Genomic DNA, 144,179 nt, shown 5'->3' on the forward strand with positions numbered 1-144,179 from the left:
TGGAAGATGAGGAAGAGCCAGATGGGGAAGAACAAGATGAGAAAAAGGAGACGGGAGAGGAGCTAAGATGGGAAGGAACTAGATGGATGAGAACCTAGATGGGGCGGAACTAAGATGAGAGAATTAAGATAGAATTTAGAGGGAACAGTAGATAATTATAGAGAGAAATAAGGCAAGAAAGGAGCTAGGCATGAGAACAGAACTGAAGCTGTATAGACAGGATCTTATCCCAGGGGAATAAAGTAGACAGACAAAGAGCTTGGTGTACTTAGATTCATTTCCCAAAAATAATTCCCACCATTCATAGTTTCTCTTCTAGGCCCCTGGGAAGTATATTATTAAGGCTGGTCCTTTTAATATTATACAAGAGATGAAGATGAATATAAGGTGCTATTGATGTGCTGATGATCATATGGTGAAGATGCTGCTAACAATGATGGAGATGGTGATGATGTGATAATGTGGGTTGTGATGATGATGGTGATGATGGTGATGATGATGGTGATGATGGTGATGATGATGATGATGATGGTAATGGGGATGATGTTGATGATGATGGTGATGGTGATGATGATGGTGATGATAGTGATGATGGTGATGATGGTGATAATGTGATGATGGTGATGATGGTGATGGTGATGATAGTGATGATGGTGATGATGGTGATGATGATGATGATGATGATGGTAATGGGGATGATGTTGATGATGATGGTGATGGTGATGATAGTGATGATGGTGATGATAGTGATGATGGTGATGATGGTGATAATGTGATGATGGTGATGATGGTGATGGTGATGATAGTGATGATGGTGATGATGGTGATGATAGTGATGGTGATAATGTGATGATGGTGATGATGGTGATAATGTGATGATGGTGATGGTGATGATGGTGATGATGATGATGGTGATGGTGATGATGGTGATGATGATAATGTGATGATGGTGATGATGATAGTGGTAATGTTGATGATGGTGATGATGGTGATGGTGATGATGGTGATGATGATGATGATAGCTGACATCCATGGAGGATGTTAGTATTCAGTGGATTCTATTATAACTTCATTTTGCAGATGAGTTTGCTGGACATGAAGCTTAAGAAGCTGAACTCAAAGATTCTGGGCTGTTGGTCTTTGGAGAGGGGCTGTATCTGGAAGTGTCTCAGAACTGGGTCTCCATGCCTTCTCTTCCTGTCTTATGACAGGAAGTAAACCATGGTGAGATGGCCAGCAAGAGCCAGGGAATCAAAGATGTGGGTCCTGTTCACAGTGTCCAGCTTCTCTGGGGGACTTCAGGCAGTCAATCTTTCAGTTACGTTTTTCCATCATTGCTTTAACCATTAACTTCACACTATGGACACTGCTATGCTGGCTGTCAGGTATGGAAATACCATGGCTTTCCACAAAGGCCCTCCCATATCACATATGACTATGGGTCGATACTGTGATGTTGGTGTGACCTGGGAACTACAGACCACCAGAAAGTAGAGCTTATCCTTCCAGAGAAGCTGGGGGCATTTGTAGAGGTGACATTTGGGGGAAAATGTAGAGAATGGAAACAATGGAGTTCTATCTGTGTGCACATCTATATGTGTAGTCTGTGAAGGTGCAGATGTGCATGATGTGTGTGTGTGTGACTGGAAGGGTAATGTGAGTGTGCACATTTGCACACACATGTGAGTGTGTTCCTCACACAGTTATATGTACATGCCCACATGCCACACTGGGAGAAAGGCGAGGTTTTCCATTTCTCTCAATGACCAGCCATTGTAGAGGCACTGAGTCCTGAAGGAACAGTGCCCATCTGTCAAGTGTAAGCAGTCCAGGACTGTGAGAGACAGGACAGAAAGGAGGTCAGGGTCACAGAGCCTTCTTAGCTCTGCTGCAGAATCCGCCCCCAGTTCAGTCATTGTGAAGACTCGGAACATTGCAGAGTATTAGCCCTAGTTCTGGAGCCCCACTTTCTATAGGCAGCCGCCGTTAGCACATTGAGTAGCCTTTGCTGGAGTGGCACAACCCCAGACAGACGCCAGTGGGGATTCTCATGAACGGGCTGCAGAGCCATAGGTACCATAGGTACCACATAGGTACATCCACAGGGAGGCATGGATGGAGAATCTTTTTATTTTCTTAAGATTTGTTTTATTTTATTTACATGCCTACAAAACACCATGTGCATGCCTGAGTATTTGTGAGCCATTGTGTGGGTCCTGGAAACTAAACCTGAGTCCTTTGCAAGAGCAGCAACTGTTCTTAAGCACTGAGCCTTCTCTCCAGCCCCATGGGTGGAAATTCTCATGAATGGGCTGTATAACTCACATGTACCATTCACACATCCACAGACAAACAGAGGTAAATATTCCATGGTGGGCTGGTATTCACAGCTATCATCATTCAACCTTCATTTCTCCTTCCACCAATTGCTGCCCACAACAATCTGATCTCACTCCCATGTGACCCTTTCTTTCTTCCATCATATAAACCTCATAGCTTATACACATGCGTGCACACATGGGTACTACTATATGTCTTTGTGTGTATTAGAATACATGAATCTATTGTATATATTCATGTGTGTATTTATGTGTGTGTGTGTGTGTGTGTATATATATATATATATATATATATGTAATAGTTGTCATTTACCTCTAAACCTGTCTGTATCCATCTTTTCCCTTTTATTGTTGTTTGTTTGCATGATCTCACTATATACTTCAGGTTAGCCTTGAACTCTGTTTTTCTCCCTTGGCCTCCCAAGTGCTGGGGTTACAAGCATGTACCACCATGTGGATCCCAGCTTTTCACTTAGACAAAGCCTCCCACCACGTAATCTTCTGCCTGTGTCTACCCCATGGTCAAGTCCCACACTGTTGACTCATAGGAATGCCCTTGTTAGCTACTCATCTCAATACTGAGACCAAATTCTTGACAAAAGAAACTTAAGGAAGGATCTACATGGCCTTGCAGTGTGAAGGTCCATTATAGTGCAGAAGGCACGGAGGTCAGAGCTTGAGGCAGCCAACCTCATCAATGTCTGCACTCAGGAATGGAAGAGATGCTGGTGCTCAGCTCACTTTCTCCTCATGTTTTTGAGCCCAGGATCCCAGCCCATAGGATAGAACTGTCCAAATTTAAAATGAGTCTTCTCACTTCAGCAACCCAATCTATAAATTCTGAAATGATTTGAACGAGAAATGTCCCTCATAGTCTCTGGTGTATGAATACTTTGTTCCCAGTTAACGGTGCTGTTTGGGGGGTGGTGTTGGGAAGTGGCCTTACTGGAGGAAATATGTCACTGGGGACAGGCTTTGAGGCTTCAAACACTACACACCATTTTTACTGGCTGTTTTTTTGTGTCAACTTAACACAAGCTAGAGTCATCAGAGGAAGGAGCCTCAGCTGAGAAAATGCCTCCTTGGGATCCATCTGTAAGGCATTTCCTCATTTAGTGATCAATGGAGAAGAGCCTAGCCCATGGTGGGTGGTGCCATTCCTGGGCTGCTGGTCCTGGGTTCTATAAAAAGGTGAGCTGAACAAACCATGGGAAATAAGCCAGTAAGCAGCTCCCCTCCGTGGCCTCTGCATCAGTTCCTGCTTCCGGGATCCTGCCCTGTTTGAGTTCTTGTCCTGACTTCCTTCAGTGATGAACAGCAACACTGAAGTGTAAACGTAATAAACTTTTTCCTCCCCAACTTGCTCTTTGGTCATGGTGTTTAGTTGCAGCAATAGAAACCCTAAGACAGGTAAGTTTCTTTTTTTAATTTGTAGATTGTAGAAATTAACATTCTGTCATCTGTCTTACATATATTTTGCAAGAGATCTGTCATCTGAATACTCTTGTTGGCTCCTTCTGTTGTATGGAGACATTCTAATTGCTATAACTAATGTATTAAATTTAAGCGACTGTGTTAGATTTCTTTATAAGACTGTACTTGTTATTATGTCTTTATTCCACCTAGAACTTGCTATTGTCTAATGAGTAAGGCACTCAGCCTTGTTTTCTGTCCATCCTAGCCCCACCATCTCATGCATCCTGGCATCCAGAGTCCAATCTTTGCCTCTGTCTCCCTCTTCACAGGCTTCTCTGCTGCGATGGGTAATTTTATTTGATAACTTGACGCTGTCTAGAATCAGCTTGGAAGAGACTGTCGATGCAGGATTGTCTGTATCTGTTTGGGCTGTGGGTATGTCTGTGGGAGATTGTCTTGATTGCATTAATTGAAGTGGGAGTGCCCACCCATCTGGGTGGCACCATTCCCTGAGTTTGCATCCTGGACTGTCTAAGAACAGAGAAGGTGAGCAGGGCGTGTGTGCATTCACTCTCTCTGCTCATGACTGACCTCCCTGCTGTGATGGACCATAACCTGGAATCATGAGCGACAGTTAGGGAGGGTGGAGAACACTGCCAGTCACAAAAACAGGAAGGAGCACACAGAACAACAGACAGACAGACAGGTCAAAACAGCAAGATGAGTGAAAAGGAAAAAAAAGATAATTAAACCTTAAGGAACCGAGGAAAGAAATCAATACAGCGGTGAAACTAATGAGATGGAGGACAAGAATAATTCCCAAAGCTGAGCCAGACATGTGTGCCTGGAGAAGGGGCGGGCGGGTGTGGGTGGAGGAGAAGCTGCTGTGAGAACTGGGATGACTAGAAAAACAAGAGGAAACTTGAATCTCCAAAGATGCATGGACAAGATGGGACTGCTAGTGCAAAAAGCCCAGGACCGCCTGGATTTAAATCTGGATTTGTGAAATCTTTGAAGGTTACAAGGCTCCCTTATTTTGTCTGTGCTATATAGAAAAGATGCATGTTTTCTCATTTTATAACTTTTTCGGGGGGAGGGGATTTTCAAGACAGGGTTTCTCTGTATAGCCTTGCCATCCTGGACCAGGCTGTCCTCGAACTCAGAGATGCACCTGCCTCTGCCTCCTGAGTGCTGAGATTAAAGGCGTGTGTCACCACTACCTGTCCTTATTTTATAACCTCAATACTCATATTTTAATGAGATGGTATCAGGACATCTATAATATTATTTATGTATCTATGTATCTAACATCTATATATCATCTATGTATCTATGTAGCTAACATCTATATATCATCTATTTATGTATCTATGTAGCTAACATCTATATATCATCTATTTATGTATCTATGTAGCTAACATCTATATATCATCTATTTAGTATCTATCGTTATATCTATCTCCTACCTATGTGTTACCTGTCCATCTTACCTATCATCTATCTACTTATGATCTTTATATCATCTATCTAATTTTAAGTAGGAGTGTTGAGGACCTAGGTATCAGTCAAAATATGTATTTTTGTATTAACACATTATGGGGGAAGTTTTTGTTGTTGTTTTTTCAAGACAGGGTTTCTCTGTATATCCCTGGCTGCCCTAGAACTCACTCTGTAGGCCAGGCTGGCCTCGAACTCAGAGATTCGGGCTCTGCCTCCTGAATGTTGGGATCAAAGGCATGCACCACCACTGCCCAGCATGGAGGAAATTTTTTTTAACAATAATCAAAAGACACTCAGCACATCTGGCATGCTGACTTGCCATTCCTAATGAGATCTTCCAGCCAAGTATAGATAGAAGGAAAAAAAAAGATGCTTAATCACAAGATTCTTAGTGACAATCACTATCATTTTTAAATAGCAAAATATCAGCATTATTTTAACTAAAGCCAGGAATTATATAAAACTGACTGCTTTTTGTAATTTTGTTTAACATAATCTGGGTGATTCTAAAAGCACAGTAAAAAGTAATCAGTGCAAACCCTGAGAAAAAGTGATATAATTTCCTTTGCTGAAGACATTCAGTGTTAGAAAGCCAAAGAGGCTTTGAATTAATGTGAGCACATGCATACAAAGTAAAATGCAATTATCCACAGCATCTCTCTGCATCCACAGTGTGCTTCTAGAAATAAAAAACAACAAGAACTATAAATAGTGAAGGAAATTATAAAATCTTATTAAATAACATAAAGCAAGAATAGAAAGGCTTTGGGTTTTGGTGGGAAGGCTTCAGACCACCTCCACAAAACTGGTATTTCAATCCAGCTGCAGTTAGTATCCCAACAGGAGTTTTCGTGGATTGGTCCTGAGAGGTAGGAATGAGGAAGACCTGAAAGAGCTGAGGGGTCAAAGAACATTGCCGAAGCACTGTGGAGCCATATCGGATCCTGCACTGGAGGCATGTGAATATTGTGTGCCGTGCCGGGGATCAGGTGGACAGGTGGTACCTGGGAAGGTCCAGACTAGCCTCCTGTCTCCTTGAGAAGCCAATATTTAGCAACAGTGGTAAAGAATAGTCTCCCAGGGCTTGTAGGTTGCCCCTGCTATGGCTGAACACACCTGGAGCCACTCAGGACTCTTGACTCCTCAACTCCAAGTTGGTCTCTAAGGCGGAGGGCTGGAAGGTGGCAGTACACTGGGATCGAGAACTCTTAGGGGGAGTCAGGAATGAGTCAGCACCTAGGCCAGCTCCACGAGCCAGCCGCCCAAAGCATGCAACCTCCTCCTTTCACTTAATATGGGCTCTGGATCTTTGTGAGGTAGTTGTCTGGATACTCCAGCTCTGGCCAAGACAAGTATTTTGGAAACTTTTTGTTTCATGTGAGATTGTGGCTTTCTCAGTGGACTGGGAAAGAACAGCCTTTTCTGAACTCTGGCAGAAAACCGAAATTTGGATTTCACAGTCTAAGCACCCAGAACCTAGCCTGCTTTGGAACTGTACCTTAGCTCCCATAGTCCTTAGTGGTCACAAATGGAGAAGGCAAGACTGTTGTGGGATAATCTTTTTGTACACTGTGAAGATGTGTCTCTGCCTGGAAGTCCTGTCCATCCTCTCCGGCCTAACTGTTGGCTGTTCAGCTTTTTATTAACCCAATCAGAAGGCATCTTAGGTAGAGACACATCTTTATAGTGTACAAAAAGATTATCCCACAACACAAGCCTTAATAGGTTTCTATCACCCTCTGTGATGGCGCCACATGGATGGGGGAATGCCATCCCCGGGACCATGGGTTGCAGCATCAGGCCCTTTGGGCTGAAGTCAATTGGCATGTAGTGGTACTTATCAAGAACCCAGTGCCGCCTCCTTCTCCCCAGGACATGGGTGGGACAGCCAGTATCATTAGAACCTTGGACCTTAGCCACTAAGGGAACTGGAGACATCTGTCTCTCATAGGACATGGTGTTGTCTATTGGGTAGGACCAGAAAGTTAACACTGGACACACAAGCAGCAAGGTCTTTCCAAATGCTGTGCAGGCCCACATGAGGTGAGGACTGGTAAGGACCACACAGTGGAGGGGCACAGCGGTCAGGATGCCGTGAGCTAAGGAGCAAATGAACAAATAAACCGGTAGGGCACTGTGGCTTCAGTTGGCACAGGGAAGTCAAAGAGGGAGAGTCAAGAGTCAGCGTCGGAACTGAGGGGCAGCAGGTGTGCAGAAGACTAAGGGTGGGGGGAGGGGATGGTGAGTACGCCCCCAGGACCTGCTGTATAGGCTACGCCCAAGGGAGGGGAAAGACGATGGACCTCCTGAGGAGGAGCAACTGGGAATGCCAAGAAGTGTTTCCCATCAACTTCCGATTCCTGCCTGGGCTCGGGGTATGTATACGGTGCCTGCCCTGACTCTGGATCCCACTCCAATTCTGTCTCCAGCCATAGTTTGGGGGCATGCTTTAGTCCTGAGAAGTCTAGTTTTGACCCAAAGCCTTACATGTGATCTCTCAGGCCCAAGCATAAGCAGTATGCTGGGTGAGAGGTCCTCCCACATGCACAGTGGACTTGGGGACTGTCTGGCACACTGTAACCTCTGGAGGGAACTGCCGTAAAAGGGGCTAGCCAGATGTGCTCATCTATCTCTGATTCCCAGGCTTCATCCCAGCATGAGGCCATCTACACACTTGATTTTCCAGCTCTGGCACCTGCCATCTTCACTGTGGATGTTGCTGAGATCCTTCCTCCACACTGACTGGACTCACCCTCTCCTCCTCTTCTCTGGGAGACAGCAGCCTGTGGTTCTCCTGAGCTGTGAGATGATAACGGCCCATGTGCATCTTACCTGGTGCTGCTCAGTGAGAAGAAAGTGTCACCCTGGGGGCCAGTGCCTGCAAGATTAAGTGAGTGAATGAAGGACAGACAGTATTTCCAGTCTGACACATGCCTGAAAATCACCTCCATCTTGATTGCTGTAGTGTGCTCATCTGCAACTACAGTCTGGAGGCCTGCTGACCTCCTTTGTGGGAGAAGGAGAGACCCCTGGAAAGAATTCACTAGCTACCAGCTTCCAAGGAGGCCGGCATATTGCAGCAAATCTCCTCCAGGCAGAACCCCAACAAAGCCTTCCAACCAAACCCTCAAGGCCAGCCTGCCAAAGGCTCTGAAGACAGGTGCTGCTGCCTCAGCTGTGTGGTGGTTTTCCATGCCTGCTGGCGGCCAGCATGTCCTTCTTCTCACACAACACGCGAGCAGCTGAGAGTCACACAATTCGGCTTTCTATTAAACCACGCACCCATGAGGACAGCACTTGTGTTTTAGTTGTGGTTTCTATCGCTGTGGTAAAATACCATGACCAAAAGCCATTTGGGGAAGAAAGAGTTCTTCCATCTTATGCTTCCACACCACAGTCTGCCATTGAAGGAAGTCGGGGCAGGAACTCAAGCAGGGCAGGGACATGGGGCCAGGAGCTGAAACGGAAGCCATGGGGGAGTCTGCTCGCTGACTTGCTTGCTCAGCCTGCTTTCTTATAGCTCCCCGGATCACCATCGGGGTGGCACTGCCACTGTGAGCTAGGTGCTCCAACATCCATCATCAATCAAGAAAATGCCCCCAACCAACTTTTCAACAAACCAGTTCCATGGAGGCATTTTCTCAATTAAGGTTCCTTCTTCCCAGATAACCCAAGTTTATGTCAAGTTGACATAAAAGTTATCCAGCCCAACATGTATCCATGGCAAACTCACTAAATGGATGAAGGAATGAATGAGTGGATGGATGAAGCCTTCAGGTCTGCAAAGAGAGAAGGCGTCATCAACTGCTATATTGTTAGTCTTCCTCAGTCCAGGCAATATACCAAAAGGTGCTCAGCTAATAGGAGCAGCATTACTTCCATCCTCCTTCCCATATCCAGACCCAGGGAAATGTCTCCTTCCCTCTGAGCTTATGCTGTAACCCTGGAGCAGGTCTCGAGGCGAAGGACGCTTCGGCTCCCAGTCTCTTGAGGCTTGCTCTCACTCAGCTGTCATGCTTCAGAGACCCATAAACCAGACAAGCTTCTGGCCAGCACTAGCATCATCAAGAAGGTTGTGAGTGGGGACACCACCATCACCATTGGGCTGCAAAGGCTGGAAGAGACCCCAAGTCCAACCATCCAATTGAGCCCAACAAATCCTACAGGACTAGAAGATGGAGAATGAAAAATAATGTGAGTGCTTTCTTAAAAATCATTTTTGCCTTAAGTTGCTAAGTTTTGGGGAGAACAGATACTCAACAAAAGTAAAGGAACAGGAGTAATTAAATTAAAGGAGTAATAAGGGTTGTTGAAACAGAGATAGCAGCTGGGTGACTGTCAGTCTTCCAAAAACCTTCCTTCTCCATTCTGCTTACTAAAGTACAAATGATCCTCTGCTAACCAGAGCTACATCACTCCCTTACATCAGTCTGAGTCCTTTGAGAGACAGATATCACTAGGCATCATCAGCATCAGCATCATACGTCAGAGGAAGAAGAGGAGGTATCATTTAGAGGGTCTTTAAAATGTCCACTTGCAAAACATTTCAACTGTCAGCTTGATGAAATCTAGAAGCCCCTGGAGGATAGACCTGCCTGTGGGGAATTATCTTCATTGGGCTAAGTTCAGAAGACCTGCCCACTGTCGGTGGCGCCCCTCCCAGACTGGGATCCTGGACACATAATATAGAAAAAAATGAGTCAAGTACTAACATTCATCTCTCTTTGCCTCTTGACTGTGAATACAATGTGACCAACTGCCTTGAGCTCCTGTGGCTGTCATTTCCACTGTATGATGGAAAGCTGGGAGGAAATAAACCTTCCTTCCTGAGCTGATCATCAGAGAGTGTCATCACAGCAACAGAAAAAGAACTAAGACAGTCCCCAAGGCCACTCACACTGCAGCCTGAGCCCATGTAGCTTGTTCATTAATGTAGTATTTTCTCCCAGGCTCACTCTTTGTGGATGTAAAACTGTTTGCCCAAAGACCCAATATTTGAGCATGAACAAGGTTGTTTAATAATTGATCATTAAATAGCTTCAATGTAGACTATAAGCCAAAGTGAAACCCAAGATTATCACAGGAATAAATATGACTGGGTCAATAGCATCACTATGGTAAATCCCTGATGTCAAACAGGCTAATGTTTGTGTGACAAGAATTTTAGTCACCTCAAAACTCACTGAAGAGAGTCAGAATGGGAACAGAGCATGGTGGCACACATCAGAAACACCAGTTCTCAAACTATGGAAGCAGGTGTGTGAGTGAGGAGACAAGAGGATCTAGAGTTCAAGACCAGCCTAGGCTGCACCAGCTCCTGCATCCATAAACCGGTCAGAATGTTATAGCCAAGACCTGAGGGTAAACAAGAAGTAGTTTGACTGTGTGGGAAGAAAGCTCTTTGCTGGACAACAATGTCTTCCACCAACAGAGTTCTGGTGGAGTGTAGACTCTGGACCTTGGGAAGGCTAGCACCCTTCCTGCTCTCAGGAGAACAGTAAACAACCACAGCCCTTTACATGGGAGTTTTCACGGCTCCATTAAGGCTCAGCACAGACTGAATTTGGTAGTGACAGAGAACAAAGGTACCCCACTGTGGAGAGGAATAGTCAAGACTGTCTGAAAGAGCTCCGAGTATTCCACCTCCTCACATTTACAATACAGTCTCAGAAGACTGCACTTGTTCTTTCTCATATGCCGATCTAGCCAGTAATATACGTATATATGAACAGATGCACACGTGGGCATGGTAAGCCACTAATAAAGGAGAACAAGAAGAGCTAGTTATAAGGGATGTTGAGAGACATGGTAATGGACACTGAAGGTGATTCCCCAGCACCTGAGCGACTTCACAGCCATGCAGGACAGCATACAATGCTGACGCAGAACGTGGAAGCCTTAACCACTGGCCCATTTCACAGAATGCTTCATGCATCTGTAAACCAAAACACCAAATTAACTTTTATTTTAGTTAAATAGTCCTGACCATACAGCTATCAGTATAGGTGTTAATGAAGATGCATGTGCCTGTTTAACTTGGACTAGTAATCATCCTGAAAGTCTTTTCAATAACAGTTTCTATGTGGAAACTCAAATATCAAAGAATACTAGGTAATGGTGGTACTCTGAAGGAAAATGGCCCCCATAGGGAGTGGCATTATCCAAAAAGATTAGGATTTGTAGACTTGTTGAAGTAGGTGTGGCCTTATTGGAGGAAGTGTGTCACTTTGAGGTTTCAGAAGCTCAAGCCAGGCCCAGTGGCTCACTCTCTCTTCCTGCTGCCTACAGATCCAGATGTAGAACTCTTGGCTCCTTCTCCAGCACCATGTCTGCCTGCATGCTACCATGCTTCCCACCAAGCTTCCTTCGGTGATGAAAATGGACTAAACCTTTGAAACTGTAAGCTAACCTCAGTTAAATGTTTTCCTTTATAAGAGTTGTCATGGTCATGTTGTCTCTTCACAGCAATAAAACCCTAAGACAGTAATGCATACTGACATATTCTGTCCGACGGCTCCAGATTTCACAGAGCCTCCTGTACTCAGGTAATAGTCTCCAAAGTGGTTCATGATACATTTTTTTGATGAACTTAATTTTGAAGAAATTTGTATAAACACCACCAAAAGATGGGGTGAAAGGTGGTGAATGAGGCAAAGATGTTCTGGATGGAGCTACAAGATAATGATAAAGAAGACATCATGTCTGAAAAATAGCAGAGTGTGCTACAGTCACTGAAGCAGAAGATAAAAGATAGGTCTGCCACAGACAGAGAGCACATCCAAGCCATAGTTCTAGTGAAAAAGGCAAGTGTAACAGTTCATCAGCGGCTAAGGATCCGCAGGGAAGAGACGCACTCCCTCTGAAAAATAAAGGTGCAGACTTAAGGGGCTTGTCCCCTTCGATTATCCCACCACAGCCACGTCTGCTCCAGTGCTTGTCTAACACAAATGCCACTTACCTTAAAGAGAGAAAACCCTCTGCAGCCACCAATCAGATGTCCCTACCAAAGATGGCATGCCAAGACAAGCTGGCATTCCTCTGCTCTCCACGTAGAGGGAGCTGCAAACATGGAGGAAGTAGTTACCACCTCAAGACAATGTAGCTGTTTCTTCACAGGCAACTTTTCTTAGATACTTACTTTCAGTTGACTCGGAATTACCCAAAGCAAGATGAAGTTGTTTCCCGTGTGGATGTTGGTGATGGAGTGGAATCAGGACCAATGTCTTTCTGTAAAGAAATTGATAGTAGGAGACTTTCACAGTGTAAGTACAGAAAGATCATAAGGCCCCAAGCATATTATCTAAATTTGTCCAGCATGCTTTCTGATTTATATAATCGTTCTTAGGGCTCCATAGACAATAAAGAAAAAAGTACATGTCTTCAATGGAAAGCAAAGAATTCCAAAGAATTGCCCTTGTCAATAAATGGACTATACACTTGATATGAAAGACTGCAGAGACTCATACTTACTGGCACTTATGAATGCAACCTGATGTGCAAGTATAACCTACAGATGCTTCAACCAGTTGTCCAATACGCTCCCTGGGTGAGGCTGCAGGTGTTTAAAAGTGAGAAGGTCCAGGGAAAAGCTGCTGGAGTAACATTGATGGGGGACAAGGTGTGCACTCATTCAGGAAGATTACTAAACAGAACTATGACCCCACCACCCAGAAACATAATAATATTGGTGAAAATGGAAAAGAACAAACCATGATGAAAAACCATTTTCAAAACTGAGGAAAATAGAACTTGGGTGTTCTGATTGTGAGAAACATCCTCAACGTCCCAAAACAGAGAAATGTCCACCTAAGTTTAACAATAATCTAAAGGAGCCAGTCATGGAAGTGAACTATTGAAATATTTCAAGAACTCAGCATCACTCAGTTATTAGAAGTCCTACATCCAAGACAGCTGTTTTCCATTACAAGGAGAAGAACATGGGATTTATTTCCTCAGAGTCTGTCATACAAGGAGACAAGGATGGATTTGAACCAGCTCAAGGACACCTGAACTCTAAATCCAGGAGACATCACGCAGACCCAAGTTCAAACCAAGGTGGAGATTCTGAAAACAAACAGCTTGTTGAATAAGATGTGATAGATACAACCAAAAGTAGTGAAGACACTTCAGCAGAGATGTCACCAAGCGGTCACACTGGGCCAGGAGGATACCAAAAAGGTGCTTGACATTCCCACTGAAATGTCCCAAGAGGCAACACTTCCAGCAGGGGCTTGTTGATGAAGAGTTGCCAGGTGACACCAAATTCTCCAACAATGCTCAGCAAAGGGAACATGTTTCTGTTGGATGCTTCAAAAGAAAGAAATGTGGGACATTTCCTTAATCATAGTTGTTGCCTCAATCTCCTGGTACAGAACGTTTTTTTTTTGTTTTTTTGTTTTTTTTTTTTTTTTTGTAGAAACATAGGAATTTTCCATCCATGGCCATTTTCACCAACAAGTGTGTGCAAGCAAGAACAGAACTAATGTGAGATTGTGTTTATGACTCTGGGACACGCCTGACAGGGAAATCCTCTGCAAATGTGGTTAAAACATGAAGGGGAAAAGTAATATAAGCCAGTGTCCAGTGCCGGCCTATTTATGAAATAAGCTGATCTGGCTGACGTCACAGCCTTCAGTACCCAGCGAGACTATGGCTAGTCCCTTGGTTTCCCTTACCCATGGAATTCATATTTTATGTCTGATTTTATGTAACTTAAGCCAGTAACAAACTAAGGATATTTCCACATGCATCACATATCGCTTGCTTTTACTGTCATTTAACTTTACACAAATAGAATGGGAATACATATTTTATATAAATACTGCTGTGCAATTTATAGCATATTTGTATCTTATATAGTAAAGACAAAATTACAATGCATTCATATGTTCTTTTAAAAATCTTATGACATGTATGTCTAAGTGAAGTGGCTGTGTGTTTTAAACAATTTATATCCTAGCCAGAGCACTTAGCAAGACAGAGAAACAAGGGCATCCAAGTCAGAAAGAAAAAACATGGTTTTTTTTTTACATATGGTATGGTTTTTTATGTTTAAAAAAATTTTTTTAAATGCACACATACACAAACTGTTAGGACCGTCAAAACAATTCCATTAACTTTCAGGGTGCAAATGACTTAGAAGTTCTTCCGTCTGGAGCTGCATTAACTCTAGAAATATATTTGGAGAGGCCAGCCTGGTCTACAGAGCGAGATCCAGGACAGGCATCAAAACTACACAGAGAAACTCTGTCTCAAAAAAACAAAAATAAATAGATAAATAAATAAATAAAATCTCTTTATGTGTATAGGTTTTGTATGTATGGGTTTCAAAAGTATCTTTTATATTTATTCTAATGTAATTTACATGGAATTTTCTTATGTTATCATTTTGTTATTGAATTTTATATTTAAATTTGTATATAGCCATCTTACTAAACATGTTTTTTCCAATAATTTATACAATTTAATGTTATTGTCTTAGACACACACACACACACACACCACATCCTACTGAATTCATTTAGTGTTGTTCCTATGTGTGTGTCTCTAGGGCTGACCATTTGGAATCAAATAACTTATCAGGGAGCTCATTGCTGAGGCAGACTTGTTCTCCTGCTCAGCGGTCATTACCTACCTGTAGGTCTCCATCTAGGGGTAGGGTCTTGTAAGATTGCCCCCATCCACACGGACATGCCAACTTATATTGTCTTGTTTAGGCAGCTGTATAGATGAGATTTTATGGGTGCAGCTGCCCTGTTGTGTACAGGAGAAATGATCTCACAGCCAGCCGGCACCCTGGACCTCTGGCTCTTGCCATCTTTCTGCCCCGTCTTCTCCGATGGGTTGCCCTGTAGATTTATCAACTGGAGATGCACACCCACAGTCAGTTGTTCACTGCATTCTGACCAGTTGTGATTTCCTGCGATGGTCTCTGTTTCTTTAATGAAAAGTGAGAGCTGTACTTATCTGTGGATACACAGATAAGCATTTGGAGCACAGTTAGAGATTATAGTAGTTTGGGAAAGTGGCAATAATAAAATGGGCCATCTTATCGCTAATTTTAGGAAGATGCTTCAAACATTTTGTAACTAGAAATGTCTTGTTAGTATGCTGGCAGACACTTAGCCAGCTTTTATATCACTCTAACAAAACACCCAAGATAACTACATTTTTGCCCCAGTCTATGGAGGCTTTTTGAATATGTGTTTTATATCTTTAGAGAAGGAGCCCCAGGATTTCCCCTGCTGTGTGCTGTGTCTTGCTTCTTCCTGGTCCACGATGCCAGCTGAGGTTGTCAGTATAAAGAAGTCAAACTGGAGGGATGGGAGATGGCTCTTCCACCATCTTCTTAGATCTTCGAGCCACACATCAATCTGGGGCTGATCCCTCCACACTTGTTCAGCCTTCCTGTGAGGTTCACAATGATCTTCCCAGCCCTGTGGTCATCAATGATTCCAAATTTGCCGATGTAACCGTGCTTCATCATCACAGTTAGGAGCTGAATGATGACTTCAGGGCATGGCCTGATGAGGACCTGGCATTTGCCTCTCTTCTCAGAATTGATGTTCTCAAGCATCTTTCAAGACATTCATGTGCACCATGGTGGTGGTAAAGATGTGCACCATGGTGGTGGTAAAGATGTGTACCATGGTGGTGGTGTGCATAGATGTGCACCATGGTGGTGGTAAAGATGTGTACCATGGTGGTGGTGTGCATAGATGTGCACCATGGCAGTGGTGTGCATAGATGTGCACCATGGCGGTGGTGTGCAAAGATGTGCACCATGGTGGTGGTGTGCAAAGATGTGTACCATGGTGGTGTGTAAAGATGTGCACCATGGTAGTGGTGTGCAAAGATGTGCACCAGGTGGTGGTGTGCAAGGAAATCTTATATACTGTCATCTTATAATAAACCAGTCCAATTTATTAGTATTTGCTCACTGCTTGGCTTGTTATGGGAACACAACAGGCCTGATGGAATTGGTGGGATATGGTTCCTGGCTTGCCACCCCTCAGTTCCAATTAGAGAACAATTAGCTGAGACCTGTGTGGGAACAATGATGCTGAGTCCTGCACATGCAGGCTGCAACATACTAGGATAAATTGGGGCTCATTCTGCTAATGAAACCTACCTCATTGTGGGGCGTTTACCCAACCACCCCCACAGTTCCCCAGAGTTTTCTTGAGTGCGAGCAGCAGGAAATATTAGATAGAAAGATTTATTGCGGAGAATATTGCGGAGATAAACAGATAGAAAATAAAGGATAGCCTCGAGAGGGCCTGGAACCTATTCCAACGGGCCCCGACTGTCTCTGCCCCAGGGTTTTTATAGAGATGCCAAGGGGTGGAGCAAAAGACCTCCTCCCCCAGCACAGCCAAGTGCAAACCATCTCAGACACCTGCACTCAGGCCCGTGGTCTAATCATCCTCTATGAGGACCTGCTGGGTAAAGCCACAAGGAACCCGAGAACGGGCTCCCACACCTCATACCCTCACATGAACACCAAGATGTTAATGACCTGATGTCCTTGCAGATTCCAGAACTCTGGGTGCTGATAATGGCATTTTGTAACATTTTTACACTGGAGGAAAAGTTGAAGGGACAGGCAACAAATTACTATGCTAATTGCTTTGTGCTGAAAAGACTTGTTAGAGGGTACCAAAGGTCAGACAGGAGGAATAGATGGTAATGATTTGTTGTAAGACGTGACAGCAATGGTTAACAGCAAGCCACTGTGCGTTTCAAAACCACCGGAGATTTTAAAGGAAGGAACAGTAAACACTGGGGTTACAGATGGGTTAATTATCATCATTACAGCATTCCATGGTGTATAGAGGTGTCCTAACACACAGGGTACTCTACAAATATATACAATTTAATGTGTCAATTAAAAGTAAAATAAGATCTATTTTGACTTGCTTGTAAGATTTTTATCTTAGCCTCTTCGCAATGTGCTGGCATTTCTCATACGATAAGGAAAAAATAAACACATAATAATATAATGACAGTCTTATTTTATTTAAAGGACTTTTTTGCCAGAAAAATTTTGTGCATTTTAACTACAGAACAGGAAGCAAGGATTTTGTATAGAGCTTAAGACCCAAACCTAAGCCTAGTGGTATGGCTGTAATCCTAGCTGCTCTGGAGACTGAGGAATGAGGATTCAAGTTCAAGGCTTACCCGGGCTGCAAGTGAGGCCAAGGATAGCCTGGGCAATTTAATGAGCTTCAAAATGTAGAGTGAAAAGAGAGCCTGATATACAGTTTAGTGGGAGAGGGCTCGCTTAGCGTGTGTGAGGTGCGGGTTCAAGCTCTGGTCTCTCCCCCTATCAAAATAATAACAATAAAATAAATAAGGGCCCAAGCAGGAACTAGGCCCTCTGAATGTGGGTGGCAGTTCTGTGGCTTGGTCTGTTTGTGGGGCCCCTGGCAGTGGAACCAGGATTTATTCCTGGTGCATGAACTGGCTTTTTGGAGCCCATTCCCTGTGAAGGGACACCTTGCTCAGCCTCCATACAGGGGGAGGAGCTTCATCCTGCTTCAACTTGATATGCCAGGCTTTGTTGACTCCCATGGGAGGCCTTACCCTCTCTGAGGAGTGGATGGGGGTCGAATGGAAGTGAGAGGGGAGTGGGAGGAGGGGAAGGAGGAGGAACTGTGGTTGGTATGTAAAATGAAAAAATTAAAATAATAAATAAATAAATAAGGCCAAAGTGTAGATCAAGGAAAAAAATCAGTATGGCTTTTTCTCTGGGAAACTCTCTCCAAGACCCCATTCCTTTCTCAGTTTCCCCAGAAGCTGTTGGCTCATGAGCGCTTTGTTTCTCTGTGTGGTGACTCAGACTTTAGCAGTGACAACTTGACTTTTTAAGGCTAGTGCCCAACCCTTTAGGCAAGTTCCTAAATCTTGCCAGGTATCCCTTGAACTAACAGGGGCAAAAGAGAATGACCTCAAACACATATTTAAGAATAAAAATCACTAGCAAAGTACTGATTGCAAAAAATACTCAGCAGGCTGCATATGGTGATGATTGTATGTAGCCCACTCACGGGAGGAAGCTTTGTTATGTAGTGAGCTCTGGGCTAGCCTAGGCTGCATAAGACCCTGTCTCAAACAAAACATATTGAACAGACAGGGCTAGCAATCTGTGGAATTGTAGCCATAGCTGCTTAGGAGGCTGAGGCAAGAGAGAAGAGCTCGGGTCTAAGGTCTGCTTGGATGGAAAGAAAGATGAAAGGGAGGGAGGGAGGGAGGAAGGAAGGAAGGAAGGAAGGAAGGAAGGAAGGAAGGAAGGAAGGAAGGCAAGCTTGGGATTGGGATATAGGTCAGTGATTCAATTCCTAGTGTACCCATGCGCATGCATACACACACACACACACACACACACACACACACACACACACACACGCACATATTCACTATAAAAATCTTTACACTATCACTTGTTGAAGATGTCTGACCAAACCTCAGCATGTCAGCAGAGTGGGGGCCTGGGTGTGGGGATATTTTGTGTGTGTTCTAACAAATAATGCTTGCCTGGAGATCAGAGTGTGCAGCTAGCCAGTAGTTAGCCATAGAGGTCAGGCAGTGGTGGCACACACCTTTAATCTCAGCACTAGGGAGGTGGAGACAGGAGTGATATGGCTGGGCAGAGAGAGGAATATAAGGTGGGAGGAGACAGGAGCTCGGCCTTTACAGGCTGAGGAGTTGGTTGCAGGACATTTCCTTATAATTAATTTCCTTGGCTTATTGCCAAATAATGGAAAAATCTTCTTCAGGCTGAGGAGTTGTTGTGGTAAGGAAGGGTGACTGTGGTTTGCTCCTTTGTCTCCCTGATCTTTCATCACTTACTCCAGTATCTGGGTCTGGGTTTTTATTATCAAGACCAGTTAGAATTCGAGCTACACCTGGGCTCCTGATGGGAAAGGCTAAGTGGGATGCAGGATGCAGAGAGACCACGTCCCCAAGGGCCTGGGAGATAACAAGAGGCTTGCTTAGCCCTGCCCTGTGTCATCGGCATGCCGCCTGGAACAGGCCTGAGATGCAGGCAGAGACTAGCCAGGCTTTATCCTGGGGCTGGAGGCCTCCCTGTGGCACTGGTTAACGGGTTCCCACTGAAGCCATTTCCTATAATACGCTCATTACTTTTTTTTTCAGTAGAGCATTATGCAACCCTCTGTTCTGTGGCTCTAAGCCACCCTCCCTGTGTGGCTAGCTCCTCCTGGGCTAGAGGAAGCTAGCTGAGCACCAGCCTTCATCCTCCACTGCTTCTGACGACATGCGACCAGTCCCCTCACATTCCTGCCGCCCTGACAGCCACACCAGAAAACTGCAAACCAAAGTAAACCCTCCCTCCTGTCAGCCGCTTTTGTCAGGGTATTTCACCACAGACACGGAAAAGTGACATTGTCCCCACATGTCACCTTTGTCTACTTTCACATCCCTACTTCCCATCGAGGCCACTCTTACGCACTCACTAAATACATGGGCTTTCTGAAGGCCATTACTCCTGGGTGTCTAGTGCTGAGCCAGGGCAGGTCCCCATCACCCCATCAATGGAACTTAAGAATGAATTCCTATGGGTAAAAACAACATTCATTGGCCTCTCCTGGAGCTGGGCAGCAACTCCGTAAACTAAACTCTCACAGTAAAAATGTTTCCATACTCCCGGATCTCACTGCAGACTGTTAAAGCACACAGGTTCCCCACCCACCCCCCATTCATCCCGCTGTTCTCAGACCCCCTTTTTTGAGCATGACCAGCATTGCAGAAAGTATCTCCAGAGTGAGCTCTTCTTTAATTTAAAACATGCTGTTTACTTCTGGGATGTTTCCAAGTGCTCAAAAGAAATGATTTCAGAACAATTAAGCTCACCACTTGTGGGGCGTTTACCCAACCACCCCCACAGTTCCCCAGAGTTTTCTTGAGTGCGAGCAGCAGGAAATATTAGATAGAAGGATTTATTGCGGAGAATATCGCGGAGATAAACAGATAGAAAATAAAGGATAGCCTCGAGAGGGCCTGGAACCTATTCCAACGGGCCCCGACTGCCTCTGCCCCAGGGTTTTTATAGAGACGCCAAGGGGTGGAGCAAAAGACCTCCTCCCCCAGCACAGCCAAGTGCAGACCATCTCAGACACCTGCACTCAGGCCCGTGGTCTAATCATCCTCTATGAGGACCTGCTGGGTAAAGCCACGAGGAACCCGAGAACGGGCTCCCACAGGTCCCCCTTTCTTAATATATAAAAAAATAACTATTAATGGCTTACAGCAATCTCCATAGCTGTTACACCTCCCAGTATGGAAGTAGAGGATGATATAGATGGCATTTCTCTTTTGAATTAGGTCCAAGGTGACTACAGCAGTCTTAGTTGCCTCAAGCCCTTTCTAAGCCAAAACACTTAAGGCGGCTACAAACTTAAAGAATCCCTTAGCTTCATCATTACCATTAACAGGTTAACATAAATATTGCTATACATAGTCACAATTCTCTCAATCTTACAACTCAAAGCAAACTCTTAACAGAACCATTTGAATTAGCATATATGGTGCTATATATAGTTAACAATTTTCTCCGTCTTACAACTTTAACTCAATCATTTGAATTTTCTTGTTAACAGAACATAGGAAAAACTTCGATGTATTCACAAACTTAAATATTTCCTTAACTCCACAAAACCAGGTGCATTAATATCAATAGGTTTCTGCAAACATAATTCAATCTCATAACTCCTCCTTCTCTTTATAATTTTTTAAACAAAATCTCAAACCTAGTTAGAGGAACCCAAACTTATACAATTCCTATAAACCCATATTGAAAAGCAATCTTCTCAGTCTAACCATGAACACTTTGAAAACTTAGCAAAACATCCAAAAGCAGTTTCTTAATAAAACTCTTTACACTTTAGAAGTAGTCTCTTAATATACCCCATTTGCATTTCTTACTAACAAAAACATGACATTAATTCACTCAAACAACTTTTGAAATTAGACTAAGGATTATTAACTCTCCCCGTTTTCTTTATGATTTAAGCAAAATCTCAAGCCTAGTTAGAAAACCCAAACTTTTCCATTTAAACAGTTCCATTTGTAACACAAAACCAGTTCTGTAAGTAATTTCATTTTTACATAAACAGTTCCACAAAACAATTGCATTTTTAACACAGAATACATGAATCACCAATTAATAAAGCATATATGCATACACATCTTGACTCTAGGTAGAAATAAATTTCTTCATTTAAACAGTTCCATTTTTAACCCAATTCCAGAAAACAGTTCCTAGGTCATTACTATAAGTAAACTCAAAATTGTCCCATTGCAATGAAATCTCTACTATTCATTTCATTTCTTAAGTCCCAAAATTTAAATGATAAATTCTGGTACGAGCCTTCCAAATATGAAGAAATCCATAACCAAAATCTTTTTGTAGTTTTATCTCATTTTAAGTTCAAAAAGTTCAAACAAATAAATTCTGGTATCAGGCATTCACTTCCAAATATGAAGAGATGGTTTTCAACCAGAACTTTTTGCCGTTAACAATTTTACTTCAAACAAGCGTCTCTGCAACTTTTGTTCTCACAGACAGACCTTTTTAGGTACAGTAGTATTCTAAACCACACCGTTTTTGATGTTAGCTCAGGTTTTTCTGTGTTGCGTTGATTTTCCATGAATCTCAGCTGCGGATGCCTTGTGCTGGTTCTCACGTCCGCCATTCTTAGCTTCTTAGCGGCTTCTGGAGCTTTTGAAAACCGCTCAGACTGCCTGTTTTGCAGTCTGCTAGGACACTAAGTTCTGTATCTCAGGTTTTTTCAGCATATACATTAATAGACTCACACTTAACATTTACACTTTTTCACAAATTCACATATAACCTTTTGCCTTGCAAAGCATTTAGATTCATATTCAACATTTACACGTTTTTACAAACTCATAACATTAACATCTACTTATTTAAACTCCTTAAGGAAACTATAGAACTACTTTAGCAAATATATTTCTTATTACTTCTTATGTACTTATTTAAACTTACATTTACAACTAGCATCTTTACTTCTTACAAGCTTATCACTACATGTCTTAAGACTACCTTAGATACTTCTTGCAAGCTTATATATATTCTTAAAGGAACTCTATAGATCTATTTTACAAACTTATATAGGGCTACCATTAGCATATATTTAACTTAGCAAACACCTAAAGATTTCTTAACACAGATCTAACGAGAATTTTTACAAACTCACATATCTTATTTTCATTTTTTTCTATTTCTTACTCTTAATTATTATTAGTACTCTATTAGACAGATTTTCTTAACTAGACAGGAAGTACGTACATCATTTCTAAATTTTAGAGTTTATAGTCAGCTTTGTTATAAAGCACTGGGATTTAGTGAGTGTTGTTGTTATAGAATTGTGATAGTTGTTGCTAGGGGACTGTAACCTTCCCAGGATGACGCCACACTCCAAAGTTGCCAGTTCTCTCAGCCGTTCCGGACCGGCAGAGATGCACTGTCAGCGGTAGACGGTTTTTAACTAGAGGCTGTCCCTTCACCCAGATTCATAATAGTTCCCCTAAGTGCTTCAATTCAGACAAATGTTTCTATTACAGCAGTACTCTTGGTTTGTTCTACCGAAAAACTTCCCTTCACGCTGACGGTGAAATTACCGTATTTAGCTGCTGTAAGCTCTTTGCCAAATATCGCACAGTTATTAGGTGATATAAAGTATTTTTCCAAAGGAGCTAGTAAAGCCAAAAGCGGCACAGCTCAGAACTCTATTTCCTCACTGTTTGCATTAACCAGTGACAAAACCTCAGAAACACTAATCGAGCCACTTTCATTCTGGTTCCTTTATAGGAACGTCATTGGAGCTGACTTTTCCTTAGTTCCACGCTTCTTACCAGACGCTCCGGTAAACACCGAGCTTCATTCTCCTCTTGTGAAAAAACACAAACATGTCCTAGACCCCATATTAACACAGGGTTAGTACCCTTCCATAATCCCAAGCAGGGTTCTTTCTATTTCTCATTACCCTCAGCTAAAGGACCAGGAAGATTGGAGTGAACTCTAATATGGCCCACAAAGCATGGCAGCTTTCTTTTGTGGAATAGTGTCTTGGATTTGTTGAAACATTTTGACTGGATTGTTGTTAGTTCCAGTATTTTTACCAAAACTTACTATTCAAAGGAGTTAAGAACATAGATGTTCTTTCATGAAACATATCCTTCATTAGCTTACTCTGAGAAAAAGCATTTTCAGGATTTAGTATTTTCACTTCATTAGCTTTAACTCCTGATATTAGCACCTGTGATATTTAGCATTGATTTCTTATAAGGAACTTTCAGGTGAAGCAACTCTTTTGTAAGACAGCTTTTCTGAAGTTTGTTTCCCATCTATAAAGCAGTCATTTTTTTGAATGCCTGTTTCTTATCCCCTTAATTAGATTTGCAAAGGAATTACTCATTGCAGGCAGTTTGTTCAAAAGGCAAAGAACTTTTTTAATTTCAACATTAGTTTCTTCATATCTAAGACAATATTCAGTGTATAAACTGCTTTCCCTTGTTTTAAGGATTTTAAGGTAGCTTGTTTGGTCTTATAGGTAGCTTTTTGTCATCCAACTACCATAAAAACTTTGCACAGCTATTAGGGTAAATAAGGCATTTTACCAAGGGAGCCCCAAACCGTGAAGCGCCTAGTTCCATATCCTTTCAATTTTTCATTGGAACTGATATTTAAACTCCTAGACGATTTTCCTTATTCTTTTAAAAGTTGTATTTTCAGTTTACCATGAAAGTATTTTTGAGCTGACAAACGTGTTTCAAGGCAATGTCGCCATCTTTAGTGGAAAAACTACCTTTCCCAGAAAGCATTTCCCTTATATCAGTCCATAATAGTATCAGTCCCTTATATCACATCCCTTTTATCGGTCATTTCCCATAGCTCTTTTTGGGTCTGAGAGTCAACTTTTAAGTTCTTTTTTACCAGACTTGCTTACAAATTCTTGCCCGGGAAGTTTGAACAAAGTTTTCTGCTTTTGCAACGGGAGATTTGAACAAGCATTTTACATTTTTAATTATGGGACATTGGGAGGTTTCTGGTCTCTCCTCAGCTGGCTTTAACAGGTGTCTCTCCTTTAATTGACACTGGCCCCCAAATCAGAACTGCACCTGCCTTGTTAGCGCGCATTGAGGTGGGCAATTTCTGATAGCAGCTTTCCTCGGGGCTTGTGTTTGTCTTAGCCAGTCAGTGAAAAACATTCACAACAGTTTTTTCATAGCTCTTTCAGAGAGATTTTTCTCCCACTGATCTATCTCATTTTGCTTGTTCCTTCCTTCCCCAGATGCAGAGCTTCAAGTATCTGCGGCTCTGTACCTCTGCTAGCTGCCCTTGGAAGTAGGGGCTTTTTTTTCTTCCCCCCGAATCTGCCTCAAATTCTAGCAGCTTTTTCAGGTCATATTTTTCTGGGGAGGATTATGTCCCTTTTCTGTTTCTTCAGAGTCTTTTGCCCAGACAGTTCCCAGTTTGGTCTCAGTTTATCCCCTCTACCCCAGAAACAGTTTCCGACACTACAGTGGCGGCTTTCCCTGCTACTGAAGGTAGGGCTTTTTGTCTGTTTTCTGGGTCTGTGTGGTTTGCGTACAGACTGAAAATCTAACAAGGGAGGTTTTTGCCGTTTCTAAACTCCCATTAGGACAGGTGTTTTGCCTTATCAGACCTTCACCTGGCCCAGTCCCCCAGTGGGTTGCATTTGCTTGTCTGGGTGCTCAAGGACAGAGCTTATTCCAGAGGCAATCACCCCTCAGGGCTACACTCCCTCATCTCAGGGAGTCAGTTGAAACAAAGCTTTTCTCTAAGAGGTGCTTTCTGACAGAAAAGAAAGCTTTACTCCTGGATAGTGCTGTTCTGCCCTGGCTGGGCTCTTTCCCCAGACAGCGTTCTGACTCAGCAGCACAACTGCTTCAGACACAGTTCAGCTTTACTGTTTTCCCAGAAAGGTCCTTACTGATAGGAAAGCTTTTTTCAGATGTCTTTTTGCAGCAGTGAACCTACCAACCCGGGACTTGTAGGAAAGTGGACAACTGTGCCGTTCCCACTGGCTTTAGTTTTGGTTGTTCATTAGCAACCTTCCCCTGGGTCCTGCACCTTCCTGCCTCAGCTCTGTGCTCCAGGAAGTTTGCAACTGCAGGAACCCTAGTATCCCTGAAATGCACTCCAACTCAGAGAAGCTGCTGGCCAGTCCCTCTGGGTTTTTGCTCAGAAGAGAGGATACAAAGCTAACAGTTTGCATTGCTTCAGGGGATCTTTGCATTAGGACCATTAGGAGCACCTTTTCATTCTGAAATGCTCAACTCAGAAACAAAACCCTTGATGCCTCAGCTCGGTTGTAACTGAAAAGCTTGGCTTTTTTGCTTTTCTCAGGTAAAGTTTCTGGCCCTTTTGGGCTCTCTGTAGCTCTTTACCCACACTCTCCCAAGCGTTTCCCTCAGGGCACTCTGACCCACTGTCTTTTGCTGGCTTGAAGAGACAGAGCTTAGAAGAGGCTTTTAGGAACTTGTCCCTGCCTCCTGCATTGCAGGGACAATTTTTAAGGCTTGAAAAACAGAACTTAGAGGTTTTGCTGTCTTAAGAGGTTTGTTGTTTTTCCCTTAGAGCTAATCACAGGTGGTCCCCATACCAATATCTTCAGGTGATTCTAATTTTTGTCCTTCTGAGAAAGTTAAAGGCTTTAGTCTTTAAGTTTGAGAGCTTTTGAGAAAGATGAAGGCTTTTTAGAGTTTTTTCCCCCAAATTTTCCAAGAAAAGCTTTAAGAGAAAGGTTTTTTTCCCCCAAGAGAAAGAGCAACTTTTCCCAAAACTTCCCAACTTTAAACTTTTTGGCTTTTTTTTACATCCCCATTTTTGCCTCAGGGAGAAATCACTTTCTCCTGCCGCTTGGACTTAGCATTTCAGCTGCCCCAGGTCAAAAGCTTCCATAGGAAACCTATTCTTCCCCATAAGCTCGAAGAAGAGCTTTTTTACTACCCAAATAGCCCAAAGAAAGATTTTTTCCCCCAGTTTGCATTCAGAGCCCCCAAGTTAGAAAATTGAAGAGTTTTTCTGTCTAGTTGCCTTACTTATTTTTTCCTACACAATCTTACACTTCTAAGTTTTTCCTACACTATTTTACTACCCTATGCCTTATACTTATTTTTCACAGATAGAAATTGAGAAAGGGATAGAAGATAGAAAATTTTGACAGAAGAGAATTTCGCTGCAGCATCGGACATCCTTCCAGTCCGCTTTCCTTTTCTCTCGAGGATAAAACCCCTGCCTCTCAAAAATATATATATAAAAAATATATATTTTCCATAACACCGGCATGCCTCATCCACTGGCAGGGCTGAACTCAGCACTTTCGCCAAAAACTCTGTAATAAAACTATTATTTTCCTTTATCTTTAGTCCCTATTACTTTGTCTTTAGTCCCTGTTCATGTGTCTTTAGTCCCCCCTTTTTTCTTTAGTCCCTTTTTTCTTTTTTCTTTAGTCCCTGTTCATGGCGCCATTCTGTGGGGCGTTTACCCAACCACCCCCACAGTTCCCCAGAGTTTTCTTGAGTGCGAGCAGCAGGAAATATTAGATAGAAGGATTTATTGCGGAGAATATCGCGGAGATAAACAGATAGAAAATAAAGGATAGCCTCGAGAGGGCCTGGAACCTATTCCAACGGGCCCCGACTGCCTCTGCCCCAGGGTTTTTATAGAGACGCCAAGGGGTGGAGCAAAAGACCTCCTCCCCCAGCACAGCCAAGTGCAGACCATCTCAGACACCTGCACTCAGGCCCGTGGTCTAATCATCCTCTATGAGGACCTGCTGGGTAAAGCCACGAGGAACCCGAGAACGGGCTCCCACAACCACTCTAGGAAATTCCGGTGTCTGTTTTTTTGTTCGCGTTTCTGAGAGGGACTCTCCACTCAGAGAGACCACCAGCCACCCCACAGGCCACCAGTACTCCCTCCAAGGGAACACCTGAAGAGCCCCTTCTTTTATACCAGGTTCTGATCAGGACAGGACAGGAGAAAACCCTGAGCCAGGCTGTCCCTAGCCCAGGACCCCAGGCAAGAGGGCATGGCGGAAGTAGACATCTGGAGGAAGAGGAGTTGTGCAGAGCCATTCAGTACAGGGTCTCGTTTTGAAGTCTAGTGTGTGTCACACCTGGATTGTCCATTTCATCCCTTGCTCACCCACAGCTACTGTCGATGTGAAGCCAGACGTGAATGAGCCGGCAGTATTAGCTGGGATCTGCAAACACAGTTGATGACCGGTTCCTTTGAGTGCCTAGTTTCCTCCTGGATTGTTTGTCTGTGGCTACATGACAAATTAGGAAAACAGTACCAGCAAATAGGTGCATAGTCATCAGTGTACACAGCGTTATTCACATCAGTGAAGGGATGGATGAATGGCAGCCAGTAAGAATTCCAACACATGTCAACCTGAGTGAAGCCTAAGAACATAACACCAAAGTGAAAAAAGCCACTCAGAGAAGAAATGCAGCCACATGATTCCACATACGTGAGACAAAGTCACAGGGACACAGAGCTGGCTACCAGGTAGAGGGAAGGGGGGCGTGTCCAGGAAAAAAAAGTTGATGAAGGCTGGTGAAGAATAGGAACGGGGAGAGCTTGGGAAGGAGCAGTGAGGAGGACCTTGGCCAGAGTAATGGGGAGGGCCTGGGAAGGGGCAATGTGGTTGAAAACAAGGAGAATGTGGAGAGCCAGGGAGGGGAAGAATAGGACATTGCTGCTTCATCGGCATATAGTTTCAGCCCAGGGTGCTGGAAATTGAGGCCAGTTTTATATTAATGTGATCAATAATATTCATAGCATGCACACTTTACTGCAAAACAAACCCCAAACCCCACAATCTGTCATCTCACAGGTTCACGGGTTCTGGGACGCGGCCTCAGCAGGCTGATGTTATGATGTCAGAAATCTGTCTCCTTTAGGATGTTTCACACGAGCAAGATCCAGTTCTCATCCTCCAGATTGTTCCGGTGGAATTCACTAGGACGGAAACCCCAGCTGTCTTGTTAGCTCTCATCTAGGACTACTCTAAGCTTCCAGAAGCCTGGCAGGTCTATAGCCCCTGCGCTGACCAATTCCTCTTTACAGGAGGACTCGGTGACCTTGAAAGCACTCACCTATGAGGTCTGACCTGCATTAGCTCAAGGTCAGGTGTTTGTAAAGTAAGCACAGGCATGAAATCCCTTTAGGATTCTGCCTGATATCCCAGGAAGGGTGTGGTGTAGGGTGTGCCTGGTAGGGAGTCAAGGGAACCATGTCAGAGTTTTACCTATCTGTCCAGCCTTTGCCTCTGCAGGAGCGACCTCAATGAATCTGGTTAACCCTGAAATCAGCAGATGATGATGGGCAAGCTGACGCCCTTTGGTTGGCTGATAGGACCCTGTGAGAAAGAAGATTCTACAGTGAGATGTAGAAGGAATAAAACCGTGTCTGTTCTGGAGGCCCAGCCTGCTTTAAAGACCTAAGGAGCCTCCTTGATAAGACACAGGCGATGGAAAGGCCAGCGTGAATCTTTCCACGTCTCTGGTAAAGGAACCCCTTGTGGCTCTCAATTAGGCAATGCTTCCCTGCTTAATAGTCTGGCTCCAGCTGTTGCCTAGACTTGAAAGCCATGAAGCTGGGTCAAGCGAATGATTTCAGGCCTCCAGAGCAGTAACTCCTGCTAATCAGTTTATCTTCTAGAATCTGCCAGTGCTTTGAGGACAGGCCAAGTAACGGTTCCCCACCACAGCTCCCTGGGAAGGACGTGAGACCCATGTGCCCAGCCCTGTCACAGCAGACTCTCCAGAGTGGGCCAGGTCTTCCCAAAGCCACTCAGGCGATGCTAAGGGACAGTCAAGGTGGAGAAGCAGATGATCATTTGGGGAACAACTTCTCCTCAGATGAAAATCATAGAAGTTGATTTCACTGAAGGAGCATCAGCTTATTAGAGCAACAAGTACAGCTGTCCAGGGAGGACCAGTGAGTCGTGGAAAGAAGCTAGCTGGGCACAGCTGGGGGGAGGGGAGCAGATCATTTCAGGACATCCGGCTCATCTGATGCGCACTCACAGAGTGTACTCTCAAGTACCAGATGCTAGAGGCACAGCCAGTTGCACACAAGATGGACAGGGACTCTGCTTCCAGAAGGCTGCAGTCTCCTGGAAATGTACTACACGGGCTGATGGATCCTTAAAGTGCTAAGGGCCTGGAATTTTTACATAGAGCATAACTCTTTTAGGTAAGAAAATCACATCATGGTTGTGTTAAGACAGAGTGTATGTTGGCTTCTTTTGCTCCTAGAAATTTATAGAATGATAGAATGTGATGTGTGTGTGTGTGTGTGATGTGTGGTATGGTATGTGTGTATAGTGTGTCTATGTGTGTGTGGTATGGTGTGTGTGTATGTGTGTATATGCCTGTAGTGTGTGTGTGTGTGTGTGTGTGTGTGTGTGTGTGAGATGTGTGGTATGGTATGTGTGTATAGTGTGTCTATGTGTGTGTGGTATGGTGTGTGTGTATGTGTGTGTATATGCCTGTAGTGTGTGTGTGTGTGTGTGTGTGTGTGTGTGTGTGTGTGTGGTGTGGTGTGTGTATGGGTGCCTGTAGTGTGTGTGTGTGTAGTGTGTGTGTGAGATGTGTGGTATGGTATGTGTGTGTAGTGTGTCTGTGTGTGTGTGTGTGTGTGTGTGTGTGTGTGTGTGTGTGTGTGTGTGTAAGCTCCCTGGAACTGGGCAGCAGCTGCAGGAGAAGCATCATGGTACCATTCCCTCTTCTGTATGCTTGGAATTTTCCATAATGAAAAATAACTAACAAACTTAAATTTAATTTTAAGATGATAAATCAGGAGACAAAGGGATTGCTTAGTGATTGTAATTTTAAACTTTTATCATGTTCTTATTTATTGCATGGGTGCACACGTGTCATGGTACAAATTTGGAGGTCAGGGGAAAGCTTGTGGGAATCAGTCTTTCCTTCCACTATGTGGGTCCTAGAGATAGAACTCAGGCCTTTGGGCTTACTAGCAGCTACCCACTGAGACATCTGTCCATCCCTCATTTAAGTCTTTAAAGCCAAATTAAAAAGAAAAGTTCAAGAGTTCTGAGTGGAGTGGAAGGCAGCTGCCAGACACTGAGGCCTTCACGTCACATCATTAGCATCAGTTAGTCAATGTATCTGTGAATGTGTTCAGACAAGAGCACAGACTATTGCAAGACCCAGGTCCCGCTGAAGCCCTGCCTCCCTGCAGATGGAAAGCAGGGCCACCAGGGCTAAGCCAAGACCCAAGTGCAGTCCTCAGGAGAACCTGTCACAGAGTGTGTGGGAAATCAGTGCACATTTACAGAACTGAAATGGACCAGTAGGAGCGCTCTTCTCTCCCACTAAGTCCAGACTCTTGTGGAAGCATTTCTAGACTTAGAGAGGATAAGGGCATATTGAAGATGTGAAAAGATCGCCCTTAGGCACCTTCGGAAGGAGCAGAGGGCAGGGAGCCCAGGCAGTGGTGGTTGCAGGTGCAGTGGTCAGTTTCTTCTCTGCAGATATTCAAAGAAGGAGACATGGATTTCTACCATGGCAGCAAGGGTGTGCCGTACCAGACTCTGGGAGGTCCAGAGTGGTGTCTCCACATGTGGAGAAGGAGCTTGCTTTCCAGTCTTCCTGAGCAGACACCATGATGCTGGGCACACAGAAGTATGTGTCAGAGGGAGAGGGGAGGGAAGAATGGAGGGCGAAAGTCAGTAAAGGAGGCGTGAAAAGGTCCCTGGAACCTCACTCCACACTTCCCAGTACCTACATCAGGAGGCTCACAACTGCCCATCTGCACAACCAAGGATCTGACATTTCTGCCCTTGCAGGCACCGCCACCTCGTGCACACACCCACACGCAGACACATGTGCATACACACACTTAAAGTTAAGAAAAAAGGTAAAACTTCACGAGATGTACCATGTTGGAACATGAAGTTAATCTGAATCTATGTTCCTGGGCCATGGTCACTCATGTATGGCTCCAGAACAAGTTGTCTCTTTCTCTCCTTCCAAGTGCTGTTGAGTTGACAGGAAAGTGCAGTGTATTCTCTCCGGACCTTCAGAAGAGAACTGGAAACGCTTGGGATTTGGACTGAGGAACTGCAGTGCTGCAGACAGGAGGCTCAGAGCAGTCTTGGAGAACTCAGCCCAGAAGGTGGAAGCGACAGGGGAGGCATATTGACGCTAAAGTCCCAAGTGGCATTTCCAGGCTTTATGGACCGGTTGTGCTGTCAAGCTTCCTGACTTACCACGGCAAGTCTCAGGCCTCTCCACAAGGGGGCACCAGAGCCCACATCTATCACTGGGTCAGTCTGAGCACGGCCGTGGGATGGGACTGGGATGGTGGCATAGTGCTGCTCAGCCTGGAGAAGCTGAACTACATTTCCCAGGGGCCCCTTTCCCATGTGGTCTGGTAATGCGAGTGGTGAGGAGCATCCTTTTTTGAGTAATAGAGGGGACACGGAGAGTAGCATAAGCCTCACCTGTTGGCCTGGAGCAGCAGCTGGGTCTGCCCACGGCTGACATTCACCCCAGCCTCTTTGGACTTAGCCAAGTGTGTGTGATTAACTCTGGTATGAAAAGCCCCAGCTTCAGTACATAGTCATCAGCTGAAAAGCTGGTATAATGCTTTGGAGTCGTGAGTAACAGCCCTAAGTACTCTTACGCCTCCCCAACACCTGCTCCCTAGGTCCACTAGGGCTCCATCTTGCTCTGCAGTTACAGGTTGCTTTAGTGAGATCACCACAGTCCTGTCTTACTGCATATAACTTCTGCTCCCAAAGGTTTCCTCCAACCTGACTCTTCACTCTGGCTTAGGCTTCTTAGCACACGCCATGCCCCAGGGAGGCCTTCCTCCTCGTTTTGCAAGTAGCTCACGGGCAGATGCAGCCTGCTGCACTCAGTCTCCGCTCAGCCTTACCCACCTGTACCCCTCACCTCTTCATCCACAAGGGTCTCCCAATGGGCTAGCCCTTGTAATGCCTGTGTTCTGGTCTGACAGATCGCTCCCTTTAGCCTCCCACTGCTCATACCGGGTCCCTCCTGGAAGATGACCTCAGCACCCCAGGACCTACCCTTCATGCTCTTGTCACAAATGTGGGTGTGCCCCTGCTGGCCTCAAGATCCAGAATAGTGAGGGCTGCCTGCTTCTGTTCAGTCACTTTAGTGACCCGCATCCTGGTACATAGAGATTCTCTCAGGAACACATTGAATTAGTGACTGAGCAGGTGTTGGCTATGTTCTTCACTCCTCTATGGACTTGTGTGGTAGTCTGAATGTAATTGGCCCCCACAGTCTCATAGGGGGTGGCACTATTAGGAGGTGTGGCTTTGTTGTCGTGGGCATGGCTTTATCGGAGGAAGTGTGTCACTGTCGAGGCGGGCTTTAAGGTTTCCTGTGTTCAGGATACTGCCCAGTGTGTGAGGCGACTTCCTGTTGCCTGCAAGATGTAGCACTCTCAGCTCAGCACTACATCTCCCTGAATGCCCTCATGCTCCCTGTCATGATGATAATGGATTGCACTTCTGATACTGTAAGCGACCCCCCCCCCATTAAATGTTTTCTTTGTAAGAGTTGCCGTGGTCATGGTGTCTCTTCACAGCAAAGGACAATCTAAGACAATTTGTTAGGACCCCTCCCTAGTAATAGCAGGTAACAGCCAACAGGACGCTCATCCATCACCTCGGTGAATTAGAGAACATGAGTGACTGAGTTATTGTAGACCAGGAAAGGAGATGGAGCCAGACCACACTGATCTTCTCTCCTCAGTGTGGGCCTCAGGGGGCGTCAAGCAGGAGGTCCATCTCCTTCTCACTCCCCATGGACCAGCCTGAGGGCCCTGAGGTGGAGCAGAGGAGAGACGGGAGCCAGGTCTCGGGACCTGACCAAGAAAGGCAGAGCAGGGCCTTTTTCATGAGATTCCCGGGAGAAAGCCAGCATCTTAAACAGTCTGATAGCCAGGTTAGGGACACGGGATTCTCCTCAGTAAAGACAACTTCCTCTCCGCCAGGCCTGTTACAATGCCAATGCCTGTGTGGAGGTCAAAGGGCAGTCCTCTCTCTCCACTGTGGGTTCCGGCATTGAACTCAGGTCCTATCATTTTACCCCGTGGAGTCACCTCATCACCTTATTACTTCCCAAGAGTTTGCACAGTTTTCACAAGACACCGACACAGGACAAAAGGAGAACGTGTATTGGTGCTTTCTTCTCCGACCCCTGCACCCACACGTGCAGTCTTCTCCTTGGGGCCAGTGTGCGTCTTCAGGGGCATCAGGCAAGCGGTGATGCTGGTGGACTCTGTGCGCATCCGGATTCGTACTAGACTTCCGAGAACGCAGGCTGCCCGACTCTCGCACCTGCGCGGCTTCGTTCCACTGTGGACATCCCATAATCGGCCCGACTGGCCCGACTGACCACTGCTTTCGGAGACTTCACTTTCAACGCTGCGGTGACTCACCAGGCGAGTCTGTCCTCTCCCACTCACCAAAGCACGCAGTCGAACTTCCTGCAAGTACTTTTCCTAAATCAAAGGGTCTGAGCGCTTTTCTCTTGGCGGCATTGATAAAACTGCCATACATGTGGGTTTAATTAACACGCCCTTGGCCCACAATATGAGAGGAACGAAAACTAATTGCTTGGATTTGCATTTCCTAATGAGGTCGGGCATATTTTCATGTTTACTGGCTGTTAGTATTTATCTATTTTGCCAATTTCTCTCTTTGGTGGCCTTTTCCTGTTTGATTTGAAGGCATTCTGTTTATTAAAAAATCAGCCCTTTGATTCAGCATGCTTTACAATTTGCCATTATTTTACGTTGTTTTGCATGTGGGATTTTTTTTTTATGTAATTGAACTTGTGTATATCTTTCCTTTCATGTTTCTGGGGCTTGGGTCATATTTTAAAAGATCGTCCTCACTCCAATACTATAAAAATCAGCAGACTAATTCACACCCCTCCTGAGACACATTGTATGACTCACAACTACTGCAGCTAGCCTGCTTTGCACCTGACAGCTAAACTCAACGGTCAGTTTTATGAGCTCTAGGACCACCTGGGATATGCTCCTCTGCTGTCTGTGGGGGATTATCTTAATTAGGTTAACTGAGATGGGAAGATGCACCCACTGTGAGTGGCACCATTCCCTGGGCTGATATCCTGGATTGTATAACGGACAAGTGAACTGAGCACAGTATTCATTTCCCTCTGCTTCCTGTTAGTGCCTGTGAAGAGACAGCATGACCATAGCAACTCTTACAAAGGAAAACATTTAACTAGGGCGGGCGGGGGGAGCTTGCTTACAGTTCAGAGGTTCAGACCATCATGGCGGGGAGCATGGCAGCATGCAGGCAGGCATGGTGCTGGAGAAATAGCTGAGTATCCTACATCTTGCAGGCAACAGGAAGTGGTCTCAGACACTGGGCGTGGCTTAAGCATGTGAGACCTCAAAGCCCACTCCCGCAGTGACACACTTCCGCCAACAAGGCCATACCCACTCCAACAAAGCCACACCTCCTAATAATGCCACTCTTTACGGGATTATGGGACCAATTACATTCAAACTGCCACAGTGCCGTATGGCTGATGCCTTACCCTGCTACCACAACCGCTCTGCCATGTTGGACTGTATACCCTGGAACTGTGAGCTATGGTGATATTTTATTTGTATTAAAATGTTATTTGTATGTTAATAAATAAAGTTGCCCGGGGGTCAGAGCTATTAGCAAGCCATAGGAAAGCAGGGCAGTGGTGGTGTACACTTGAAATCCCAGCACTTGGTATGCAGAGCTGGGTAAGTCTCTGTGTGTTCAGGGATACAGCCATTATTGGACACACATGCCTTTAATCTCAATACCAAGCAAGGAAAACCTGGAGGCCTATACAGACAGGCCGTGACGAGGCGGTCATGTGGTTGGGTTTACAACCAATGAGAAGGCAGAACAGGAACACTATATAAAGACATTAACACAGGGGTAGCTCTGGTTCGGAGAGGTAGGACCACTGCAGGAGGAAGGGTAAGGTTTTAGCTCTTAGCTCTGACCTCTTGGCTTTCTTCTTTGCATTGGTTCTGTGTTTCTTATTTAATAAGAAGGTTGGTTACATCTACAGTGAGCCAAAACAACCCTTTGTCTCTTAAGTTGCTCTTGTCAGGGTGTTTCATCAGGGCAACAGAAGTAACTAAGACAGCACCTAGCTGCAGAATCTGCGACCTCCTGAGCCTGAAGAACGTGGAGAGCAGGAGGTCTTGTTCCTGACTGGAGCCCCTGGGCTTCCGGAGAACGAGCTCCTGGACCAGCTCTTCGGCTCTCAGGTTCCTCCTTTGTGTCTCCTACCTGTGCACAACCTCACTTGCAGCTTCCTCACTATAAACCTCAGACTCTTGTTTCGATGAATTCGCAGACTGGTTTTAAACTGACTCAACACCTTTGCAGCTTTGGCAGAAACTGGACATACAACTAAAATTCCAGAGAGGAAGGGGTAAAAATCCTGCCACCCTGGGGTGTGTGTGTGTGTGTGTGTGTGTGTGTAGTGTGGTCTTGAAACATCACTTTTAAACCATAAGTTTCCACTCTTGTCCCAAAGTCTCATGTGTATCTTACAATATAAATACAAACTTAGTAAGTCTCCATAGACTTAAATTCCAATTCTTGAAAAGTCTATTGCTTTTAACTATGAGTGCCTTTAAAATAAAAATCAAGTTACAAACTTCCAACATGGAAAGGCACAGAGTAAACTTAATTTTCCAAAAGGGAAGAACAAGGACATAGGACCAATGAGATCAAAACAAAACAAAACTCCAGAAGGGAAAATAACAAATTGTGCAACTCCATGTCTGCAACTTGTAATCGACCGGGCTCCAGAGGGTGTAGATTGCTGTTGCCGGATATTTCACATTGTGATCCTGGAGATTATGTTATTTACTGTTTCTAGTTGTGGTGTGGCTGAGCCCTAGCACACACCTTTAACCCAAGAGTTTTTCTGTAGCTAGAATTTTCCTTCCTGGCCCACAGTCAGGACAAATCTCTCTCACCCACCAGTCCCACAGCTGCTCAGACCCAACCAAGTAAACACAGAGACTTATATTGCTTACAAACTGTATGGCCGTGGCAGGCTTCTTGCTAACTGTTCTTATATCTTGAATTAATCCATTTCTATAAATCTATACCTTGCCACGTGGCTCATGGCTTACTGGCATCTTCACATGCTGCTTGTCATGGCAGCGGCTGGCAGTGTCTCCTCCTACCTTCCTGTCCTCTCAGTTCTCCTCTCTGTTAGTCCCACCTATACTTCCTGCCTGGCCACTGGCCAATCGGTGTTTTATTTATTGGCCAATCAGAGCATTTGACATACAGACCATCCCACAGCAGTTTTCTGCTTGAATATTGTAAATAAGATTAAATAAAGTCAACCAGGTCAAGAGGTGGAGCAACCAACCAGTTGACAGGAATCCTATGTTCAACAGGATTATGAAGACAAAACCATAGAGAGTAAGAGGGAGTCAGGAGGATGGATAGAGATGCACATTCAGAAGGAAAAGGGAGGGACATTCAGTTTGAGGAGGTTTGTTTTAGAGTCAGAGGAGGAGAGAGAGGTTTCTGGAATATCAGCTGAGGAGCAAGGACAGCTGGGTGCTCTCTCTGCCTCTCTAAACTAGCAGGCTTTGATCCCAGCATCTGGCTCCCAAGTCTTTATTGGTAAAATCCCAAGGTTGAGATTTTGTTCAAACAGATGGCCCCACCCCCACCCCAGCTCTGCCAACTGCAGCACAAACAGCTTCTCTTTAGCCATAGGTGAGCTCTATTCCACTCCTGCAGTTTTCCTTGGTGGACACCTCATGGCCTGGCATCTCCGATGTCCTGGGCTCTTGGTCTCCATTGCACTGTGGCTTCACCTTTATAGCTTCCTGCAGCAACATCTCAGGACCTCTTCGTAGGGACTCCAACCCTGCCACACCATGTCTAGCCTCAGCTGCTCTCCATGACCCCCTCAATCTTGCATCTTTGCCTTCAAAACAGCACCACATGGATGGTGATTCTAACACTGCAAAGTTCTGCTTTCAGCTCCAGATGTAGCTCCCTTGGCCCACAGCTGGCATGAGTTTCTGTGTGTTGACCCTGAGGAAACATTTTCCCCAGGCAGTGGCTTTAAAGACCTGGGAACCTTTCAACTTAGGCTTTCTTCCTCTAAATGAATTCAGATCCCAAGGAGACAGGGCTTCTGATAGGTGGGTCTTGCCTTCAGGACAGCCTTCCTGTTGCCCCAGCACAGGAGGTTTCACCACAGTAGTACCGATTTAGCTAGGGGCTTGTTAGGCACCTGCCTTGAAATCTACACAAATCATTTCATTATGTTCGTACTTAAACCTATTCAGGCTCTCAAGACACAGGTAAAATGCAGCTAGATGGCCAAAATGGCTCCCGGTCCAGTTACTGATAGAGTCCTTGTTGTCCTCTGAATTCTCCCGAGCCGGGGCTCCATTGCTCACACGTTTCTCAGCATGGCTGACTTCCAAGGTCCTACTATAATAACCTGCTAGGTTTCACTTCCAGCATTCAATAGCTTTTCTAGCCAATGAGCCAAATGCTTCCACATTCCTTCCACAAAGCAGTTTCAAAGGCTTAACAGCCACAGCGTCAGGTTAAAACAGCAACAACCCCACTCTCGGGTCCAACTTCTGTCCTGGTTTAGTTTGTTGCTATGATAAAACGCCCTGATGGAGGCAAACTTGGGATTTTATTTCAGCTCACAATTCCAGATTACAGTCCATCATTATGGAGAGGTTGAGGCGGGAGCTCGAGGCAGCTGATCGCATCCACAGAAAAAAAGAGAAAACGAACACATGCATGTACTCAACTGGTTTTCTCTTTTCATACGGTCCAGGTCCAGAACACACGGGAAGACTGGGTCTTCCTACATCGATTGGCATAGTCAATACAATCCCCACAGACACCTCTCCCAGTTGAGTCTAGATTGTGCCAAATTGACATTAAAACTAACCATCCCAAGACCCGAGACTGGGGAGCCCTTCATCTTCCCAATGTGCACATCTTCAGTCTGTTTCGGTGGCTGACTCCCTCCTGTTTCAGAGCTGGGAAGTGTTGGAGACTTCTCACTGGGCTTCATCCGAAATCCCTCTGTGAAGTCACACTGCACCCAAGAAGAGAAGTGGTTCACCTAGTGTGGCCTCCCTGCGAGTGTGATCCCTGTGAGGGGGACAGTCTCAACCCTTGCCAAGCTCCTCGAGCTGATGTGCCAGGTCACAGTGGGGCTATGCGTATGCTAAAACCTAGCCTTGGATTAGTGCTGCTGAGTCAGAAGGAAGTCTCGTGAAGGGGATTAGACAAACACCTGTGAACTCACAAGTGCTGCTCACCGCCTTGATCACACAATGCAACTCTCCAGAACAGTGAAAAAGCAACGTCTGCTAGCTGTATGCTATTAAAGTTCTTTGTCCCCACCTCGGCACATATTTCCATGCCAAAATGAGATACTAAGCCTTTAACAGATGGGCAGGGGAATCTCAGTGAAGGGATTCCAAAGAACACTGCTGCATCTGGCTGTGGTTACTCCCTTGGGCTGTCTCCTGGGATCAATGCTGGTGACTCACTCTTAGCTGCTTTTCTTCTCCCCCTCTACACTGGTGTGAACATAAGCCTCATAGGTATGCTCTTGCAGGCTTATATCTTGCAGTATAGTACCCAAAGTTTTATTTACTTTATCAGCCTTTTTATTTGAATTATTGATCACCCCTACCCAGCATGTGTTCTAGTTAATGACTGTTTACTAGCCTTGTTGATATGCAGATCTCTACATGTTCCTGCCTTGTCCTTCCCTAGCTGCTAAGTTTTCTTATTGTAACAGGACTTTCCACTGCCTTATATGAATTGCATATTTTGCCTTCTTCAACATTTTGTTACAAGGTTGAAGGCTACACTTTTATGAGTTTTATTCCTCTTATGATCATGAAACATCAGCTTTCCTTTGTTGCCATTAACTATGCCTTGCCATTGGTTCTATGCTGAAGATTGGCATGCCTCACACCAACTTTTATTTAAAATGTATGTACTTCCTGACAACCAAAACCACTTCACTGGTGCTTCCCATCTGGTTCTCCAACCACTACCCCACAGTAAGCACTGGATGAAGGGCGGGGAAGATGGAAGCTGTGTTGTATGGGGCCTCGTGTTCTTGCCTAGCTGTAGTTGCGCTGAGTTAGTTAAGGGGCCCGATACAGGGCTGTCTGCATCTTATGACTGAAGCTGGGCTGTGGTGCTTAAGCCCCGTATCCCAACTCCTCTAGGCCTTCTGTCTGCAGAGGTCACCACAGGCCCCACAGTCTCTGTTGTGCCGTGACAGCCCATCTGAGCTCCCTGCACTGCACCTGCTTCTCATCCAGCCTCTCTGCCTGCAAATCTCAGCACTGATCCTTGGGAACCCTGGCTTCACCAAATTCATCAAATGATTTATCAAATGACATTTGCACGGGCAACAAAGGTATCACAGAACTTGCCAACAGGACTGAGGACCTGACTGACTGACAACCTGACTTTGATCCTTGGAACCCACAACGAAGAGAGAACTGACTCCTGCAAGTCCTTGGACTTCCACACACAAGCCATAGCATATGTGTGCCCACACAAAGACATAAACAGGCATAAAAAAATTAAGAGTCTCCCCCCCCCCAGACAAGTGTAAAAAGTTAGAAAGTGTAGGCAACACATCCAGACAGAGCTGAAGAGCGCTCACGGTGTGTCAGGAAGGTGCATCAGCCCACTCTGGACCTTTCACATGGTTGCTGTAGTTGAGAACTGGGAAATATCTGTTACCAAAATCCACCTGGATAATCACTGACCCATTCTTTGTAGTGTAAAAAGCAATCATTCTGACACAAGGTTTATAAATCACCCAATGATAACACAAATCTGTGCCAATTCTTGGGTACCCGACCACTTCTACTACAGGGCCAATGGTTGCCCAAAACTTTAGTTCTGAGAGTAGAGAGATGAAGGGCAGAAACGAAGTGTGCGGAATTAACAAATGGCTACCACAGAATTTCTGTGAGCTTGGACGTGTCCTCAGATATTCCTTCTCTGACCCATCAAGAAATGACAGCAGGAACGAGAACCACACATGGTCTGGCTGAGACTACGGTGTACTTGGCCTAGTACTTTGCTGCGTTAGTGGCCAAGTTCTAGAGGCTCCACACAACAGTAGATTACATTAGCAAAGATGATTTTAAGTCATGCATGCTTTTACCCACCTCTTCTTTGGTTCGCCTTCATCAGAGGTTTTGTTCCTTAGGTCAGCATCCAGCTCACAACAGCCACATGCTGTTGTGCTGTCTGCTAGCATGGTGACATCACGACCATTTAGTGATGAAATAGTCCCAGAGACCTGGGGGGGAGGGGGAGTTAAGTCAGCTAGCTGTGGCTCTTTATTACATGACCACAGAATTCAGTGGTCTGAAATATGACTTCTACCTCTGTGGATCCAGAAAGCCCCCATGGACCTTCTGCTCACAGGTTTGCTGGAAGGATTCACTTCCCAGTGTGGTGGGCCCAAGTCTCCCTCCTTAGGGAAGAAAGGCCAGGCACAGGATGGCCCTTTGCTGGCTTCTGGCCACTTCAAGATTTCACAGTGCTCTTCTTCTTCCCTATGGGATCCTAGAATTTGAGATGTGCCAGACAGAAGGAACCCATGTGACCCCAAGAAAAACCTGGGTTTGATGCTTTCTGAGTCTCCCTGGAAGACCATGCTGCTTAACTGGATGAGACCAGCCCTGTGCTGCCTCCTATGGGAGATGCTTGAAGCAGGTTTCTTCTAGATGTTTCTATGGATGGGCCCTGTTCTGACTAGTTTTATGTCAACTTGACATGTTAGTCATCTGAAAGAAGGGATCCTCAATTAAGAAAATGCCTCTATAAGATGGGGCTGTAGGCAAGCCTGCAGGGCATTTTCTTAGTGATTGATAGGGGAGGGCCCAGTCCATTGTAGGTGGTGCCATCCCTGGGCTGGTGGTCCTGGGTTCTCTAAGAAAGCAGGCTGAGCAAGCCAGTAAGCACCACCCCTCCATGACCTTTTTGCATCAACTCCTGCCTCCAGGTTCCTGTCCTGACTCCCCTCACCGATGAACTGTAAACTGAAATCAACCCTTTCCTTCCCAAATTGCTTTGGTCATGGTGTTTGATCACAGCAATAGTAACTCTAACTAGGTCTCATTGCTGCATTTCTAAGTTTTTCCACTGGAACAAAGAAAATCTGGAAGAATGACCATGCTGAATCCCGGGAGTCCTTGGGGGTCTGGCAGAGTGAGAGTCAAGTCAGTAAGATGGCAACCAGCCTTCAACAACTTAATTGTCCTCATTCCACACACTACAGACAAGTCACTATGTGTGGTATCTCCCCAAAGACACAAGAATCCACGGGGTATGGATTCTGAAGTTGGAAGTCACTGTCAAGGCATGATGATGGCCAGAGTCAGCACAAGCCACTGACCTCATGAAGCTAAGCCTTCCACTAAGAGGGCTGACAGATAGGCAATGCTCCATTTACTCCAAGTGCTGAGGGGGACTGCACCCACCAACGTGCAGTCAATGCAGATATCCCAAAGGTCATGGATGGCATAAGAATTCTGCCCTGGACTCTCGTATGTATGGTCGTCTCCGGTCTTCACTTCTCTTTGATTCAGAGTAGCCTTAAGTCTCATGGTTCAGTTGGTGTCAATCCCTCCTCAGAGGCAAACCAGCAGTCAGCTTCTGTATTCTTCTGTTCTGTGAACTCCAGACACATGCGCACAACATATGGTCACTTCTGTACAAACAGCAGCTGGTCTGGGACGTGGTCAGAGGTAAGCATCATTTATACTCATCATTTCCATATATTCCAACGTTCAAAGGAAACAAAAGCTTTGGGTTTTCTCCTAGATTTTGTTTCTATTTATGCACATGTGTATGTATGTGCAAGGACATGCAGAAACCAGAAGAGGGTGGTTATATTCCCTGGAGCTGGAGTTATAGACCGTTGTGAGCCACCCCACATGGGTGCTGGGAACTGAACTCAGATCCTCTGCAAGAGAAGCAAGTGCTCTCAGCTCCTGAGCCATCTCCCCAGCCCCAGAAGTAAGTGTTTAGTTAAAGTCTGTCTTTCTTTTAGTCCACCCAGAGTCAATTGCTACTCTGCACCTGCTTCCCGAGGCTGCTTCAATGACCGCTTAGAAAAATACAAGCACCCACAACTGCTCTGTGCAAGGCCAAGAAACCCTACAGGCAGATGTCTTTACTCCCATGATGCACTTGCTGGGAATCAGACAACCTTGACCTTACTGAAATTAAGAGGCAAACATCCTTCACTATAAGCATTCCCTGGAACCACTTTAAACCTTCTGGAAACCAAGGGAAATGCATGAGCCTGGGTGGCTTTACATCTGTGTGGCACCCAGGATTGCCACCGGCCTGCACTCCCAGTAGAAGGGTGTGAGCAGCTCCGTCTGCTGAGAGGGTATCTGGATGATGGCCTCCACCGGTGTGCATAAACCCTGCACTTGGGGAGCTGAAGCAGGAGGCTCTCAGTTCAGGTGCCTGAACTACTAACAAAGCCATGTTGTGGGATAATTGTTCACTGTGAACATGCATTGCTGTGACTGGTGTAATAAAACGCTGAACAGCCAATAGCTAGGCAGGAGGTATAGGCGGGACTCCCAGGCAGAGAGAAAGGAAGTAGGAGATGAATCTAGGTGCATGGGAGACACCAGTCAGTGGGATTCTAAAGAAGTCGGACATATGGTATAGATCAGCGGTAACTGAGCCACGTGACAGAACATAGATTAAAATAAATGGGTTAATTTAAGTTATAAGAGCTAGTGGGACAAGCCTCAGCTAAGGCTGAGCGTTCATAATTAGAAGTCTCTGTGTCATTATTTGGGAGCTGGCTGGCAGGATGGGAAGACTCAAAAAGAAGAGTCTTGAAAGACCTCCCTGTAAAACACCAACACTGAGTGGGGAACCATGGCAGGCAGGGGACTGTGGTGAGCAAAGCTGCTACCACTTGAGACGCACTGCCTGCATGCTCTGGGTGAACACAGGAGCCCAACAACATTCTACAGAACTACTGAGCCACACCCTGTCAGAGAAATCACAAGACAGACAGAGTCCGGGCAGCACTGATTGAGAAAGTCATCGTGCCATTTGGCAGTGAGGTACTTCCAATGGTTATGACTTAGTGGTCTTCTCATCTCAAGGCTATACTTACAAATCAGATCTATATTTTAGGAGAGACTCACTGTTGCTAAAATTCCTCCCACAGGGCGAGGAACACAAGCAGTCTGCCCCTCCTAAGAGTCCAACCACAAGCTTCACCAAAAACTCCACAATTCTGCCAGGGTCCATTCTGGGGAACCAGTGAGTTTACTGGGCTTACTCAGAGCAGGTGAGGGCTACTTGAAGTGGCATGGGTACCCTCTCCACAAATGGCAGTGCCAAGTCTTTAACCAGCAGGCGGCTTTCCCACAGCCACTGAGATGGAGCCCTCACCCTAGTCTTCTCCAGCCTGTATTCTCTAGCTGCTCCCCGAGGCAGAGTTACAACCTATGCTATGGTGTAGCTGGACATTCAGGTGAGGGTCCCGTGACGCTCCCCGGGGATGTCAAGAGTCAACAAGCCCAGCTGGGATGACCTGTGGTGAGCAGCTGAACTCACAGAGCGGTCGTTGGGCTCAGAGACCGGACTGTTCCAAGACTACACAGGAAGGCCAACAAAACCACACGGGAAAGAAAACTACTGCAAGAACACTGCCTGGAGTTTGGGTGAGGCCAACACTACTGACACGGAATGGTTCAAGAGGCCAAGGAGACGGACACATGAGCAGGCGCCATGTCTGCCCTGCATTTATGTGCACAGCTAAGGAAAGTCAACAGTCACTTCTGAGTACGAGGCTGTTAAATACCAAGGGCCGACAGGGAAAGCTGTGCTAAAGCCCTCCACTCTGGAAATGGTCACTGCTGGGGAGGATAAACATGACTAGGCTAGCCCTCCTGGAAGCCAGGCAGGGGACAGTACAGTTCCACCCTGTTCTACCTCTCCATTCTTAAATGCCGAAACCCTTAATGGCTCAACCATCACGAGGCTGGTTCTGTGCTAAAAACAGGTCAAGGACCCAGCACACCCCAGTCCAGTCCAGAGCAGCTCACGGAAGCAGGAAGGTGCTCAAGACACACTGGCTGACAACCCCACGCTAGCCCTGCTTCAATGTCTATACCAGAGACAAGAGGGCTTGGTTTTCTCTCCCATTAGCCAACTAAGGGCAAATCAGTCACATGCTTAGACACAGTATCATAATAGCTCTTTATTTCATGACCCAAATAATTGCAACCCCACTTAAAGCACCTGCTGGATAAGCACAAAACTGTCCCCAAAACTGCTGTCATGATTCATCAGTCTTTATTCTGGGATCGCTTACTTCACTCTATCACAAAGGCACAGAAGTCACCTGAGACCTCAGGTGTCGGCATCACCGCACGGCGCACCAATGTGCAGTCCAAACATTATTAAAGCATAGAGCCGTTTCCCAAGAGTTGTAGTTTTTACTATAAATAATTTTTAAAAGACTAGGCCAATACTGGCCCAACAAGGGACCTGAACTTCTGCAAAGGCTGTTTTGCATCAGCCTTTAGAAGCAGAAACATAGATCCAATCTGCCAAAGCGATTCCTAAATGCTGGAAAATACAACTCTTCCCAGACTGCTGCCACCCACCCATGTACAGTCCCCAACAATACACTTCGCAGCTAAGGACATTCTGGATCTTATCTCAAACACCAAGGGATGATACCAGTTCAGTGTGTGGAGATCTCTTCACCGGGATGGCTCAGTTGCAGCTGGGTCACAGCTGGTGATGGTAGCCTCTTGTGGTGTCTGCTCGGCATCCTCATCATTTTCGGGCTGCTCTGGACTGGCTACACTCTCATTGGTAAGAATGACCCCATCTTTCTTCTTTTCTCCTAACACCTCAAGGCCCATCATCCTGAGATAATGAAGCCTCTCATTCTTGGGTACAAAAGTTCGAATAGAAGCCTTTCCCCGCCACCCACACAGCACAATGGGGCACTGGAGGGCATCTGGATTCCTGCCAACAAAGACGTTTGTAAGCATTAAACATCCTGTTAAGCTACAGCTAATGACACTGACATGCAACCTCTCAAAAAAAAAAAAAAAAGTGCCGTACCCACCGCCCCAATTCCGGCCATGTGTGCAGTCAGTTTTCTGTGTTCCTGACACTCAGTAGCTGCCACCCTTACTACCTGGAACTCCCCAAAGGGTAAGCCCTGAAAATCCTGTAGCCTGGGACCCTCTGGCTTTGGCTTTCAAGTGCTGGGGTTACACCATGAGCCACCATGCCCAGCTACGTATCCAACAATGAGGGATACACACTTACGCAGAATCCGGTTCATACTTCAGCACAACACTTCCCTTTGCTGGAAGAAAAGAGAAACAGACACATGAACCAAGGTTTTCACTTAGTGGCCACAACTAAGATGGGTGTGTGGTCTTCAAGAGGACAACTCTCAAAGGAAGGAAGGAGGCTGTGAGTTAACTCCTGGTCAATTCTCAACACTCAAGTTAAGTAAATAAAGCTCCAGCGCCTAGACCCAGCCCAGAATAACATGAGAATTACCATGTCCTATACTTCATCACCTCAAAGAAGGACGAGGGCCAGCCAGACGGCTCAGCTGGGAAAAGTGCGTGCTGTCCAAACCTGAAGCCTGGAGTCTGGAGTTCGATCCCAGAACCCAGTGTGAGGAAGGAACCAATTCCTACATGTTGTCTTCCGACCTCTACATGCACACTATGGCCCACACATACTCAATCATCAATGAAAGACGTAACATAAACCTTCATGTAAGACTAAAAAAGAAAAAAAGAAATAGAAAGTTCCTGTCTCTTTTTAAATCTCTTCTTTGAACTGTGGTTCTGTGGAAGAGATGGAGTGGGAGATAAGTGTTCCAAACTGCACACCTGTGGCTCCCACCAGAGTGAGACAAGTCATACAAGCCCAGGACCATGCAGAGTGAGCTGTCTGTACGCACCAACAGACGCTTGTGAGGAGTGCAAACAGAGGAGGAGGGGCTTGGTGAAGAAGTTCAGGAGCTGTAAGAGGACAGTGCAACCAAGACTGTGGGTCTCACAGAACTAACACAGGACCTGAACTCCAGAGTCCTACAAAGACAGGTAGAAGAGTCAAGAGGTGGGCCACACAACCAGAACCCCAAATAATGTCCAGCTCAGCCAGGGGCTTAAAGAGTCAGGCCCAAGTGCTTTATAAACTCAGGGGGTACTGCCTAGTAGCAGAAGGGATTCCACAGGGACAAGGGAAAGAACCCTCAAGAAGGGATCAAGTCTTTCATATGAAATGACAAGAATTTGCACAGAGCTCACTGTAATGTTATCTGTAGGTGACTTAAAATGCCCTCCAGAGTGAACGTCCTATCCATAGCTGTTATTCAGATTACTTGCTGTGCAGCCAAGGATGATGACTATCTGATCCTCCTGACTCATGTCCTAAGTGCTGGGGTTACAGACAGGCTCAGTTTCTGTAGTTTATCAAAGCCAGGGCTCTGAGCATGCAAAGGGAAGACCTGTGTCAACTGAGCACATCCCTAGCCAGGCATGACTTTTTTCTCTCAAATATTTTCAGTCCATGACTGGTTGAATCTGAGGAGGTGGAACCCATACAGAGGGCCTATCTGAATTGCTACATGTGACTAAGAAACGTGTCCTAAAATTAGAAACACCTGTTACAGGTGTTACCTGTTGCAGGCCTCATTAAGGTAACACAAGCCAGCCTCTGGATCCCTTTACTCACCCAAGTCCTTGACTTGACTATAGGCCTCACTGCTGAGTTTTCTGAAGAATGGGTTCTCTTGGGTCAACAGTGTCTTCACATCTTCCATTGACACAGTGATAATTCTTGAATTAATAAATGGATACAATGTATATATCCCCTGTAAGAGTCGAGAAAGCACCATGATCCCATGGGTACTTCAATTAAGAGATTGATACAATGAATATATCCCCTGTAAGAGTGCACAGTGATCCCTTGGATACTTTTACTGAAGAGCTTTCCTGTGAAGTTCATGACTTGACTTAAGTCCCTCCCCTGGGTCAAGGCCCTGGAGGAACTCAAAGACCTCTTAGGTGGCCCAGTCAGCTCCAGCAAGTCTTTAAGTACTGAAATCTAGTGGCATGCCCTAAGGACCTCTCTTGGCTGTCTCACACCACCATGGCTAAGACTTTCCATTTCCAAATTACCTCCTGTGCCAAACGGAAGGCACAGTCAAACTCTTCGCCACTGTTATTTCGACACCAGACTTTTATCCCGGTGTTAATGACCTGTAAGTTAAAAATGAGAGGAAACAGGAATTAAGGACAATTGTTCACTGCAGCCCCTTCCACTGTAGGGTAACATGGCTGCCTGTAAGCAGCTTTGGAAAGGGATGGGAACCCTTTCTGGAACAGTTTTCCAAGAATCAACTCATAGTCCCACCACTTCTATGTCCACAGCTCATGAACAATTAAACACAAGAATAAGTGGCACACATCTCAGGATGCATCCAGACAGAGGCACTTCATGTCACTGCCCTGACAGCCCAGCAGACCCTGGAGGACAGAACAAGGCAGCTCCCGGTGGCACTGTTAGGAAGCACAGCCAGTCGGCTGGCAAACCTAAGGAAAACTGTCTTGGGAGAAAACAAACCCGGGCACTGGGACCTGCCCCTCCCAAGGAAACCAGCGGCATGTGCAAGGTCCTGCTCGTGGTTCACAGCGCCCCACCTTCATCTTCTCGCTATTGTTCAGCAGTACATTCCTAAGCTCCTTGGAGACCATGTACAGCTGCCGCTTCTTCCCTTCTGTAGTTCGAGTTAACAAGTTCATCCTCGGGAACGAAGGATCCAAGGCATAGAACTTCCTGTCAACAAAGTGGCGCTGCTTACACAGACAGCCCAGGGCAGACCATCTACGAACCTCACAGCCCCCAACAGGACCTAACTTCCAGACACAGTCCACCTGGCCTCAGAGCACACGCAGGATGTGCCTGAAGGACAGCCAGGTCAAGGGCTGTTCCAAGAGCAGCTCTTCTACCAACCACCACTCCGGTGACGAGGAACCCAGACCCCACACCAGGCCAAACATTAAGGTTTTACAATGTATGCCTTCCTGTGCTCCCCGTGCAGGGTCATTCCACTACTGCCCAGACGTACTGTCTCCTCACTTTTCTATATAAGAGCAGACCGGGGACCTCGGGCACTGCCTGCTGCACTCCACTGAGTGACAGGAACCTAGGCTGGGTTCGAGTCGGCAGCTCTTCGGTTCTCTTCAGCTCCAGTGGCAGGGCTAGCGCACCTCTCCAGTACCACCCAGCTCTAAGGCACCATCAGGAGAAAGGCTCTAACTACAAAACACCAGCTGTATGTGACTGGTAGCGGACTGGCTTTGCGACAGTGAATTTTCTACAGCGGGATTCAAATGGCAGGATCCTTACTCAATAGGCGGGAACAAAGGGTCATCTTCAGGAATGAACACAAATGGATCTTCTTTAAATCCAAACAACTTCATTTTCTTTGATGGAGGAGGGCTGAGGAGGGAATATGGAGGTGGTAAGGCAGTCAGCAAGTATGGCAGGAGCATTCACTACCACAGCACCCCTGTGGTCACACCCAGTACTCGGTCCTGAACTGTAGGGCTGGATCCCACACAACACCCAGTGCTCTGCTGTGGGTACTCTCTGCCCTACAGAGCAGAGTGTAACAAACAAGGCGCTGTCCTCACTTCCCGGAAATCCCCGTGGCTAAGGCTCTGGGATCCCACTTAGCTGACATGCCCAGATGCAGTTTTCCTCACCCACAAACACCATCTTTCTTCTCATTACTCTCTGTGTTCTCAGTGGTGTGTGTTACTTCTGAGTCACCGGCTCCAATGATCACCTGACCGTCCAGCTCAGGGAGGTCACCAGGATTCCTCTCTGTGGCACCCACAGGGCTGGATGCTATGTTCTCCCTGGGCTCTGAAGATTTACTCTGTACCTATCGAGGGGAACAAGTTCATTTTCACAATAAAGCAACACACTTCACCACTGCAAGAAAAGTAAAACTACCACGTTCATATCAACCAGTTGTATTTTTCTATGACATTGCATGACAACAAAATTTTCGTCTTAAAACATATCACTTTCAGAATTTGCTCTTTAACTGGAATTTACAGGCACTGTTCATTCAGAGCCAACTCTCCAGTGGCCCCACAAAGAACACCACAGGCTGGCCTTCGTAGAGGCCTATAGAGCCAGCCTGTTCTTAGTCAACAACCCTGTGTCTACTCTGGTTAAGGGACACGAAGTTCAGGAGAATGTGAGAATGTGCTAACCAGGGGTCCTGACATGTTAGGAACAGGTACGTAACTGAGGAAACTTAACCAAAAGAGGGCTGTTGGAACTGCTCCAGGGTGTGAGTAATTAGGAGAACACACTCCCAGGGTTTCAGGAACTGGGGTAAAGAACTGGCTTGGAGTAGAAGCCAAGGTTGCAGTCACACGTTGAAGCTCCTTTAAGCCTGGGGACGTAGCTCGGTATGCTAACACACTCGCCCAACACACACACAGCCTGGGTCTCAACCACTAGCAACACTAAACAATCTACAAAGCTGTGTGTCCTGTCTACACGTCAGAAGATTAGTAAAAGTAAATCTTTCAGTTCCATTGTCAGACTACTATTTAGGGAGCTTCAGTGCAGGCAAGTCCCAAATTTTCCTCAGGTCAGCAAGCTATAAGAGCCAAATCCAAGTCACAGCAACAGTCTTAAGAGACATCTCAAACAGCCCGCTGTCCACAGCTCCTCTGAAAAGATACAGCACAGCGTCTATGTCTCTGGCTTTGATTCTGAGTGTTCTCTGCTCTCCATGACTGACTTGTTAACACACTACCTCATGAGGAGTGTGCCCCTGCTCATTTACACACAGGGCAGGTCAGACACCTAAACTAAGTAAGAGACAGAAAAGCAGGAGAGAGAGAGAGAGAGAGAGAGAGAGAGAGAGAGAGAGAGAGAACATGGAACCCTGCAAATGACACAACATACTCTAAAAAGCAAGACAACTCATCAAAGAAAAAACATCCTTATACACTGCAGAAGTAGCATGAAGCCAGAAAGCACTTCAGTGTAGGTCAACCTACAGCACACTCACAACAGCCTCTGAACTGTTCCCAATAGCTCAGAACCACTAGCTACGGATACAGAGCACAGAAAACGCCACTAGTACAAACTAAGACGCATCATTTCTAGGGCACACACTACTGGAGCTAGAGGTAGAACTGACTGGTAGAGCATGTGCTTAGCATAAGGACTCTAGTTTCAACACCAGCTCCAAATAACTAACTAAATGCATGCCACTGTTAAAACACATTGTAAGAAAACACAAGGAAACCTCAACTGACTACTTGGAAACAGCCTTTTAAATACACTGGCATTAGTAAATTAGTAGTAAAATGCATTAGTCTAGTTAATTTTAAAGCGCACTACTGGAAAAAGACGCCTATGGCTGGCATCCTACCTCCATCAGGAAAGAGTACAGCTCTAAGCTTTACTCCAAAGGGGTTAGGGCCACAGTCTCAAAGTGAGGACCTTCTAGCCTACCAAGTTCATGGTGAACACCCAAAAGCACAGGGTCTCTGCCTTTATCAGTCAGAAGCTGAACAGTTACCCTTGGCCACTTGTAACTGTGGCCAGAGTAGGTTGCAATCCTTTGAGAAAACAGTTCTTTGTTTTTCCAAAGCTGAACAGTCTTAGTCCTAACCCAAGATGATCTTGAAGAAACAGAGGTTTGCACAATTCCAGGCACAGTCCATAACCACAGAATCTGACTTATGAGCCATAATAACGGCTAGGCTAACAAAGAAGAGGGGAATGACACAGAGATTGGGAAAGCCACGAGACACCACGTCCCATGACTGCTCACAGATGAGAAGAGAGAGCCTCACTCATGGCCAGTACACACAGGGCCAGAATGAACCCTATGGTGGAGGACAATGAATGTCAGAGCCCCTAGTCCTGCCCACCATCAATCTCCCATCATTCCAACTGCTGTTAAGTAGCTGAACTTTGAGACAGAACGTGCTACCCACACACGGCCTTTCTCACCATCTGTTTGTGAGAAGTTGCCTGCTTTTTTGAAAATCTGAAATTCAGATGAGTCCCCTTCCTTCAGGCTTAGCCTCTCTAAACATCCTCAGCCCTCAAAACCTCCACTTTGCTCTGCATTTCAAGTGAACTAACTCTTACAGGGTTTGTCTTGTATGAACAGTAGTAAGGTCACATGTTCTGTTAGACGGTTTTGATTTAAAAGCCCTTACCTTTGGCTGACGTTTATTCCATGGCATTGATGCTTTTTTGACCAACACTGCCACAAAGAACCCTCCAGTATTCTGATGATGTGGTAGTATTCGAAGGCTAAAACAGTATATATATATATATAAAACGTCATACAAATGATCTGATCTTCCCTTCTTGCAAACTCAGCCCCCCTCACAAAGAGCTCCCACTCATATCGTCTGAGAAGTTCACGGAGGGAATAGGGGAAGACAATCACACACGGATGGAGGAATACTGCCATGATCAAGGTGCACTGCAGCATTTATGGAGCTGTCATATGAAGCCACTGCTCTGTACAATTCCTACACACTAACGAGTGAAGGGTGAAAAGCTCATGCAGTCTCCAAAGCATTAACTCCGAGGTTCTAGCCAGTTTCAGGATCTGTCGACACTGTAGCAGCAAGCACTGGGTACCGAGTTCACAACTCAACAGACCATCTCCCACTCCAAAGCCCACAGTGCCCACAAACCTACCATCGCTCAAGATGCATCGCTTGTAGTTTTTCCAGGTCTTTTGGTGGGAACATAGTAGGTCGAACCTGTGTATGCCTGCCCTGGGGCACCTCATCCCAGCCTGCGAACCACTGCCCATCTCTAGTCATAACCTGCAGAGAGACCAGCAGCACTACCACAATGAAGAGCATGCCGTACTCAAGGAACATAGCATAAAGGTAAATTTGTCTCTCCAGAGAAACCAGACTATTTGCAAAGATAAAGCTAAAACATGCAGGGCAATAACTTATATATAGCATCTTTTAAAATTACTGAAATACCTTCATCCCAAAGTCCAGGATAAATATCATCAAGCTCTCTGACCAGGTTATTTACTTATTTAAAAAAACAAACAACCAAATCTCAGACTGTTTGGGCAGGAAGGTCAATGGGGAATTGTTTGTTTATAAAAGCAAGGTTGAATTGCAAACCCCCGCGCCCCCCCCCCACACTCTCAAAAAAGTAGCAAGGTTTTAATTTTTTGGATGAGAGCAAAGCTAGGTTCTATATGAGGAACAAAAAACAGAGAAAAAATACATGCAATATAGCATTTGTCTTTAAATAGAATCTGTGCATGGATTCTATATTGTACAACCAGGTGATGATTGATTCACAATACCCAAACACAAATGTTTTCCAACGTCTGTGGCTCTTAAATCCTTCAGGTGTCCCTGGGTCCTTTGAACTAAAGCCCTCACTGCAGGATTACCTTCCACTGGGAGACTCCAGGCATCCACTTCAGTCCTGGCAACTCAGCAGACACATCAGCAAGCTCAAGAGCACCTAGGAACATATACAAGGGAAACCTCAAAGGCTGCCACATTTGCCCATTCAAAGAAACACAGCAAAGTCCATACAACATGGTTCCATTCTAAGAATGTCCAGGGAAGGCAAGTCCATTGACAGAAAGTGGCTTAGAGTAGGACCAGGAGTGAATGCTAATGGCCACAAAGAACCCTCTTTGGGTACAAAAATGGCCTCGAATTGGACTGTGGTGACAGACTCAGCTCTGTAACTTTACTAAGTCATTTAACTGTATTCTTAAAGTGCAAATGAAAACTCACTACACACACTGGTCAGGTGATCAGCAATTTCATGCCTTTTTGTCTAACACTCCAGAATTGAGTTCACTCATAAAGTTTACATCCCAGGAGGTTTCCTAAAGTTGCCCACTAGGCACAATTGGAGCAGCCTTACAGCAGAACAGTGGGGACACACTCGGGTCCTGCGGTCTCTAACAGTGACACTGTAGGAGGCTGTACTGTGGGGACACACTCGGGTCCTGTGGTCTCTAACAGTGACACTGTAGGAGGCTGTACAGTGGGGACACACTCCGGTCCTGCGGTCTCTAAACAGTGACACTGTAGGAGGCTGTACAGTGTGATCACACTCGGGTCCTGCAATCTCTAACAGTGACACTGTAGGAGGCTGTACAGTGGGGACATCAGTCACCATTTAAGTAGCTACCAATACACACTTGTGGAAAAGAATAACAAAGCTCCTTGGAGAAGCAAAGAAAACCCCGAATAACTGCATAAACAAACCAAAGGACCCCACGGAGACCCTTGCTGGGAGGCCTTTCACAGAAGCAGCCTGCTCTAAGAACCTCCTCCTTCCAAGCAAACACAACCCCCTGACACTGGTTCTCCATCCAGGGAGGCCAACAGCTGCACCCAGGAGCAGAGCTGGCCCTGGGTAAGCTCCAGGCCACCTGCAGTCTCCATGCTGTTAGCCACCTTTCCTCCAGCTACAGCACTGTCCAGCCACAGCGCTGACCACACTCCTCCAGTACTTAACCAAAGCACGTGTCAACTCTCAGTGTTTGACATTCCCTCATTTCCCAGAACCTAAGCACTTTCTGTTGCTCCATTTTCTGTTGAAAGCTTGTGACTAGGCCCAAATGCCAGGCCTGACGACAGAAGGAAGGACCCTGTCACCATCAAGCCTGTGCTTGAGGTGAGAATAGCTACATTTAGTATCCACACTAGTCAAGAAAACTAATCACCAATCATCAAGAAACCAGTCTTTTTTATATTAATAAAAAGGCACCCCAAACAGTGTGAACACCTCAAATCCTACAACTACCCTCAGAGGTTTCTGTACTGCTGGGGATCAAACCCAGGGGCTGGTCATGCCAGCCAAGGACTGTCACCAAGCTACATCCTCAACCCTGGGCTTTTTGAAAAAGGAACTCCTGTGCAGCTCAGACTGGCCTTGAATCCAGTTCCTCTGCCTCCCTCTTCCTGCTGTTGAGAGCACAGGCCCTATTCCTGGCTTAGCCCTGAGACTGAGCAGTGACAGAAACTACCTACAAATGATCAGTATATTGACTGCTTTTCAGACCTCAGGGGCCTAGGCTGTAGCCCCATGTAGACATGAAGTCTATCATTCTAGTTATCAGAATCCCATTTTTCCTAAAAGTACAGCTAACACAGACACAAATCTGAGCAAGTTCAATTTGGGAGGTGGAGGGGGGAGACACAGCTAGAGACAGTTTTTTTGTGTGTGTAACAGCTCTGACTGTCCTGGAGCTTGCTTTGTAGATTAGGCTGACCTCCAACTCACAGAGATCCGCCTGCCTCTGCCTTCCCAGTGCTGGGATTTCAGGCATACACCACCACCGCCCTTCACAAGTTCAGTTATTATCACTTGACCCAGAATGCCTGAGGATATGACATCATTTCCTTCTCCACATGCACTTTGAGAAGTTAAATACTACCAAAACAATTGTTCCAAAATCCTATCTTTACTAAGGCCAATGTGTAAGAATACAAATACATGTATTAAATTTCAATCTAAAGGACTCGGCTGAGGGCTGACTACACAACCCAGACCAGCCAGAGCTGCAACACACCTAAGTCCAGGGATGGCAGGTGGGTGCCATGCCTCAGGATATGTGAGTGTACTTCCCTAATCATGCTTAACTTCCTCCATGTTTGTGAGGATGGCACACTGCTGGATTGTGATATTAAAACATGGAGAAAGCCTACTGTTTGCTTTTAGAAAACCCCAGTAAGTGAAGTTAATAGAGAAAAGCTAACACTTCAACAAAATTCTAAAACTGAAGCACTTTAAAAAGCATCATGAAAACCGCTGTTTTGGAATACTGTTTGAAAATGCTGCCTGTCTGATGTCTCAGTGTAATTCCGTATGCTAAGACCTTACAATCAGTGGGATGGAGACTAACAAAAACAATCACAGGTCTGAAAAGGTGATGCAACTGGAACCTGTGTACAGGCTGTACAATGATGCTGTCAGTAAGAGCAGCCCTCTAAGTCCTCAACACAAGAAGAGTCACCAGAGGATTCAGCAATCCCCCTCTAGAGGCACATCCCAAAGCAGGGAGAGCAGGCTGTCTAGGAGACTCTTAACACACCATGTTCACAGCCTGAAGTCCACAGAAGTTCCAAGCAGAAATCCAAGTGTCACCCACTAATGATCCAGTAAACAGGGTGGAGTCACAGACAACTGGGTACTGCTCGGTTCACACACGGAATGAAACCCTGACAGAAACCTGGTACTGAGGCAAACAAGGCCGTGACGAGAAGACAGCTACAATATGACCCACCTTCATAAGGACCCTAAACCACAAGTCCAGAGGAAAAAAACCCAGTGTTGGCAGCAGGGTGGCTGCAAGGGACGCAGCGACTTAACTCAGTTCTGCAGGACGAGGAAGTGAGATGGACAATGGTAAAAGCTGCACAGTAATGTCAGTCCCTAACATACTGTGCTACAGTTCATGGGATTATTCTACCCCATTAAACACTTCTACATAGACCAACGTAGGAAGGACCTAACATAATGGCAATCATTTTGTCATCAGAGGAAAATGAGCAAAGCTGTGTCCTCAAGCCTTTAGATTCCAAGCAATTAACAAAATATGACAAACGCATCACAGAAACCTATTTTTAACTGACACCTCACTTAAGAGTTAGAGGCAAGAGGTTAAACATACACGCAAACCATCAAGACCCCGCCTCCCCGTCAGCCACAGCATGCTCACTGTCCCTCAAGGACCAGCACACATGCGCACCTTCACTCTTTTCCAGCAGAGCTGCTATCACCGCTTCATCCTCGACGGGGTTCAAGGAACACGTGGAGTACACCATCCTGCCCCCTTCTGCCAGCTGCTCAGCACCTCGAGTCGCAATCCGGAGCTGTAGGCTAAGGGAGGATTGCAGGTTACCACAACAGAGCTGAGGCTACAGAGCACCTACTTACTTCGTCACACACAGATTTTATAAGAAGCAAACGAAACACTTCAAGGTTGCAAATGAAGTTAATGTAATCTTACATAAGTTACTGTGTCCATTGTTTAAAAAGAAATCTACTTTACATTTTTTCTGTTCTGCCACGTTTCTTAACAGTTTGACAAGAAAAGTAGAACATATTTGGAGAAATTCTCTATCAAAAATCTCCAAATTTATTCATACATGTGGTTTTTCTATGAAAAATATAAACCCTTTCCTCCATTTTACAAAACCAGTACCATTTAATAAGCAAAATTAAATGATTAATTTGCAGTCAGTTTTTACTAGACCATCCCATTACACACTGAAGGACATGTGCTTTTCATGTTAAAAGACAAAAGAACACCAAACTCTATATACAGAGAGAACCAGTGAAAATGCTGTGTGAGCTAAAGAGATGGCTCAGCAGTTAAGAGCACTTGTTGAGGACCGGGTTTGGTTTCCAGCATCCACATGGTGGCTCGTGACCATCCATAACTCCAGTCCCAGGATCTAATGCCTTCTTCTGAACTCCACAGGCACCAGGCACGCATGATGTGCACATATATACATTCAGGCAAAAAATTCATACACATAAAATTAAAAAGTATGAAAAAATGCCACACAAACAAGGCAATACTAAGTAAGCACAAAGAGATGCTACCCTGAGAAATCCAAGGTTAGTTACAGGAGAGGAAATGCATGCTTCAAATGTTATGTGAGATGGTCATAAAAGGCAATTTAAATAAACATGCATCTTGACAGAATAAAAATAGCAGTTACTACTCTTTTTTTGGTTTTTGAGACAGGGTTTCTCTGTGTAGCTTTGCGCCTTTCCTGGAACTCACTCTGTAGCCCAGGCTGGCCTTGAGCAGTTACTACTCTTAAAGGCTTTAAAGCAGTGGTTCTCAAACTTCCTAATGCTGCAACCCTCTAATACAGTTCCTCATGTCCTGACCCCAACCATAAGATTATTTCATTGCTACTTCATAACTGCAATTGTTCTGTTATGAATCATAATGTAAATATCAGATATGCAGGATATCTGACAATTGACCCCCAAAGGGTTGAGAACCACTGCTTTAAAGCAACTTGTAGTGTGCAAGTAAACTCATGAGGCAGCTATTAACTGTGGCTCCATGTATGTGTGCACCTGTAGATGGTCAGTCAGGAAACAACACATATTGGCAGTCTGTCTGTCTCCAGGTCTAACCAGTTCACTTACCCATGGAGCTGCAAGCTGTTTAAAGTGGTCCATTTCTTCCAAACATCAATGTTTTTCCTCATCGTGCCATCACCACTGCAAAGAAGATATTTAACAAGCTGAACCCCTGCCAGGGTAGATGTTTGACAGGCAGGTTATACCCAAGCTGAGTTGCAAAGCAGGTTTTATAAATACTGACTAAAGCATCTCTATCCTCATAGAAGACAGTGTCTTTCTACTTCAGCTTTCAGAGCACGACACTTCGACATTCAATTCCAAAAGGAAGTACAGGAGTAGAAAACCTCATTTAACCCTGAAGAGACTCTTTCCATGGGACAAGTCTTCCATATTTACAATGCTTCAGAGAAAACAAGTTCTGGGTGTCTTTGAACCAATTCTAAACACAAATCCATTTGTTTTGTATACACCTTACACGTACGGCATGAAGATAATTACATGTCATTTTGAGTATGTAGTGTTTTGATTGTGACTTGTCACTGAGTTCAGGTGTGGTTCACCTGGAGATATGACAAGGACTCAAATGCTTTGGCTTTTGAAGCACTTTAAGTTTTCAAATCAGGATGTTCAGCTTGTACCAGCAACACCAATCTGTATACCTACAACATAGGCCCTTGCGTAAATGCTATTTAGAAACCCGATTAATAAAAAATGACATTTTAAAACCAGAATCACACTTGCAAAGGTTTGCCACAGCAAATCAACCAAGCCGATTTTATACTATTACCAACTTTCTCACTTCCTCCACTGATTTGATAGAAATTCATGCATGTGCATCTTACAGGACAGGTTCCGATTGTCCTATTTCATCTACCAGGGTTTGTTTCTGCCCTAGCTGTTGACTCTGCAAAGCTTCATTTCTTTGTGCTTCAGGAGCAGGTCCAAGAGACTGGCAAGACCTGATACATAATCCCAACCCTAGCTGGATGTGAGGGCTCCTATGGCAGAAACCCTACCATAATTTCAGAAATTTCTTTAGCCTATAACCAAGTGTTTGCAAGACTAACTTATTTTCAGAATATAAAAAAAATTTTTTTCTTTTGATTATAAGACCATATGGGTAGAAAACATGACACTCAAGGTTAAAGAATATTGTAACCAAGGAAACGAGAGAATTCATGACTCATGTATTTAATTTATGACGCTTCACACAGAACATTAAAAGTTTTACTTACCATGCTGCAAGTTATTTAAGGGAGTCCACACTCCTAAATTTCATAAATTCTAAAGTTTCAGTTTCCATGCATTTTAACTCAGCCACACTTAGCATTACCAGCTACAATTTTCATACTAAGTTCTACTACAAGCAGTAAATGTTTAACAAAATGACATCCTTCCCAAGAGGTTTCCTAAGCACTTTGATAGGTTCTCTCAGGCAGATTCTGAGCTCTGGTCCCCACAAATCCATGTTGTTAACTGCTTGGGTTTTTACCTACTTCTGAACTGATGTCTGTAACAGGGCAGGGTCTTTCCTTGTTAGACAATGTTTCTACACATAAAGTCTAATTCTAACATTGATGCCATTAAATTTGAAGTATCAAGATACAGATAAAATGAGTATTACAAAGGTTTCAATTCTTAAATTCCTTTCACTGAACTAAGCAGCAAACTTTAATAGAAAACCCTGACAGTGATATCCCAAAATGCATCCTGGGGTGTGCGTTCATGTGTGCATGAGTGCATGGTAAGCTCCCTCTTCTGGAGCTGTTTATATAACACCCTTCCCCATACTCCTGGCCACAGTAACCATATGCACCACCGTGTTCATGTGCCACTTCATTTAATCTAATCTACGTGTGATTGGATGTCCTGATAGATATGGGGCTTTCTGGCCTCTTAATATAAATACCTGCAAGGAACATCACATAAAATTCGATCATAGAAGAGAATCTCTTTCCTTCCGTCCACATCTACTGTGAGTCTAGGGATGCTGGACGCATCATGGTTTACCACCATGATGCAGGGACTGCTCAACCTTTTGGCCTGATGAACGAGCAGATAGCAGCGCTTGTTGTCCACGTCATTTGCGATAACAAATCCCTCTAGGAACATAAAATTGTAGTCAGGTGAGATGCAGCAGAAGTAGAATCACTCCCTGAAACACATAACCATAACCTCTGGTCGGCAGATGAGAAGAAAAGCTCTGTGAAATGTAAGACCTGACATCAAGATTTCCTAGGAAAGCGAAAAGGAGCTGTCAACATGTGGATTTTATAGGCACCCAAAAATATCAAAACCTCAAGTCTCATTTGTGAGCAGCTGTTTACCTTGCACCTGATGAGCTGTAACTGTTGTGCTAATGACTTCTCTAGGATTACTGATCATGAGGGAGACAAAGAGAAAGGCACACAAAACCTTGCCCATGTGCCAGAGCTCTGCTCTAGAGTGAAAATCTGGCTTGGGGCAGGGTCTTGTCACCCGAGCCCATCAACGGGCTCTGGGACATGGTGCTTGGTGTCCCAAGCTCAGAACTATCCCGGGAAGTTTCCCAAGCAGTAACCCTGCTCATTCCTGGTTCCTCCCACACTCCAACAAACAAGACAAAAGAAGCTTAACAACATTTACGGCCAGGATCACTCTTCCTAACACCAAGGAACATAAGACATCAGGAACACACAAAGAAAACTGCTCCTGTCAGCTAAGAAGGCCCTTTACTGACAACATGGAAATATTAAAAACAGGTAATACAGATGCTTTGTAGGGAAATTATTATCTACCAATAAAATGAGGGCTTAAAAAAAATGACACCCAAACAAGGAGGGAGAGAACCGTCCACACTGCTAGTAAGTCAGGCAACTAGAACAGAACTGGGGCCGGGCAGCCAGCTGCTGAGACAGCCAGCACAAGAGACACTGGCGAATGCAGAAACGGCCGCCACCTCACGAGCACTCTGCCACCTCCCCACACCACTGCACATCACATCCCACTTCAAATACGGCACCTAAGGCTGCCACAACCCACTGCTGAAAGGTGAAGGGCTGTGAATGGAGGTGGCTAACAGCAACTAAGAACAACATGCCACTGCTTCTCACCTAAGGCAGGAACTGACTCAAGCAGAGGTGTACTGCCCAAGTTCGAAAGTAGGTCTGCACACGATGCCAGGCCTGACATACACCTGCCCATTTCCTATTACAGACAGCACATACAGAAAGGGTCTCAGAGCCTGATCGTGCTGGTGTGAGAACTCATCAAGAGTGAGCTACCCTCGGTAGTCACAGGTGACTTCATTGCCCAGGAAGCAGGAAAAGGGAGGCCTTTTCCTCGCCCACAACCCACCAAAGTAGCTTCCCTGCCCCTCAGTGATTACCTGGAAAGGGGACACTCATGTCTGCATGCAACATTTCAATTAACTGTGTGGTCTTTGATCCAGGGGCCGCACACATGTCTAAGATCTACAAAACCAAACAAACAAGAAGGCATCACTTTTCAAAACTGTAATACTCTACATTTGATCTTAAACCATCTTGTGAGTCACTCTAGTATGCTGACTTGCATTCCAAGACCTAAATAGCACTTCTACGTGATGGAGAGAATGTTCTCTGCTCAGAAAACCAAGAAGTCACACGGTGACAGAGGCACAGCTTACACAAGGGTGGGACAGAACGAGGCTGGGAGCTGCAGAATGCAAACGAAGAATGGAGTCACCCCAGCATGACATGGCAGCCCCACAGCAGGGACCACGCCCTTCACTTCGTCCTTTTTCTAACTGTTCCCAGACGATTGTGTGGACAAAGTCAAGCCATCAATTTAATTAAAATTATGCAGCAGTGCTTAGCCCAAATGAGCTCCATGGAGTCAATGTGATTTAGCCAAAAAGATCACAAAAGGGTTACATCTGTATAGTTAATTTGCTAAGTTAACAATAAAAAACAAAAAACCCTTTAAGTGTTAAAATCTTGAAATACATACCATTATCAAAGGAAAGGAGGAGGCAAAGGCTACCACTAAGAGGGTTCAGCAGAGTGGCAATCACTGCCTACACCTACCTCCCATCTTCTTTCTGGTACACTACCTTATGATGTGGCTCCACGTTGAGCAGCAGTGGGGGGATCATGCTGACAGCCTCCTGCCGGCTGATGTTTCCCTTGGGGAGAAAACCAGGAACAGTGAGAAAAACAGCTCTTCAAATGAGACATGTGTCGAGTGCAAGAAGAAAGGTCCCATAATCTTCCAAGAACAGAAAACTCCACTACCACACAAAATACTCAGTGAGGAGAGATTTTTGAATGAATGGATAGTTGCTTGCTATCTAAAGATCATTAAGAATGACCCACTAGCATCAAGGCTAGACTGTCAGGTATGACACTGGAGGCTGGTACCACAGTCTGGGTCCTCTCAAGCACAGGGTTGGATAAGTGTCCTCAAGGGCGGTCTCCTATCTACAGAGCAGCAGATAGCCAGGAGGAAAGAAAGCGGCTGTTAGGCAATGTCCACTTGCTAGATCTAAGCAACTCTTGCAGAGACAAGACCATCAGCTACTGATCCTACCTGTAGCTTTTCAACAACTATCACCACCTCGAGTTGTTTTCCTGAGGGCATGAGAGCTGGCGGCCGGAGCAGTAGATCGACCAGCACTGCCTCAGTCACAACTCTACCTACAGCCTGCAAGCGGTTTGGGCATGCACAAATCACCAGCTTTTTAGCACCCAAGACACTGGCCAAGCACTGACCCAGGACAAGTCAGGATTATGACATCAGAACGGACATCTAGACTTCACAGTTCCACCTGCCACCGCTCTCGCAGGTCTCTGGTCAGCAGTGATTCACTCACCTAGGCACACTGACTCAAAGCTGCCAGTCTACCCATGTGACTCCTGTTTCAAAACTCTGCAGAAGTTACAAAGCTAACTTTGCTCAGCTGCACAGCTCTCACTACCTAGCTCCTGGTAAACCCAGAAGCCTTCCTTCCAAACAGCTACCTCCTCATACCACTAACTGGGTTTCCATTACCCACTAGCTGCCTACCACACTGGTCCCCACAGCCTCTGCTCTACCCAATGCACAAACCTGATGCTCCCCAATGAATCTTTTACTGAGCTACCACGAATAAGGAGCTGGGAAGAGCACAGTACAGACAGGGATGTGGCAAATCTCAATTCTTACTATCCAGGGAGGGAAAGCCAAGGCAAATTTATGCCCTTTACCTATTTTGACATAAAGCCATGGTGGCAGGAAACAGCTAGAAATTGGAACTGAGCAAGGTGAATGACATTCAGATTGGTATGTCAGGTGCCAGGAAAGAAGTACGGGAACCACAGTCCTTCTGAAGCTCGGTGAACAAGAAGCCCACTGCATCTAGTGGCACAGAAGGGTCACCTGACCAGAAAGAGGTGGACAAGAGGAGGAGGGGGAACCCCTGAGTTCCAAAAGAAGGAAGAGGAAAGCGCCAGGGCGCACTTAACCACTACATGAAAAGACAGTGTCTGTTCTGGGGACACCTCTGGCTATAGACCTGTGATTGAAGCTGCTCAAAGCAACCCTGAAGGACAGCACCATGAGAACCACAGCTACACCTAGCTACAAACATTGGTCAAGGTCAAGTATAGAAAAAATACATGGCCAAGATTCAACAGCATAAAGTGTGGAATTAGCATTAAAAATAAACTAGGCAACTTCCAGTCCACTAAGTAGCCTTAAAATGTTGTACTTTTTTTTTGTATGTATGACAGTAAATAGAATGCACATCCAAGAAAAAAGAGTACACAATAAACAGCAGTCCATGAGTGACTGCCCAGTCCTGCACTCATCCAGATTCTACAGCCACATCAATCCACAGAGGATACAGTAAGACAAACCGGCCATGTGACAGGTGAACTTACTATCCTCATGATTCCACGACTGAAACAGGCTGCAGATGAATCAACATCCAGACACTAAACTCGTGGTCCTGCCTATGCCCCTCTACAGTGGAAGTTCCATGACACAGCACTTGTGTTTTCAGGCCCCCAGCACACCCACAGAACCAACTTACACACTCAGTCTCGCTAACCAGGAACTGATGAAACTTTGCCAACAGTGGAGACTTTCTCAAGATTTTTCGACTTAAATTTGTATGCCAGGCAAGTTCTTCAGGGTACCTAAATGAGATGAGTTGAAAGTTAAGAAATTCACCATTTTCAAACAATAAGGCATGTGTAGCAGATATTTAAATGTTAGACAAACATCTGATCATGATATTCTTAATCTATGTTCTGTTTCTATACAAAGCAGTTCTACAAGGCAAGAAAAGAGGAAACCGCCATTGCGCTCATTTTTAACTCCTAGACCAGGGTTAGCTATACAGACTGAAGAATGAAGCCTCTTTGCCAACTGTGTCAATCCATGGACGTTCTATCTTTATGAGGTCAGTGGATGGGAATGTGTCCCATCTGGCCTGTACCTAGTCACCAGTCCACAATGGCAGAGATGAGGGAGGGCTCTGGTACGACCCACAGCACAACGCTCACCACGCCCAGTTAACCCGATGTCAAACAGGCGAGACAGTGATCAATCTGCACGTCACTGCTGACTGTTATGCCTGAGGCACAATAACGAACTCCACTAGCAATGCAGGTCACAAAGGTTCTATGTATCAATCTGTAGCCATGGTAGCAGGTGGGACAATGAACTCAGGCTGACTGGAAAACAGACACAAGTGACGAACTGGAACTTGGGACTGACGCAGAGAACAAACAAGCTTTCAGCATCGTAAGACCCTACTCAATAGCCATGCTTTAAGATACATGGGATAAGTTCTGTCTATGAACTATGAAAATGGAACTGATTGAATTTTACACACAGCGCCCTCCACTCACACAGTACTGTGAAGCTATGTTCCATTACCAGGCAGTCAAAAACTGAAGTATTTGTTCTGGTTCACTAGAGGCAGTAATATAGAGACCCCCAGTTTGGGGTCCTAGTGTTGTATTTGAGAAATCTGCTGGGCCACTGTGTCACCTGAAACACAGAGGAGTAAAATGCCAACTTTGATATACTTCTGGCAATCGCAAACTTGCCTGTGACCAATGACAGTATAACTGCAAATTACCAAGTCACCAGAGCATCAATGTGAACACCATATACCACTTAGACTTACTAGAAATAACTGAATTTGCATTTCAAGTCAAGGGAGCAACCTACACATAGTCTAAGTAAATAGCTTCTATGGTCCTTATGGGTCAGTTTCTAGTTTCAATAGTTAAGGTGTAAGTTTACTATGATATGCTTCAAGTTCTCCTGTAGTGAGCATGACAGCTGTTGATCTTATGATTAAAATGTTTTAAAACTTCCAAATAGCTAAATACAGAAGTGAAAATGCATAAAAAAAAAAACAAAGTGACCATACAGCTTTAGAATAGCCAGCAAATACATATATATTTTTAAGACAGGATCTCATGTGCAGCTTTGGCTGGTTTAGAGCTCTCTATATAGACCAGGCTGGACTCAAATTTCTGCCTGCCACTGCCTCCCAAGTACAGGGATCAAAGGCTTATGCCACCTCACCAGGCAATGGCAAATATTTTCAAACATGTACTTTTAAGATCAAATAATCATGGACACGTATATTTGTTGTGGAATAATCTTTTGTTACACTGTGAAGATGTGTTTTTGCCAAAGCACCCTTTGATTGGTTGAATAAAGAGCTGAATGGCGAATAGCTAGGTAGGGAAAGAGGTTAGATGGGACTTCTGGAGACAGAACTCTGGGAATAAGAAAGGCAGCGTCACCAGCAGTGGCAGAGGGAACAGACATGCAGGAGGAGAGATAAAAGCCAGGACTCACGTGGCAACACATAGATGAACAGAAATGGATTAAGTTATAAGAGCTAAGGGGGCAAGCCTAAGCTATAGGCCGAGGTTTCATAATTAATAAGTCTCCATGTCATTTTTTGTGAGCTGGTGGCCCAAAGAAAAATCCATTGACATGTATGGATTTTTTTTATGAGTATCTTAGTAAAAAACTAAGGTTTTTCTGAAGACAGAAGCAGCCCTGCTATCTTTTTATATTATGCCCAATGTGGCCAAAGGCTAGAGAGAATACCCTATAGATGCATTCTGAACAGAGAAAACCACAAGTCCCAGAAAAATGCTGCATGACTGCTGAGATTTCCAAATGTCCAACACTGACATGTAAACCTGACGAAATAACTGTCACTGATAATGTGAAAAGCTATCGATTAGGAACCTAAAGCATTCCATCTTTTTTCATACTCCAGCTGCATTCAAAAAACTAAGCACAGCAGCAGCAGCTACTGCCGGCCATTGACAGAGAAAGAGACACTTCCCTTCCCCACCTTCCTCCGGAGGCTTTGGGAGGCTCTGCCCGACACCCATACACAACTGTAGACAACGACACAGGAAAGCAGCCATGGCATGAGCTGTGGTGAGGAGTTCAAAGCACTGTTCAAAGAGTGTGTTGTGGAGTTTGCTGGAAAGTGAAGAACAGAATGACTACAAGAGCACAGCCTGAGTGGACCTGCTTCCCGGAGATGCATGCTGAAGGGCCTTCCTACTGGCTGAGGCCAGTGAACAGAGGCTTCCTCATCTGCAAAGCCTTTCTGCCCAATCCCTGTGCAAGGTTTATGGAACAAATGTCTTCAGGTGAGATGTAAAGCAGCAACTCCATGAGAAACTAAGATGCCAGAAGCCTCCACATCAAGCAACGCACAAGCACCACTACCACCAGTTTAAGTCTCAAACCAAGGCTCAACAAGAGGTCAGTCAGCTAGCTGTCTGTTACCAGGGGGATGAAGGCTAGATGGTAAGATGCCTCCTTACCTTAATTCGTCAACAACCAAAGCAGCTGAGGTACATCTTCCTTTCTCACCGACTCACTACAACAGACTTGCAACTGAACTACAGCAATGTACACGTGAGTCATTCCAAACTACTAAACTCTAACTCAAACGCAAAACCTGGAAGCGGGGGGCATCATAAAGGTACTCTGCAGCATCAGAATTTGGATCATTGCTGCACACTGATTTCAGTGTCTGACATCCAGTACTCATTGAAATGAACATGTTGTGCCTAACTAAGCTAAGGATACCACAAATAAATCCAAATGGCCAGTGAGAAAGGCAAGCTACATTCCATGATGACCAAAACCCTAATCTTGGGTTGTTACCACAAAAGATTACCTAAAAATAAAAGAGGACAACACCAATTTGTAAACAGTCAAAGCTCCAGACATGGTGGCACAGGCCTTTGATTCCAACAGAAAGAAGACGGGGCATCCAATCTCTGTGAATTTGAGGCCAGCCTGGTCTACATAGCAACTTCCAGACCAGCCAGAGCTACATAATGAGATCCTGTCTCAAAATAAAAAGCATAAAATAGTTAAAACCTCCAGTTACCAGTAAAGACATACTAAATTCACCCTTATATAGCAATGACTTAAAAAATACTTTTCTTTTGTGAAAATTCTATCCCTAAATCTGAAATCTGAAACCATAATTTAAAACTTCTGTAAGTTTGTTCATTCAGGTATCTCCGGAGCATCTGCGCTATTATGGGGCACTTAGGTATTGCATGAGGTATCCTACGCCTCATGCTCTAGGGATCACAGGTAATACGATCATGGGAGGTATCACGGGAACAGGAGTGCTTGACTGCTGGACACAGTGCAAGACTGAACCTGCCTAGAGGCTGTGCCAGCCCGTGGTGAGGCTGTGCCAATCGGAGTCTGCTCTCCCTTGGGAGAGCATCTACCCTGAAACTCTGATGTGGGAAAGAAAGGAGGGGCTGTCAACAGAAGTGAGAAGCCACTCGGGAACATCAAAGAAGAGGCTGGACCCCAAACCAACTGACTGAACTTGGTGTGGGAAGCATGACCAGCAAGTCATTTACGAACATGGGCACGCCAGTCTGACGTTCACAAAAGCTTCAGGGAAAATAACCTAAGATGCTGGACAAGTTCACCCCGGCTCTTTATGCCGACAGCGATTACAGAGCTGAGAGATGCATCCACGGGGCATAAACATAAACAAACGAGTAAATAAGATAAAAATCCAAGAAACACCCGACACGAGTGAGGATTTTCTACCTACCAGCTTAGTGGCTGTGGAACTTCAACTTTCTGTCCATCTACCTCCAGGTCCTCCAACTCCTTAAAATACTTGTTCTTCAAGCAATGGAGAATCTCTTTTGCGTGGCTATGAAAAAAATAAGCAATTTTCACAGTGACCTAAAAAGCTGAGTTGGTAAAAATTTAATAACTTTAAGACTAAAAATATATCTTTAAAACTAAAGCCAACTCTGAAATGTTCCTTAATCATCCAGGGGTGTGCGGCCTTCTCACAGTCCGGCACTGTTAATTTTTAAGAATTCAATTTGCAAAGCAACAGAGCCCACTGACTGAAACCAAAAATCCTTCTAGTTTACTGTGCTGCATTGGCGAATGCGATACTGCACTTCTGCCCGGCTTCATTTCTATGTGCAACACACCTTGGGGATGGTGTACAACCATGGGCAGGGAGAGGAGAGGCAGAGGAGATGCCATGCACAAACCTCCCGTGTTCCTCGGGTGGACCCATCCGTTCACCCACCTCCAGGAACCAAGTCTTTCTCGGGTTGCGTTTTCTACTCATATTCTGATCCTTCCACCTGCCACGCCGAAGCAACCCAGGCTGCCCCCCTGCGCCCTACCACCCTCCCCAGCGCCTCCAAGTCCACATGCCCAGGAAAGGCACATCAGTCTTACCTTTTGTAACCCGTGATTCTCAGCGTGGCCGGGAGGGGCTCGCGGAGTGAGCCCATGAACTGGTCCCACTCTCCCTCGGGCACGATCTTGAGCTCCTGATAGTAGTGCTCGAAGAGCTTGTTCTCCTTGATGATCTCGGGGTAGCCGCCTTCCCAGTCCTGACAGGAAAGCGAGGGGTGAGCGAACCCCCCGCCCCACGCCCGCTAACCCGGCCCACGAGCAAGCCTCCGCGCCCGAGCCCACGGGGCGCCCCTCTGTCCCCCGCGCCTACCGCCTGGCCGCGCTTCCTGCCGCCCTCGGCGCCGTCCTCCCCGCCTTCGGGCTGCGCCTGCAGCCGCCGGCCCCTCGCCCGCCGCCCCATGGCCCACGCGGCTGCACACGCGGAGCGCACACCGCGACCCGCTACCGCCAGCTCGCACGCTGTACTTCCGGCTGCTCCCCGAGGACCCCGCGGCCGGGTCCTCGCCGGGGCAGTCAAGAAATATGCCTTGGAGGACGCCACACTCTCTTGCCGAAAACGCACGAGACGAAAGGGTGATCGCCCTACAGGGAACATGTTTCCCCACAGAAACCCCCAACGCCGCTGAGCATGCATCACCCCCGTCATCCACGGAGGCTCAGGCACCTGCGTGGACGACCTGAGCACGGCGCGTGCGCAGAGAGGCGAGCCGCGCCGCCGCTGTCAAAAGGAGGCGATACCGTGGAGGGGCGTGGCTCGGTGGCAGAGCTGGGCGGGGCCATAGCTGGGTAGGCGGGACTCTGTGCGACTCCGAGGGCGGAGCTCCGGCTGCAGGAGAGCAAGGGCGGGTCCCTGAGTGCTGGGCTCTTGCTCTTCCTTCTCCTCGCGGGGCCGAGTGCCAAAGGAGCTCTGGGCCAATGTGAGGCAGATCGCGGGTGGGAAGGGGTGGGGCTCCCTGTGTAGGCGGGGCTCTGTGCAATCCGGCTCTCCCTCGGAACCACTGCGGGAGGGTATGGTCTGATGGTGCTAGCTTGTGGTCCAGTCCCAGCCCGCACAGGTGGCTCGCCCCTCCCCTGGGCAGGTACGCACTGCTGGGGCGCCGGCTCGTGTGGGCTGCTCTGCGCCCTCCTCCCGGGCTTATATGTGGCCTCACTTGGACACCCGGGCATGGAGCACGCTGCTCGACCTCAACTATGGGCTGGGACGAGTTGCGCCTGCTGGACGCTCTCACTTACCTAGAGGGTTTCATGGCCTTTGTGATCTTCGCGGCTCTCAGTTGGGTGGGCTCTCCCTACGGCCGCTACTCGTCGCAGTTTCCCGGCCTCCAAGTGCCGGCACGACCCGCCTGGTTCCTGCAGGAGCTGCCCTCGATGGCTTGGCCGCTCTATGAGTGCGCCCGCCCTGCAGCCGCGCGCCTGGGCAGCCTCCCCAACCGGGTCCTGCTGGCCATGTTTCTGATCCACTACGTGCAAAGGTAATGGTTTCCCTCCTGAGCTCGCTCCTCCCCACGCGAGGTGTCTCCCGAGAACCTGAGGCTCAGAGAGTTCATTTCGAAATACGTAGGATTGTCTCGAAGGGGAGATAGAAAGGACCGCATGAAGTGATGGAAGTGCGAGCCTGGTCAGAGTTAGTGGTACAGTGGTCCCGATTTCTTCTCTGGCTGTCTGCGGACTGTCATCGACGTCACCCTAGCAGGGTGATGTTACTGTGTTTCTCTGTTTCCCCTTGGGGAATCTTTATCCCTGGTACAGCCTCTCTCATAGTTGGATGACCCAGCTCCAGCTTGTGAACAGCTTAGTAGTCTCTTGGAACCACTCTGGACCCGAATGCGGACTTCAGCAATTTCAGAGATGTGTTGCCTTCTTTGTTTGAGAGGGGCTGGCTTTCCAGGCACAAACTCAGTTGGCTTATGAATCCTTCCCGGGAGAAGTTATATGAACCGTGTTTTAGTGACTGCCTCAAGTCTTAAGGTTTTCTAATAAATTGGACTGAACTGTCTCTAATGCTCGCCCCTGACTGACTCAACATTTGTAAGTCAACATTTAAATGTTTTCATCTAGATTCTGAAAACTGCACAATAAAGAGAATGCCTCTGTATCTACAGGAGTTGAGTTCTGTGATGTTTGCAAGTCTCTCGTCCTCTGATTTTTGGGGACTCACCCTGAAGTACCCATTTCCTGGAGAGGCTGAGAATTCAGTGTTGTGTTGGTAGCCTGTTCTTTCCTCTATTCCAGTAAGGAGGTAGAATGGCTTCCTCACTACCACAAGTCCCTGGTATCCAGCACGGTACAGGAGTTGGTTTCTATACCAGCCCCTCTCACCTGATCTTGGACATAGTGTGCTTCTAGTCACCTTTAGTGCCAGCGTTTTATATGGGGGCACAATCGACATATAACAAAGACTGAATTCTGTGTTGATAGAGTATTCCAGAAGCTGAGGGGATGACTCTGTGGGGGTAGCTGTGCGAGCCCAGGGACCCGAGTGTGCATCCCACACAAGCTACTGCAATACCAGTGCCCCTGTGGGGAGATGGACCGAAGAGATAGGAGACAGGGGCTGGCTAGACTGGTATACACAGCAGTGAACCACGCAGAAGGCAAAGATAGGCAGCTGAGATTGCTACCAAAGTTGTTATCAAAACGCTTGATCTATTCTTATGAACGGATGGGGAGTTCCTGCAGTTTAAATATCTACTGAACTCTTGTCCTTGGAAGTACCTTCATAAAAACCCCCAAATTTGTGTCTGTGTGTATCACCGATGGATAAAAGTCGGTTCTGGGAGGCAAACTGTTAGAGGTATGTCCATCTAAATAACAAATCCTGGAGATTCCCTTCGGACGGAGAATGTAGCTCAGTGGCAGGACCTTTGCTTAAGATCTGCAAAGAGGCTCTGAGTTAGGGGAAAGAGGCTTACAGACCATGGGAATGAGAATGTATGTGCCGTACTACATTGTACAACCAAAAAGATTATCAGAAGCAGCCTCAGGAGTACATACAGGGTTTTGAAACTAATACTTGGCTTAAAGAGTTATAATTGGGGAGGGGGGTCAACAATCTAAGGTTAAACAGACATCCTTGCAGAAGTTATTTTTGGTGTGAGGTTGTGGTGACCATTGCCCAAGGTTGAAGTGCTGGCAGAGTCTTTTGTGATAGATAAGTCTTATCAAGAACACATTCGTGCAAGCCCCTCCCCAATTACTTCTTGTCTTCCTTATCTGTGGCCATTAGTACTTGACAGGGAGGATGCTGTTTGCACAGCTGTCACCTTTTCCCCTTGATGGAACACTGTCCCAGAAGGGCTGGGGTTTGATGTGATCTGGTCCTATGAACAAGTGATCGGTACCTAGAGATCAGTGTTCACAGTGCCCACATGTGTCCGGCACAGGTTGTTTTAATAACATTCCTTCTTCACAGACCTGCCACCTGCTCAGCCCCTTTGCAACCTGCTTCATCTTAGTTTTACTCTATTTCTTTCTTCCCATCCTGGGCCAATCCAGCTGTAAATAAATAAACAAACAAACTAACTAACAAATAAGTCATTCTACCACACAGAATTCTCTCATACAAAAATCTCCCATTGTTCTGTTTAACTTTTCTTACCCTCATCACTATCGTTTCTTCAGGATTGTCTTTTCTATTTGCTGGTTCCTTTCTGCCTCACTTATATTTCCCTCTGTACCTTTCTATGTTGTAAATAATCTAACTTTTAAACTTTCCAATGTAGACAAAATTAGTCTACTTCTCACTAAAAGAACATGTCTTATGCCATTCATCCAGTTTGCCTAACCTCCCCTGCACCCCTGCAAAATCACTTTGATTTTTCTTATGCCCTGTATATGTGATGAGACAGAGCTTGTGAAAACAAGTCGTCAACATTGAAATTTTCTCATAGATCGATGTTGGCTATAAGTACATATATGATCACAGTGAATTGTTTAAAGTGGTCGTGCATATTGCATATGGTGAATCGTCCTTTGCATAGCATTGAACAAGCCCAGAGGACCTGAATTTACGTTTAGCTATTGATGTTTCAGAACTTTCACTTAACTTGTGCATTACTCAAATGCTCCGTGTCTCACCTTTTAGAATTGGGTTTGATCCCCAAGAGAGGGAAACAAAGAGAAGGGATGAAGATGAGAATGGAAATGGGGGAGAGAAGAAGTCAGCCTCCCTCGGACTTTTTCACATTATTATGTAATTTGACGTAATTTTAAATTTCAACTTACACAGGTTTGGTGTGCTGGCACACTCCTTTAACCCCAGCACTCTGAGTTCCAAGACAAAGATGCTAAAAATTTTTTTTTTCAACTTACCTGACAAGTTCATTTATAAACATCCCATTTACAATTACCTAACTTCATTAAGTGTTATACCTAGATCACTTATGAAAAAAAAAAAGAGGTATCAGACAAGCAGTCATCATTTGAAGTTACTTTTCTTTCCAAAACTTTAGGAAGTATGGTCATGCACACCTGTTACACCAACACTGTAGGCAGATTTTTCTTTTGGCTGCCACCTCACAAATGATGACACAGAGACTTCTTATTAATTATGAACACTCGGCCTATAGCTTAGGCTTGTTTCTAACTAGCTCTTATACCTTAAATTAATTCATTTATATTAATCTACATTCTACCATGTGGTGTTATTTCTCTTCCATCTTTTTTTCTTTTCTTTCTTTTTAGTTTAAATAACACTTTTCTTCATTTATTTTACATACGGACCGCAGCATCCCTGTCCTCCTCTCCTCCAAGTCCCCTTCTCCTTCTACTCCCCCCCCATCTCTTCTACTCCCCCCATCTCCATTCAGAAAGGGGCAGGCCTCCCATAGGCTTGAGCAAAGTGTGGCACGTCAAGTCGGTCCTCTCTTCCATCTTGCACCTCCTGCTTCCTCTCTGTGTCTCCTGGCGTCTCTTCCCTTCGTCTTCCCAGAGTCCTCTCTGTCCCTGGAAGTCCAGCTAACCTCTTCCTAGCTAATGGCCGTTCAGCTTTTAATTACACCAATCACAGCAATACATTTTCACACAGTGTACAAATATCCCACAACACAGTTCTCAGGCCAAAGAAAGAGAATCTCAGATTCAGTGTCAGCCTGGACTACATAGTTGGACCCTGTCTCAAGAAAACAGAGAACATGAAATGCTGTACTGCATGGTCCTTTTAAAACAAAACATTATATGCAAAATGGAACGTATTAATGCAAAGTCCCTGGCCTGGGAGCAAGGGAGGCACCAAAGAGGACTGTCCTTTTAAGTAGGACATTTCTTTGAAACATTATCAATCCTGTGAACACACAGACAAGCAGACAGTAAAGTGTTGGATGCTCTGAAGGAGTTCAGTCTCATGAGGCGGAGTAGGAGTCCCTTCTTGCAGGTCTCAGAGAAAGGGGAGACTCACAATACAAGCCTGCAGCCAGGCTGTCCCTGATTCCCAGGTGGCAAAGAGAGAGGAAGGAGCAAGACAACCAGGACTCTGAGAATGCGGGTGAGGTGAGGAGGGATGCACATCTGGCGGAAGTGTCGCTATCTCCACAGGTGGAGAGGCACAATCTTAGCTCCCTTAGATGCCTTGGAGTCCGGCAGCCTACAGTCCAAGAGCTTCCCTGGAGAAGTAAAAGTGGCTCCTGTCCTTTGCCTGGAATTCAGACACACTGGGAGGCCCCAGGTGACTTGTCTGCCTCTCTGTAGAAATGAGGAGGACAGACAGAGGGCAGCATTTAGGCTTAGCTGAGCAGTCTGGTCTGGGACTCTAACAATGGTTTGTTTTTAAGCTTTTATGAATAAACGCTTCCAAAATGTTTCAGAGGGGCGGGGAGAGGGGAACCGGGGGAGAAGAGAAAAAGAGAGACCCGGAGAGTACACTCTGCCTTGCACTCTCAACCGCACTTTTGCTTTTCGGAGACACTCGTGCGTGTGATCTTAAACCCCTAACAGAGATACCTGTAGGGGAAATACCAACCAGGGGAAAGCTGACAGTCCTGAGGACATTTCTTTCCTTTTTGTCAATGAATTTCAAAACAGTTCACTCATCAGATTCGCTTAAAACGTAGACCAAAGAGATTTGGGTTAGGTTTTTTTTTGTTTTTGTTTTTTTAGTGTTATGCATTTTGGAGTTTTGCCTGCATGTATGTCTGTGTACCACATGGGTGCAGTGCCCAAGGAGGGCAGAAGAAGGTGTCAGATCCCCTGAAATGAGGGAGAGATGATTGTGAACTTCTTAACCTCTGAAGCCATCTCTCCAGACCCTTCATTACTGTTGTTAACACTGTTGGTTTAGTTGAGCTATATTTTATAGGGCAGCCTTTGTCCAGCTGCCCAAAGGACTTGGCCTTGCAGCACAATTCACAACAGTTGTACCCGGGTAAGGCCCCCAAATCAGGGAGACATGCTGTCACTCAAACCACCACAGCCTCGTTGTGGAAATGTCTTGTAGAAATCGGGGTTTTTTGTTGTTGTTGTTGTTCATTTGCTTGTTTGTTGCTTTGTAAAGCAGAGTGGCCATTGTGCAAGTCAGGCTGGTAGGAAAGCCTTTTCCAAGTACTTGTTTTCAGGCATACGTACAACAGATTCCATCTCCCTTCATTACCTTCCTAGTTTATCTATCTGTGTCTTCACTGTTGTTTGTACTTGGCAGTGGGAGGATTTGGTTTTTAGAGACAGGATCTGACTGCTTGGCTCTGGCTAGCCTGGAACTTGATATGTACAATAGGATCAACAGACTGGCCTGGAACTCAAAGAAATCCTCCTGCCTCTGCCTCCAGAGTGCTGGAATTAAAGGCATATGCCTCCACACTTGACTTTATTTGCTTTTTTTTTTTTTAAATGGAGTTTGACAAACTGAGCAGATTTTGAGTCTACCTGTTATCACAGGGCTGTCCCAACACCATCTTTTCTTGGGGTAAGTTCCTACACTGTGCAGGGTTTTCCACTGATAACATGAGCTGTTTCTTCCTGATCCCTAACCTTGTAGGATTGGCATTCATGATAACTAGGCTGCTGTCTGAACAGCTCACATAGTACTGACACATCCAAGGGTTTCATCAATGATGACAGGCTCTGTTTTACTTCGACATACATATGGGCCTGTCTGTTTATATTCTGCCAGGCTTGATGCCAGTGAAGAACTTCTGAGAACTCCAGGTTAGAAGCAAAGGCAGTGCTTCCTAAAATTTTATTTAGCAGTTTGAGTCGAAGCCTTTGGATTTGAAACGCCACGATTAAGTGTAGGCAAGTGAGAGAATGGAGGCAGCCGTGCAAACGCAATAGTCCCTTCTAGAGGGGCAGAGGCTGAGCAGACCCTTCTGTAGGGAGGAGAGGCCTGAGCACAGCAACCAGTGCTGACCTTGGGCTGCTGACTGGGGGGACTGGTGGCACCAGAGTTCTGATCATCAGTGCCTTCTTCATTCACTCATTTGCTTTCGTTAGTTTTTAAAATTGGCATTCAAAGTCATGAGCAGTTGCGTGAGTACTTTGTGATAGTCATCCTTCTCCACTTCCCTCCCTGTCCCTCTTCTCTCACCTGCTGACCCCTGTCCTCTCCCCAACTTCTCTCCTGCTTTTCAGGTCTCATCTCTTCTGTTGCTGTCTCTTTATCTCTCATGCCCCCATTAAAAGCTTTACCCCCCTCGAGGTCCCCATGACCTAGTTTCATGACCTGTACGAGTACAAACATGTATATATATACACATATCTAAAAGTTAAAATCTAGGATCCAGCCAGGTGGTGGTGGTGCACGCCTTTAATCCCAGCACTGGGGAGGCAGAGGCAGGCAAATCTCTGAGTTCGAGGCCAGCCTGGTCTAAAGAGCAAGTTCCAGGACAACTAAGGCTACACAAAGAAGTCTTGTCTTGAACACCCCCCCCCCTAAATCTAGGATACACCCATGAGAAAGAATATACAGTGTTTGTCTTACTGAGTCTTGCTTATTTTTGCTTAACACAGGGATGGACATCTTCTGTTTGCTTTCTGGCAAGTGCTATGACTCAATTTCTTTGTGGCTGAGTAGAAAACTGTTCCAAAAGCACTTGTTTTGCCAGATGTGGTATTTAAAACTGCTGGGAGATACTTCTGTGGGAGTAGGGAGGCAGTGGAGGGAGAGGGAGAGATACATGTCAGTAGACACATAGCCCATGTAATTCGGTGACATTTAAGTTTTCCCAGTAGAAACGATAAGCAGTTTCCATTCTCCCCAAGCATCTTATTTATTAAGTAGTCATTTGAGCTGTAGCAGCATGTCCTGGAAGAAAACCAGGGTGGAAACAGCATCTCGTACAGCCAGTCTGGCAAACTCTCCCCAGCCCTTGTTGGTATAGGGTGTTGTGGGTGGTGCAAGCCAATTGAGAGAGCAACAGAGAACAAAATGGCATGGGCCCAGAAGTGGTGCTAAGGGAGACTGGCCTGGCTCCTGTGTGACTGTACCAGAGGGAAGCCAGACCCTGGCCTTGGGAATATGAACCTTCTCTGGTGCTGAGGACAGAAGGGGGGGTAACAGGGGGGCAGGGAGGGGCACAATGGTGGCTGGGAGGTCGCCAAGGGTAATGACAACAGCCTATATTCTTTGGGGAGTCTCTTGGATTCCCTCGACTAACATCATGAAGGGAGGTTTCCCACTCTTGGCCTTGGGGGTGGTTTTGTTAGCTCTTAAGGCGAGGAGAAAACAACTGATAACAGCCCACCCTATGCCATTCTGTTTGGTTCATGCTTTGGTATATGCACATTTCGTAATATTGTAACTTTGCAGATTAATTTCGTCCCATTGAATATTAGATGACAACTCCCAAGTACCCAAAGAGATTTTTAAAACATGAAGATTTCAGCTCACAAAACATTGGAAATTATGTCTGTTGCAAATTTACATGATAATGGAGATCTCACATTGAATTTGGGCACCATGGGGAAAAGAAATCTATAAAGCACGTGACATGACTTTAGCTTCCAACAGCCTTGACATTAAACTGTGGTATGGTTTACACATTGATGCTGTTGGAAGTTTCAAATGAATCGAGAAGATAGTTTATGGAGTCTGCAGAGAAGCTCCTTCCAGAAGCCCTGCAGAGCTCACCAGGAGATTGAGGGTCTTCATTCAGGACGAGGCTGTCTCGGCTCTGAGTTCAGAATAGTTCACAGGCACCTCTCTACACTGCCAGACTGCTGTGTGTAGCCGCCAAGCGAAGCCTGTTCCTTATGCTCAGAGCGAAAGGGGATAGTTAAGTCCATGGTGTGTTGGATCTGCTCGCGGGTGATCTAAATTTATCCAAATTGTTCTATAATAAAAACTCAGGAGTCAGATGTTGAGGTGAGAACCTGATAGATCAAGAAAGCGTGGAGAAGCTGGGCAGTGGTGGCGCATGCCTTTAATCCCAGCACTTTGGAGGCAGAGGCAGACAGATCTCTGTGAGTTCAAGGCCAGCCTGGTCTATAGAGTGAGATCCAGGGCAGGCTCCAAAAGCTACACAAAGAAACCCTGTCTTGAAAAATCAAATAAAAAAAACAAAAAACAAAGAAAGTGCAATTACACTATAGAAATGGCAAAGTGGAGGAATGACCAGCTGACCCCCTCTCTCCACCTTCCCAGATTGGAAAGACCAGTGAATCTTTCTAAGTCTCTCACTACTCTTTCCTGTGCCTTTCTGTCATATTGTATCCTGGGTCATCCAAATTCTCTATGGCTAATTTTGATCAGTTAGCCGTGTACTCTGCCCCCGATTCAAGATAACATTAACAATCTCCGAGTTACTCTAATATCTATCCTATCTTCTTTTTTAACTTTTTTTTTAGATTTATTTTATTATGTATACAGTGTTCTGCCTGCATGTATCCCTTCAGGCCAGAAGAGGGAGCCAGATCTCATTACAGATGGTTGTGAGCCACCATGTGGTTGCTGGGAATTGAACTCAGGACCTCTGGAAGAGTAGTCAGTGCTCTTAACCTCTGAGCCATCTCTCCAGCCCTCTATCCTATCTTAATGAGTCCAAAAGTTTTCTACCTAAACAACTTTCTATCATAACTTGTATTACCATCCTAAAAATATCTTCTTAGACCTTAAAATGTTTTCTTAGAAAAACAACTTAAGCTTTTTTGTCTTTCAACATTATAAACTTCACATTTCTTTTGTAAGTTTCTTTTCTGAATTTGGTAACAAGGAAAATTGTAACTATAACTGTCTAGTCTTCAATCCCATCAAAGACTTGAGAAGGATAAAATATTGTCTGAGTAAACAGGAAGTGCAGAGCAAGCAACTTCCAAAACTATAGTGTTGTTGGATAATCTTTTTGTGCACTGTAAAGATGTGTCTCGGCCTAAGGCACCTTTGGATTGGTTTAATAAAGAGCTGAATGGCCAGTAGCTAGGCAGGAGAGAATAGATGAGACTTCCAGGAAGAAAGAGGAACTTGGGGTTAGAATCTAGGCATGCAGGAGACTCCAGCGAGACACTGAGGAAGTTGGATGGATGTACAGAATGGAGGAGAGGTAAAGATCCATTTGGCAGAACGTAGATTAATAGAAACAGGTTAAGGGTTTTTGTTTGTTTGTTTTTATTGATTTTTTTTTGTTTTTGTTTTTCAAGACATTGTTGTTTCTCTGTGTAGTTTTGGCACCTTTCCTGGAACTCACTCTATAGCCCAGGCTGGCCTGGAACTCACAGAGATCTGCCTGCCTCTGCCTCCTGAGTGCTGGGATTAAAGGCGTGTACCACCATCACCTGGCAGAAACAGGTTAAGTTTTAAGAGCTGGTTGGGAACAAGCCTGAGCTAAAGACTAAACTTTCATAATTAATAAAAAGTTTCCATGTCATTAATTGGGAATTGGTGATCCCAAATGAAAGTCCCACAAGAAAGTGCAATTACACTATAGAAATGGCAAAGACAGCTGGCTGCCTGGACAGTCACCAGAGGCTCCTCTGCAACATTGGGGCATCCATCTTCAGCTTACATGCCCAGAATATCTGAAGACTTTTCTGTGAAGTGGGAATTTTGAAGGACTGTCCTACGTTGTCTTGGCAAAGTTTGGCAGTCACCTTCTTTTGTGTCCTGCTCGTCCAGTTTGGACAGCACACTGTCAGCAGTCCAGGGAAGGGCAATTTCCTGCCCAGTGCCTAACTTTGCCACAAATGTAAGCAAATGAAGGTTCTGTGATGCCCATCATCTTCTCTGAAGTAAATTGGTGCTACCAGGAGCAGATGTGTCTCACTATCATAAAAAGTCTTAGGTTATTAAAACATCTTAAATGCCATATTCTGTGATTTCTGAAGTGTTTGAAGTCCACCTGTCTATCTAAAATATATCTCTGACCTCAAAAACATATCTAACACGGCTACAAGTTTGCTTGTTATAGATGACTAACTACTAACCCGCATTTCTTAATTATCCTAAATAATTTGTAATAGTAGCTTTCAAGGACTAGAACCTCACATTACATTTTTAAATGAGCTGCATAGGTACGTACAATATCTTAAACAAGAGTAGAAACATATATAAATATATATATATATATACATATTGTGTTAAAACAAAATAAACTTAAATTTATATCAGTATATAAAAATCCATACCAATGTAAAATATTTCAGTTGCTTTTTAGTTTAAAAGTAGACTTAATAATCTACCCTTTTATCCTGTCATTCCTATATCCCTCTCCTTTTTATGTTTTCAGAAAGAGATCCCTGAATCCAACCTCCTCTGTTTAGTTTCCTCCCTGACCATGGCCAATAACAACTTGCAGCCAACCCCCCTAAACAATGATAAACATCCATAATCCACCAAAGGACCAAAAAACCACCCACCTCAGCTCTTGGAAATGTGGGCATCATGTTCTTAAAATTACTTCTTGTTGTCTGGAGGTGACGGCATCTTTAGGGGACCCTGAGAAAATTGAGATAGAGATCAAATCCTGGGAGAGCTAGCTGTTGTCCACTCTTGGTGTGATGGGAAAGTGCAGGGCTTATCTGAAATCCTGACTGGAGTAGTCTTTGAGGCTGGACCATCTTAGCTAACTGCTTTGAAGTTGTCCTGAGCAGTTTGTAGTTCAAAGCTGATCTTAGTGTGGTATTTTTCAGCTTAGTGGCATTACCACAATCCTGGTGGCATTGTCATGGTAGGGCCCTGTCATCTTCGTTGAGACCTCAAAGCTCACTTCCAGGAATGGTCACACAGTTTACTACAGAAAACTTAAACATCTTAAATGTCATATGCAGCAGATCTCCAAAAGGTTAAAGGATCATCATCTGTTAAATACATCAAGGGTACACAAACTTAGCCCCTAATTCCTGCTTCAGACTCAAACCTGAAATCACATACAGGAAGGTAGATAAAGCTTATTTCTAGAATTAGTTAGTACTCTATATGACCATTGGTATCATGACAGAAAGTTTAAATATATATATAAAACAATTTTATAAGTATTGAGATAAATATTTATACCTTAAGAAAAGCTTTAAAGAGTAAAAATTAAACCAAAGGATCATGAGATTAGTGACAATACAATAGTCCCTTAATTTTGATTTTTGTTCTGTCCCATACCAGGTTGCTCTTCTGACATGAGACAGAGATTTTGGATTTTCCTTTAACAAGCATGCTTGGGTTGAGAGAAGAAGACAATCATGCTCCAACTCCAAAGTAGCCTTAACTTTTAATTGAACTGGGACTACAAAAAGGCTATTTGCATTATATGTCTGTAGAGAATAGAAAAAAAAAACATTTAGGAAGATATATGAAATTTTATGCTGTTGGAGATGTGTTATACCATTCAGCCAATTTACTTTCTTTCTTTGGACATTTTCTCTGGATGATTCATCCTTTTTCTTCAGATGTCTCATTTGTCCAGTGGTCTTCAGATTCCTTAATTGGATGCCTTTATTCTTCTGCAAAGACAAAAACAAAACCTTGCCCCAAGCCTAACTTTGGGGACTTCCCTTTTTTGGCAGGTTATGTCTGATCAAATGAAAGGCATTTGTTAGTCTTACTAGTTTAGACTGAATGGCCACACTATTTGATGAACTATTACCTCTCCTAATCAAGAGTTCGCTCTTGTTTGAATCTAATATTTATCAATCTTGATGGTATCCATAGCTTTTCTTCTCCTGTGGAAACAAATGCAGAACCTTTCCCTCAATGTAACACATATCCTGGTTTCCATTCTGAGGTCAACACATCTTTGAAGTATACAGGCTGATTTAATTTAGCAGTTTTTCCCACTCTCCCTTGTCTCTCCACAGCTGTTATTCTTTTCTCGTTAGCATTTAAAAATTTTAAATTAATAAAAACACTGTGTTATCTATCTTTAGGGGTCTTTATTGCCCTTTTCTGGGTGGGTTTTTTTTTTTGTTTGGTTGTTTTTGTTTTTGTTTTTGAGACAGGTTTCTCTGTGAAACAGTCCTGGCTGTCCTAGAACTCACTCTGCAGATCAGGCTGGCCTTGAACTCACAGAGATCCTCCTACCTCTGCCTCCCCAGTGCTGGGATTAAAGGAATGCACCACTGCCACCACCCAGCCCTTTTCTGTTTATTAAGCATGTTTTTTAAAGTACAAATAGATCTTTCTGTAACTGCTTGTGCTGTAGGATTGTGTGGTTATACCTGTAATATGCTTTATGTTGCAATATGGAAAAAACTTTCATTTTACTAGAGACATATTCTGGAGCATTGTCAGTCTTAATTTGTATGGATATTCTGATAATGGCCATGACTTCTAATAGATGTGCAGTTACAGAATCAGCCTTTTCAGAGCTCAAAGCAGTTGCCCATTGAAATCCTGAATATATATCTATAGTATGGTGCACATAATTTTCCAAATGAAACACATCCATTTCTTCCTGCAGGTAATGGAATTTATACTACAAAGAACAAGTAGGACATTTACTTATAATTTTCTCGGCTTGTTGTAAAGTGATAGAAAAGTCTTTCTTCAAACCTTTGCTATTGACATCATGTTTATTATGAAATTCTGAGGTTTCTAGCACATTTCCTACCAATAGCTTATCAATTTTATGATTACCTTATGCCAAAGGACCTGGTAGACCTGTATAGGATCTGGTATGTGTTACATACAAAGGATAATTCCTATTTCTGATTACTTCTTATAGTTGAATAAATAACAAAGTTAATTCTGAGTCATCTGGAATAAGTTCAGCAGTTTCAATATGTAAAACAACTCTTGCTGCATATTGAGAGTCAGTAACTATATTAAGAGGTCCTGGAAAATCTAATAATGCCATGAGAATCATATGTAATTCTGACTTTTGAACAGAATTCTAATAAGGTCTTTGATCTACTTTACTTATTTTTCTTGACTTCTAACCTGCCTTTCCTGATTTGTTTGCATCGGCATAGAATGTAGGGGCTCCAGAAATTGGTTTTCCTCACACCATGTGAGGAAGGATCCAATTAGTTGTTTTTATAAACTGAAGTCTCTTGCTTTTGGTATATTTGTTGCTAATCTCTCCCCCCAAATTACTGTAAGCTCTTTGCCAATGTTCATTTTTTACCCATAATGAGGCAATTTCAGCATGTAAAAAAGTACCACAATTTCTGCTGGGTCTCTTCCTGCTAATTGACGAAGACTCAATTTTCCTTTGAGGATCAATTCAGAAACTTTTTTATATAGGTCTTTAATTCTTTACTCTGTGTGGCAAAAATATTCATTCTAAGATCTTATCTTCTCCCTTCATAAGAATTCCTATGGGAGGATGTGTAGAAGGTTGCATGACCAGGATATAATCAAGCTGTGAATCCAAGCAATCCACATGTACATCCTATAATTTCTTTTCTACCATAGCCAATTCTCTCTCAGCCTCAGCTGATAATTTTTTTGGACTATTTAAGGCCTTATCACCATAAAGGGTTTGAAATAAATTACTTAGTTCTTGGGTTGTTAATCCAATTGTGGGCCGTAACCTGTTACCAGCTCCCAGCAATTTTTGAAAATCACCAAGAGTCCATAACTTATCTCTCCTGTTTTGTACTTTTTGTGGTTGAATTTTCTGTAAACCTATATTATGTACTAGGTAATTAGTAGAATCTCCTCTTTGTATTTTTTCAGGAGGAATTTGTAATTCCCAACAAGGCAAAATTCTCTTTACTTCATCAAACATTTTTTTCCTAAGGTATCTGCATCTGAATCACGTAGTAAGATATCATCCGTATAATGGTAAATTATAGACTGAGGAAATTATTTCTAATGACTATTGTACAAAACTGTAGATGTAACCGTCTTATTAAATAAGAAACACAGAGCCAATGCAAAGATGAAAGCCCAAGAGGTCAGAGCTAAGAACTCAGTCGGTAGAGCATGAGACTCTTAATCTCAGGGTCATGGGTTCAAGCCCCACGTTGAGCACCAAATGTAGAAGTAACAGTCTTACTAAATAAGAAACACAGAGCCAATGCAAAGATGAAAGCCCAAGAGGTCAAAGCTAAGAGCCTTACCCTTCACTGTTGCAGTTATCCTCTTCAGCCAAGAGAGACCTACTTCCTGTGTGTTTGTCTTTATATAGACTTTCTGCTCTGCCTTCTCATTGGTTGTAAACCCAACCACATGACCTCCTCATCGCTGTCCATCTGTACAGACCTCCAGGTCTTCTATGGTTGGTATTGAGATTAAAGGCGTGTGTCTCCATGCTGGCTATATCCTTGAACACACAGAGATCTGCCTAGCTCTGCCTCCCAAGAGCTGGGATTAAAGACGTGTGCCACCAATGCCCGGCTCTGCTATGGCTTACTATTAGCTCTGACCCCCAGGCAACTTTATTTATTAACATACAAATAAAATCACATTTCAGCACAAATAAAATATCACCATACAAAACATTGACACAGGTGGGCTGTTTAATATTCCTTATGGAAGAATTTTCCACTGATACCTTTTAATAGACTGGGGAATATAAGTAGGCACTGTGAAGGCAAACTTTTCTCTATCCTATTCTTGTAAAGGTATAGTAAAAAAAAAAAAAAGTCTTTTAAATAAATAATTATAATAGACCATCCTTTAGGTAATAAAGGAGACAAGGGAATTCCAGGCTGTAAAGATCACCTTATTAATAGATCTCAGATTTGCTACCATTCTCCAGTTTCTAGATTTCTTTTTAATGACAAATTTAGGAGAATTCCAAGGACTGGTTGATTCTTTAATATGTTGAGCATCTAGCTGCTCCTGAACCAGCTGTTCTAGTGCCTGTAATGTTTCTGATGTCAAAGGCCATCATTCCATCCAGACAGGTTTGTTAGTTAACCATTTTAAAGGTAGGGCTATTGGTACCTTTGAAAGATCAATAGCTGTTATGCCCTGCTTATGTACAACCTGAATGGTTGTTGACTGTTCTTGATAATACTTGAAAATTCTTTTAATATTTTTCTCAGAAGCATACGTTACTTTATGGTTTGTTTCTGAGACCGGAGGAATGTTAATCTGCATTTAACAAGGCACAGAAAAGAGTAGGGATGGGCAAAGAAAGATTCACGGGTTGTTTTTTTTTTTTTTTCTGATCTGTGAAGGTAGAGAGAGAGGGTTAGCCGGTCACTCCTCCACTGTTTTCTTGATTCAAGGTTAATTTTATTGCCATTCACAGGTGATGTCCTTCCTAGGCTGACAGACTAGTGATATCAGACTCAGCAAACAAGAAGAACAGGTCCATAGGATGGCATTTCATACTCAGAAAGTCGCAGCTCGCATTTGCTGCTGAATTTAACATTGAACTTAAAGTGATGAAAGGTTGCTCTGTGACTCCAGCCTCCTGGGGAAGTTGCCATCCACAGAGTGATACCCATCTCCAGCATGTCATTCACCCTTGGGAATCTGTGGCATTAGCCCAGAAGTCTTGGTCAGATTGTTTATTTTCACACCTATTTTGTGTAGTTTAAAGCTTCTTAATTTTCTTCCCTCTTTTTGAACCTTTCTTTTAGATCTAGGCTGGAACACAAGCTGGGTTTTGTTCAGATCGGCGGTGTCCACATCTCCTACAAGCTGAGGATAGTTGGTACTTTATTACTGTTGGTTCATTGTCCAGATCCAACCAACTTATGTACTGAAAGTATTTGTAGAAAAATTACATCCATATTGAGTGAGTGTGGAGTTTTTATTATGACAACATTCCCTGAAGAAAACAGCATAATACCTGTTTACATTTGATTAGGTTGTGAGTAATCTAGAAAGTACACAGAAAATGAGTGTAGCTGGAGTTTTCCTGTGTCCCTCCCAGTCCACAGCCGCTCAGACCCAAGTAAACACACAGAGGCTTATATTAATTAAAACTGCTAGGCCATTAGCTCAGGCCTACCACTGACTAGCTCTTATATTTAAACTCAGCCCATTTTTGTTCATCTATATGTTGCCACGTATTCTGTGGCTTTTCCTGTGTGCCATTACATGCTGCTCCCTGGACAGTGGGCTGGCATCTCCTGACTCTGTCTTCCTCTTCCCAGAATTCTCCTTGTCTGCTTGTCCCACCTATACTTCCTGCCTAGCTAGTGGCCACTCAGCATTTTATTAAACCAGTGTACAAAAGCATTATCCCACTGCATTTCCTCCTTTCTGTTTAATTAAAAAGGAAGGTTTTAACTTTAACACAGTAAAATTACATATAACAAATGAGAATTACAGTTACACTATCTAGTCTATTTGTATTTTGTAAATTTAAAGAAAATATTCTATCTATCCTATATTTGTGAGTCTAAAGTTTGATATCTACCTTATGTCTTATCATAACCAAAGAAAACCATAGTTATAACTATATAGTCTTCAACTACATCAAAGACCTCAGAAGACTATAACAAATGGGCATGTATTTTATGTAAATGCAGTTGTGTATGAGTTGAACATCCAATGACTTAGTTGTTTTCAGGGCTCCTGAAACCAGTCTCCAAAGGACAGAGGAACAAATATAAACGCTGTGTGTGTGTGTGTGTGTGTGTGTGTGTCTGTCTGTCTGTCTGTCTGTCCATGACAAGTTCTCTGGCCTATGGCTTTAAATATTAACACACTGGGAGCTAGCTTATTTGGTAAAGCGGTAAAAGCACTTGTTATATAAACGTAAGACCCTGAGTTGATTCCTAGAACCCACTTAAGAAAAAACTGGGCACTGAGGAAATGTAGACTAGAGCATCCCTGGAGCCCTGATTAGGTGAGGCTGACTGATCAGCAAGACCCAGCATCTGCTGTTGCCACCTCCTCAGTGCTGGGAATGTAAGTGCTCACTTTTTTTTTTTTTTTAAAGCTGAGTACTGGGGATTAAACTCAAATACTTGCATTTGTAAGACAAGTAATTCATCAACCAAAATAGCCCTCTAGCCACCAGTAAACTGTATTTTAACAGGCATATTTTCTTTTAAAATTTTTATTTTTTTCATTTATTTTTATTATTTTAAATTGTGTGTGTGTGTGTGTGTGTGTGTGTGTGTGTGTCTGTGTCTGTGTGTGTCTGTGTCTGTGTAGGGGGTGTGTGCACATGAGTTCAGTCAGGGTTCCACAAGTGCCAGAAGTGTCAGATTGCTTTGGAGAGAGTTTTAGAAGAAGGGGAACTTGTCCATTTTTCTCTAAGTGAGTGTATCTGTTTCATGCTCTGTATAATTAGAATCCTGAATATTGTGATTGACAAACATGAGCGAAGCACAGTTGGTTCTTTATCTAAAAGCCCCTGATTTTAGAACAGAGAAAATCAACACAAATGTGCATCAAGAATGACATCTATACCAGAAAACAAACTGGGAAGATCATTTGAGGCAACAATGTGGAAACAGTCTCCCCAGTTCTCAAGTCTGCTCCTTGCTTTTGTTTCCTAAGGACTCTGGTGTTCCCGGTCCTGATCCGAGGAGGGAAAGCCACACCGCTGTTTTCCTTTGCTGGGGCAGTCCTGTTCTGCACCGTGAACGGATACTTGCAGAGTAGATACTTGAGCCAGTTTGCGGTGTATGCCGAAGACTGGGTGGCCAGTCCCTGTTTCCTGACTGGTGAGTGCACCGAGATCGCCCCTTCTGTGAGGAAGCTCCAACTAGAGAGGAAACCACAAGCCTGCAACGTGACCTCCCCAGGGAGTTCAGAGCAGGGAGAGGGAGGCTGTCTTTGCTTGCTTGGGCCAGGAGGGAAGGCCCGGCCCAGGTGCTTTGATCCCACTGATACTGAAGCACATGTTGTACTACAGAGAACTTGGAAGCAGCCACAGGCTACAGCCCGGTGATGCAGTGTTTGCTTTGATGTCTGTGGGGCCAAAAGCTGGCAATCAAGAATGGGAGAAGAAATTGCTTGTCTCTCTTTCTATCTCCCTCCTTCCCTCCTTTCCTCCCTCCCCCCCCCCCCATTTCTCCCCTCTGTTTCCTTTCATTCTTTCTCTATTTGTTTTTTTTTGGTAAAGGATTAATTTCAAATGCTTATATTTTATCTTTTGAGAATTTCATATGTGAGTATTATATTTACAAACTTTTCACCCATCCCTCTTCCTTCTCCAACTCCTCCCACGCCCCTTCCCAACTTCCTCTCAAATTCATGGTCTCCTTTTCTTTAATTATTGTGACCCACATGCATACACACACAGGAAACCTACTGAACCCATCTAGTGTTGCTCCTATGTGTATATGTTTAGGGTTGCTGCTTGGGATTGGATAACCTATCATGGAGCTAATCCCTAGAGAAAACTGATGCTCTCTCCTCCCCCAGCCATTGGTTGCCTGTAGCTCTTCCCCATAGGAAGTTTTCCCCCAACCACATTGGCATGCCAACTGGTATTGTCATTCTGCAAGTTGTGTTTAGGCAACCATACCGTTGAGAGTTCATGGGTGCACTTGCCCTGTCACGTCTAGAAGACACTGTGTCCCAGCAGATGTCCTGGTCCCCTGGCTCTTAACAGTCTTTATGCCCCATATTCCTTGAGGTCCCCCAAACCTTAAATGTGGTGCTGTATTTTAGATGTGTCAGCTGAAGTTGGGCACTCTGTAGGCAGTGGTTCTCTGCATTTTGAGAGTTGTAGATTTTTGTCATAATCTCTGTCTGCTGCAAAAAGAAGCTTCTTTGATGAGGAGTGAGGGCTACATTTATCAGGCTGCTATCGTTGAGATCATTCTCATACCTCCTTTCAGCCTGTGAGTGCAGTCACTGCCTGAAGCAGCTCATTGGACGACAGACCACACTGCCTGAAGGCACCTTTACAGCTGGTCTACAACCTGAGCTGCCTATTAATTGTTTACAAACCTTTGACTTCTCCATGTTAAATGGAAGGACATGGAAGAAAAGATGACATGCCCAGAAGGAAGTGAGCCAGACTAACGGGGACTATGGGGATCCTGCCCCTCGATAGTCCCCTCCCTGAGTCCAGGAAGAATCTACGACCAGCTGATAATTAATCTTTGAGGATAGGAAATGAATCTATGTATGTGAAACTCCTTAGTCCATACACTTTATTATTCTGTGTCAGTTCTCTCTCTACAAACTTCTATTCTGCTCTCATGCCTAGCTCCTTTCTTGCCTGATTATCTGCTATCACCTCTAAGTTCTAACTTAATTCTCTCATCTTAGTTCCGCCCCATCTAGGTTCTCATCCATCTATTTCTTTTCCATCTTAGCCCCTCTCCCATCTCCTTCTTTCTCATCTTGTTCTTCCCCATCTAGCTCTTCCTCATCTTCCATCTTGTTCTCTCTTCTCACCCTTCAATCTAGTTCTTCCCCATCTCAGTACGTTCCTCTCCAGTTCTTACCCATCTAGTTCTTCCATTCTCTTTTCTCTCCTCTGTCTCATCCTCAAGTCCTCCCCCAATTCCTCTTCTAGGTTTCCTTATACCTCTTCATCCATCATCTCTCAGTTATTCAGTTATAAAACCAAGCAATAGCAATCCTCTGGCCAAGCAAGGTCACCAGGCTTGAATTCTTACAGGGTCATGAAGGCAGACAAGAGTTTTCTTCAGGCAGTGACCATCAGGTTTTCTTTGACAACCCAAAGGGAAGTGGTAAAGGAGGAGGTCAACTGAGAGCTAGTGATCAGTTAGTATATCAAAAAGGGAATTTATGTGCTCAATCTACATTCCTAGAAGTGGTTAGGTAAAAATGTTAGGAGTCTTTAATGTTAGTAAGGCTGTATAAGAAAGGAGGGTATCAGCTTAAATTGAACAAGAAATAAAGCTATCCACTTGACCTAGGAGACAGGCATTGTTTCCAATAGGGTGTTACCTTAGTTCATGCTTGATAGGCATTTTAGATAAATACACTGTTAGGAGTTCTTTGAACCACATATAGCATACAAAAAAATCATTGTAGGAATCAGCTAATATAGATACAAAAGCTAAAATATCACCAAGACTTCTTTTTTGGTTTTTCAGACAGGGTTTCAGCAGTTCTGGTTTTTTAGTTTAGTAAAGAAAGGATGTTTCATTCTCTCTAGGTCATTGAATAATGTGGATAAATATTAAGTTTGGAGATAACTTGAAAAATAAAAGGTAATGGTTAATTAATGTTGATATTTAATCAATATTAATATCAGTAAAATATATTTGTAATCAAAAGCCTATATAGATGGCAGGCTGAGAATTATTTTAACCATCTAATAGGTATAGTTGTATATAGTTAGAATATCTCTGTCCTCATAAGGGAGCAGAGGAGTAACCTAAAAATCTACCATTAACTAGTATAGCATAATATGGTCAAATGTGTCTAAATACTATGATTCTGACTTATCAAAAGGAAATGGTTAGTTTGGAACATTGACTCTATCTATTAATCTCTGATTAGTGGTATTAATTTGGTTAAACTGTATTTTAAAGAGGCATTGTTAGGTAAAGAGTTACCTGAGTTAGTCATGAGCATCTGTGGGCCCAAGGCTGCAGTTGAAGCTGACCTAATAATTTAAAATTGTAATCAAGTCAGTATTAACCCGTATAGCTATGAAAGGAAAGTAATAACCTGTGTCAGGATATACATAACAAGACTTACATACAGAACAATTGTCAGAAGTACATGAGGAGAATGTCTGATAGTGTATACATTTCACGATCATGGGCAGAGTTTATACAATTAATAATAGAGCATTTTTAAGGGCAGGCCAGCCCCTGGGCTGGAGAGTTCAGTATGGAAAGAGGGTAAGTGAGAAGGGGCTGTAGAAATCGTTCATGGTTACTTCCTGCTGAGATGGGAGCAAAGCTAAAGGTCCTTAGGGCTGGGATGCAGTGGAAACCCAGGAAGCACAGGCTGTTTCAGGCTCTGTGAGACATGTAGTGTAGTAGGATTTCCTGTCTCATGGGTTGGAGCGTGGGGCACAAGGCTGAGCCGGACAGCACCTCCGTGTGGGCTGGAAAGCAGGATGCAGACCTGCAGCTAGCCAGCATGTCCATGGTCCAGAGAATGACAACCTGTAACTCTTTAAATGATTAGAAAGTCTGCTGGAAACAAATATATGTATTAATGGTAGAGCATGCAGTTAAGGAGGAAACTTTTTCTCTTAGATGTACCTATGGAATATTAAATACGTGGTTTTAGCAGATGAGAGAAGGGGATATCAGCCCAGGGAGAGAGGGAAAGCCTCCCCCCAGAGGAAAAAAAATTTGTAAGTGGGAGAAATAAACTGTAGTCAGGTTATATTTCTCCCAGTCCTTCTTGGCTTGTGAGCATTGGTGAATTTCGATCTTCTGAAGCTTTTACGAACCTTCTTAAAAAGACAAAATCTTTAGACATATTAGCAATATGATAACAGTGGTGAATTTTGTCAGAGCAAAACTATGAATCCTCAGAGTCTCAACAAAACATCAGAGTAGCCAGAGAATGAAACCTGAAATGTGTCATTTATATAAATTTCAAATCTTCTTTATCATTTGATCAAAATTAATAAAAATACATTTAGGACAGAATTATTATTTCTAATCATATTCCTATAAGTTTTGATATCATTGGTGAACAGTTCATCAGAAGGATCTGGAACTGTATCAATTTATTCATAAACTCAAAGCCCAATATTTAAGAATCTAGAGGCAAATATCAGCCTGTAATCAGACTAGCAGCTTTAGAGCACCTTTGTCCTTCAGCTGCCTAGTATATGGTGTGACCGGGCGATCCAGGATTCATAAAGACAGGTCAATATCCTGTGAAGACATGTAAGCATATCCTCTTCCTGACGTTATGAAAACATCAGGACCTTTTCAAACACCCATGAGAAGGTCACAGAGGCCTAGGTGAACTTTGTGGCTTGGTCTGGGGCTAATAAGGAGTGCTGTAGTGGGAGATATGAAACGTTAAGTGCCAATTCTTAAGAGCCCTTAAAGTATATGTAAGGTCTTTGTCCAATTATGAACTCTAGGCCTTCCTAAAATTGAAAAGCAGTGGAATAAATGGTGTATTATTTCTTATTTCATAGCCATAAATCATAAGGACATAGGCTTCATGGGTGAGCTTCCATAGGGAGAGGATTTGTAATTGTTGGACAGACATGAGAAAGTGCCAATATATCCTGTAGATCTATCTGCCAATCTATAGACTCATAAATTTTATAGTTTGATATAAATATAATATCACCTGTGCAATAAATGTATTGCAATATATATGTACATACATGCATATATATATACATACATATATTATTATTCGATTGGGGGACAGTAAGGAAACTATAATTGACAGTTAGTTCTGACAGTATATATATATAAAATGAGGAGTTCTGCCCAATAATTGAGTCCTGGATAAACAGAACTCACATTTCCTGCTCTGCATGTCAACTTTGACCTCCATCGTGTCAGGGTTAGAAGGCAAGCTAAAAGCAAAGTGATGACAGTCTTTAGGGTGAGGAGGTACGGTGAAGAAGCAATCTTGTAAGTCTATGACAATTATAATTTGAATTCTAGGGGTGGCTGTGGGAGATGGCAAGCCAGGCTGTGAAGCTCCCCTTGGCTCCAGTAAATTTTATTTAATTTCTTAAGGTCTTGTAACAGTCTATCAACCTGATTTTTTTTCTAAACAACAAATATTGGGGTGACTCAAGGGCTGGTGGGAGGCTTTATATGCCCTATTTTTTAAACTTTTCCTTCACCAGACAGGTAGCGGCTACAATTCTCTCAGCATTCACAGTCCATTGTTTAACCCAGATAGGAGCATCAGATTTCCATGTAGTGGGGTCAGCAGTGAACAGTGGCCCCTAGGATAAATTTTGATGCCCTAGGCCATGTCTGTCATTTATGATTTCTGGAACAATGGGCTCAATTATGCCTTGGGTTTGTTTACCCAAGTTCTTTTAAGTTTAAAACCCATCTATAGCATTAGAGCTGACGTCAGTCCACAGCAGAGGTTAATGACACACCCATTAGTACAGCATGTCTCTTCCCCATAGTGTGTTAAGTATGGAGGACGACATATGAGGAGAATAGGCCATAATTTCATCTATCCGACCATTTTTATATTTTTTTGAGCTTCTGGCAAGCTTGACCTAGGCCTATAAGAGATAAAAAAGCAATAGTTGCCTTAAGTACTTGGCCAATCTTTTCCTGAAATATAAGAAATGTCCGTGCTTATGTCTAGCAAGCCAATTATTTTTTTCCCTGTATTTTAAGTGTTTAGTTGGTGTGGAATATTTAATTTCTGAACCCAGAAAGCCTTATCATTAGAATCCAAACGAGCAGTTCCCTTAGGTGCTACCCTGCATGAATCTAAATTGTTTTTGTAGGGGGTTGTACAATAATCTTAATTTTTCCAGTAAAGTCAGGATCAATCTTTCCTGGGACAATTTTTATACCTTGTACAGCAGAGGTGCTGCGGCCTATAATTAGTCCCAGTGTCCATTCTGCGGAGGCCCATAGACTCTTGTATTAAGGCAAACATAAGTCCATTCTTAAAGCATATATATATATAATCTCAGACCTCAATAAAAATTTTATCCATAGATCTAACTTAAGCACACATCCTCAGTATCTCTAGGTTATTTACTGAGATTCATGTATCATTTATAACATATCTAGATATTCATATGTTATATTTATCTATCTTAATAACTAGCAATTCATATATTATAAGTTTTTTTAACTTTTCTAAATATTATTTATATCTATATAAACTTCCATACCCTTATAAAAAATTTTACATCCAAAAGCATCTATGTATTTAATTTGTCAGGAGACATAGGTGATTGATATTTGAGAACAGCCAATGTAAAGTGAATTTCATTTAATAAGGGAACAGTAAAAGGTCATTTCAAAATCTATTTGGTGAGCAATATCTTTTATTTGAAATTGGGTAGCAAGGCAAATTATCTTTCGACCTAGTAAATGGGGCTATAATCTAAATGATCTCAAAGTGTAGTTTGGACAAAACCCTGGCAATAAGAGGCATGGCATAGTTTAAAGTGGGAAGCTTAAACATTTTTAGAATGCCAGGGGTTAAGTAAGGAATATATTGTATCAATATTCAACAAATTTAGCATAAATGTAGTTTTGTATACATTAGAGAATTTGATCTTTTATGACGATCAAGCTTTAACTTATATCCTAATAATTATCCTTAATAGCTTATAATTTACATACAACTTATCCTTAAGAGTGTACAGTTTAGGTTGGCCAATCAATCAATAAATTGTATTTCTCAATTATCTTTAATTAAAGTAAACTTATTCTTAACAATTTATAAGTTAGTTGTCCTTATAAACTTAGAACTTAAGCTTTATACCTATCAAGTTTAGCCTTAAAAATAATAAGTTTGTACTGAAGTTATTTTAATATAGAAACAGGAGCTCTTATTCAAAAATATAGTATATAAGGAGAGTAACAATTTAATAAATCCTTTATGGTGTATCATGAATTAAGATAAGCACAGTAAAAAAATAAAATAAATAAAATGGAGGAGGATTTTTGTTGTTGTTGTTGTTTTTGTATCAGCCGCAGCCGGTTTGTCCTTTCTGTATCAAACCAGATGGCTGCTGGGAATGGCAAGGTGTGGGGGGAAGATAGGCTGAAGTGAACTGAGATGCAGACAGTTAGGTTCAGAGAGAAGAAGAAGGCAGATGTTTAGGATTCCAGCTTCCAGATGGCTCCGGAAGTCTCAGAATCCGTAGGAGTTCAAATTGTGGAAGGCATCCCTTTTGACAATCTGATATTAGCAGTTCTTAGACTTGGACCAAGATTTTTTATAAGTAACTAAGAACTTTCATAGGAATAGTGAACCTAGAAAGAGAGCGAAAAAGACACTTTTTAAATACAGCGATAGGAGACATGGGAGTTGCTATTCGTTTTGATACCTGCTCTGGTGGGGCTGTGAGGCTTGCACTGTTATTTAAATGAAGGCTGCTGGATGAGCCCCTAGTTAGGTGCAGGGCAGTTTTGAAGTTTTATGGCTCAAGTTAGTCCTTAGATTCCAGTGAGTCATAGCAAAAAAAAAAAAAAAAAAAAAAAAAAAAAAAAAAGCTGTTTGTAGTAGGAGGGCTGCTGCTTCAGAGGACACAGGACAGCAACGCTCCTTAATCTTTCTATGCATTTTTTAGGGGGCTGTTTAGAATTAAGATAGTCTACTGCCTCCATATCTAAGCCTGTAAATTGACTGTAAGCCCTGCTTACATCATTCTACGATGTTCTTCACATGAAGTTCCAACTGCTCCACACTCCTGCTATAAACCAGTTCCTCCTCAGAGGAACCTGGTGGTCACACTGACAGGTTTGTCCCAGCGACAGGAATACTCTGGTTCCCGTTTCAGCTGCTTATTTTTCTCATTGCTGTAACAAAGATCATGATTGGAGAGGACAGTCAGTTGCGTGAGGGAAGACATCGTGGTGGTTGGGTCATGAGGTCATTGGTCATGTTGTGTCAGCAGTCAGGAGGCAGAGAGAGGTGAGTGTGTTTGTTTATTCTACTGCTTTTTCCTTTTTTAACAGCTACTTTTTATTATTATTAAGAGATTTTCAATTCATTTTATATACCAACCATAGATTCCCCTGTCCTCCCTCCTCCCACTCCCAGCTTTTCCCCCCAGCGTACCCCCATTCCCACCTCCTCCATGGCAATGTCTCCCATAGGGAGTCAGCAGAGCCTGGTACATTCAGTTGAGACAGGTCCACTAGCTCCAGGAGTCCAATGGATGAGGGAGAGGAGGGATTCTATGAGCAAGGGACATAGAAACCGTGATGGGAAAAGTACAGAGATGACTAGCCAAACTAGTGGAAATACATGAACTGTGAACCAATAGCTGAAGAGCCCTCATGGTACTGGATCAGGCCCTCTGGATGAGCGAGACAGTTGTTCAGCTTGAACTGTTTAGGGGGCCCCCAGGCAGTAGGATCGGGACCATCCCTAGTGCACAAGCCGGCTTTTTGGAGCCTAGTGCCTATGGTAGGACACTTTGTGCCGTCTTGCTTCAGGGAGGCTCTCTCTTTTTATGGACTCCAGGACTTCATGCCATGGGATGGTGCTGCCCACATTCAGAGTGGATCATCTCACTCCAGTTTACCCATGTAGACGTGACCAGAGTCTGTCTCCTGGGTGCTTCTGGACCCTGTCAAGTTGATAATCCATTTTTAACCATCACAGATACATTTTTAAAGGCTTTATATGCTTAAGTCCCACAGATTAAATTCAGTATGTATTTTGGATGCACAGAAATGGTAGTTTTCTTCAAGTCTCAGCCTAGAGGAAAGCTAGTCTCTCAGAAGGGAACGGGGTAAATAAGTACGGGATCCTGACGATCTGATTTTCTTTGTAACTTTATTTAAAAGCTAAGACAAGTAAATCATGTAAACGTCTAAAGACCAAAAGTTAAAAGACCTACTGAGTCCATTATAGTCGCCAGGATACAGTAAACCTTGTCATGGCATTCGATATGTTTAGGGGGAAAATGATATTCCCGGTGGCAGAGTCAGGATGAAGAAAAACCCAGGAGCCTGCTCCAAAGGGTCTGTTTACTATGCGGCCATCCCATGGCCTGGCAACGGGTCAAAGGTTCGATGCTTTCCCGAGTGCACCTGCACTGATAACAGTTACAACACTATTTGGCCTTCACATTTTTAGTATCTCAGGAAAATCAGACTTTCCCTTTTTGTATCAGAGTCATTTTTTTTTTTAAAGCAGAGTTTTGGCATTTTGCCTTTTCTGATTGAAAATAACTGATGTGAGGCCAATGCTTTCCATGACAACTACATCTGAGAACCTCTCTCCTAACCTCTGTGCTGAAGCAGATATGAACACATTTTTAATAAAATCTCACACTCTGCTTCATAAAAACAAGAAAACTCCTGAGGATTTGAAGAACCATCCCCGGGAAAGGAACCTCCTAGGTGCTGGGGTGCCAGCAAAGCAATGGAGTTTCTAGCTCCTGGGGATGGAAGGGGAGGGGAGAAGTGGCCAAGTGGCAGAGGAGAACTGCCAGGGGAGCTGGGAGCAGGTTGATGGGCTGAAAGTCAGGGACGTGCACTACAGAGCTGGATCCTAGATCTATGCCGCAGGGTAGGGTGTGTAGCCAGTAAATATTTGCCTCTCCTTATTAATACTGTAAGTATTATATAATTTTCTTTCTTTTTCTTTCTTTTTTTTTTTTTTTTTTTTGGTTTTTTGAGACAGGGTTTCTCTGTGTAGCTTTGCACCTTTCCTATATCTCGCTCTGTAGACCAGGCTGGCCTCGAACTCACAGAGGTCCGCCTGCCTCTGCCTCCCAAATGCTGGGATTAAAGGTGTGCGCCACCACCGTCCGGCCTTATATCATTTTCTTAAGGAAAGGGGAGGTAAACATACCTGAACACTAGTTCCCCGGTGTCCGGGTCATAGGTCCTGTTTTCTGTTCCTGTCATGATAAAAACACAGGTTGAGACTACAAGTGTTTAGGTAGAGTAGATGTCTATAAACGTGGTTAAGGAAGCAGCCTATTGCTGTGGCTAGCACTGGTGTTTGTGGTGGTGTTGCCAGCCATGGCTCATACTCATGCTCATACCGACACAAGGATTGTGGTGTGCTGTTCAGTTGAGCATGGCTTTCTTAACTCCTGCCAGTCATTAACCATAATAATCTTGTTTATTCCTTAGGTTTTGCCTTGTGGTTAACTGGCATGGTGATAAATGTCCATTCAGACCACATCCTGAGGAATCTGAGAAAACCAGGGGAAACTGGATACAAAATACCCAGGGGTATGTACTGAGAAGGACTTTCCTGCAAAGTCGCTTTGCATGTGGCCAACCTACCCTCAGGGCTCAGCTCTGCGAACTCACAGCACATTATTTAGTGACTGAAAGTTTTCAGTATGAGCCACAGTTAGGACTGTCCTCTTACAGAGGACCACGTCTGGCTTCTGGGGAGAGATGGTTAAGCAATAGAGGGTGTTGGTGCTTGGAGGCAGGATGAGGAGGACTCTCAGACCACAGCTCCAGTACTTAACGTTCAGCACTGTGATGGAATGGCTTCTTACATGGAATCTTCCTCTTGACAACTATATAAAATATTGTATGGGGTTTTTAAGAAAAACTTTTAAAAATACATTAGTGTACTGTGGCAGTTTGGATGTAATTGGCCCCCATAATCTCATAGGGAATGGCACTATTAGGAGATGTAGTTTTTTTGGAGTGGGTATGGCCTTGTTGGAGGAAGTGAGTCACTGTGAGGGTGGGCTTTGAGGTTTCCTATGCTCAGGATACCACTCAGTATGACAGTCAACTTCCTGTGGCCTACATGTCTATAAGCACCACATCTGCCTGCTCTCCAACATGATGATAATGGACTGAACCTCTGAAACTGTAAGCAAGCTCCCTTAATTAAATGATTTTCTTATAAGAGCTGCTGTGGTCATGGTGTCTCTCACAGCCATAGAAATCCTGACTAAGACATGAGCTTCCAGGAAAAGCCATCTTCGGGAGACTGTGTGAATGTGTGCTGGAGTTCAAAGGGTACTGTGTGACAGTGTGTGACTGGTACCCCTCAGGCTCACCCAAATTCATGGCCCTTGGTCAGTCTGAAAAACCTGAAGCTGTGGGTTATGTTCCGTGTGGTCTTGTTATGGTGCAGCCACTGACCTGCAGCAAAGCCCCAGAGGCACCTGCCTTCAACCATAACCACGAAGCCCTCAGTGCAGCACCATGGCCAGAGGAAGACCATGGCCAGAGGAAGAGCTGTGTGAAAGCGGTGGGTCTCTCGAGGAACTGGAACACTGTGCTGCAGAGTCCCGAGGACTGGAGGACTGGATCGGAGCAGATCTGAAAGTAAAGACAGCACTGATAGGCGAAGAAGTCAGTTACTGCGCACGCAGACAGTAGAAACCAGCAGAGCGTCTAAAAACAAAACAGCACCGTAGGTGAACCTAAAACTTCGATGAAGAAAGCACATGAGGTTGATTAACAACAAAAATAAGATGCACAGAGAGAGAGAGAGAGAGAGAGAGAGAGAGAGAGAGAGAGAGAGAGAGAGAGAGAGAGAGAAAGCAAAAAAGAAAACCACACCAAATTTCAAATTACTCCAACTCCCTAGAGCCAGGAAGCTACAGAGCCACGCTCCCGAAGTTACAGTCCAGTGATAGGCTGTTGTGACTTTTCCTGAGGAGATGTGAACAACTGTCTGTTCCCCAAGACAGGGCAGGGCACTGATAATGGACCAAAGAAAGGTTTCTACCCCAGTCTGGTTAAATGAACCAGGGAGTTGATTGGCTCTACCCCAGTCTGGTTAAATGAACCAGGGAGTTGATTGGCTCTACCTCAGTTTGGTTAAATAAACCAGGGAGTTGATTGGCTCTACCCCAGTCTGGTTAAATGAACCAGGGAGTTGATTGGCTCTACCCCAGTCTGGTTAAATAAACCAGGGAGTTGATTGGCTCTACCCCAATCTGGTTAAATGAACCAGGGAGTTGATTGGCTCTACCCCAGTCTGGTTAAATGAGCCAGGGAGTTGATTGGCATGGCTTACAGGAGCATGGATGACTCAGAGGCGGCTGTGTCACCCAAGGCCACCCCAGCCTGGGTGGTGACTCACAACAGCTGCGTTGCTGGAGTTCCCCTGTCTGACTTGCTCACTGGCAGCTTGATGGGTCCTGCCCTGCTATGACTGCCTTTGCAGTTTGAGGGGCGCCTTGTGAGCCCTGTTGCTTCCAGGAGGTTCCTGAGCCCCGTAAGTGCTGACTTCCGTAGCCCAATTTCTAAGCGGTCTTATTAAATAAAGAACACGGAGCCAAATATAGGGGTGAAAGACATAGAGATCAGAGAAATAGTGAGAGCCACCAACCACCTTACCTCACCAGCTCTGCAACTTCCAAAATGCCATGACTTCCTGTCTACCCAGGCTTCTACTGCCTTGCTGTTCTACCCTCTCATTGGCTCTTAGCCCAACTACCTCACTTCCTTGTCACTGCCTGTCTGTACAGACCTCCAGGTCTCTATGGTTGGTACTGGGATTAAAGGCATGTGTCACCATGCTTGGCTCTGTTCCATAGTGTGACCTTAAACACACAGAGACCCTGCCTGCCAAGTGATCTGATTAAGGGTATGTGCTATCACTGCCTGACTTTTGTGTTAATGGCTTGCTATTTCCTCTGATCTCCAGGCAAACTTTAATTACTAATATACAGATAAAATATCACCACAGACTTCCTAGGCCTGGTACGTGTGGAATAATTTCTCAGTTTCATGTGAGCAAATGTTTCAATTTGAAGGAAACAGCAACACGGTACAGATGTAGTGGAGGACAAGTTCTGAGGGATGGAGGAGATGCCGCTGAGGTCCAGTGCTGGTGAGCACTACACTGTGACTCTCTGCAGGAGCCATGTCCTGGAGAGTCCAGGGGTCCTTCCCCTGCCTCATGCCTCCTACCCACATCTGCATGATAGACACCTGATTCTAGATGTGGGGGACGGAGCATCAGACAGACCCAGGGTGCAGAAAGGAAGGATACATGAAATGCCCAAACCATGGAAGTGACAGGTTCAAGAAACACCACGTCTAAGACACAGCACTCTGACCAGAAGGGGGTGGATTTGTTTTGTCTTGCAATTGAGAGGTTACCGGAAAGCAGAGCAGAATTTCATGGCTAGAACGCCACTTGGGGGAGATCAGGAAGCTAGAGTAGAAATACCCTAAAGGCCCTCCCACCTCAACAGCCTACTTTCTCCATGGAGGCCACACTCCCTAAATGTTCTACAAACTCTCAAAACAGTGCCAGGAACTGGGGACCAAATGTCCAAATACATGAATCCATGGGGACAGTTCATAGTCACTGACTCTCATAATATCCATAGAGGGCGGGTCCCAGAGGAGGGTCCCGCCCAGCCAGAGTGGTCACACAGAAGCCCAGAGGGGCATCGTATACAGCAGCTTGTCCAGCTCACGGCAGCAGAGATGCCAGCAAAACGTCTGTCCTTTTTCCTTTTTCTTCTTCTTCATTCCAGGTTCTCACTGTGTATCCATTCCCGGCCTGGAACTCGCTATGTAGACCGGGCTGGCCTCGAGCTCTGTTCTCTGCTGCCCAAGGGCTGGTACAAAGTCTTGTGCTACCACAGCCAGCTTCTTTCATTTCTTGATGCCAGTTGCATATTTATGTCCTAACCCAACATGTGAAAACCTGAAGAACAAGAAAGAGAAAGTCAGGACACCTCTGCCAACACGCTGCAGGGGAAAATGGCTGCGGAACCTGTCTGAACAGGAATGCCTCTCACTGGGTGAAGGGAATTGCAGCTGAAATCCCTGCAGCGTGGTTTGTCTATGGGGAGAAATGAAACAGCTGCAGCATCAGTGCCCATTGACTGGATGCCAGCAGAGCTCTGCTAGCTCCAACCCTGGTTCCCTACCCGCTCCAGCCGGAGCAGCCCTCATCCTGCTGTGAGGAGGGACCGGCTCCTTGTCTGAAGCAGTGTGTCCCCACTGTACAAAGTCTTTCTCTGTCGGGCTGGCCAGCTCCCAAATAACGACACAGAGATTTGTTAGTAATTATGAAAGCTCAGCCTGTAGCTTAGGCTTCTTCCTAACTAGCTCAATTAAATCAACCCATTTATATAAATCTGCGTTCTATCATGTGGTGTTACCTCTCTTCTGTCTTGTACCTCCTGTTTCCTCTCCATGTCTCTTGGCATCTCCTGTGTGCCTAGATTCTCCTCCTCTTCCTTTCTCTCCCTGGAAATCTCACCTATACCTCCTGCCTAGCTACTGGCTATTCAGCTTTTTATTACACCAATCACAGCAAATATATCTTTACACAGTGTACAAATATCCCACATTTCCCCCTTTTTGTCTAAATAAAAAAGAAGTGTTTTAACTCTAACATAGTAAAACTATATACAATAAGAACAGTTATCAGGTAAGAATTACATTCATAATGTCCAGTCCATTTGTATTTGGCAAATTCAGAGAAAGTACTGTACTATCTGTTCTATCTTAGTGAGTCCAAAGTTTTAAACCTAATTCACTTTCTATCCTAACTTGTATTACCAACCCAAAACTCTCATTCTAGATCTCAAAACATTTTTTTAGATGAACAATTTAAGCTTCTATGTCTCTCAACCTTATATACTTTATACCTCTTATAAAATTTTCTTTTCTGAATTTGGTAACAAGGAAAACTGTAACTATAACTATATTATCTTTAACTCCATCAGAGACCTGAGACGGATATAATATTACCTGAGTAAATAGGAAGTGCAGAGCGAGCAACTTCCAAAACTATAGAAATGATAGAAACAGCTGGCTGCCTGGACAATTACCCAAAGTTCCTCTTCAACATTGGAGCCATCCATCATTGGCCTACAGGCCCAGAATATCTGACAGACTTTTCTGTGAAGCATGAATTTTGAAGGACTGTCCTACCTTGTCTTGGCAAAGTTTGTCAGTCACCTTCTTTTCTGTCCTGTTTGTCCAGTTTGGACAGCACACTGTCAGCAGTTGAGGCAAGAGCAGTTTCTTTGCCCAGTGGCTAACTTTCCCACAATAAAAACAAACTCCATATTGAGGTTCTTCAGTGCCCATCATCCTCTTTTGAGGTAAATTGGTGCTGTGAGGAGCAGATGTGTCTCGCTGTCATGAAAAGCCTTATGTTATTAAAATATTTTAAATGACATATTCTGCAGGTCTCTGTTTAAAGACCTATCTATCTGTAGCCAACAAGATTTACCATGTCTCATCCAGTCTTAGAGCTGTTCCCATGTCAAGGGATCAGCATTTACTTCACCTGTCCTGTGGTGTTTCCTGTTTTTTTCCCTCATGTCTCTAACCAATAACCTCAGAAGGTCTCCCCCCACCACCCATCAAATCTGACCTTGATTAACTTATAAGGAATCTATAGTTTTTTTTGTCTCCTGTGGAAACAAAAGCACAACCTCTCCCCGAACACAACATATTATCCAACTTCCATTTTGAAGCCAAGACATCCCTAAAGTATCTAGGCTGGTTTAACTCAGAAGTCTCTCCTACAATCCAGTGTCTCTCAGAAACTGTAGTTCTCTGTTCATTAGCATTCAAAGATTCAAAATTAACGAAGTACCATGTAAGGTCCAAACACCCTGTGTTATAATATTTTTCATCCTTATGTGGCTTATTTTTTTTTATATTACTTTACTCTCTTTTTAAAGACTTTATTATTTTTAAATCATTTTTTTGACTATACCTATTTTCCTTTCTTTTTTTTTTTTAGCATCTAAGCACATTTTTAAGCATACTCTACCTGTTCAGAGGTTTTCTCGGTCTGGACCTGACTTTTGCACATCTGCAGCATTCCCTGACCTCGAGACAAACCTTCAACAGCTATGCCAGCCTCTGCGTGTCTCCCTGGCTTAACACATGGTGCTGGTGCGTGGCCCTGGTGCAAGACATTGGTGGCCGGCCGCAGCCTGCAGGAAGTGGCCAGGAGCCATGTCTCTGTATGCCACCAAGCACCGGTCCACCGGAGGACTGCAGAGCTAGGAATCCACATCCAGCTCTTTGTCCAGAACTTTGCTTAGCATTCTCAGGCCCTATGTTTGGATAATCAAGCTTCCATGTTGGACACCGTATGTAACAAGTCTTTTCTGTCCCGCCAGCCAGCTCCCAAATAATGACACAGAGACTTCTTATTAATTATGAACGCTCAGCCTACAGCTTAGGCTTGTTCCTCACTAGCTCTTACAACTTAAATTAACCCATTTATATTAATCTGCGTTCTATCACGTGCCATTACCTCTCTTCCATCTCGTACCGCCTCTTGCCTCTCTGTGTCTCCTGGCATCTCCCGTGAGCCTAGATTCTCCTCTTCTTCCTTTCTCTCTCCAGAAATCCCACCTATGCTCCCTACCTAGCAATACTGGCCATTCAGCTTTTTACTGTACTACACCAGTCACAGCAAATACATCTCCACATAGTGTGCAGATATCCCACAGCACTCCACGCTGGTCTTAGAACAAGCTAAGCAGAGAAGCAAAGGCTGGTGTCTCCCAGACAACAGCAGATACCAGCAGCGCAGAAAAGGCAGGGCGGAAGCCTTGAGGCTAGGCAGGACGTCTCGACAGCTCATCATTTCTAACCCTTGAAGTTAAGGTGCGCACCGAGGACAGCAAAACAGCCAGCAGCTCCCACAGGAGGGCATGAGGGATGGAACTGAAAAGAGAGGACCAAATGGAGCCTAAGAGACTTGGTTTCCTGATAGCTGCACAAAGCAAAGTGGGGGTCAGGGGACCTGGGGGGCCTGTTGGAGGACACAGAACACACCCTGAAAACAAAGATGATAAAGCCTTAGCGGAGAAGCCCAAGCCTCAAGCCTGCCTTTCAGAAGTGCTCACCACACACCTGGGGAAGCTGACAGAAAGCCATCGGCTGCACCTGGAGAATCCTGTGCTTGGGGCTTTACCCTAGCATTCCTTGCATAGAACCGCTCAGTGATTTGGGGGGGAGGGGGGCAGCGCACAGTGGATGTGGCCACCAAGGTGCTGTGATAGCTCTGAGTCTTAAACCAACCAACTTCCTGCAGGCTCTGAGTTTCAAGAGGCTTTTCCAACGTGACGCTTGACATGACCACATTTTCTCATGCCTGGTGGTGTCTGTGCTTAAAGATTTGAGTCACACCCTGCAGAGTCATTTACCAGAGCTGAGAGTTACTCTGGTGTCACTGGCCAAGGCCAAATGAGTTTACTTGGCGGGTCAGTGCAGAGTCAGGCACAGATGTAGAGGTGCGATCCCAGCTTGTCCACACATGTAGATGCAGAGAAGGCGCCCAGGCCATACAACCCAGGTCGGGATAAAGGGCAAGTGCTGTGGGCTGTAGGTGACAGTGACAACCCACTGCTTTTTGTTGTCGTTCAGTTAAATATTTTTAAAAACACATACACGCTTGATTGGCTGGTTAGCAGATCCCAGGGGTCCTCCCGTCTCCATCTCTCCCAAACTGAGATTACAAGCGTGTGCTCCCATGCCTGGCTTTGCATGTGGGTGGTGGGGATTGAAGCCAAGTCCTGTGCTTACAGGGCAAGTGACTGTGCCATCTGACCTGCTTTATAAAATTAGCATGTACTAATGCATTGGGCAATGCATTCATTTGTGACATTTTACACACACTTGACATGCACATGTCCTTATGCTGCCTGATTTAAAGGGACAACAGAGGGGTGTCTGGGATTCTTAGCTATCCGTGTGCTCACCAGCCCCTGCCCTCACACCTATCTGCTTCTACCAGATAATGAACTCTCTACACTGGACACTTAAAAGAAAGGCCCCTTAGTGTCCTGTTGCGGCCTCCACCCCGGTTGGAGTAGTGTGGCATCTGAAGGGAGGCTGCACAGGTGCCCACTTTGAAGATTCAGGGATTTTTTTTCTCATTTTTCATTATTATTAATTATTACTATCATTGTGTGGGTATGTATACGTGTGTGAGGGGCACACACATGCTACACCACATGTGTGGAGCTCAGAGGACAACTCATGGGAGTCAGTTCTCCACTGCCATCCTGTGGGTTCTGGGGTAGAACTCAGATCATCATCAAGCTTGGCAGCACTTAGCAAGCACACTCCCAAACTCTGGCCCTTCCTTGCACGCTGGTCCCAACCCCGAGGCTCCAGCCTCTCCCCTAGACACTACCTATACCCTGAGTCCCTCGTCATTTCCTAAGACTCTCTTTTTCAAGACAGGATCTCATGTATCATGTGCTGAGATAACAGTCATGTGCAACCATGTCTGGCTTCTTTTCCTAAGTGGGTGAATGAGACAGTGTCATCCCAAGGAAGTGTCTGAAGTGGCAAATTATGCTTCACAACCCCTGGACTCTGGCTACACATGCATGAAGACAGGAATTCTTAGAAGCACAGAACCTGAGCAACGTGCATATGTACACACACACACACACACACACACACACACACACACACACACACACACACGACACGCACGCACGCGCGCACACACACCCTACACTAAAAACCCTAGAATTTGGAACTGACTTTTAAGCATATGTTGGATCACTTACCCTCTTCTCTTTCTCCCTCCCTCTCCCTCAGTGCTGTGTCCTTACACAGCTCCAGGGGACTGGGCTCTCTCATGGTAAAACTGCAGCCCTCTGGATGCTCATTGTGTTTATTGTATACAGTTGAACTGAGAGCCGAGGTTATTGAGAGCATAGGGCTGATGAGGAGCTGGGGAGTATGGCGTGTGAATGGATCGAGGAGGGAGGGTTAGCTCGTCTTGATGGGAGGTCTCTCTAAGGGAGCAGTTTTTAGGCCATGAATATCTGTGGGGAGAAAGCTATGGCAACTATTTTCTGAACACACTGTCAGTGACCATGCATGGACCAGAGGAAGGCTTTGCACTCCCATAGGACCCCATTCCTTGACTTGACCACGCCCATGTCAACACACACATTCATTCAGGACTTCACACTCTCAGGGCTTCCTCAGCTCCCTACACCTTGGACAAAGAGTCAAGAAGCCCTGCTGGGCTGTCCTTGTAGCTACAAGATAAGTGTATAGTCCTACCCAGTACCTTGCTTCTAGGTACATAGGCCAGGCTTGGCTACACCATATGATGTGGAACCTCCTCTCCAGGCCTGCAAGCCTGTGGAAGTCAAAGGGTTTTCCTTCAGGCCTCTATTATGCTGTGCATGGCAGCGGTTTCTCTAATGGTCTCCCACTTTAGAGACCAGTCATGGTTATGGTTCCCCTCCTCTGTCTCCCCAGGTCACTAGGCATTCTCTCCTAATACTCATCCTGATGGGTAATCCCATGTGTGCTCCTCTCCTGAGCCTGAGGCGTCTGACCTGAATTCTCTTACTACTGTTCCTTCTTTTCTGAGAAGTATGCCACCTCAGCTCCCCCAGGGGCCTCGTGCACTTTGGTTGCCCGACCAGAGCTGTTTTCTGGCATTGGTATCGTGATCACCTTTTAAAACAAGTTCCACCCACCGCAGACTCTCATCCCACTTATCACAGTTACAGACTCTCAGGCACACACACACACACACACACACACACACACACACACACACACACCCCATGCTAAGCCAGCTCCTGATTAGCTATTACTCTGCACTCACATGGCGGCTTTTGTCTTCCCTATAACTGCATGCTTGTCTGCAGAGAAGCAGAGCGTGGTGGGTACAGGGGTCCTGCCCCTTCTGTGGTTGTGATTGGAGGAGACTTGGAGCGAGGAGGCTGTCCCAACTGTTAACCAGAGCCTCTTAATTTCATAAACCTCTCCATTTTGGTTGAGTTGCAATGGTTCCAGTAACTACAGTAATTTGGCTTCTAGAAGTAAATTAACTTGTGTCTTTAGATCTTGCGGCCTGCCCCAGTAATGGCCAACCAGGAGAGCTGGTTTTTGATCACTCTTCTCTGACTCACTACTCCCCGGTTACACCTAGAAGTGGCCAACCGCAGGCCCAAAAGGGAAACTTCCAACTTTCTTCCCTGCCCTCCACTTTTGCCCTATGTGACTGAAGGAAGGAAAGAGGTGAACAGGAAGGAAAGGACACAGCTGCTCCTCGGTCTGGTGGAGGAGAAACTGTATTACAGATATGTGGGAGAGCGTAGTCAGAGGCGGGGACACCCGGGAGAGTCCAGAGTGGGCAGGACCAGGCTGAGCTGGGCCATGTGGGGAGGGAGAAGGGGAAGGGAGAGGGGGAGTGCAGGGGTGCCATGTACAGCAGCCTGGTGGTCAGGAGGTACCAGAAGGACAGGTAACCAAAATGGCTGGATTATATAGGGAAGGACAGCCCAGCCCCTGCGCTTAGAGAGTTCAGGGTAGGGAGTGGGGTATACAATCCAGAAGGACCTGTAACAGGTAGAGGCTGAGGGATGCTGGGAGAACCTGGGGGCCAAGTCCACTTTGATAAGTTAAATAGGCACCTCAGCCATTTGTACCCGGTTTGAAACTTAAAAATTGCAAACCCCCATTTGTAAGTAGACGGTGAGCTCTTGGATTCTTACAGATCCTTCTCTGGGTCCCCCTCCCCGCAACAAAGGCCTGTACTGTCTGAGTCTTTCATCCCTGTCTGTCCTCACTGACCTGCCGCCTGGGGTCCCCTGCTCCTTCTTCTCCCATTCCCGTCTCCAACCCCTCAGCTCCTCCTGAGTGCTCTGGATGGGTCCTCTTCCCCTGAGCGCCTCATATCCACCCCAGCTGACTTCACGTTGGCTGAATTTGAATGTCCTTCCTTTCTCCAAAATCATCTTTTGTCACCGTCCTGCAAGTGGGCTCCTGCCCCATAGAGAGTTTCTCCAGACAGAACCGCTGGTCTCCCCGAGTGGGGCAGTGGAGTGGCCTCTGAGCCATCAGTGGGGGGACACATCTTCCTTTTCTCTTGGGAAGACTCTTTCTCACCACTCCTTATAGCCACCGCCCCACAGTTCTCTAACTCTGAGATACGTTTTGGCATGTTTCCTCAAATCTTCCTACTATAGCACAGCCTGGCTGAGGTGTCTGATGACTACCACTGGCCAGAGGGTAATTTTGCATGTACAAAAGGACCTTACATTTGCTGGCCTTACATCAACACACCAGAATGTCATCTAAAGTCTGTCCTTCATTCAGGCCTCTCTCTCTCCCTGCCCCAGCCGGGATCTCTGCTCATCCTCCTCCGCCTCTCTGATTCTCCTCCACAAAACCCTCCTGGCAGTCTCCCAGACCTGACCCCCTCCAAAAACTGCCGTCTCTCCTAATGTATGCTGCTTTCCAAAGTCAGCTACTAACATTTACTACAGGAAAGGGTTGTTTCCAAATCCCGCTGGCAGAGGACAGCAGTGGCCTGGAGTGACCTTCTTAGCAAAACCTGTCTCAACCAGACTCCGGGCTGGCTGCGATCAGCTCCTATAGTCTCTTTTGTGACCTCTGCCTCCTGCTCTGACAACTCCCCTGCCAAACCTTCCTGATTCTTCTTCTTTCTGCTTCCCACTCCTTCCCCCAGTGCCCAAACCCGGAACCACCATTCCCCTCCATACGGTTGTCTGGCTCAGAGCCTGACTCCAGCGCTGTTGCGTGGAAAGCTCATCTCTGCCCCCGCCCTCCCCACCCTGTGTATATCCTGTGTAGGAAGTAAAGGTTTGCAAATTTCTCTCCTCTAAGTAAAGGCCTATATTGTCTTTAGTCCCTTGTCCCTGGTCTGTCATTCCATCTCATTGACCTTCCTGTAAATTCTGTGAAGGGCTTTTCCCAACTATTGAGTGTGTGCTCTGCAAACAGTCACCTCTCTGCTTTCTCTCTTTCCATCTAGGAGGCTTGTTTGAATACGTATCTGCAGCCAACTACTTCGGGGAGATCATGGAGTGGTGTGGCTTTGCGCTGGCCAGCTGGTCCCTCCAGGCCACAGTGTTTGCACTGTTCACATTCAGCACGTTGTTCACCAGGGCGAGGCAGCATCACCAGTAAGTTTTAAAAACACATCTTTGCATTCTCAGTTTGCTCTCAGACGTCAGCATAACCATTTCCAGGCTAGACTTTCATAATGCTAACATTAATTTGAGCTGCTAATCCCGCTGCTTCAAGGACAGAGCTGAAGGAGCAGGCCCTGCCGCTTTGGGGGTCCTCCCTTGTGCTGGCTGCTCGGTGTCTTCACCTGAAGAGGGAGTGACAGAAGTCGATCGGAGCCAGGGACTGTGCCTTTGTCACTGTTCTGTCACAACACTTAGGAAAGAAAGTATCTAACTGGGAACTGGCTTACAGTTCCGGAGGCTTAGTCCATGATCATCCTGGTTGAGAGTACCGTGGCTTGCAGGCAGAAGCAGCAGAGAGCCACATCCTGACCCGTAGTGGAGGGGGGAGGGGTGGCTGGACTTGGCATGGGCTCTTGAAACCTCAAAGCCCACCCCCACTTCCTCTAACAAGGTCACACCTCCTAATCCTTTCAAATACTGCTGTTCCCTGGTGACTGAGCATTCAAGTATATGAGCCTATGGACGAAATCATTCTTATTCAAAATAACCACCACAACCTGAAAACCCCCAGAGCTGCTGAGAAAGACCGAGAGGTATAAAGAAACAAGGGCAGGTACCCGGGACGGGACGAAGGTTTATAAAATAGACTTGTATTATCAAGTGGCCGGAAAAAAACAGGGTAAAGAGGGAACTGCTCGCTGGGTGCACGCCTTTAATCCCAGCACTCTGGAGGCAGAGACAGGCGGGTCTCTGTGAGTTTGAGGCCAGCCTGGTCTACAGAGCGAGATCCAGGACAGGCACCAAAACTACACGGTGAAACCCTGTCTCGAAAAAACAAAAACAAAAAAAGGGGGAACTGCTCGTTGTCTATGGGATTTCCAGGTCCATTGACCTAGCTGCAGAGAGGAAAACTAACAGCTTTGTCCTGTTGGGATGGAAGAAACCTAGGTTGGAAGCCTGTTAAATGGATTCTGGCTGAGTGTTTTATAGGGCTTTCCCTTCCTCCTAGTGATAGTTCAGATACCTGCCCCCACACCTTCCTCCTCTCACCTCACAGTGTATTCTGGGGACAAGTAGTCGTGTTCACTTTCCTAGTCTACTTACGTCCCTCTAACTCTCCTGCACTCCCCCATCTCAGAGATCCACACCAACTTCTGTCAGGGCAATGACTGCTGTAGCGGCTTCATGCTAAGAAGGGGCAGAGTCTACCCGTGGTGCGGGTCTAAAAGAGGAAGAACTCTTATGTGGCTGGTCCTTGTGGCTTTGATAAAATTCTGGCAGGCAGTGTGTCTTGGGCTCTTTCTGCAGAACCATCTCTAGAAGCAAAGGGCCAGATGGAGTGAAGAGAAGACTGTTGGAGACCACTTTAGTATCACCCAGAGTAGGCCAGCAGTTACCCAAAATGTCCCCACATCCAAGACTGGTCTTGAGAGTGATGAACCCCGGGATCTACTTTCAAGCATGTTGGTAGCTATAGGAGTGGCTAGAACCGCAGGGAGAGATGCCTCAGAGAGAGAGAAGAAATTTAACCACTGTTCGATTATTGGGTTAAAATAGTAGTGGACCTGTCTCTCTTGGCTTCAGTAGATGTTGAAATGTTGAATTGAGCCCAGTTGTCCAGGGCGTATGATGCCCTAAAACTCCAAAGAAAGCATGCCAATCACAGCCATATCCCAAGCTGTCCCTTCCTGCTTGGTGTTTAGGATCAAACATGTGGCCAGAACCAGCCTCTTCTACCTTTTAGTATCAAGGCCACTTAAGGGTCTGGTTCTCGAGGATGACTTGGCTTCAGAGGAGCCTCCACCCCCTTTTTCTTTTTATCGCTTATCCCATCTATATGAAGATGAGTCGAAATCAAAGGCCCTCCTTCGCTGTGGCTTCACTCGGAAGCATGGAGGGGATGTCTCCTCTGGGTAGATCCTCCTCTTTGTAGACCAGGCACTGGTTAGAGCTTACTGGGTGGGGTCTCCAGGTAACTCCCCACAGTTTCACGATGTTCTGGGAGATGCCTCATGGTCCCCCGGGACCCACTTGACCTTGGAGGGGAGAAATAGTCCCCTTCTAGTCTCAGCATGGTTGTTGAACACCCAGAAGATCAATATACCAGTTTGATATTCTGTGTAATATTAGATAAAACCTGGGCAATTTAGATAAAACCGAATACTTCAATAAATTTTGATTTCTTGAGCCAGTCCTTGTAATTGTTATGAAGTGTGGACTCCATTGATTTGAGCGGAGGTTTGACGTCAGTGTGGTGAACTTTGACCTTTTGCATACCGTGTGGTCCTAGTAGGGGTGACTATTGCTGTGATGAAACACCATGACCACAGCAGCTTGGCAAGGAACTCTTGGAACCAGTTTGCCTGCCTAAAGCGAGCTGGGGGCGAGGAGATGGAGAGATCTTGGGTCAGAGTCACCTCTTCACTGCTTGAGTTCCCTTGTCCACCTGAACGGCGATGTCCAGTCTGTGAGCAGGGAGCAGCTAGTCCCGTCCAGTCTGTCCCCAGGAGAAGTCATCCACAGGATTTCCACACCTCACCCACGGCTCAGTGCTCTGTCATCCCCCAGTTTCCTCCTTTAGTAAACCGAACCAGCTCTTGAGCTGAGCCAAGAGCCACATTTGCCCCGTCTGTTCAGCAGCTGCCCCACTCCACTTCACCTAGGTTCACAAAGCCAGACAGAGCCAGGTTCAGAAGGAGGCAGAGAGACGCCCACTCATTAGCCCATTCACCTACTAGATGAGCTAGGGAACCAAGATTTAGCTGCCTCATTTTGGGACCCATCCACCTACCAACTCAGAAACAATTCTTGTCATCCTAATTCCAAGAGGGAAGAACCAGGACACAGTTACAAACAGATCACAGCAAAACAAAAGCCCAACAGTATAAATAGCTCATTACCCAGTATCTGGGATTCACTCACAATCTCCTGGGCTCTAAAGGGCTCAGACGGCTCTGCCTCACTGACTCTGCTCTCCACAACACACATCGTTCATCCCATTGACTGAGGCCAGCTTTGCTATACAGCTGCTGCTGTCCTTGGTGGTCACCTACAGTCCTGAGGCTTCCTGCAGCCTTATGCCACCAACAGTAGTACCATGTGGGAGACTTCCACACTACCAGTGTCAGCTACCAGCATGACTTTCAGCTTTGACCTCCGTGGGACCATAGCTTCTGTGTTCGGACACACTCACAGAAGATTCACCGCAATGACACTGGTCTCTCATTAACCACAGGTCACTTGGTTTCTGTGCCAGTGGAGCCCAAATACGTACTGTCCTTACTCCCAGTGGAGGTGGGGGCTCACCTGGGTTTCCACCACACTAATCGTGGTGGGGGTAGCCCCTTGCTTAAAGGGCACCCTTGGAATACTCAGTGGGTCGCAGTCACTTCTGATGCTTCTCAGTTTTCAGTCAGGTATACAACTGTCTTCTGAAATCCTGAACAGGAGACCCCAAGATATGGGGTGACAGGTGTCTGGGGAATTGCTGCATTCATTCCCTGGCATGAATAAAGAATTGAACTGGGAAAGACAGAAGACCATGCCATGGAGATTTACATTCAGGATGGGAGAAGTCTAAGGCTGGAAGTCTATTAAATGGACACTGGCTTGGGCATTTTATAGGGTCACTGGGTCTCCCCGCTTCCTCTGTGGGTCCTCTCTAGATCACTGCCCACACTTCAGGAAGCTGACTTTCACATCCCTGGTCTGCCCATGACCCACTAACTCTCCTTTAGTGAGAAACAGGGTTACTATGGTGACTGAACTCTACTGGAGGGCAGAAAGTTCTGATCCCAGTCCCTGTGCACAGTCACAAGTGTGAATGCATGAGACGAGGTTGTACTGGAACTTGGTATGTCAAAGCCACTAGAATGGGGATGCTTATCGCAGGTGCATACCCAGAGGAGAACATCACATGGAGTTAGAGATAGAGAGGTTCAACAGCTTGGGCTGCCAGGAGCTGGTGTGTGAAGTCCTTCAGTGGGAGCGTGTCTGTCACAACTACGGTTCAGGCTTGTCAGGGACGATCTCATGCTACTGAGTTCTGCTGCTTTGTCAACACCTACGTGACACATCAGACTGACACATTTTAAACTGACTGAGACTTCAGGAAGTAAAGGCAGTTGAGTTTGACCTTTGGAGACCCCAGAGTTCTCTGATAGATGACCTGGAATAAGACTGCATAGGAACAATGTCCACTGGACACTAAGTATGCATGAGCAGGTTTTACGGCACACTGGGAGCCAAGCTGCACAGCTGCGTAGGCACTGGACCTGGCCTCCCGGAGTCCTGTTGCTCTTGGTGCCCTTCCTTCGTTTTCAGCCCCGGGCTTCCTGTGCAGAGGGACCATGGCCTAGTATGGCCGTCATGCCATCCAGGCATGTTGCCATCCTTTACATCTGCAATGTCTGATAGGAAAACTGAATGGTGGCTTGTCTCTAATTAGACACATGAGCATTCATACTTTTGAACACTGGATCGGGGGAGACTGAGCAAGACGTGGTCAAGTCCATTGTGGAGCACTGTTCTCTAACAAAACAGGGACCAAGAAAGTCCCTCTCAACATTTGAATATGAAACATACAGAAATGGGAAATAAATAATTCAGTTTTCCGAATGAAAGCCTTGCTAGTGAAAATCCCAAGGCATTCTTTGTGTTGCCAGGGAAATCAGGGTCCCTCCATTGGGTTCTCGGTCTCATCAATAAGACACTTAAAAGTGGCATCAGGAGGAGGCTGGAAGACAGCTTCATTAGGACTTGAGAGAAAACAACGGGGTAGGAAAGGTGTGCGTCTTGGCGCTGCTTGGGGTGCAGGGAGGATACGGAGGAGAGGAAGAGAGACCAGCAGTGGGAGTCAGCAGCCATGCGGGCAGCTTACAGGGCAGCAGGCAGGCAGCTGCACTGGGAAAGGAGGGCAGCATCAGAGAAAGAGCGAGAACGCGCAAGGTGCCCAAGACAAAAGGCTTAGGCTTCGACCAGTAATGAAAAGAAGAAGGAAGTTACGCTTTTGAACTGTGAAGAGTGGGCACACTTAGAGCTGCGCAGTGGTGGCATAAGCAGCCGCACTGAGGACGGAGTTTCTCCGAGGGAAAAGTAGATTGTCTCATTAAGAAGGGTTCATTATCCCTCCTGTCTCTTTAACTTCCTGAGAGTCCCTTGGCCAAGTGACTAACAGGCCCAGCTGGATGAACTTTTAATGAAGGAGTCAATAGTATGAACTGTTCTACTCATTGGAGTGGATCAGAATGTAAGGCTCCACCCAAGGCCAGCCATAGATTCCACTCCTTTGACTGGGAGCATAGCCCTTTCTTAATGGGCCCCAACAGAGCCCTGATAACCTCAGTGGCATCTAAAGCCACCATGACATTTTCCCCCTTAAAAATAAGGAGCTTAAAATCACTTAGAAAATGGGCCAAAGTTGGGAGATGCATACAAGTGTGTCCACCAGGAGAGAATCAGCATCCCAGCTGGAGTTTCTGTCCCATGCAACTCATTTGATTCCAGGCCGGGCCCTCGTCTAAGAGGAGCGCAGAAGCCAGAGCGCCCCCTTCTGGCCTGAGAACTGAAGACATTTCTTGGTTTAGCCAGTTCCTGTCTCAGGCCTTCATCATATGCAGAGGGATTTCTGAGCTGAAAGTACTTTTGCCATCCGTTGTTTAAGTGGATGTCGATGGGGGATGATTCTAAATCCTAAAGAGTAATTCCGTTCTGTGAAGGCGTTTTCAGAAATCACTGGCCTTACAAGCTGAGGACCGCTATCCCTTTTTGTGATCTTGTTATGTTACCTTGGCTGGTCTGGAATTAAACATCGCATTGCATCCGCCTCTCAAGCAGCCAAGAGTACAAGCACGTAATAGCAGGGCTAGCTTATTTATTTTTTAAATAGCCCAGTAAGCCCAACAACTAAACCGTCAGATAAATCACTCTGAAGAAAGCACTTCCAAGGTCAGTTCCCAGCTTTGTCTTCATGGCAGTTTATCAAAATAGTTTTGCCTGTCAGTGAAATTGTAATAACAGCGTGGAAATTTCAGTTTCTAAATGCTCATATTGACAGGCAAGCCCCAGGCCATTAGCTGCTGCAGCTTGCTAATAAATGTACCCTTTTGGGAGTAAAAACTTAAAGAAATTTAAGGGTAGATTGCCTTCTCCAGGAGCCTGAGCAGCCATACATACTTAGCAAAGCACTGAGTGCATGAAAGATCACAATGGTCCACGAAGTATCAGACTGAGTACAGACATGTGCTTGTTCATGCAAAACACTCGAGCCTGAAGATCAGCCATGGAGGAAACTTACTGAAATTTGAGAGAGATATTAAAATATTGTAATGTTTAACCTATTTACTAAGTTCCATGTCCCACCCCAATGTGTCCTCAGGACATAGTGATGGAATTTTTACAGTAGTGATTTAGAAAAAGGAAGACAAGAAAGAATGTGTTTGTGGAATGCTGGCTATTCCCACTGCCTCTCCAGCCCAAGGCTCAAAAACATGATCTGTGGAGTCTTGGCCCGTTGCTCAGCCCTTCAGGACATGAAGACCTACTGCAGAGAAGCATGTTTGAAACTCATACAAACAATAGCTGGAAAGCAGATTGAAGACTGATTGGCATAAACTGTGCATGAGGGGGTAAGCGATTAGCTTTCCTGCAGAGGTGTGTTGGGTCACGAGCTCAGTCAGCAATGATAAGACCACTGGGAAGTAGGAGTCAGGCCTGATCTCGGTCATACAGGTGACACATCAGTTCTAGGGATGGAAAACAAGGAAAAAAATGACTTTTTAAAACTACCTGTACATATATGCAGACGTATAAATCTTACAACAGGACTTTTGGAGGTGGATTTGTGGTTTCGGTATTGTCTTCGGAAAGTCTTCTCTGATCATTTAACCAGCATATGTCATGCCTGTGTAACAGTTTTTCAAACCATTAAACAAATATCACCTTTACGTCAGAGGCCTTCAGCTTCACAGTGGCCGGAGTTGTACGGTGCCCCCGGGCAGGCAGTGTGCCGGATCACACAGCCAGGGCACACTCTCATCTCTGCCGACCGGTGCTTTCCTGGTTGCTCCGCCCTTGCCCTCCTGAGACCACTGTCATCTTCGGCAGGCAGGAGAATCAATCTCTTTATCAGTGTGGGGCGTCCTGCACAGGTATCCCCAGGGCCTCTTAGGAAGGAGCTGTGCTGAGCGTCGGAACCCCCAGCAGGCTTGCGTCCATGGTCACATTGTGAAGTGGGTACCCTTTTTCCACTGGGGACTGTTCACAACCTGTGGGAAAGGCCCCTGTCACTGGGTCTCACAGGGGATGCAGAGGCCCTGGCAAGCTTCTCGCCATCTCTCCCATTGCATAGACAGCATGTGACAGTGACTGTGGCAGAGAGCCCCGCAGGTTATCATTTCTGTGTTAGTAGACGGCAGTTAGACTCACCCAAAGACAGCAGTACACCACCACCTCCCTCTCTGTCCATTGTCTTATCTTTCTGCTACACTAGCAAATAATTGTTTTCCTTTGTCATCAGTAATCTGCTTTTTGTACCTTTTTTTTTTTTTCAACTGACTATTTCTAAATCCTATAAAGAAAAAAAAAAGATTTTTTGGAGATGAGGTCTCATGCACAGTTGGTTGCTCAAGCCGGCCACCCTCCAACCCAGCCTCTCAAGTCCCTGCAGCTACAGGCATGCGGCACAACTGGCCCCTTCGTTTCCCTCCTCACTGGCCTGTTGAGCCGTCAGCCTTCCCAGCTGGCTGCCTGGGTCGGTGCACTGGAGATTCGAGTGAAAAGCTGAATTGTGGACGTTACCAAGTGTATTTTTAGGACATGTCAGCACCCTTTCCAAAAGGAAAGATGAATTACCCAGGTCACTTCTGAGACAGCACTTCAGATATGTGAAATTATTCATAAATGACAAAGTCCTTAGTGATAATAATAATAATAATAATAATAATAATAATAATAACAAACCACAAAAAACTTAGGGCTGACAAGGCAAGGCTCAGGCGTTTGCCACCACACCTGAGGATCTGAGTTCAATCCCTCATACCTACATGGTAGAAAGAGAGAACCCAGTTCCCAGAGAGTTGTCTTCTGACTACCGTGTATGTGTGTGTGTGTGTGTGTGTGTGTGTGTGTGTACAAGTTTTTTAAGTGTTAAAAAAAACCCGCACAAATTTTTTAAATATTAAAAAAAAACCTAGGTATTTCTTGCATAATCAGTTTCGATACCATCTTTGAAGATGCTTAAATGACAAAATGGATTGGTTTTTAAACCCCCCTTTTTTTTCTCTCATTTTAGGTGGTACCATGAGAAGTTTGAAGATTACCCCAAATCGAGAAAAATGCTAATTCCCTTTGTGCTTTAGTGTGCTGCCAGTGGCATCGTCTTTGAAGAGCTCCTTCCTGGTGACCTCTCAGGCACTTATACATAAATCGTTTTCCCTAATTCTCCTGCAACTCCGTTGTTTTCAAGAAGGGCTGGCAGGGTTTTTATCCCCTGGTAAAGGAGTAAGCCAATCATGAACTAATCCACTGTGTGCTGTTAGGTGCTATGCTGTCCGACAGGTCGAGAATGGGGAGCATTGGGGCATTGCAGCTCAGCTGTCTTTGGCTTTGTTTTTGGTTTTGTTTGTTTGTGTGTTTAGATTATTTTTTGTTTTGTTTGCTTTTTTCCAGACAGGGTTTCACTGTGTAGCCCTGGCTGTTCTGGAACTTGCTCTGTAAACAAGGCTGGCCTCCAACTCACAGAGATGCACTTGAGTGCTGGGATTAAAGGCTTGCACCGCCACCACCCATTCTGTGTACGTTTTTGACACAAGGTCTCACAGTGTAGACCGGGCTATCCCTCAACTCAGAGAGTTGTGTGAGGTCTCTGGCATAAAGGTGTGTTTGCCTCCAGCTCTCCATTGCCACAAAACCTGGCAGTGCCTCGGGGTTCTGTGTGGCAAAAGTGTAAGAAGAAACTGCTGATTCCCACCACCTCTGACAACCAACCCTGCAAGAAATGCACCCAGACCAGCAGGAGTCTCCCGCCTCCTCCATGGATGTTCTGCCTGTTCAGCCCGGGCTAGAGAGGTCTGGAGGTGTGGGGGAGATCACAGCCTGCTGTCCTTCACTGCAGCTGCTGTCTAGTAGGGAACTTGAGCCCCTCCATCCAGCGGCTGGGAAAAGGTGTCTTTCACTTGTTCCCACTCAGCTCTCCAGGTGAAACGCTCCTATAAACACGCGGTATCCCCAGGAGAGGTGGGACTGTAGAGTATCCACTCACTCACTGGCCCTACCTTTGCCCTCCCTTTGGGCTAGGCAGAACTAGAATTCTTTAAGGCACTTTTTTAAAAAATACCTTTTTTTTATTATTATAAAACAAAAAATCTCAAAAGAATTTCTTATTTTGAACGCACCTAAAGACCAATCATAGCACCTGCCTGAAATCCCAGCACTAGGGAGGCTGAAGTGGAAAGATGGCAAGCTCAGGGCTAGCCTGGACTGGGTAGGGAGACCCTATTTGGGGGAAAAAAAAAAAAAAAAAAAAAAAAAAAAAAAAACTAAATAAAAAACCAGTACTAATCGGCTAACACTCCAAAGAAGTGGCTGCAGAAATAAAAGACACCGCCCACCCAAGCACCATCGTGGAAGAGAGGTCTCCAGACCGGACACAGACTCCACTGTGGCTCTTTGCAGTCTGAGGGCCACTGGTGAAGAGCCATCCCCACTGGGACCAGCACTGCCCCGGGCAATGCACTCACATCTGCCCATTGTCGTCAGGGGAAGTGAGGGGACACTGTGCTCTCTGATCCCACTAAAGGTGCCTCCTAGCACGCCTGATGGCGCCCACAGTGCCCGCCGCCCGCCACCTGCTTTTCCTGCGTGTACCACCTACTTTCCCTGCCCCCACCTCCCGCCTGCCTTCCCTGTGTCTGTCCAAGCTGGCCTTCCCAGCAGGCCTTCCTCAGCTCTTTTGTTCTCTTATACAAAGTATTCTCTGTGCATCTCGTTTGCAGAGTGTCTAGAATTGACACAGAAAACCTAAAGCACCGAACATTGTTCCTCTCCTCTCAAAACCTCAGAAGCGAGGCCTGCCTGGGGTGTTCTGGAAGGAGGTACTCAGCTGAGATCCTGGGGATGTTTGCTGTGAACTTGACCTCCATTGGAGGGCATGATGCTAGAATGGAACCCAGGACTCTGGGCTGCTAGGCAGATGCCTGTCACTGAGCCACATATTATCTCTGTGATGCATCTTTGTTTATAAAGGACCAAGCTGCCCACAGGCTTGATGCTTGTTCCACCTACATGCTGAGTGAGAGATTAATTTAGAAGAAACCCTGTCCTAACGTTACACTCTACTTCACTTCTTAAAACTTTACTTACTTGTGTGAACTGTGATTTGTAGCCAGAAGGTTTCTCCGGTCTTGCCCGGGCCCCCGTGGTCCCTTGGCTGCTTATAAAATAATCATTCAGAGCTTTAATATTAATTACCAATTGTATGGCCTATGGAATGCTTCTTGCTAGCTAGGCTGTTATAACTTAACCCATTTTTCTTAATCTATAAGTTGCCACGTGGCCATGGCATTACTAGTCTGCTGGCATCTTGCTGTTCCTTAAGTGGTGGCTGGCGTCTCTCTCTCCTCTCCTTTCTTCTCTCCGTATATCTGCTTGAATTTCCTGCCTGCCTCTAAGCTGCCTTGCCATAGGCCAATGCAGCTTTATTTATCAACCAGTCAGAGCAACACATACTCACAGCACACAGAAAGACATCCCACAGCAGCAATTTTTAAGGAAATTAATAAAACTGTAGTTTTCAATCCAGTTGTATTGTTTGTCTTGGCGATTGGTTGGGACCATCACCTGTTTTGCATTCAGCCCCCAAGGTCACCTCTTTCCCAGTGTTGGGTGGTCCTTTAATACCCTCGGTGAAGTTGCATAGGTCATAGGACCCCCTTATGGTTTTAATGAAGGTTATTTTAAATATTCAAATGAAGATCTGCCCCAGTCTGTTTCTAACTGGGATGAAATGAAGCTATGGATGTTTGTAGCTTCACCATGTCAAGCTATGCTGCTAAATTATCTCATGAAGTCTCGCTTTTCCCATTGCCATCCTCATGATTTCCAGTTTGGCAGCATTCAAAGGCCTTGATTTCTTGTCATTGGCTGCTCCTGTCAGTGAGACATTGAAGGCATTGAAGATTCTCTGGATTCCTGTGTTATCTGGGCACAAATGGCTTTTTAGTATTCTTTTATTTCCTTCTGCAATTTTTGGTCTTTTCTGCTTTAGCCCACAGGCTATTTCCTTTCCCCATGTTAAACATCATTTACTTCGTGGGCTGGCAAGATGGTTGAATGAGCAAAAGCATTTGCTGCACAGACCTAGCCACCCGAGTTCAGTACCATGTAGAGATGAAAGAGAAGAATTTGCTCCAACTCTGTCCTCTAGCACACCTTGCCCCCAGGAATAAATTGAAAATTTGCTTATTTTGAGACTTTTCAGATGTACTTCATACAGAAAAGAAATGAGAAAGATTTTTACAGCAGGTGTAGAGAATATGGGTGATTAGAACACATTGCATTGATGCTCTAAATTACCTTGTTAAAAAAAGAGTGTATGGGTGTTTTGCCTGCATGTGTATCTACAGCTCACGTATATGTAGTACCCACAGAGAATAGAGGGCATCGGATCCCCTGGGACTGGAGTTAGAGATGTTATGAGCCACCATGTGGGCTGGGCATCAAACCCAGGTGCTTGGAGGAGCAACCAGTGCTCTCAACCACTGAGCCCTCACTCCTTCTCCAATGTTTATCTTTCTTACTCTGATCTAAGCTAATTTTGAGTTTGACTTTACCTTGCTTTTCTGATTTTGGGTGGGTATTTTGTTCCACTCACAGCTGCTTGGGAACAAGATCAGCACTGGTTTACTTCCTTAGCTAGCTCGTATTAAGGGTTTGAAGCTGCGTGTAGCCTATAAACAAGACCCTCTTTCCTTCATTGTGGCAATGTTCCTGTGGGGCAGGAAAGCTGGGTCAGCAGAGGACCCCAGTTCAGTCCCCGGCACCCACATCAGGCAGCTCATGACCACCTATAACTCCAGCTCCAGGGGGTCCAGTGCTATCTTCCAGCCTCCATAGACACCTGTGCATGCATGTACATGCGCATGTGCACGCACACACTTAACATAAAAATCTTTACAAACAAATGTTTATATACCTACGCTAAATAATCTCTAATTTTACTTTTTAGATTATTTCTGATCCAGAGACTTTTTTAGGATAATATGTTTAGAAGGACACTTTTTACTTTTCATCAATTTGGAGTGTGTTATTTTATTTTGTTTTGAGACAAAACAGTACTATGTATCCCAAGCTTCCCTCAAACTCCATCCTCCTGCCTCCGGCCTCCCAACTGTTGAAATTATAGTCATGTGCCACCATGCCCCACTCATTTAGATTTTCACACAAAAGGACTTTTTATCCTTTATTACATGTGTGAATAGAGATGATTTTCTGCAAATTTTCCTTGTAGATCTTGGGTTTCCTTGATAACCTGAAGAAAGTTTACTTTTTATAACAATAACAAGACCACATCTTAAAGTGTATCCTATTTGCCTCTGTTACTGTTAATTCAAACATCAGTTTTTCTTTGTAACTGATTTATCTCCCATGTTTAATTCTCCTTGTATTTCTGATGATAGTCTTTCTTCTTATGAGGCTGTCTTTGTAAACCCCACTTGAGTCTGTACCTCTTACCGACTTAAAAATCATCCTCCAGTGGACGCTTCCTGACTTAAAGTCTGCTTTGGTAAGACTATGACCACACTGTTTTCTTGGTAGACACACACATCTTATATTCATTGCCCATTTTTTTTACTTGCCTTTGAGTTTTTTAATGGTCCTCATTTTAGTTCTCTTTAGCAAGTAGATTTTACAAATAATAAATTAGTTCACATTCTCTTACTAATCACCACACTGAAATATTTCTCTAATCACTTTCTCTTAAGACTTTTAAAGATTCATTATTATTTTATGTGTATGGGTGTTTTGTACAAATGTAAGTCTGTGTACTGTGTGTGAGCAGAGTCCTGTGTGTCTGTGACTGTGTGTGAGCAGAGCCCTGTGTGTCTGTACTGTGTGTGAGCAGAGCCCTGTGTGTCTGTGATTGTGTGTGAGCAGAGCCCTGTGTGTCTGTGACTGTGTGTGAGCAGAGCCCAAGAAGGCCAGAAATGGGGTTAGTCCCTGGAACTGGAGTTCCAGATGGTTGTTAGCTGCCATGTACATACTATAGATCAGTCCTAGGTCCTCTGGAAGAGGAGTTTGTGTTCTTAACCGCTGAGCCATCCCTCCAGCCCTCTTTTTAAAATTATTTTTACAAATTCTTTCTCTTGCTATCTATAATGATTTGGAAAAGAGACTTCCTTAAAAAAAATAATAACACTGAGACTGGCCTCTTGATTTCACAAGTGCCTTCCACCGTGTCCAGGCACAGAGGTCAAGCTCAGCATGTGCTCTTACCACATTTGCTGATGTTAAAATCCTGTACCAGGACTTGGGGTGGTTGCCCTTCAGCACCTGAGGCAGCCAATGAGGAGCCTTCCAGATGTGTGCTCTGGGGCATGGCAGGTCCTGACCTCCAGGGTACAGCCCAGTGAGGTCCTAGATGGTGACAGACAATACATGACCATGTCACCCGCATTCCTGTGTCTTACAAAGAAACTTAAAGCCCAGGAATCAGCTGCCTATGAGTTCTCAAGGAGAAACAACTAGGCTACCATCCTCAGGCTGGTGTGCTGGGAGGCTGAGGGAGATCTCTTTGAGTTCCAGCCAGCCTGAGCTACGTGGTTCCATACCAGCCCAGGCTACAGCATGAGACCCTGTCTGGAAAGAAAAGTTGATATGTTGGTTTTGGGGGGTCATGGTCCATATGGCTAGGCACCTTGTACCTCACTTTGCAGGACAGCCTGGGTGAGGGGTGATGGTCCCCCAAGACCACTTCTACTCTGCTTTACTTTTTTTTTTTTTTTTTAATGAGCTGTGACACAAAGTCCCCATGTGCTTTAGAAAGAGGATGATTCTAGAGAAGAGGTGACTCAAGGTCAAGAGGACATGTTATGTTAAAGACTTGAGGAGATGGAGCATCAGCCCCGGGTCACCTGTGGGACATGGACCCTAGAACACTCGCCACCGTAACAATAGACAGTGGACTTCCGTTTCAAACCAGCTGTCTAATAAAGATTTTGTGCAAAGAATCACCAAATCTCAATAATAATTTAAACTTGTATTTTCCTTGTATTTCTGTGTGGTGTGGGAATTGCTGTGTATGGGAATGTGGGTAAGCACACGCCACAGCGCACACATGGAAGCCAGAGCAACCTCAGCACACGCCACAGCACACGTGTGGGAGTCAGGGCAACCTTAGGAGTCAATCCTCACCTCCCACCTTGTTCAGACTGGACTCTTACTGCTCTTTTCCATTGTGTAGCTTCTGGTGCCCCAAGTCGGTCCATCCATCCATCCTCAATCAGCCAAGGAAAGGTCAAATTAAAAATAGAAAGCAGAAAAGGATTCATTCAGTGTGGCTACACTGGAAAGACAGACAGGATCCAAAGAACCCCCGACCCCTGAAGTTCATCTTTGGGGTCCTGAAGTGAAACCAAACTTTAATTGAAGAGCTAAAGTTGCGCACGAGCAAGCAGTCCCGTTGTTGTCTGGGTTTCATTCACCTTGTAAGGTTGTCTGACAAGCTGTTAGAATCGCCTGTGTCAGGAGCTGGAGAGACAGCCCGGCTGTTAGCAGCACTGTGTTGCTTTTGGAGGATCTAGGTTCAGTTCCAGCTCCCAAACTGCACCCAACAACAGTCTATAACTCCCGGTCCAGGAGGTCCAACACCCTCTTCTGGCTACTGCCGCCACTGCATGCAGACAGCGTGCACACATACATGCAGACAGCATGCACACACACACACACACACACACACACACACACACACACACACACACACATACATGCAGGGAAAACACCCATGCATGATAAATACATCTATTTTTTTAATCCTGTGAAATTCTTTTTCAGGAGACAAGTGCTTCCTCTGGCTGACACCTTTTCCTTATCCCAGCATTAGATTCCTGAGGGGGGATTTCCCTTCCTTTGGGGGTCCTTTGTTTCAATAGTTGGAGAGTCAGACTGAGAGACTCAGAACATCTCTTTACAATATCTTTATTTTTCTGCCATGCCCGTTACATCAGGGACCAGTTGTAAGCCTCTGTAGCTTGACCTGGTGCCAAGCCGGCAGCTTCCTGACAGAGAGTTCAGGTGCTGACCTCCTAGAGCCCACTGTAACCACCTCCTAGCCAGGCCAGTCCTCAGAGAACCTCAGTACAGACCTCAGCCTCCTTTCCTGAAAAATTCACAAGGAACTGCCCATCTCTCGATGCCACGCAGGCCTGCTCTGCCACCCTCTGCAGGGAGACCAGAGGCTTCAGGTATCCTGATCAGAGTCAAACACAAGACAAAGAATTCATAACCTACATCTGTGTCCTGCTTAAAGCAAGTCTCTCCATGGCTAGTGGCACATTTATCTGCTTGCCCCACAGTGAGTTCTCAACATGCATACATTTGCTCACCCCACAGTGAGTGAGCATTTACCATGAATTTGTCTCACCCCACAGTGAGCGAGCACTCACCCTGCATGCATCTGCTCACTTCACAGTGAGTTCTCACCCTGCATGCATCTGCTCACTCCACAGTGAGTTCTCACCCTGCATGCATCTGCTCACCCCCCAGTGAGCAAGCACTCACGCTGCATGTATCTGTTCACCCCACAGCCAGCGAGCACTCACCACACAAACATTTGCTTATCTCATCAACATGCATGTTAAGTGCTTACATCACAGTCAGGGACCAAGCACATGTGGCTCACAGACATTCCCTGCTCAGATGAGATGACAAGCAAGAGACAGAGAATCTAAAGTAATGTTAGCAAGTCTCCAAGCTCGGTATTTTAATACAAGGGCTTCTAGAAACATTTCACATCCAGCAGGTCACTCTGCCCCTCTGGTTCCACCTCTAGACCTCCTTCCTTGCCAGAGGACCCATTATGCAGTGCTTAAAGTATTCCATTGCTTTCCTAACCCAAATTCCCAAAGTCCATATTTCTCTAAACAAAAACATGGCCCGGCCTATCATGGCAATACCCCAGTCCCTGATACCAACTTCTGTCTTAGGGTTTCTATTGCTATGAAGAGACACCATGACCATGGCAACTCTTATAAAGGGAAAACATTTAGTTGGGGTGGCTCACTTACAGTTCACTTACCATTATCATCATGGTGGACATGGTAGCGTGCAGGCAGACATGGTGCTGGAGAGGTAGCTGAGAGCTGTACATCTTGCAGGCAATAGGAAATGGTCTGAAAGTCACACTGAGGGAAGCTTGAGCAAAAGAGACCTCAAAACTCACTCCCATAGTGACACATTTCCTCCAACAAGGCCATACTTCCTAATAGTGCCAGCCTCTATGAGCTTATGGGGGCCAATGATATTCAGACTACCATACCAGGTATGGTAACTTATACCTGTAATCCCACCATGTGAGAAGCTGAGGCAGATAGGTCTGAAGTTTAAGATAGCCTGGGCTACACACTGATCTCCAAGACGTCCTGTAATACAGAGTGAAATTTTAAAGCAGCAGCATCCTCGGCAGAGGTCCCAGTATAATAACGAATAGCCAGGGTCAGGGAAGGGCTGACCTCAGATATGATGCTAATGGGATAGATGGTGAGTACGTAAGATAAACTCACATTTACTGTTCTGGAGAGGTTTGGAACTGCTCTGAAGTGTCCAGGCATTTCCTGGAGAACTTATCACAGAAGAGATGGCAGCAGCTTCAGATGCCGTTTAACGGAGCTCAGTGGCCCTAAGCCCTCTGTTGACTGGCCTCTGCCTCTCACAGACAGCACAGACCTCTCCTTCTGCCAATGCAACAGACAAACAGCTCTTGTCCTAAAGGGAATAAGAGACAGTTTTTTTTTTTTCTGGAGCCATTTTGAGGGACCATGGCCCAGGTACATAGATTTAGTTTACCCCAAATTCCATGTCCCAGTGTGGAAGCAGTTTCATGAAAGTTTATAGTTTTGCAGAACAGAGAAAATCATAAAAATATAAGTTTAAAACACACTGGTGGTTACATCAGAGAGGTAGTTACAGCAAGATGGGGGGAGCTTTGCTGTAGGCCTAAGATGTTATCTGATGACATTCTCAAGCCTTTGGGTTGGCAGAAGCTAGCGGTCTGCTAAGTTAACAGATTTCAAAAGGGTTTTATCTATTAGTCACAGGGTGTTAGTTCTGATATTAGAGGTGGGCAAGGAATGGTTGTTCAGGAGGCTAAAACTGCCAGAAGATAATATAATTAGCCTTTGGACCTGCAACATTCCAACCTTTCCACATTATTGTAGTTTTAATTGGTCAATCACTCTTGATAAGCAAATACAGTTTATTTCTGGGAATTCTCACTCAGAACTTTATCCCCCTGTTGGCCAAACATCACCTTTCAGCAATCAAAGGCCACATATTATTTGTTAAATAGTTAAATGAGCTTCCCATCTAGGAAGCTCATTCTAGAATCTAGCGTAGGAAAGGCTGAGTGCTTGGGAGGACAGCGATCTTTAGGAGAGAGGAAGAGCTGGTAAGGACCATGAAGAAAGAGACGGGAGGCAGAGACAGGTGACTCTCCGAGAGTTTGAGGCCAGCCTGGTCTACACAGTGGCCTACTGTAGAGCCAACCCAGGCTACATTGGGGGAGCTTCTCTCAAAAAAAAAAAAAAAGAAAGAAAGGAAGGGAGAGTGGAAGAGAGGGAGAGAGGAGGGAAGGAAGGAAGGAAGGAAGGAAGGAAGGAAGGAAGGAAGGAAGGAAGGAAGGAAGGAAGGAGTAAGGAAAGGAAAAACTGAATCATACCAAAGCTATCAGCCATCATGACTGTTATCTTGACTTTTTTTATTTTTTCCTCTGTGTCTGACATAAATTAAGATTGATATATGACAGACAATAGAACTATTAGACCTAAAATCAAATAATTGAGAACACAGTTTGACCTAGTTGAGTGAGGGTAACAGATGAAGGAACTATGTATTTTAAATAACCAATTTAACATCTAAAAACCTAGATTGACTCTGTGTATACTCTGGCTACATTTACAGTCATGTGTACTCCATGAACGATCTCTGTATCCACGATATCATGTACTCCATGACATCTAAATGGTTAAAATGGGACTCTGGAAGAAGTCATCATGGTTTCATCCTTTTTTTTTATTAGCAAAATACAAATATTGTTTAATGTTTTAACCTTATCTGAAAGCATTATAGGACATCATAGACATTAATTTAATTAAGAAATGTTAGTACTTAAGATAGAAACATAATGGATGCTGTTATTAGAGATTAAATTTTTCTTGTATAATTTGGATGAGAATTAACTCAAATCTTGGATTATCTCTAACTAGAGTAAATGAAGTTAAAGTATAATTTAAAGACTAGGTGTTTTGTTTTATCCAAATTATGCTGAATAATGAAAAATTATATACATATATTATATATATATATATATATATATATATATATATACACACACACACACACAGTGAAAACACTTGATTCCTTTAAACATGAAAACTGGTTTTAAATAGTGCAGAAGTCTGGGGTAAGCAAAAGAAAGGACATAATATCTTCAATTATAAGTTCATTAAAACAAAGGTTAGTATTATTTTATCACAGAAATATACCAGGTAGAATATTAACTATCATAAACAATTTTTATAAACCTTGTGGTGATAGTGTGTTTCCCAATATATTGTGCACCCTAATAAACTTATCTGGGGTCAGAGAACAGAACAGCCACTAGACAGACATAGAGGCCAGAAAATGGTGGCACTCACACCTTTAATCCTAGCCTTCTGGAGGCAGAGATCCATCTGGATCTCTGTGAGTTCAAAGTCACACTGGAAACAGCCAGGCATGGTGACACACACCTTTAATCCCAGGAAGTGATGGCAGAAGCAGAAAGGTATATAAGGCATGAAAACCAGGAACTAGAGCTGGTTAAGCTTTTAGGCTTTTGAGCAGCAATTCAGCTGAGATTCATCTGGATGAGGACTCAGAGGCTTCTAGTTTGAGGAAACAGGATCAGCTGAGGAATTGGTGAGGTGAGGTGGCTGTGGCCTGTTCTGTTTCTCTGATCTTTCAGCATTCATCCCAATATCTGGTTCTGGGTTTGTTTTTATTAATGAGGCTTTTAAGATTCATGCTACATCTAATCATTAAAGTATTTAAGAAACATAAAGTGTTGGATGTGGTGGCACACACTTTTAATCCCAGCATTTAGGATGCAGAGGCAGGTGCATCTCTGAGTTTGAGGTCACCGTAGTCTACAGAGCTAGTTCCAGGACAGCTGGGGCTACACAGAAAAACCCTGTCTCAAAAACAAACAAACAAACAAAAAAGAACTAAAAGGTGAGAGGAATGTTTAACTACTCAGTGTACTCTATCATTGGTGGTATTGAAGGTATCACCCAGCACTTTTGAAGTCCACATGAATGGCCTGGACTCTCAGATAATGTGAGAAAGTTCACCCAGTTGAGCTTCCTAGTCTAGGAGTGAGTTATAAGTACCTGGATACAGTCTCAATCTTTTCATTAGAATGGAGTCTTTGATTATGTTCTCTTTTTTTTCTTTTAGTTGATGAAATCTTCTAGTTTTCTTTATCCTTTGAAAAGACTCTGTAACTAATTTAGAATTTTAATTACCATACTTAAAAGTTCTTTTCAATACATAAAGCCAGCTGGTGTACCAGATGGCTGTTTATCTCCAAACACTTTCTCCTTTTTGGAAACCTTGTTGCCCATACCTATCCTGCTTTCTCTTTCTGAACACTTGCCTGTCTAGCTAGGGAATTTGTGTGTTGGGTCAGTTTTATGTGCTGCCTTTGGGATCGGCTTCCTCAGCTCTTACCCGGAGACCATCTTCTCCCCCTGGTTATCCTGCACATTTATGCAAATGTGAAGGGATCCACGACACTTGGTGACTAACCCTTCATATGTGTCTTCCAGGTGAGCCAATGCAGTTCCTTCTGACCTGGGAATGGGATATATTTACTGGGTTTCTCTATGAGGCTACTCTGGATTGTAGGGTGTTCCCCTTGACAGCCACACTTTTAGGTGGGAGGAAACAAGTGCCTCTTGTCTTCAGTCTTTATCGCCAGGTGTTCATAAAACTTCTAAGTGGAGTCTCGGCAGGGTCACAGGAAAAGCCACAGAGAAAGGCAGGATTATGAACTCAAGGAGGAGTATCAGGAGACAAGCCCACATGATAGTAAGTTAGAGCATTTCAAAGACAAAACAGAAACCAAAGTGCCTGCATAGTTCCAAAAGCAAGCAGAATCCAAAATGCCTTTAGATTTCTGAAAGCAGGCAAACAAAACGAAACAAAACATCTAGACAGAAATGCTTCCAAAACAAACTAGATACCTTAAATTAAATACTTTGAAAGAAGACCAAAAAGGTATCTATCAAATTACCCCAAATTCCATTCTCTCATGTGGAAACAGTTTCCGAGGCTCAGGCACCTGCCACATAGTTTCACACTGCTCCTCCCTGGCCTCAGCAGTCTCAGACATCACCACCCTGCTGCCACCCAGGTACTGCCAGCATGTCTCCTCAGAGGGACAGCACATGCAGAGTATTTCAGTGTTGAGAGTCACCTCAGGTAATGAACGCATGGGCACTTGTGGAAGCTCTAAAAATGCAGATGTGCCCTCGTGTTCAACAATAATATGTGCACTGTTGGTAGAATGCTTGGATCCTTGTAGATTGCATCACAACAACATACTCCATTCTGAATACCCAGATACTTTGGATGTCACCCACTTACAACAAATATGCTCTGCTGATAGGTGGTCCTGGCTCACTGATTCTCTGTGTTAAGCCCACAGACACCTTTGTTCCATTATTTCATGGCATAAGAGTGTTGTTCTTCTTGTGGAGTTAGAGCGACATTCATCTGCATATATGTGAAAGATGTATTATCACAGCTCACTGATCCTACAGTGGCCCCCAAGACCCTACACTCTGGCATCACAATCTGTGTGATGCTCTCATGGTAGGTGATGGGGAATGCAATTATGGTAGTGTTGTTAAAAAGAAATCTGATAAATGGAGAATGGTAACAGACCTTAGAGCAATTAACAAAGTAATTCAGCCAATGGGCTCTTTACAATCTGGAATTCCTTTGCCTACTCTGTTACCAAAAGGATGGCCTCTCATAGTTATTGATTTAAAAGACTGTTTCTTTTCAATACCGTTACAAGAAAAAGACAGAGAAAGATTTGCTTTCACAGTGCCTACTTGTAATAATTCTCAACCGGTTAAAAGATTTCATGGAGGGTTCTCCCACAAGAAATGTTGAATAGCCCAACTTTGTGCCAATATTTTGTAAAACAGCCATTAGAAGTGGTACATAAAAAATTTCCTAAATCTATAATTTATCATTATATGGATGATATTTTATTAGCTGACTCAAATGCAGATACTTTAGAAAGAATGTTTGAAGAAGTAAAGAAAATTTTGCCTTGCTGGGGTTTACAAATTGCCCCTGAAAAGATACAAAGAGGAGATTCTATTAATTATTTAGGATATAAAATAGAACTTCAAAAAATTAGACCTCAAAAGGTGCAAATTAGGAGAGATAGACTACAGACTCTTAATGACTTTCAAAGATTATTTGGAGACATTTCTCATCTAAAAACTATTGTTGGGGTAAAAAATGATGAACTGAATAATTTGTTTAAAACCTTAGAAGGTGATAAGGACTTGAACAGTCCAAGAGAATTATCACCTGAAGCTGAGAAAGAATTGGCCTTGGTAGAAAAGAAAGTACATGAAGGGCACGTAGATCGTATTAATCCAAAGCTGGATTGCATTTTGGTTATTTTACCTTCTAGGCATTCTCCAACAGGAATATTAATGCAAAGGGAAGATATTATATTAGAATGGATATTTTTACCAAATAGACCAAATAAAAAATTAAAAACTTATGTAGAAAAAATCTCTGACTTGATTTGGAAAGGAAAATTGAGACTTCGTCAGTTAGCAGGAATAGACCCAGCAGAAATGGTTGTACCTTTAACTAAGGAGGATATTGAAAAATTATGGATAGAAAATGAAGCTTGGCAAAAAGCTTGTAGTAATTTTTTGGGAGAAATTAACAGCAAATATCCCAAAAGCAATAGAATTGATCTTATAAAGAGAGCTGATTGGATCTTGCCTCGAATTGTGAGGAAAAAACCCATATCTGGAGTTCGTACATTTTATACAGATGCCAACAAACAAGGAAAGGCAGGTTACAAATCAGAAAATTTAAGTAAAGTGGTTCAAAGTCCTTATAATTCAGTTCAAAAATCAGAATTGTATGCTATTCTGTTGGTATTAATGGATTTTTCAGAACCTCTCAATGTAGTAACTGACTCTCAGTATGCTGAAAGAGTAGTATTACATATTGAGACTGCAGAATTTATCCACGATACTTCAGAATTAACTTCATTATTTATTCAATTACAAGATACAATCAGAAAAAGGAGTCATCCTTTATATATAACTCACATCTGATCCCATACTGGTTTGCCAGGCCCTCTAGCACAAGGCAATGATGAGATTGATAAATTATTGATAGGAAATGTGCTGGAGGCCTCAGAATTTCATAAAAAAACATCATGTAAATAGTAAAGGTTTAAAAAATGATTTTTCCATAACTTGGCAACAAGCCAAAGAAATAGTAAAGAAATGTCCTACTTGTTCCTTCTACAATCAAATGCCATTACCAGCAGGATGTAACCCAAAGGGTACTCAGAGGAATGAAATCTGGCAGATGGACATGTTTCACTTTGCAGAATTTGGAAAATTGAAATATGTACACCACACTATTGATACTTATTCAGGATTTCAATGGGCAACTGCTTTGAGTTCTGAAAAAGCTGATTCTGTAATCACTCATTTGCTAGAAGTTATGGCCATTATGGGTATACCTGCACAAATCAAAACTGATAATGCTCCATCATATGTCTCTGTTAAAATGAAACAGTTTTTTGCTTATTATAATATAAACCATATTACAGGTATACCACATAATCCTACAGGTCAAGCAGTTATAAAATGATCAAACAGAACTCTAAAGGATATGCTAAATAAACAGAAAGGAGTAACAAAAACCCCCAGAAATAGACTACATAATGCTCTATTAACTTTGAATTTTCTCAATGCCAATGAGAAAGGAACAACAGCTGAAGAGAGACATTGGATAATAGAAAAAAACTACAGAATTAAATCAACCTATATACTTTAAGGATGGCTGACCTCAGAATGGAAACCAGGATATGTATTACATTGGGGACGAGGTTTTGCTTTTATTTCTACAGGAGAAGATAAGCTGTGGGTACCATCAAAATTGATAAAGGTTCGATTTGAACAAGAGAGACCTCTTAATTAGAGGAGGTGATAGTTCATCAACTATCATGAACATCCAATTTAAACTAACTTACACCAGTAACATATATCTTTTCATTTAATCAGATAGTAACTTGCCAAAAAGGAACATCCCCAAAAAACCTTGGGGAAAGGTTTTTGTTTTTGTCTTTAAGGAGAATGAAGGTTAAGGAATTTGAAGAACACTGGACAAATGAGACAACTGAAGAAAAGGGACAAATCGTCTATCCTAAGAAACAGAGTGAAATGGCGTATGGGTATGTTATCTAAAAAATTTTATGTCTTCCTAAATGTTTGTTTCTGCTTTTCTTTAAAGATTTAACACTATTTAACTTCTAATAGTCCCAGTTCAATTAAAATTTAAAGCTGACTTTGGAGTTGGAGAATGGCTCGCTCCTTCTTTAAACTCAAGCATGTTGTTAAAAGGAAAATACAGTCTCCCTGTATCATGCCAGAATAAGAGACATCTTCTGCTATGAGACAGGAGAAAAATCAAATTAATTAAGGGACTATTCTATTACTAATCTCAACTCTTTGATTTTATTCTGATTCTTTAAACTTTTCTTAAAGTATGAAATTTATACCAAAATTTACAAGATTAATATATATAGATATATATACATTTTAAACTTTGTTAAGGTATAAATGGTCATATAGAGTACTAACTAATTCTAAAAAGTCGCATATATAGTCTTTGTGTTCGAGTCTCTTATCAGTTTTTTGCAGGAAATCACGGTCAGGCCTAACATCAACTGAAGTCTCCAGGAAGAAGATGGGGCCCCACAACAACAACAATTCCACGTGGACAATAATAACATCACTAAGCTGACAAACATCATCTACAGATCAGCTTTGAACTACAAAGTGCTCAGAGCAATTTTGAGAGCGCTAGCTGAGATGATCCAGTCTCAAAGACTACTTGAATAAGGATTTGAGACAAACCCTGAACTTTGGCATTATACACAGACTGGATAATGAAGGATATAGTTACCTTTCCTAGAATTTGACAATTAACCTAAAATTTTTCTTTCAGGATAAAGATAACTTCGCCCATACCCAGCAGGAAGCAATTTCAAGAATACGACGCCCACATTCCTAAAGAGGTGGTGTGGGGTGGTTGGTTTTTTTTGTCTTTTAGGTCTTTTAATGGGTTTTGGGTCTGGGATAATTTTCATTGATTAGGGGGGTTGGTTACAAGTTGTTGTAAAGGGTGAGGAAAAGGGCTAAGCAAAGGAGATTAGATTTAAGGTTCTTATTAAAAAAAAAAAGAGAAAGAGAAAGAAAGAAAAAAAATGTAAATACTTTACATTGGATTGGATTGTTTTATATTGTATACAAATTATATATATTGAAATTGATATTATTAGAAAATGCTATATGTATATTTCTAATTGTACTGTTCATTTAACAATGTAATGCAATTTTCTAATCCTTGAATGTTGTTATTACCAACTATTAGGATATAAAGAAATGAAAGTTAGTAGTTAGACATTATAATAGAACTTGTAGTTATATTAGGTATGTTTTCAAGATTGAGTAGATATATTTTAGATAGACAGGTTATCTTCAAACCCTTCAGAGATCTACAGAATACGGCATTTAAAATGTTTTAATAACTTAGAAAAATTTTCTTTTTTGTTATGACTATGAGACATGTCGGCTCCTGACAGTACCAATCTACTTCAGAGAAAATATGGGCATTGAAAAAACTGTAATTGGAGTTAACTTTCATTGTAGCAAAAGTTAGCCACTGGACAACAAAGTATCCTCGAATCAACTTCTGACGAACAGGACAGACAAGACACGAAACAAAGGACTACTGATTCTTGTCAAAACAAGTGTGGTTATGGCTTTATCAAAAGGCATCTTCTGAGGCCAGGACAATATGGCACCATCCCTGAAGTGGCCTTCGTAATCCGGGAAAGGTACAGTGCCCTTTTCTTCGAAGGCAGCTGAACAGGCAGTGGGCCGATGGCTTCTGATGTGCAATGGGGAGGTAGCTGAAACAGTTATTCTTGAAGAGTAATTAAGCTCACACCTCTCAACAGAAGAATGGCATTTAATAGAGGGATGTGGAGAAGAATGGGATGCTGAAATGAAGCCACATACACACATAGCCAAGAAGAATGGACAGCTGAATTCAAAAAACATCAACAATTTCCAGAATTTAAAATCCTGAATCATGACATGAAACTAGTGGAATTCAGGTATTTCTGGTATATAGACTGCTCTCACCCAATGTGAGGTTGAACTGTTGACCTTGTGTACATTCTACTTCACAAATGAGTCTGTCAGATACGCTAAGCCTATAGGCTGAAGATGATGCCCCAGCATTGCAGAGAAACCTCAGATGATTGTCCAGGCAGCTGGCTGTTTCTGTCAACTCACAAGTTTTTGGAAGTTGCTTGCATATACTTCCTGTTTTTATTTCTTTTGTTAGCTAATACTATTTCCTTCTTGGGTCTCTGAGGGAGTTGAAGATTAGTTAGTTATAGTTGACGATTAATTAGGATAGAAAGTGAATTAGATACAATAGAATAGATAATGGAATTATTTTCTCTGAATTTGTCAAATACAAATGAACTAGACATTGTTTAGGTATTTATTACTTGTATATATTGTATATAGTTATTGTACTTTTGTACATAGTTTTTCTTATGTTAGTTATAAGCTTTTTCTTTTTTCCTTTTTATTAAAATAGAAAAGGGGAAATATGGTGATATTTTATTTGTATTAAAATGTTATTTGTACGTTAATAAATAAAGTTGCCCGGGGTCAGAGCTATTAGCAAGCCATAGGAAAGCAGGGCAGTGGTGGCGTATACTTGTAATCCCAGCACTTGGTATGCAGAGCTGGGTAAGTCTCTGTGTGTTCAGGGATACAGCCATTATTGGACACACATGCCTTTAATCTCAATACCAAGCAAGGAAAACCTGGAGGCCTATACAGACAGGCCGTGACGAGGCGGTCATGTGGTTGGGTTTACAACCAATGAGAAGGCAGAACAGGAACACTATATAAAGACATTAACACAGGGGTAGTGAGTTCGGAGAGGTAGGACCACTGCAGGAGGAAGGGTAAGGTTTTAGCTCTTAGCTCTGACCTCTTGGCTTTCTTCTTTGCATTGGTTCTGTGTTTCTTATTTAATAAGAAGGTTGGTTACATCTACATGGTAGTCACAACCAACCGCCACCTTGCCGGGTGATAGTTCCTAAGTAAAAGGGCTATCATTGTGTTTTCCTAAGGAAGGGTCTGGGAGGAGCTTAGGGTTCTTCAGTAGGTGCTGAGAAAAGAATGAGACCCTTACACCTGTGATCAGGGAGCTGAGAGCTTCAAACAATCAGCTGAGCCTGTGGTAAGACCACAGTCTGGAGTCTAAGACTGGAACGCAGCAGGACCCTGTGCCGCAGACGTAACTGAACCCTGCCTAGAGCCTTGGCTCTCCCAACAATGAGTTTTCATAACTCTGGTAACAACTGCAATAAAGTAACAACTATAGTAGCTTGCTTTGTTTGCAAAGAATTGACCTAGGACAGGAAACTTCAATACAAATATTTGTGTGCCAGGACAGGCTAGTGTCCTAGTTAGGGTTACTATTGTTGTGGTGAAATGCCACAAGCAAACGCAACTTGGGGAGGAAAGTGTTCATTTGGCTTACATTTCCACATCACTGTTTATCAAATGAAGTCAAGGCAGGACAAGAACTCAAACAGGGCAGGAACCTGGAGGCAGGAGCTGATGCAGAGGCCATGGAGGGGTGCTGCTTACCAGCTTGCTTCCCATAGCTTGCTCAGCCTGCTTTCTTATAGAAAGAGGAGTACCAACCCAGTGATGGTCCCACCCACAATGGGCTGGGCCCCTCCCCTCCCCATCATTAATTAAGAAAATACCCTACAGGCTTGCTTATAAACCCATTCTTACTGAGGCATTTTCTCAATTAAGGCTCCCTCCTCTCCAATGACTCTAGCTTGTGTCAAATTGAAGTGAAACTGGCCAGCACAGCCAGCTTCCCAAGGAACCCAAACACAACATTCTAAGACCAAGTCCAGTCTGTTCTAACCCCAGCACTGGTAGGAACTGACCAGGTTGTTGCCCTAGCTGCCTTAGATAACTTCAGAGCCTGACTTATAAGAAGGACATAAATAGAACTTCTAAGTCAGCAAAAGAGGTTTCCTGAGCTTCCAGAACCTTCTCTGCAGTGACACAATCTGATTAACGCCGTCAATCAACTTCAGACCAGTTTAAAAACTGGAAGGCAGACCACTTGTCCCAGTTTTATCTCCTTAATGTCGCTCTCTACTTTTCTCTCAGGAAAATGGATCTGAAAAGTCCTATTGGTGCCACTGCTGAGTGGTGGAATTGCAGGATAATTTTCCAAAGTGCCTGTCTTTCACTCAGAAGAGCCTTATCTCTGTCGACTAAAATACAGATGAAATAACACTGCCCCCACTTCAATGCCTGGCCCTCCCAGCACAGCTTTCACATAAAACGACTACATATCTATGGGGGAAATACAAATATCCCTCGGCATTCGGCAGTCTGTCTGTATGCCTGTTGGCAAATGGACAGGTGTCTGCCTGTAGAGCCAGGCACGAAGACAGCGGCACTCTCCTGAATCTGGAAGGAGTGTCCACAGGCTGATCTGGGTGGGCTGACAGGGGAGTGGAAGGAGACTGTGCCCAGAGAGCCGAGAACCCGGGAATTGACTCTTTCATGCAGCTAGACCCTCTGCAAGGCATTGTTTCTGCTCCAAACAGAAATCAGAGCAGAGGCTGGGGCTATGTTCTACATCTCTCAGGTGCCAGGTTTGAGCTCTGTCTCTTGGGGGCTGGGGCTATGCAGCTCACATGGGAGAAGACATCGGCCCACAGGTGCCCCCTTCCCATCCTCCTCCTCTGTGTTCCTTCTGGATAGATGGTGGAAATCATCTCACTGTATAGATTTGGAGGAGGAATAGATTCTTCAATATCTACAAACAAACTGCTTGAGAAAGAGTGGCAGAGATTGTTACCCTTGTGCTGTGGAGGGGAGAGATGGAGAGCTTTCAGTACTGCCCGAGCTGAAGGGGTAGATGAGAGGTCTTCGGGCAAAGAGCAACCTAGAAATGATAAGTCATTTAGCTTCCATGTCCTTCCTTCCTTCCTTCCTCCCTTCCTCCCCCTCTTTCTCTCTCTTTCTTTTCTTTCTTTTTTTTAAACAGGGTTTCTCCATGTAGCCCTGGCCGTCCTGGAACTCAGAGATCCACCTGCTTCTGCTTCCCCAGTGCTGGAATTAAAGGTGTGCGCCACTCACTACTGCCTGGCTTTCCATGTCGTTTCTTACATGATACACATCATAGCTTGGCCAGAATGAGCACAAAGAGAAACGCAGCCAACCGGTGGGCTGAGCCTTGCAGGTTTCTAGTCAGGATCTTGCACTGGCCCCCACCCCACCAGACCCTGTCCACACAGCTTTCTAAGACTGTTCCTTCTCTTTCAAGCAGAAGAGGCCAATCACTTATGTCCATCTAGGGACTGGGACAGCTCAAGCCATGGTCAGTCTGGACACTGCAGCTCTTGGCTACTACATGCTCTTTGCATCTGTGGCCATCCCTACTGTGGACTCATTTCAATCCTGCCTTGCCATGGAGACTGTGAGCTTCTCGGAGGTGAGTTCTGAGCCTTGCTCTCCTTACAGAAGTGTGGACCTTGAGATATGTGTGAATCCCTCCATCTTAGTAAATACAGTGTTTTCTATACTTCTTAGGTTTGAAAGGATGAAAAACCAGCTGGTTATATCAGTGAGATAATGCTTTATTTCCTTTCTTAAAATTGAGCCAATACATCTAAAATATACATGTGGGTGGAAGGACTGAGAAAAAGATCTCAAATTAATTAGTGTCTCTCGTAGTGCAGAGTGTGGCTGGTTGCTTCCCCCCTGCAGAACCACATTCTGTTCTCAACAGCTCCTTGTGTCTGGGAGCTGCCCTTTCCCATTCAGCTACTCTGGGAGAGTGTAACAACTCCTGCTGAATTTGAAAGCATCTAAAAAGAAAATATTTGGCATGAGTTTCTTTCCCTATGGGCTTTGAAAGATAGAGGAACGTCTGGCCCATACAGTCCAGAAACATCTTTCTCCTGTAAGTGATGCTTATTGTTTTGGATTGGAAATATTTCTAAAGGCCCATGGGAGAAAGAAACAAAATTAAGTACCATACACACGACAAGTTCTCCATGCTACATCGTCAGGGAACTGCAAACCAGAGCAACAGGGTATCATGGCACACCTTTCTGAGTGGCCCAAATCCACAATGTTTAATAAACCAAATGCTATTAGAAAACAGGCCTGAAAGAACTTCCTAGGAAGTCAAAATGTATGATGGCTTTGAAAGACAATCTGGCAATTTCCAAAGAAAATAAACATAGATTAAAATTTGACTAAGGAGCTGGGAAATGGTTAAGAACACCTGCTGCTCTTGCAGAGGCCCCAGAGGGTCAGCTCCCAGCATCCAGATTGTGGCTCACAGCCATCTGTTCACTCCAGGTCCAGGGGTTCTGATGCCCTCTCCTGGCCTCCTCAGGCACTGTGTGCATATGGTACACAGACACACATGTAGGCTAAACACCACACACACAAAAAGAAAACATTAAAAACATAAACTTGATTCAGACAAGCTCCTACTTACCCACAGGACTTCAGAACTTATATCCACAGAAAACCCAGTACATAAATATCTAGACTCTAGAGTAACTTTACTCAAAATCAGGCACAGGGCCAGTGAGATGGCTCAGCAGGTGAATGTGCTCGCCTTCAAGCTTGACAACCCGAGTTCCAGCCTCAGGATCCACAGGGCAGAAGGAGAGAACCAATGCCTACAACTTTTCCTCTGACTTCCATATGTCTGAAGTGGCAAATGAGTGTCTACCCAGTACACAATAAATAAGTAAATGTAGTAAAGGTGAGAGAGAGAGAGAGAGAGAGAGAGAGAGAGAGAGAGAGAGAGAGAGAGAGAAACAGAGACAGAGACAGAGACAGAGAGAGGGGGGAGAAAAATAAAAGAGAATAAAGAAAAGCTTTGCTTTTTTGTTTTATTGAGCCTGGGTCTTGGTTCTTGCTATACTATCTAGACTGATCTATAGTTTACAATTATTTGACCTCAACCCCCAAAGCAGTGAGGATAACAAGCATGTGCCACCATGCTCAGCTGAGAAAAGCACTTTACATGTATCATTATATGTGTGCATGTGTGTGTGTGTGTGTGTGTGTGTGTGTGTGTGTGTGTGTGTATGGTGTGTATGCCACAGAACATCTCATGTGTCAAAGTCAGATGACAACTTTTAGAAGTATTTTCTCTCCTTCCACCATGGATCTGAGGGTTGAACTCAGGTAATCAGGTTTGCATGGCACACGCCTTTACCCTCTGAGCCCAGAAAAACACTTTTTATTTATTTATTTATTTATTTATTTATTTATTTATTTATTTATTTATTTATTTATTTTCGGTTTTTCGAGGCAGGGTTTCTCTGTGTAGTTTTGCGCCTTTCCTGGAACTCACTTGGTAGCCCAGGCTGGCCTTGAACTCACAGAGATCCGCCTGGTTCTGCCTCCCGAGTGCTGGGATTAAAGGCGTGCGCCACCACCGCCCGGCGAAAACACTTTTTAAATTTAAATTTTATTTCAAGACAGTGTTTCACTGTGTAGCTCTTGACTAGACTTGAATTCTCTAGGTAGTTAAGGCTTCAAACCCACAGAGATCCACTTGCCTCTGTGCATTGCAGTGAATGTCAAGTGTGCTGGCCCTCAGTGTCAGAGGTCACACTAATGCTTTGAAAGCTTATTACTCTTTGATCCAGACACATCACTGGAGCTGAGGAACAGTGTAGTTTAAAGGCAGAGATCAGCAAGGAAAAAAGGAATGATAAGTTTGGTCACAAAGGCTATGAGATGGCCAGGACACAATGCTGAATACCTGGCAGTTGGTTCTACCACAATGTCACACAATGTCAACCTCTGGGAAGCCCAAGAAAGAAAGCAAAACTTGGGTACTGGGCACTGATTTTGGCCAAATAGATTTTTGGTCCCAACTAGGCTTAGTACTGAATGCATTTCTTTCCTTCCGCCTACCCTAGTTTGTTCATTCAGAAAGTGCTCATGTGCCCCTCTGTGCCAGGAACACGGCTAGGATCTGAGAGTGTGAGAATGAGCTGGGCAGGCATGCCCTGAGTGTGCAGAGTCCAAGGGAGAACGCTGCCATTGAATAGTTGCACAGATAAGGATCTTACAATGTGGCCACACATACATTTTTTGAGGCTTTCTCCCACAGGGCCAGTGTGTATTTAGCAAGACAGATGTGCAAGGAGCAGGCGTAATGTTCAGCTTTCTGAGACCTAGACAATGGCTTTGAAGTGAGGCTAATCTCTGGAAATAATAGCGCTACTGTCTGACTGGTCAGAGAGAGGCTTGTGTTGTGGAAATGGAAAATGGGGATTGGCCTAAATCCCACAATGGATCCTGCTGGCCGTGGACTCACTGTGGTATTCTTGCCCAGTGCCTCACAATAGTAATTGGAATACACACAGCCAGCAACGGGAAGACGACGCAGCTCGCTCTTGGTGCTGGTGCGTGTGCTGGTACAACAGTAGGGACAAGTGGCTGCCTTTGAATTTTCATTTCCATCCAAACCAAGAAAGCGAAAACAACACTGCAGCAGCGCTGGGTGGTTTGCCGCGATTCATGAGGTCTTCAAAGACTTGAATGACGTAGGAGTGGTGATGCTGGCGGCATTTCTAATGACTTTGACTGGCTCCTTCTCGTTCTGTGATCTGAACGAGACTTACATTCACATTTAACTTACCTTAGGTCTTCTCAGCAGTTATCTGGGGGGTGGATTTCCGTAAACTCATTCTTGTTGTGCTTCCCGGAGCAGCCGTTCATCCTCCCTGGTCATCAATCCCGAATAGCATCAGCCTGGCTCCTGGTATTTGCTATGCGGCGAACTCCCCGGCAAAGGCACTTCATTTCTCTTCTAATTTGCAAATACCAGTGGTTTCTTCTTACCTGTCAGGCCCGACAGTGCCACTTCAGAGCCTCGCTTCAGAATTATGCTCTCTTTTCTTCTCTCTGCCCTAATCTGCCCGTGAGAACTTGGCTGTTTGGACATCCCATGAAACACCACACCGATCTCTCTCAGTGCCAGCATTGTGCAGGTTGGGTTTGGTGATCAGGAAGTGATCAGTAACTTTGGTGGCTTGTTTGCTCATAGATCTAGAAGCTTCTAGTTAGGCACCAGAAGGGCTGGATTTGGGAAGAGTGGCTCAGGCTGCTGTGTCTGCCTTGCAAAAACGTTTCTTCTTGCTGTGCATTTACATGGCCTCTCTGTGCTCACAAATGGACCTCTGGGGTGTAGAGTTCTCTTGTTATGAGGGACAGATGAACTTGTCACATGAGCTGTCAGTTAACACCATGACCTCATTTAACCTGATTAGCCCTAAAAGGTCCTACCTCCAATTATAGTCACATTGAGAATTAAGGCTTTCACCTCTGCATTTGAGACACCACAAGAGGTGTCTCAAGTCCCTGACAGGTGCAAGGTAGAAAGGAATGCCAGGAACTCTAGCTGGCTCACCCTCTGAATAATGCCTTGGGTACCAAGCAGTCTGAAGTACAATGGGATAATGTTTCCTAGGAAACAGGAAAGTGACTGAGTGACATTACATTTATAACTGGGATGATGCTCTGCACTGGGGGTACCCAGAATTTAAGAGGCAACATTTCACATCTGAGTGTGCTATTTAGGGTCCCATGCACCCCAGACTTCCGTCAGTGGACTTGGTGCTGTCCATCCCAGTGAGTGAGCACTTAATTACCAGGTGGGTGCTGCAATAGTTCAGCTGGTTCTGGGACACCAGTGAGCTGCAGAAGTGCCTGGCCAATACCACGGGTCCGTTTTGTTTTTGTTTTTTTCTGTCAAGATTTGTTTTCCTAGCCTCCAGGGAAGAGGCACCCCATGCCTGCTCTGCAGATGGCTCCTGACAGTGGGAGCCAGCTTGAAGTAGGCTGCTGCATTAAGTTCTAGCAGGAGGACCCAGGGAGATCATCAGTTTACAAACCCAGTTGCCCACCTCTCCTCCTTTCCTGTGCTTCCAGTGTAGGGTTATTTTAAAGATGAGGAAGTGCTTTAGAATGCAAAGCAACAGGGAGGCTTCAGTTTGAGTGTGCAAGACGATAATGATGACAACTTGAAAAAAAGAAGCCGGACCCACACACACACTAAAACATTTCTGCATGGAGTCAGGACTCCCCAAACTGTCCCAGGATGCCCTGGTTCCAACTTGGGCTCTTGGGCATCCAAAAAGGTGAGTTAAGATTGGCCAACATTTGTGCCAGCACAGATTCATATTTCTTCTAGGACAGTAGCTGCTGGACCACCTCCTCCTCCTCCTCCTCCTCCTCCTCCTCCTCCTCCTCCTCCTCCTCCTCCTTTTGGAGAATCCAAATTAAAAGCTATAAATCACTTCATGCAGTTGGTTGCCCAGAATCATTCAGAAAAGCCGGGCTTTCTCCGGTCTGTGAGAAGGATTTAAACACCATGGACAGCGCCAGGCCTTTGTCAGTGCTAGGTCAAAGAACAAATACAAAGAACTATAGGCAACTGAGCAAAGGTGCCCTGAAAACATACATACAAGTAACATTATATGACCTGAGAAGGTTATATTTAGGAGTGTGTGTGTGTGTGTGTGTGTGTGTGTGTGTGTGTACAAATATGCATACTATAACAACTAGAAAAAAGAGGCCATGAATTTGAAGGACAGCAGGAGGGGTACATGGGAGGGTTTGGAGGGAGGACAGGGAAGGGGGAAATGTTGTCCTTATAACCTTAAAAATAAAAATAAAAAAATTAAAATAATAAATACAACAGCACTCTTGATTCTGCCAATAATTTCAGCAAGCCAGGTACAGAAGAATCCAAGTTCAAGAGAATTGTTACTGTATGTGAATTTGTTTTAAAATAGATTATACAACCTAATGCCTGAAATTAAAGATGGGCTGAGCATGTGTCTGCTAAAATTTACATGCCCATCACCTCAGAGGGAAATTCACCTAAACACTGTCCAGCTTTCTAGCCAGCCCTAGGGATGTCTTTTCTATCAGAGGCAAGGCTGAAGCCCAGAGCTGAGAAACAGCAGAAAACCAACATGGGACCAGGGCTGCAAAGAAGCAAGGGGCTGGCTCTGGGCTCAGACTGTCCAAAGCTGACATTGTGGGAAGAATCCTTAAGCCCTGATCCTCACTCTTGGTACCTGTGAATGGGGATGCTTCTGTCCAGAGTTATGAAGGATGAGGGATATTGCCTGGAAGGGTCTCAGCAGAAAGCTGCTTATTGTTAGGACCACCTATCCAAGAATGTTTCCATCATCACTTTCAGATTCCGATTTTTAGAAACTCGGATGTTTCTTAAAGATACTGGCTTCCCTGCATAAGCAACTCAAATGGCCAACACACACACACACACACACACCTACCTGTGTGGCCATAGTCATATACTCATATTCAAACATTCCCCTATCTGCACACACCTTCCCACCCCACAGGTTCACATGCACACAGCTGCACACATGTTCACTCATGCACATCACAGACTCAGTGGATTCAATTACTCTTCATTCTCCTGCTTCTGAGAAG

The 144,179-nt window shown here is 44.6% G+C and overlaps 2 protein-coding genes, 1 long non-coding RNA gene and 1 pseudogene across 4 annotated transcripts; 3 read left to right on the forward strand and 1 right to left on the reverse strand.

Annotated features, from left to right (window-relative positions):
- The first annotated feature begins 11,060 nt into the window (after nt 1-11,060).
- Nucleotides 11,061-33,736, forward strand: LOC131921982 (histone-lysine N-methyltransferase SETDB2-like; annotated as a pseudogene).
- A 10,909-nt stretch (nt 33,737-44,645) lies between these two features.
- Nucleotides 44,646-68,808, reverse strand: Nsun2 (NOP2/Sun RNA methyltransferase 2). 2 transcript variants are annotated; one of them, XM_059276752.1, is made up of 19 exons: nt 68,619-68,787; nt 68,348-68,505; nt 67,695-67,799; nt 63,642-63,747; nt 61,683-61,754; nt 60,978-61,062; nt 59,520-59,712; nt 57,674-57,748; nt 56,253-56,383; nt 52,929-53,002; nt 52,202-52,332; nt 51,709-51,805; nt 49,213-49,394; nt 48,854-48,946; nt 48,145-48,280; nt 47,623-47,703; nt 47,177-47,315; nt 45,749-45,788; nt 44,646-45,439 (listed from the first exon to the last, which is right to left on the reverse strand). In XM_059276752.1, the coding sequence occupies exons 1-19, from the start codon at nt 68,706-68,708 to the stop codon at nt 45,169-45,171; spliced, it is 2,259 nt and encodes a 752-aa protein (XP_059132735.1). In that variant the 5' UTR covers nt 68,709-68,787; the 3' UTR covers nt 44,646-45,168. The 2 variants fall into 2 exon arrangements, with proteins under 2 accessions (XP_059132735.1, XP_059132736.1); XM_059276753.1 differs by lacking the exons at nt 44,646-45,439; nt 45,749-45,788 and adding an exon at nt 45,820-46,461 and having other exon boundaries at nt 68,619-68,808.
- On the forward strand, nt 63,959-67,895 carry LOC131922028 (uncharacterized). Its single transcript, XR_009382163.1, has 2 exons — nt 63,959-64,357; nt 65,865-67,895. It is a non-coding gene; the product is annotated as an uncharacterized LOC131922028 (long non-coding RNA).
- A 448-nt stretch (nt 68,809-69,256) lies between the features above and the next one.
- Nucleotides 69,257-117,793, forward strand: Srd5a1 (steroid 5 alpha-reductase 1). The gene is made up of 5 exons (XM_059276754.1): nt 69,257-69,780; nt 87,075-87,241; nt 97,250-97,351; nt 108,855-109,005; nt 117,305-117,793. The coding sequence occupies exons 1-5, from the start codon at nt 69,500-69,502 to the stop codon at nt 117,369-117,371; spliced, it is 768 nt and encodes a 255-aa protein (XP_059132737.1). The 5' UTR covers nt 69,257-69,499; the 3' UTR covers nt 117,372-117,793.
- The last annotated feature ends 26,386 nt before the right edge of the window (nt 117,794-144,179 follow it).

The sequence above is a fragment of the Peromyscus eremicus genome, chromosome 11 (genome assembly GCF_949786415.1).
Source record: "Peromyscus eremicus chromosome 11, PerEre_H2_v1, whole genome shotgun sequence".
Taxonomy (NCBI): Eukaryota; Metazoa; Chordata; class Mammalia; order Rodentia; family Cricetidae; genus Peromyscus; species Peromyscus eremicus.

Coding starts and splice junctions, on each gene's coding strand:
- Nsun2 (XM_059276752.1), bottom strand. CDS start 68,708: ATGGGGCGGCGGGCGAGGGGCCGGCGGCTGCAGGCGCAGCCCGAAGGC. Junction 67,800..68,347: donor AGAATCACGGGTTACAAAAG/GTAAGACTGATG, acceptor TTTTTTTCATAG/CCACGCAAAAGAGATTCTCC. Junction 56,384..57,673: donor AACAGCTTGCAGCTCCATGG/GTAAGTGAACTG, acceptor ATCCTCCCTTAG/CCTACAGCTCCGGATTGCGA.
- Srd5a1 (XM_059276754.1), top strand. CDS start 69,500: ATGGGCTGGGACGAGTTGCGCCTGCTGGACGCTCTCACTTACCTAGAG. Junction 69,781..87,074: donor CTGATCCACTACGTGCAAAG/GTAATGGTTTCC, acceptor TTGTTTCCTAAG/GACTCTGGTGTTCCCGGTCC. Junction 87,242..97,249: donor CAGTCCCTGTTTCCTGACTG/GTGAGTGCACCG, acceptor TTTATTCCTTAG/GTTTTGCCTTGTGGTTAACT.